The sequence below is a fragment of the Phocoena sinus genome, chromosome 3 (genome assembly GCF_008692025.1).
Source record: "Phocoena sinus isolate mPhoSin1 chromosome 3, mPhoSin1.pri, whole genome shotgun sequence".
Taxonomy (NCBI): Eukaryota; Metazoa; Chordata; class Mammalia; order Artiodactyla; family Phocoenidae; genus Phocoena; species Phocoena sinus.
This window is the reverse complement of record NC_045765.1, coordinates 4,248,252-4,375,808: the sequence shown is the minus strand read 5'-3', so window position 1 is coordinate 4,375,808 and position 127,557 is coordinate 4,248,252. Positions and strand designations below refer to the sequence as shown.

The 127,557-nt window shown below is 50.5% G+C and overlaps 1 protein-coding gene across 1 annotated transcript; it reads left to right on the top strand.

Annotated features, from left to right (window-relative positions):
- Positions 1-6,108: 6,108 nt before the first annotated feature.
- Positions 6,109-72,003, top strand: ZNRF4 (zinc and ring finger 4). The gene is given in 2 exon segments (XM_032625456.1): positions 6,109-6,219; positions 70,837-72,003. Coding segments are annotated over 2 exon segments (1,278 nt in total).
- The last annotated feature ends 55,554 nt before the right edge of the window (positions 72,004-127,557 follow it).

Sequence of the window (127,557 nt, the reverse complement as noted above, 5' to 3'; positions counted from 1 at the left end):
CCTGGAAACCCCTCCTCTGAGCTTGGCCCACACTCTTCTGAATGACCTCGGGTGGTCCTTGTCCCTCTCTGGGCCTCAGTTTCCGCACCTACCCAAGGAGGGAGGTGTTTAAGGTGGCTGGGCCAGAAGCTGCTTGCAAGGCCTAGGCAGTTTGTTGGCAGAGAAATCCTGGCTCATCCCAACACCCAAATGGGTTTGAAGGAATCCTCCGAGGGGAAAACAGTTGTAAGAAAAAAGAAAACAAAAAATCAGAGTCGGGCTTCCCTGGTGGCGCAGTGGTTAAGAATCCGCCTGCCAGTTCAGGGCACACGGGTTCGAGCCCTGGTCCGGGAAGATCCCACATGCTGCGGAACAACTAAGCCCGTGCGCCACAACTATTGAGCCTGCGCTCTGGAGCCCGCGTGCCACAACTACTGAAGCCTGCGTGCCTAGAGCCCATGCTCCGCAACAAGAGAAGACACCGCAATGAGAAGCCCACACACCGCAACGAAGAGTAGCCCCCGCTCACCGCAATCAGAGAAAGCCCACGTGCAGCAACGAAGATCCAATGCAGCCAAAAAAAAAAAAAAAAAAAAATTGGAGTCACCTGCTCAGGCTGCTGTCTGACTCACCTTGGGTGGAAGCAGCCTCACTGCCATCCCCCAGGTCATCAGAGAAACTTCCTGCCTCTTCCCCTGATGGCCCCTGGCTATCCACTGAAGGCTGCTGGCCTCACCATGATGGCTCTAGGCCTGGCACTGACTTCACGCTTGTGCTCTGAGCTCCAGACCCACTTAACCCCTTGCCGGGCCCCAAGTGGGAGAAACTCGTTCCAACCATAGGGCCTTTGCATGTGCTGTGTCTACATTTGGAGGACCCTCTCCCCACCCCTTATCTTTCATCCTCCGATTTGCAGGTTCAATGTCACTTCCTTGGGGAGGCTCTAAACAACCACGTTCCCTCTTTTTTTTTTCATTCCCTCCATCTTGCATTCACACAGTATCCTGTTCTATTCCTTTGTAGCATTAATTATTTATATTATTATTCATTCAATGTATTATTTTCCCCACTAGCCTCTGGGCACCGTGAAGGCTGGGGTGAGGTCTGGTCTGATCACTGATGGATCGCACAGTATTTAATAACCCAGAGTAAGGGAGTGGGAGCCAGGGATTCCCTCCCTTCCCAGACTCCCTCAGGGTCCCCCGCCCCAGTTTCTGTCACCACTGTGTCCAGCTCCAGGTGGCCACGGGGCACAGAGCCTCGGAATTGGGATTCCAGGCACTCTGGCTCCTGCCGCTTTGATAAATGGGGGAAATTCAGAATTAATTATTGACTGCTGCGCCGAGCTGGCCTGATCCGCACAGATAAAGAGTGTCCTCACTGCCACGTCTGCCCAGCACTTCTCAGGAGTTTATTAGAGGTTGGGAGGCAGCTGGCTGAGGGGAGAAGCCCAGAAGGCACTGGAGCCAGATGGAGCTGAGTTCAAAGCCTGGCTCTGCTGGGCCACTTTGGAAGGCCACAGCCTTCCATGGATCTCACTGCCCGCGGGGGCAGGTCGCGCAGGACCTTGTGGGCGGAGGGGAGGGCTTGGGCTTTTACCGCGAGGGAGGTGGGAGCCCTGGAGGGCTGTGGGCAGAGGAGGGGCGGGGCCCGACTCAGGCGCTCACGGGCGCTCTCTGGTGGCCGCTTCTTGGAGGGCAGGCTGTGGGGGGTGAGTTTGGGAGCCAGGGGACCAAGGGTAGAGGCAACTGCGCTGGTCCAGGTGAGTGATGATGGGGGAAGAGAGTTCCAGGCAGAGGGAACATCCAGTGCAAAGGCCCTGAGGCAGGGTCGTGCCTGGTGTGTTGGAGGAACAGTGAGGAGGCCCACGTGTCTGGAGCAGAGTGAGGGGGTGGGGAGAGGGAGGAGGGCAGGGCAGGGAGGGGATAGGGGCAGGTCGTGCAGGACCTTGTGGGGAGGACATGGGCTTTTCCTCCTAGACGGATGGAATGTGGTGGGTTTTTGCAAGAGCGAAAGCTCTGAGGGGAAGGCTGGTCGCACGGTTTCTGGATCCCAGACAGGCGATGACCCCACCCAGGAGTCGAGGATTTGAATCATGCCTCCGCCTACCCTTAGCTGAGTGAACTGAGGCTAATGACTTGCCCTTCTGGGCCTCAGTTTCTCATCTGTAAAATCGGTGCAATAGTAGACCACTCTCTCACAGTGGTGAGCCTCACATGAGCTCAGGATGGGTAGGAGCTGCTGGCTCCATGCAACAGTCACGATTGGGATTAGGGTGAGGAGAGCAAGGCAATGGCCTTCGCACAAAACTTAGGGGGCTTGGAGGAAGGTGGTCAGAAGATACAAACTTCCGGTTATAAGAAAAATAAGTACCAGGGATGTAATGTACATGATGACTGCAGCTAACACTGCTGTAGAATACTTAGGAAAGCTGTTAAGAGAGTAAAAGCTAGAACTTCCCTAGCGGTCTAGTGGTTAAGACTCCATGCTTCCACTGAGGGGGCCCGGGTTCGATTCCTGGTCAGGGAACTAAGATCCCACAAGCTGTGCAGCACAGTTGGAAAAAAAAGAGAGAGAGAGAGAGAGTAAATCCTAGAAGAGTTCTCATCACAAGGAGAAAAAATGTTTCCCCTTTATTCTTTTCCTTTTATTGTATCTATACGAGAATATGGATGTGAGCTGAACCTATTGCAATAATCCTTTTACAGTATGTGTAAATCAAACCATCATGGCCTTAAACGTATGCATGGATCAGTAAAACTGGGGGAAAAAAAAACTTTGGAGGCACTGCCAAATTCAGTCATTCGGATAAATACTATTTTAATGCAACATTTGAAAAAACTCCCAATGAATGCAAAAACATCTGCAATGAACAAAGTATCTAAGTGTTAAATATTGACAGGATCTGACCCCTGCACTGGCTCCACCCTCACCTCACCCTATTTCAGGCGCTGCTGCACCTGGGAGGCCGTTCCTCCTGCCCAGCCTCCCCTCCCTGCAGTAAAGGCCTCTGATTAAACCTTCATTCCAGATAATTAAGCCCAGGGATCTGGGGGTCTAGCAGTGATGCAGGAGGGAGACCCTGGCAGGGGTGGGCCAAGCTGGGCCTCCCCCCGGGGAGAGGGAAGGCCAGGAGGGAGATCACTGAGTGGCTGGAGCAGAAGCCCGAACTTAATTAGCCCCTCAGGATTAATTACTAGGCCCAGGAACAGGCTGAGAAATCTATTACCCGAGTGGCTCCTGGCTCCAGGCTTCCCTCATTCTCTCCCTCATTTTTCTCTAAACCTCCTCCTCATTCTTTTCCAACAAAATATATTTATTAAAAAAATGCAACTTTATATCCTACCATGAAAACCCAGATACATATTTTCTGCGCAGAGTAGATGGTATATAAATTTGGGGAGCTATACACTGAAGTAACTATATAACTGTTAAAAAATGATCTCCGTGGTTCTGTTTGGAACCATGGCAACAGCTGTGAGCAATGAGTATGTGCTGAGCATTTACGCACTCTTCTTAGCTCATCTTCTCACAACATCTCTGGGGGGGGTGCAAGCTATCAGCACCCCCATTTTGCAAGAGCTTTCTGACACTAGGATCTGTGCTCTGGGACCCCACAGAACAACCCAGAGTGGGTTCTGACTTGAGATCTTGTCCTGCAAAGCCCCGACAGGCTCTTCTGTGAGCCACTTTGGGTTCCAGTTGAGCCCAGATCTTGTTACTTTTTGCTTTCTGCCTCCAAACATTTACCTTGGCTTTTTTTTTTACCCTCCCACCAGAAACGCCCCTCCTTCATGCCCCTCCTTCGTATGTGTGAATCCGCTTCAGTTTTCAAAACTCAGGGGCACAAGTCTGCAGGAGGTTTTCTTTGTGAACCCCTAAATTGAGGTTTCACCCACCCAGCCCACCCCAGGCTCCCCTGAGCCTGATTGCTCGGGCTGGAAGGTCTCTGTGTCTCCCAGCTTGGGGGCATCTCCAGCACTGGCTCTTTGGATCCTGCATAGCCCAGCTCGGGTAGGATATCGGTCACGGGAGGACACTCATGGGCTCTTCGGTTTCTCCTCTCACCTCCAAGCACTAGTATTATCCTCCCATTTTACAGGGGAGGAAACTGAGGCTGGGAGAGAGCCAGTGACCTGAGTCACACAGCAGAGAGGGGACAAACTCCAATGCTCTGTCATGAACTGCTTCCTGTGTCCACTGCCCCACACTGTGCAGATGGGAAACTGAGTCACCAAGGGGCGAACTGGCCTTGCCGAGGTCATATGGCTGGTCCTGGCGGTGGAGCTGGGGATGGGCCCCTCATCAAAATGGAAGATGAATCTGGATGGAAGGTGGGAAGGGCCAGATCATGGCAGGGCTGGTGGGGGAACCCATTCTGGGGTATTCCGTGGGGCCCCAGAGCACAGATCCTAGTGTCAAAAAGCTCTTGCAAAATGGGAGTGCTGATAGCTCACACCGCCCCCCCCCCCCAAGAGCTATTGTGAGGAGAAGACGAGCTAAGAAGAGTATGTAAACACTCAGTACGTACTCAGTGCTCACAGCTGTTGCCATGGCCCAGGCAAAGGTGGGCAGGCTGGAATGAGTGGATGGGGGGCGAGGGGGCAGAGATGGGGCACAGTGGGACTTCCCTGGCGGTCTAGTGGTTAAGATTCTGCACTTCCACTGCAGGGGGCATGGGTTCGATCCCTGGTCAGGGAACTAAGATCTGGCATGCCATGCGGTGAGAAAAAAAAAAAAAAGAGAGAGATGGGGCACAGTGGGGTAGAGGGAGGGTGTGTCCTCAGACTGGGGACACCGAGGCTCCTACCCCTTCTGTCTTGTCCCCATCACCCACCTCCCTCTCCTGCTGCAGAAATACTTAAAGGAGCCCGTGTCTTTTTGGCTGGCCTTTGGGGACATTTCACCATTTCCTGGGGTCCAGGGTCTAAGGAATTAATTTAACCGGTGCAAGGCTGAGGCTAGGAGAGGCGAACCCCAAAGTGAGAGCCTGACACCCATTCCCCTACCCCAAGGCGTCCTCTGGCTACCATAGGTCCATTACACAGATGGGAAGACTGGGGTCCAGAGAGGAAGGAGCGGGCCTGAGGTCTCTCGACCTCATAAGGCTCACATCCAGGTAAGTCTCCTCCCCTCCTTCCAGAGTTCTGCCCTGGGGAGCTTTTCATGCTCATGAAGACGTGAGTGGTTGATAGAAGTCTTAATGGTGGAAACTCAGGTGTGTTAACAGGAAACTGGAGTAATGACTCCCAGGAAGGCACAATGCCAGGCGGCAGCTTTAATGATCCAGGCCTGACAGCTTCACCCCTTCAGCTGGGTCTCCTGAGCCTCCAGCCTTCTTGAGACCCAAGGGCCACCGCTGCCCTCAGTCTGGTGAGCACTCAGGACACGCTCATGGGCACACACACACCTGCAGCTGACACCGCACACCCCGTGGACCACAGCCGGTGCTTGTGGGTGGGATGTGTCTCCCCCCACCCCCCAGCTTCACACAGCAGCCCAGCCCTCTGCCTGCTGCCTGGGAACAATTATAGAGTCAGAGGGATGCCGGGGCCCAAGATGGGCCGGCCTCATGTTTAATTCATCTTGGGGCTAATTATAGCCAGGCTGGGGGAGGGGCGTGGTAACCTTGGCCTACCCTCCCCAGCCCTTCCTGCCAGCCAGGGTGACCGGGGAAGGGTGGGGGGACGGGGGCTTATGACCCGCTGTTGGCCCCAGCTCTAGGCAGCTGAGCCAGCCCTCCTGAACCTCCTGCTAGGGTGCATGCTTGGAGGAGGACGGAGGCGGCGCTCATGGCAGAAAGGCGGGCACAGGGCCTGGCAGGGCGGTGGGAAGAATGGGGATTCCAGCTCAGGGCAGCTGTGAGCAAGCATCAGGATGGTTCCTTCCCTCCCTCCTCCTTCAGTCCCACGGATCAGGATTGATACTACTATCTGGGTTGATACAGGCTGTTACATCACCTTGCAGGTGGACCCACCAAAGCCTAAGGTCCCAGGACAGAGCCGGCTGGTACCTAACGATAGGTAATAACCCACACTGAGATCATGTGACATTCCGCACTGTTTGTAGCATTCGGCCCTCCGTAAACGTTAGCCACATTCTTTGCCAGTGTCCTTGGGTGCTTACCATATGCCCGGAACAGTTCTGAGCAACTTGCACGATTGTCACCGGACGGAGATTAACGCCTCGCTCGCCTCCGATGCAAAACCTGAGGAGGCGCCCACAGATGCAGCCAAAGAGGTAAATACCATTTTAAGTCATATTTTAAAAATGTTTTTTATTGTGGTAGAAATCACATAATATAAAACATACTATTTTAACCCTATTTAACCGCACAGCTCAGGGGCACTAAGTACATTCACATTGTTGTGCAACTCTCACCATCCTCCACCTCCCGAGTTTTTCACTTTTCTAAACTGAAACTCTGTCCCCGTTAAACACTGTTCCCATTCTCCTCCCCCCCACACCCACCAATGTATTTTCTTTTTTTAAAAAAAACTAATTAATTTATTTTTATTTTTGGCTGTGTTGGGTCTTCCTTGCTGCGTGCGGGCTTTCTCTAGTTGCGGAGAGCGGGGGCTACTCTTCGTTGTGGTGCACAGGCTCTAGGCACTTGGGCTTCAGTAGTTGTGGCCCACGGGCTCTAGAGTGCAGTCTCAGTAGTTGTAGCGCGTGGGTTTAGTTGTTCCGCGGCATGTGGGATCTTCCCGGACCAGGGCTCGAACCCATGTACCCTGCATTGGCAGGCAGATTCTTAACCACTGCGCCACCAGGGAAGTCCTACCAATGTACTTTCTGACTGTGAATTTGACTATTCTACGTACCTTGTATAAGTGGAGTCAAATAGTATTTGCCTGCACCTACTGTATATTTGAATGCATTTCTAAGGTTGTCACATTTTAAAGAATCCAAACTGGGACTTCCCTGTGGTCCAGTGGTAAAGAATCCGCCTTACAATGCAGGGGACGTGGGTTCGATCCCTGGTCAGGGAACTAAGATCCCACATGCTGTGGAGCAACTAGGCCCATGTGCCACAACTACAGAGCCCACGTGCCCTGGAGCCTGTGCACCACAACTAGAGAAGAGAAAAGCCACAACTAGAGAGAAGCCCATGCGCCACAACAAAAGACCCCACATGCCTCAACGAAGGTCCCGCGTACTGCAACTAAGACCCGATGCAGCCAAAAATAAAATAAAATAAATAATAAATCTTAAAAAAAAAAAAAAGAATCCAAACCAATGTAAAAAATAATCCACATGGAAGAAGACGTCCAAATATTAAATACAGATGGATGGGGCCCTGCACTGTATGATCTGATCATCCTGACAGCCCCTAGGAGGTGGGGATTGTGATGGTCAATGCCTATTTTACAGATGGGGACACTGAAGCATGGAGAGGCCAGGCGGCATGCCCTTGTCCACTCTCCCGCTCCCCCACTTCATCCCCCTGTCCTGGCCCAGGTCGGGGCTTTGTTCTCCCCTCCCCAGCTTGGACACCTCCTTCCTGACACCCAGCCAATCCCCAACAACTTGTCTGAGCTACATGGCCCGAAATAGCTTTGGGTGTCAGTCGCTGGCAGGCTGCCCTGGGCCACATGCCCACAATCCTCCAAAAAAATCTCTTCCCGGTGGGTGGGAGACACCTGGGCTCCAGGGCTCAGCATCCGACCACCTGCTGCCCCCGCCTGTGCCACAGTGTCCCCATTTGTCCCCTGGGAGAGTGAAGCCTCTCACCCCTGGCTTCCCATCCAGCAAGGTTGGTGGTGAAACCAGGTCCCCCCACTGCTTGAGAAGCCACCATTCATGAAGCCTTCCTTGGGGGATAAGCACGACCCCCTCCACATTCCAGTTTAAATATATGTGCATTTCGACGAGGGGTTCAGCACTGGAATTCCAGAGCCAACTGGCCTGGATTCAAATCCTGGCTCCACCATGTGCATGCTGTGTAACCTTAGGCAGACCACTTAACCTCTCTGTAGTAACTGGCCCCATCTGCAAAAGGCAATCTAGGGGCTTCCCTGGTGGCGCAGTGGTTGACAGATCGCCTGCTGATGCAGGGGACGCGGGTTCGTGCCCCGGTCCGGGAGGATCCCACGTGCCACGGAGCGGCTGGGCCCGTGAGCCATGGCCGCTGAGCCTGCGTGTCCGGAACCTGTGCTCCGCAACGCGAGAGGCCACAACAGTGAGAGGCCCGCGTACCGCAAAAAAAAAAAAAAAAAAAAGGCAATCTACAAAATGCCTCTGGATTAAATACATAAAATGAATGCATGGAAAGCTTAGGGCAATGCCTGGCATACAGTAGGTGCTCAATGCGTTGCTGAAGGCACTGGGGCCAGGCGCTGAGCTTCAAGCTCCAGGCATCCCAGTCCCCGCAGTCATATGAGGGGGGACCCGTTTTAAACATGAGAAGCCAAGGTTGCAAGATAAGCCTGAGGTCGCGCCTCGCACCGCTGGCTCAGCGGGGATTTGAACCTGGGGCTCAGCTTCCAGAGCCCGCGCTGACCCCCTCACCCTCTAAGGCCCAGGGACGGGCAGAGGTGTCCCCGGGTCACACAGCGGCAGTGCGGGAGGGCAGGCAGGGCCCCTCCCGGCGGTGGCAGCGCCAGCGTCCTGGGCCGCGGCTGGGGGCGGGCAGCGCAGTCCGGGATCTGGGACCGAGCTCCCCGCTGCGGCGCTGTGCGTTTCCATGGCAGCCAGGCTGGAGCCGGCCAGAGCGATTAGGCGTCCAGAGGAGCGGCTGCTAAAAATAGCCCGCGCAGCACCGGGTTCATTAGCCGCTGGGCTTTTGGCTGCCAGGTACCCGCTCCCGGCTCTCCTTCCTGCTCGAGTCCGGGCGTAGAGAGGCTGCTGGGGGATGTGGTGGGGGAGGGGCGGCCGGTCCTGCATCCCCTCCGGCCTGGACCGGCCACCGGGCTTGGCCCCTCCTGGCCCTCCTCCCTGGGACCTTCGTCAAAGGCAAATCTGATTTCACTCCTCCCCTGCTCTAAATCCTTCCTTGGCTCCCCATTGCCCTTGGCCTGGAGTCCCCAGCCTTTCACCCCCATTGCCTCCCTGACTTTATCTCCCCCTGCTCTGGATGCTCCCAAGGGACTCAAACCCAGCACACCCCGACTCTGAGCCTTTGTTTCTGCTGTTTCCTTCATGTGGGTCACCCTGCCTTCCCCTGTTCATCTTTCAGATCTCAGCTTACACGTCACCTCCTCCAGGAAGCCTGAGGCTCCAGCCCAGCTCAGGGGCCTCTTCTGAGCTCCTCCATCACAGCTCTGACACTAACCTGTGAGTGCTGAGAGGGAGAGGATGAGCGTGTTTTGGTCTCGGTATCTGAAATAGGACCTGGCACGCAGCAGTTGCCCGGTAAGTGTTTGTGGAATAAATGGGGGAATGAGATTAGCCAGCTCTGATAGAGGCGTTTCCTGGGTGAACAACTCAGTGGGTTCCCACTGTCCTCTCTTCCCAGGCCAGAAGGTCAGTGGTCCATCCTCTCTCATTCTTCTGTTTCCTTTGGAAACATATCCAGGCTGTGTGACCCAGCCAGGTCACTCACACTCTCTGGTCTCCTTTTTCTTTCTTTCTTTTTTTTTTTTGCGGTACGAGGGCCTCTCACTGCTGTGGCGTCTTCCGCTGCAGAGCACAGGCTCCGGACGCACAGGCTCAGCGGCCATGGCTCATGGGCCCAGCCACTCCGCGGCATGTGGGATCTTCCCGGACCAGGGCACGAACCCATGTCCCCTGCATCGGCAGGCGGACTCCCAACTACTGAGCCACCAGGGAAGCCCCTGGTCTCCTTTTGCCTTACAAAATTGCCATACACATGGGACTTAGAGGTCAAAAGCTCTGGTGGCGTTGCCATAATTTGGAAGAGAGAGGGAGATAGAAGGGGAGGAGGATGTGGGGGAAGATAAGACATCCATGAAAATATCTTGGAATAAAACTAAGTCTATTGGAGAGCCAGTGGGCAGCCTCAGATGGGCAGGATTTCCAGAGCCAAGAAAGACAGTTTTCAGGCTGGCCACAAGGTGGCTCATTTGTTATGGCACAGCTTGGTTGTAGCAAGAGCAGTGAGGCCAAGAGCAGAGTCAGAGGGAAATCGGGAGGAGGAGGGGGAGTGAAGGGCAATTTGCAGCAGAGGAGTGTTAGCAGAGAAGAGAGGAAGTCTGGGGAATGCAATGTGGGTAGTGACAGTGCTCAAAACTTGCGATTATTTGAGACCTATGGAACCATGACTATGACTTAAAAGAGGAAGCCATGGCTTAAATGATGCCTGTCTGCACAGTCTGGGCATCAGCCCAGGTTGCAGTGGTGGCTCCACAATCACTAGGGATCCAGGCTTCTATTGGTGTTCTACCTCCTCAGCCAAACTTCCATCTTTTGGAACATAATGGCTGCTCTAGCCCCTGCCATCACAGCCACCTTCCAGATGAGGGCAGAGGGGGAAGGGGAGAAGGGGTAGAGGAGGGCCTATCCTTGTCTTCTGAGGTTACAACCTGGAAGTTACATGCATCATTTATGCTCACATCCTATTGTCCATCACATAATCAGATGGTCACATTGAGCTTCAAGGGCAGCTGGGAAATGTAGTCTTTACCTGGGCAGGTTCTATTTCTTTTTTTTTAATTTTTTTTTTATTTTGGGGGTAGGAGTTTATTAATTAATTAATTTATTTTTGCTGTGTTGGGTCTTTGTTTCTGTGCGAGGGCTTTCTCTAGTTGTGGCAAGCGGGGGGCCGCTCTTCATCACGGTGCGCGGGCCTCTCACTATCGCGGCCTCTCTTGTTGTGGAGCGCAGGCTCCAGATGCGCAGGCTCAGTAGTTGTGGCTCACGGGCCTAGTTGCTCCGTGGCATGTGGGATCCTCCCAGACCAGGGCTCGGACCTGTGTCCCCTGCATTAGCAGGCAGATTCTCAACCACTGTGCCACCAGGGAAGCCCTAGGTTCTATTTCTAAAGGAGAAAATAGAGCATGAAATTTGGGGACCAGCCCATAACCTCTTCCACCAAATGGGTTGGGAAGAAGGAGTGAACATTTGTCACTGTTGAGGCAACCCTAGCAGGGAGATGCCCTTTGGACAAGGAGACCTTCGGGACCCGCCCCCTTTCTCTCCCTGCCCTCGCCTCCTCCCTCTGTCCCCCTCACTTACTGTGCTCCAGACACACAGATATCGCTGTTCCTCCAACACGCCAGGCACAGTCCTGCCCCAGGGCCTTTGCACGTGCCGTTCCCTCTGCTTGGAATGCTCTTCCCCCAGGTCTCTCCCTCCCTCCCCCCCATTCAGATTTCTGCTTAAATCTCACCTTCTCAGAGGCTTTCCTTGAACACCTTGTTTAAAATTGCAACCTGCCCTCCCTCCTCAATTGTTGTTCCTTCCCAATACCTTCCCTGCCCTAATTTCCTTTCTAGCACTTAGCACTCTGTAAAGCCCTATAGACTTTACTGATTTATTTGCTCGTTGCCTGTCTCCCTCATTAGGCTTTGAGCTCAACCAGGGCAGAGATTTCTGCCTGTTTTGCTTGCAGCTGCATTCCTGGTGCCTAGGACAGTGCCTGGTGCTCATTCAGGGCTCAGGAAATATTTTGAATGACTACATTGAATAAATAAAGCAGGCACAATGATTCCCTCTTTTAGAGCTCTGGAAACTGAGGTCTCAAGGAGGAAAGGTGATTCACCCAAGGTCACAAGCTAGTGGGTGGCAAAATATGGTTGTGTCACCTGCCGAGTTTCCGTTTCCTCTCTATCTGACTGACCCTCTTTCTCCAACTTTCCCTTCCACCCGGAGAGTTATCTATAAATTTCAGTTCTGCTTATGTTTCCTGCAGCACATTTTCGTTGCTTGCAGCCAGGAGCCCAGGATGACCAGAGGGGCACCCCCATCATTCCAGGCACAGTGCCCGGTCCATTAGCAGCTGTGCCACGTTTAATTGCCCACACAAGTACAAAAATATTTGCAAATTAAAAATCACACATAAAATTCTCTCAGCCCCAAATTTAGAGGTGTGGAAAGACTGAGGCACAGGTCGGGGGAAGGGATGGTCCTCGTTACACAGCCAAGAGGCAGCAGAGGAGGGGTCCACCCTCTCTCTTCCTTTCCACTGTGAGATGAGGCTCACTGCCACCTGGGACAGTGCAAAGCTGGTCTTGGGATTGAATCCTGCCTTGCGCAGCCTTGGACCTCAGTTTTCTCTACTGGGACATGGGATCCTGATAACTATCCTGGCTATATCCCATTGTGCCCAGAGCCTGACATACAGAATGTGCTCCCACGAGGCAGGAAGTCGAGGGCATCAGTTAGCCGCCCCGGGCTGCAGGTCGCCCACCCCAGACCCCTTCCACCTTCCCCGCCTCGCTCCCTATTCCCTTGGCTGCCCCGTGCCAGGTTTCTGTTTAGTTTAATAATCTCCTGAAAGTTTAATTGTTGTTTTATTCATCCATGACCTTTCTCTCTCATCTGGAGACATATTATTGCTAATCTACAAATTTCAAGAACCAGATTTATTTGCAAAACCAATTACCTGCCTATGCAAATGACCTCGTTCGGCGCCTGCCTCCGTGGCCAGCTGGCTGGTCCGGGGAGAGGAAGAGCCGCTGTCCGCCCCGTTAGAGCCGCTGCTCAAACACTTGGATGGAAACTTATCTATAATTCCTCTGAGCAGGGCGACCCTCTCGGCCCCGGAGTTAATTAGAATCTCAGTAATGGAGGGAGGCTCTGAGCCCACATCTCTCAGCTCTGACCTCCTAAAGGGGCCTCTTGAAGTGGACGGAGCCTCTAATTGCCTTCCCATCTGGCCCTTCCAATGGGAATGATGCCTGTTCATTCATTCATTCATTCACAATCTCACATTGAGCGTCTGGGACTGTTCTAGGCTCTGGAAGCAGAGCAGGGAACAGGGAGCCCAGAAGGAAAGAAGTCCCCATCTTTATAAAGCTAACAGTTGGAGAGAGAGAAAACAGGCAAGATAAATATAAAAAATGAATAGCATGGCACACAGTATGGATCACAATGGAGGAGAAGCAAGCAGTGCCAGGGATGGGTGATCAGGGGTCATGGATCCCATTCTCTCTCCCTCCCTTCACTCCAGCCACAAAAACGGAGCTGATTCTTAAAATGCCAAACCTGGTCCTGCCTCAGGACCCTTGCACTTGCTATTCCTGCTGTCTGGAATGCTTTTGCCAAAACTCTTGGCCAGACTCACACTTCCCCACACAGTCTCGGCTCACATGTCACCTCCTCAGGGAAGCCTTCCCTGCCTACTCCAGAGATAAGGCATCTCCCCGCGACCATTTCTGTCCTCTTTCCCTGCTTTAGAATTCTTACTGCTTCCTGAAATTAGATTAGTCATTGGTGTGTTATTCTCTGTCTTACTCTCCTTTTTTTTTTTTTTTGGCTGCGCTGCATGGCATGAGGGATCTTAATTCCCCGACCAGGGATCAAACCTGTGCCCCTGCAGTGGAAGCGCGAGTCTTAACCACTGGACCGCCAGGGAAGTCCAAGTCTTACTTTAATATCAGCACCTTGAGGACAGAGGAACCGTGTCTGTTTTGTTCACAGCTGTATCCTCAGTACCCAGAACAGTGTTTGTGTACTCAATATATATTTGTTGAATGAATGAATGAATGAATGATGCAGGAGCAAGGAGGCCATGCTAATCATGGTGTAGAGGACACAATAACTTCTAGCTAGGGTCATCTTGACCTCAGCACTTTCCCATAGCCTGGTGCAGTGGCTGAAATGTACCCATTTCACAGATGAGACCGTGGAGGCTGCTAGATTAGGTGTGTGGCTTGGCCAGTGAGGGCTGGTGGGGCTGGGATCAGAAAGCAGCTATTGAAGGTCTCCCTCAGTGGTCCTCAGGGCCTCTGTGACTGTCCAATGCTAGGAAGGGACATAGCAGTTATTGGTGGAGCCTGGGCGGAAGGTGGGACTCCACGATCCCTGGACCTTAAGTTCTCAATCTGGGCAAAGTGGCTTTGGGATTCCACCACCCCTGGCTTCTCTCTCACCTCTCTGGCTGTGCCTTCTCATCTCCTTTGCCTTCCTGTCCCCTATTTTTTTTTAAATTTATTTTTGGCTGCGTTGGGTCTTTGTTGCTGCACACAGGCTTTCTCTAGTTGCGGCAAGTGGGGGCTACTCTTCATTGTGGTGCGCAAGCTTCTCATTGCGGTGGCTTCTTGTTGCAGAGCATGGACTCTAGGTGTGCGGGCTTCAGTAGTTGTGGCTCGTGGGCTCTAGAGCGCAGTCTCAGTAGTTGTGGCACATGGGCTTAGTTGCTCCGAGGCATGTGGGATCTTCCCAGACCAGGGATCGAACCCGTGTCCCCTGCATTGGCAGGCGGATTCTTAACCACTGCGCCACCAGGGAAGTCCCTGTCCCCTTTTTTTTTTTTTTTTTTTTTGCGGTACGCGGGCCTCTCACTGTTGTGGCCTCTCCCGTTGTGGAGCACAGGCTCCGGACGTGCAGGCTCAGCGGCCATGGCTCACGGGCCCAGCCGCTCCGCGGCATGTGGGATCTTCCCGGACCGGGGCATGAACCCGTGTCCCTGCATCAGCAGGCGGACTCTCAATCACTGCACCACCAAGGAAGCCCCTTGTCCCCTATTTTTATCTTTATTTTTTTAAAAAATGTTTAGCCGCACTGCTCAGCATGTGGGATCTTAGTTCCCCAACCAGGGATGGAAACAGCACCACTTACAGTGGAAGTGTGGAGTCTTAACCACTGGGCCGCCAGGGAAGTCCCATTTATGTCCCCTATTTTTTTTTAATAAGTTTCTTTCTTTAAAAAAAATTTTATTTATTTATTTTTTGGCTGTGTTGGGTCTGGTTGCGCACAGGCTTTCTCTAGTTGCAGCAAGCGGGGGGCTACTCTTCTTTGTCGTGCGCGGGCTTCTCATTGCGGTGGCTTCTCTTGTTGCAGAGCCCAGGTTCTAGGCGCGTGGGCTTCAGTAGTTGTGGCTCGCAGGTTCTAGAGCGTAGGCTCAGTAGTTGTGGCACACCTGCTTAGTTGCTCCATGGCATGTGGGATCTTCCCGGACCAGGGCTCAAACCTACGTCCCCTGCATTGGCAGGCGGATTCTTAACCACTGCACCACCAGGGAAGTCCCTCCTCACCCCTATTTTTTTTTTAATTAATTAATTTACTTTTGGCTGCATTGAGTCTTTGTTACTGCGCACGGGCTTTCTCTAGTTGCAGCAAGCAGTAGCTACTCTTCATTGCGGTGCGCGGGCTTCTCATTGTGGTGGCTTCTCTTGTTGCTGAGCACAGGCTCTAGGCGCACGGACTTCAGTAGTTGTGGCACATGGGCTCAGTAGTTGTGGCTCGCGGGCTCTAGAGCACAGGCTCAGTAGTTGTGGCGCACCCGCTTCGTTGCTCCATGGCATGTGAGATCTTCCCGGCAGGGCTCAAACCCCTGTCCCCTGCATTGGCAGGCGGATTTTTAACCACTGCGCAACCAGGGAAGTCCCTCCTGTCCCCTATTTTTGAATCCTGCCCATCTGCCCTGGACAAGCCCCAAGAGCCCTTTCTCTGCAGTCAGCAACTTCCCTCCAACCTGCTTCTCATCCAGTGTCCCTACTTCCTATCCAGGGTCAACTTCACGTGCCCTGCCCTTGAACCAGACACTGGACATCGGCCTCTCCATTGCTCATGCTGTTCCCTCTGCCCGTCACATTCTTCCCCCTGGAAGCCTTTCCATGGCCCCCCAACCTAATTAGTCTCATCCCCAGCCCCACACCCCTATCCTATATCCCAGGGCAGCCTGGGCATGGCTTCAGGAACTGTCACCATTTCCGTGATGGAGTGGTTTGTTCAACTGTCTGTTAACATTTCTCTTCCCAGCTAGACGCTAATCTCCCCAGTTCAGCAGGGGCCTTGGCTGTCATTTTTATCCCGGTGTCTCCAGGACCCAGCACAGAAAGGAAACCTCTGCAGGAGCTTAATAAGTGCTTGTTGAATGGTTGACCTGTGGGTTGGGTGTTGGGTGGGGGAATGGATGGCTGCATGGGTGAGTGGGTGAGTGGGGCATTTAGGTTTGGAGATGGGAGGATGGCTGGGTGGGTGGGTGGATAGAAGGATAGGTGCGTGGGTGGGGATGAGAAAATCTGTGGATGAATGAATGAACGGTAACGAACCTGGCTTAGATGGGGGTGGACTGCCCCTGGCAGTGGACCTGGGTGAAACCCCCCATCCCAGCCCGGCCAAGTGGCTCTGAGAATTCAGCAGGCTCTGTGTGTTGAGGGGGTACCTAGACACAGACCTCTAGCTCTTTCTGCAGGGCTCAGATTGTCTGGGGGGCCAGTGGTTTTGGGGGGGACCAGGCTTGCTCGTGAGATTTCATGGCCCCTCTCCAGCCTACACGGCTGCACTCCCACTGCCCAGAGCTAAGCTCGTCTGCCACAGCCCTGCCCCAGCTTCCCCCCTTCACCCCTGCACACTTGATTCAATCCTGGCCGCCCACCGGTTCAGTTATTCTGCTGCTGGGGCGGCTGGCAATTTTCTTCCGGGGCTGAGAAACTGCTTCGGTATCTGTGTATCTGGGTGATTCTGAGCAGCACGGGGACCCAGAGATGGAAACACAGAGACAAAAAAGAGAAAAGGAAGGCTTCCCTGGTGGCGCAGTGGTTGAGAGTCCGCCTGCCGATGCAGGGGACGCGAGTTCGTGCCCCGGTCCGGGAAGATCCCACATGCCGCGGAGCGGCTGGGCCCGTGAGCCACGGCCGCTGAGCCTGCGCGTCCGGAGCCCGTGCCCCACAACGGGAGAGGCCACAACACTGAGAGGCCCGCGTACCGCAAAAAACAAAACAAAACAAAACAAAACAAAAAGAGAAAAGGAGAGAGATGAATAGAGACAGACAAATTCTGTGTGTGAGAGAGAGAGAGTCGGTCTGGACCAACCTCACCCCCAGGGCTTTAGGGGAAGGCTTTCCAAGGATTCAAAACAGTGACCATCCTGCAAAGATTCCAGAATTTCTGCTCATGACCTCATGTCACTCCCCCATCCCTCAAAACACACACACACACACACACACACACACTAGGGCACAAAACTCAGCCCAGATTTTGCAGAGGACCTTGCTAATGACCAGAACAGCTCAGAGATGAAGTGGGAGCCTTGGGACGTAGTGAGCTCCTCATCCAGAGAGGAGTCCAAGCAGAGGCTGTGGGCTAGAAGTTCCTTTCAGAGCCCAGATGTGCTCCAGTTGCCCATTTATTCTTTATTGGGTCCTTTCATTTTTTCCTGAGCATTTGCTAGGTGCCGGGGGCTGGGCTGGAGGGAGCCGGGGGACAGAGGGAGGAGGTGAGGGCAGGTCGTGCAGGGCCTTGTGGCCCACGGGGAGGACTTGGGCTTTAACCCGAGGGAGGTGGGAGCCCTGGAGGGCTGTGGGCAGAGGGGGGACGTGACCTGACTCTGGTTTGTGTGGCTATGACGGAGTATGTTGCCTCTGTCTGGCTGTGTGACCTTGGACGGGTTCCCCCTTCTCTGTCTCCTTGAGCCCCTTCCTCTGCCTTAAGGTGATGGATGGGGCCGTTTTCAAGCACCTTCCTGGCCCCAACACCTTGGCCCCAACTTCCGAGCAGGCTCAGTCTTCCCTGATGACTCCAGCGCCCTGTATCACGGGTAATTATCTGTAAGCGCCAACCCTCCCGAGAGCTTCGCAGACAATAATGAAATCACCTAATCTTGTGATCGGAGACTTACCAGGGATGTCCTCACCAGCCAGCACCTCTCCCCAGGGAGGGATTCCCACGGCTCCCGCAAGGAAAAAAATCTTCCTTCTCATTTGGCCTCCCCCCCGCCCCCCTAGAAGCTTGAGCAAAATCAGCCACTCCCTGGAGAGGGATTGTGTGGGACTGTCTTATGCATTCGGGTTCCGTTGGAGTTTCTTATGTTCTGGCCATGCGTCCTCCTTACTGTGTGGTTCTGGGCAACTCCCCACCCTCTCTGGGTCTCAGTTTCTCTAAACTGGCTCCTGATACTTCTAAGCCTACCGTGAGGGGCTGCAGGGTAACAGACACAGGATGGGGTCACAAAGGTTTTGAGAGACAAAACCTTTACCTCTGCCCCCGACCCTGATTTTCAATTGTGGCCAAACATCCCTGACATAAAATTTACCATCTGAACCATGGTTAAGTGCACAGCTGAGTGGCTTTACATAATTCACATTGCTGTGCAGTCACCACCACCATCCATCCACCGAAATGTGTGGGGGGTTTTTTTTTGCGTTATGCGGGCCTCTCACTGTTGTGGCCTCTCCCGTTGAGGAGCGCAGGCTCCGGACGCGCAGGCTCAGTGGCAATGGCTCACAGGCCCAGCCGCTCCGCGGCATGTGAGATCCTCCCGGACCGGGGCACGAACCCGCGTCCCCTGCATCAGCAGATGGACTCTCAACCACTGTGCCACCAGGGAAGCCCTGTGTTTTTGTTTTGATCACCCCAAACAGAAACTCTGTATCCATTACTCTTGCTTTTTAATCTTAAAGTATCTTGGCGATCCTTCCATGGGAGTCCTCATTATTTTATACAGTTGCATAGGACTTCGTGGTGTGGAAGGATCATCGTTCCATCCTTTATTTACTTCTTTCACTGTTTCTAAGCTTTATACATGGGTCTAATTCTAGAGTTTCTGCCCTTGATCACCGAGCTATTCAGCTGAGAACTCTTGCTTTTTGGGGTGATATTAACTATATTTAGCTACAGGTATGGCTGTGGCATTGACCAATGAGAATGGACTTGCTGGGTCCAGGTCTCAGCAGTGCTGTCAGTGGCCAGATCTTGGAGGAGGTCCAGGGGACTTAGGGATGGGTCAGGGGAGTGGTCAGGAGATATCACCTATTTACCGAGTGTTTCTGGACAGTGACAAGTTCAAGGTCACAGCCAAGTTTGGAACACTGCTTGTGTTGTTCCCGGTCTGCCAGTGCTGGGGTCTGAGGCTTCCCGAAGCCAGTTCTGTCATCCTCCACCTCACATGGATTCTTCTTCGCCTTCTCTTTCTTCTTTAACGTAATAGACTTTATTTTTTTGGCTGCACCACATGGCATGCAGAATCTCAGTTCCCTGACCAGGGATCGAACCCGTGCCCCCTGCAGTGGAAACCCGGAGTCTCGACTACTGGACCACCAGGAAGTCCCTCTTCCTTCGTCTTGAGAGGGTCTGGGGTGTTGGAAAGAAAAGGCCAACAGATCCTTAGGGGACCTCTGTAGCAAGCGCCCCGGACTAGGATGGCAGGGAGGGGTCCCATTTAGGGCAGCCAAAGGGTCCTGAGAGCCCCTGGCCAGGCCCTGGTCCAGACTGCAAGCCTGGAAGAGCATCCCCTCCCTCCTGAGCGTCCCTGGGAAGGTGGATGGAAAAGGAGGGTATTGTGATGCCTGGTGAGGTGGAACTTCACATTTTTTAATCAGGAGAAGCTGCCAGCCACATTTCCTTTGTTGAGTCGAGACAGCTAAACTCTGTGAAGTAGAACTTCTTTATTTAGGGAGAGTCCATTGAATGGTTCCTCCTAGTTTTATTCGTATTTAAGTGGATGCCCATCGTCATGGGGGAATGGTGATGATGATGCTGTAGCAGATTGGATCTGTGAACCCAGCCCCCAATCTAATGGCTGAAAGCGCTAAGTATTTATTTTGGTTCACGAGTCTGCAGATTAGCCAGGTGATTCTTCTAATCTCAACCAGGCTCATTCCTGCCTCTGCACTCAACTTGGGGTTGCAGGCAGCTCTGCAAATCTTGGCTGGGTTCCCTCATTTGGGGGTCAGCTGGCCGTTGGATGGGACAACTGGGCTTTCTTCCATGGATTTCTTCCATGAAGAGCAGGGATGCTCTTCTGGCAGACCAGCCTGGGGTTATTTGCATGGCAGCTGGGCTCTAGGAGAGTGAGCAGAAGCCTGCAAGGCCTCTTGAACTTGGAAACAGACCCTGCTCCAGGTTCCAGTCAAACCTGGAGATGACTGTGGCCTCAGCTGACACCTTGATTGCAGCCTTGCAGGAAACCCTAGAGTACAGGGCCAGCTAAGCTGTGCCTGGACTCTTGACCCTCAGAAACAATAAAGGAGTGTTGGTTTAATCTGCTGCATTTGTGACAACTTGTTATGCAGCAATAGCTGACTGATACATACATCTCTCCTCAAACTCCTCGATGTGCAGAGTGGGCCAGTGGCAGTGAGGTGGAGCTCTTTTTTTTTTTTTTTTTTTTTTACTTTGACCATGCAGCTTGGCTTGCAGTATTTTAGTTCCCCGAGCAGGGATCGAACCCAGGTGCACAGCAGTGAAAGCACTGAGTCCTAACCGCTGGACCACCAGGGAATTCCTGAGGTGGAATTCTTGGGAGCGATGGGATTGATGTTCCTTTTCCTTCCCTTCTGTGGTTCACTCTGATGGGTTGAGGTGGCCCCGAGGGAGATGGAAAGGCAGAAAAGGATACTCAGTGGTGTCCCAGTGGGGACTTAGTTATAACGGAAGTGGGAGGGGGATTGGGGGAAGAAACTGGTTGGTTCTAATACAGAGTGTGATGGGGGCTGGAAGTCCTGCTTCATTCATTTCCCCTGTCCTGGTGTGTCTGGTGTGTCATTTCCCTGTCCAAGTGTCTAGCTTGGTGATTGAGGCCTGAACGGATTCATGAGTGTAAGCCATTCGGCTCTAACCTTGGGGACCCAAGTTGGGGTTCCACTGGGGTCCGTGCAAGGATCTGTCTGGCTTAGGACACGCAAGGGAAAAACAGACAAGGCTGTGCAAGACCGTTGTTCAACAGTGACACCTTATGGCAGTCACAGAAGTAACAGCGGGAATGGCCCCATCCATCCAGTCCCCTGCTCCTCTGTCTAATGTTTGAGAGAGAGAGTCCCTTTGGACTGATAAGGGGCTCGAGGGTCTTGGAAAATTTGAGGGAAATGTAAAGGTGCAGTCAGTGGGAACATAGAGATTCATGGGAAGAATGAAGGAAAACTGGCTTCAGTTAGACCATTTTTGGCTTTTTAGCGTCTTCTGCATCCTTTCTTCTTCTGGAACAGCGCCTTGGATTTTCCTGGGGGGGGGGGGCCTCCCCTGTCTTGCTTTTGGTTCATGAAGTTCAGGCAAGGCTCCATGGAGGGAGGCTGCGACCCAGTGCAGCAGCCCCATGGATATCCTCTTGGGCTCACATCATGCAAAGCCTACTTCCTGTGAACATCTGAAACCGTTTCTCTGAAGGTATTTTTTAAGACTGTTGGATCTCACTTAGCCACAGGCAGGCCAAGCCAGAAGACAGGAGAGTTATTGCAGCCCTCAGCCTTTACAGATGGGAAGTTGGTGGATAAATACTGCAGCTCCCTTTTGCTTCTGTTGAGAAAACTCCAAGGCATGCTCTACACAGTGTCCTGGAGGCCCCCAGTGGGTCACAGTAGCCTACACAGTAATCCCCCCATCCTTGCCTCAGGGTCTCTTTCTGGGGGAGCCCAATCAAAAAACACCCAGGGCTGGCCAATCAGGATTCTGAACCTCTGGCTTCAGTGATTGGCTCAGGGCCACCCACCATGACCCAAGTTAGCCCAATCAGAGTGAGCTCCTGAACAATTAGCTGGATTTAGGGGGACAAATGATACTCTTTTCCTCAGGGGTTGCTGAGCTTATAGGAACCTGGTCTTCTTAGGAGCTCTCTGGTCTCCATGTGGGAAGCACCTCCGTGTGAGTGGAACTAACAGAGAGGAAAGCAGATGATCTTGTCATGATTTGAGCACCTGGATCAAACTGTGCCTGAAGCTATATATTTTGTTATATATTGGCTGTTGCTTAAGCCAATCCAAATCAAGTGTGTGTTTGTTTTGTTTTGTCATTTTCAGACCAAAGAGCCCTAACTATTGGAGACATGGGCAGTGTATGAGTTTTCTGGGGCCGCCATAACAAAGTAGCAGAGACTGGGGGACTTCAACAACAGAAATTTATTTTCTCACACTCCTGGAGGCTGGAGACAAGTCTGAGACAAGGTGTTGGCAGGATTGGTTTCTTCTCCTTGGCTTGCAGACGGCTGTCTTCTCCCCATGTCCTTACATGCTCTCCCTCTGTGTGTGTGTCTGTGTCCTAATCTCTTCTTATAAGGACACCAGTCATATTGGATTAAGGGCTGCCCTAATGACCTCATTTTAACTTAATTACCTGTTTAAAGACCCTGTCTCCAAATACAGTCACATTCTGAGGTCCTGGGGGCAACTGCAGAACTGCTTTGGCTGGAGCCAGATTGCCTGGGTTCAAATCCCAGCCCTGGAACTTGCCTGTCCTGTGGCTCTGGGAGAGTTAGTAACCCTCTCTGTGCCTTGGTTTCCCCTATGAGCACCCATGTGTTTATCTTCTTCCTCCACCTCAGGTGCCTGAATCACTGCCGAGTCCCAGGCACCCCAGTGGGGGGATGAGGGAAGCCTGATGGGCTCTGCTTTGGAGGTTAGGTCTTTAGACCCACTCTGACATGCTGCTGGGCTCATCGCCCTAAAAATCGTAGCTGGACTGATGCTCTCACCATCCTGCTGGAGAACTTTCTAAGGCTCCCTATTACCTGTAGCAAAGTCCCAACTCTTTCGTCCACCCACCAGATCTTCCCTCTCCCTTCTGCCAGTCCCTCCAAATTCTCCTCATATTTTAAGGCCCAAATCAAATGTTGCCCCTTCCAGGAAGCCTTCCCAGACTACCTTGAAATCTCCTCTGGCCTCACACAGGATTTATCTACTGTCAATATCCAAAGTGCTTGTCATAGTTAACATAACCCTCACGTCAGTCCTACAGTGTAGATTCTTTTTCTCAAACCCATTTTGCAGACAAGGAAACTGAGGCTAGCAAGATGAATTAGCTGGCCCAGCATTAGAGGAGGAGCTGAAGTGGGGACCTGGTCCGCGGACCCCATGACTTGTGCCCCTACCCTCTACTCTCTCTCCGACTGGTGAATCCTGCCTCTGAGCGTTTCCATGATGGGGGGCTGCCCTTCCTTCCCTGGGTGGTCTTGGAATGATGCCTCCCCCAGGATGCAGGAAGCTGGGCAGAGACCGGGAGAGGGAGAGACAGAGGGCGCCAGGGTGGAGGTAGGATGGTAGCAGCCAGCGAGAGGGATGGGGGGAGATTGATCATCCCCAGAGCCGTGGGCCTCCGTGGCCACGTGGCTGGTGGCTTTTGCGGAGACATGTCAACGTTGCAGACTCAGCACTTGGCTTGCTTCCCCCCTGACTGCTGCTGCCCCAGCCTCTGCCAGAAAGAGAAAGGGCTTAGTGAGCCCCTGGTGCTGCCAGAAAACCCTAGCTGGGTCCTTTGTGGCCTCTGTTAGGCAATAGCTTTCTCCCCAGAGGCGGGGACGACAGTGGTCTGTAGCCAGGAGGACTTGGGCACGTTCTGGCTTTGCCACCCACTGGGTGACCTTGGAGTGCCCTTCAATCTCCCTGTGCCTCTGTGCTCACCTTTGTAACTCCCTTCTCTAGAGGGTCAGCGTGAACCCTGTAGGCTGGTGCAGGCATAGCAGGCACTCACGGAATGATAGCCCTAATAATAGCAATGACAGACCACAGCTGCGGTTACAAACAGCATCGTTGAAGGAGGCACGGGCTTTGCAATCACTCACACCTGGGTTCAAGTTCCAGTTTTTGGAATTTAGGAGCCTTAAGGGGACCATGGGCAAGCTGTTCAATCTCCGGGGGCCTCAATGTTCTGATCTGGGCAATGGGTACCGTGGTGTTTTCTCCTTCATGGAGGCTGTGAAGAGAATTGGGGAGGCCCAGGAGGGTGAAATTTGTAATTGCCACAGCTCAGCAAATCCCTGTTACATGGCAAAGAGGAATTAAGGTTGTCGATGGCATGAAGGTTGCTGGTCTTCCTTTAAGAGACTTTAAGAGAGAGAGGGTCCAGGTGGGCCCAATGTAAGCCTTAAATATGGAAGAGGGAGGCAGGAAAGGGAGAAGCAGAGAGAGGCAGTGTGAGAAGGACTTGACCTGCCATTGCTGGCTGTGAAGGTGGCGTAAGGGGCCAGGAGTCAGGGAATGCAGGGAGCCTCTTGAAGCTGGAAAACGCAAGACGTGGGTTCTCCCTTCTAGCAGGAATCAGCCCTGGCGACACCTTGATTTTAGCCCAGTGAGACCCGCGTGAGACTTCTGACCTACAGAACTGTAAGATAATACATTTGTGTTCTTTTACTGTGTTTCATTAAGTTTGTGGTAACTGGGTAAATTACAGCAGCCAGAGAAAACTAATACAGGTGGTCACTGGCATTGGCAGAGGTAAAGGGTCAGGGGTATGTCCATTGTTCCCTGCCTCCTAACTTCCATCCTCCTGTTCTTCCTCACACAGGTTGCTAGATTTTGGGAGAGGTGGAATGGCACTCTGTTAAAGACTCCATTTCCCAGATTCCCTCGCAGCTAGCTAGCTAGGTGTGGCCATGTGACTGAGTCCTGGCCAATGAGACTTGGGGAGGGGTTTCTTGGAAGGCTCTGTATAGGAGACAGTCCGCTGGAGAAAGCCTCCTTTGTCCTTCCACGCTTCTTCCTTCCTGCTGCTGGAACAAGGGTGTGATGGTTGGTGCTTTGGCAAGCATTTTGGACCATGAGGAGCAACATGGTAGATATCCTGAGGAAGACACAGGACTCTGTTCTTAAATAACTGAATCTTCCTTGGATGAAGAAGTCATCCATTTATTTAACAAGCGTTTAATGAGCACCCTCTGTGTGCCATGGGGAACGTGTGAACAAAACAGATAAAAATTCCTGTCCTTGGGGAGCTGACATTTGGAGGAAGAGAGAGCAGAAAATGGACAAATACATATTCTCAGGAAATGATTAGTACTAGGGAGAAAAATAAAGGAGGGTATTCAAAGCGAGCACAGGAATTGATCAGTGAAGGCTTTTGGAAGAGGTACCTTTTGAGTAAAGATCTTAATGATTCATGGATAAGATGAAAAATGGTTCCTAATGTTGGACTAAGTTAAGTTGGCTTTTCCTGTTACTTGCAGCCAAAAGCATGGACACCACTGTTATTTCTTTGAGTTCTCGCCGTATCCGCGGGGTGGGAAAGTCCTATGATGATCCTGTTTTACAGATTAGGAGATTGAGGCTGGGAGGGGGAGGTGATACACCCAAGATCACATGGCAAATAAGAGGGAGAGCCAGGATTTGAACCCTGAGGTGGGGTGGGTAGCTGGGAGCCGTGGAAGGTCTGAAGCTGGGATTAATGCATTGAGATCAGGTAGGAGTAGGAAGATGTATGAAGAGACATATCCAACCTCCACACCTTTGCTTCTGCAGTCTCCCCTGCCTGGGATGCCTTCTCTTTCCAATCCCAGCAGCAGGCACACCTCCTCCAGGAAGTCCCCCTGGCCCTCACTGTCCCCGTGGCCCCATCATGCCCTGCAGCTGAGAGCTTAGAGGGTTTGGGGACAGTCTCAGGTCCCTTCCCCTTTCCCAGCTGCTGTGCCATCATGTTTATTCATCCCTCTGGAAAAAGATGATTACATTCCAGCCTGACCTTCTCCCTGTCGGTGGGGCCATCACCATGTCTGTCACACGGCTCAGAGGGGGAAAAATTATTTTATCTTTAATGATACTTAAAACTGCTCAACAGGGCTGTCATGGAGACTGGGCACTGGCAGCTGCCGGCCCCTGAGCTCTGGATCCTGCAATCCTCTGGCTCCTGCTTTGCTCTCTCCTCCCCTTACAGAAACTGCTAGAACCTGTTGATTTGCAGACTTAATTCCCACCCTCTGGGTCCACCCCATCTCCAAATGGGGTGCACCCCTCTCTCTGTCACTGTCTTTCTTTGTCTCTCTGCCTTGACTCTTTCTGACTTTCTGTCTCTGACTCCCTCTGTTGCTATCTCTCTCTTTGTCTCTCTGTCTCTTTCTGTCTTTATTAGTACATGGGGAGACCCAAGTTACCCCTCCTGTGTACTGGGTGCTCATCCAGTGTGGTCACCCACAAATCACTTTCTCCTTCCCAGCACCCGATGATGGAGACCCCATGATCACGCCCATTTTCCTGTGCTGGAGACTGATGCCCAGAGAGACCAAGCTCTTTTCAAGGTCACACAGCAATAACAAGGCAGACCTGCTACCAGGATAATCTATCACTGCATAGAAAGAAAATCTGTTGTCCCTTCCCTCTGAAAGCAATGTGGGATCTCGGAAGCTTTGCAAGGCTCAGACCTCAGGGTTGGGTTTGAATCTTTTTTTTTTTTTTGCTGTACGCGGGCCCCTCACTGCTGTGGCCTCTCCCTTTGCGGAGCACAGGCTCCCGACGCGCAGGCTCAGCGGCCATGGCTCACGGGCCCAGCTGCTCCGCGGCATGTGGGATCTTCCCAGACCGGGGCACGAACCCGTGTCCCCTGCATCGACAGGCGGACTCTCAACCACTGCGCCACCAGGGAAGCCCTGGGTTTGAATCTTAAGTCAGCCACCACGTGATCTCGGGCAGACACTGAATATCCTCTTGCCTCAAAATCTCCTCATCAGGTGAATGGGCCCATATTTTTTTCCTTTTTTTAAATTGAAGTATAGTTGATTTACAATGTTGTGTTAGTTTCTGGTGTACAAAAAAGTGATTTATTTATATATATATATATATATACTTTTTCATATTCTTTTCCATTATTGTTTATTACAGGATATTGAATATAGCTTGCTGTGCTATACAGTAGGACCTTGTTGTTTATCTACTTTATATATAGTAGTGTGTATATGTTAATCCCATACTCCTAATTTATCCCTCCCCCCCCCTTTCCCCTTTGGTAACCATACGTTTGTCTTCTATGTCTGTGAGTCTATTTCTGTTTGGTAAACAAGTTCATTTATATCATTTTTTTAGATTCCACATGGAAGTGACATCATATGGTATTTGTCTCTCTCTGGCTTCCTTCACTCAGTATGACCATCTCCAGGTCCATCCATGTTGCTGCAAATGGCATTATTTCATTCTTTTCTATGGCTGAGTAGTACTCCATTGTATACATGCACCCCATCTTCTTTATCCATTCCTCTGTGGACATTTAGGGTGCTTCCATGTCTTGGCTGTTGTGAACAGTGCTGCTATGAACACTGGGGTGCACGTATCTTTTCGACCCTGTGGGGATCTTGAGAGTTGGGGTCTTGAATGTCACCATAGGTTTGTCAGATAAAATACAAAACTCCCAGTTAAGCTGGAATTGCAGATGACACTTATACTAATACTCTAGTATAAGTATATCCCAACTCTGGTATGGGATATACTTATGCTAAAATTCACTTGCTGTTGGTCTGAAACTCAGATTTCACTGGGCCTCTTGTCTTTTTACTGGCCGAATGTGGCAGTCTTAGCATAGGGCTCTGGAGGAAGAGAAGGTTCTGGACATTGTGGGGCAGATTCATTTACATACACAGTGCCAGGCTCTCATGGCCACCGTATATACTACTGAGGAAGTCTCCGAACACAGAACACGCTGAGAGATTTGTGGGCAATGTGGCACACGTCCCTTTGCTGGAGCCAGGGCCCGCCTTGGTCATTTGGAAATGGTGGCCGTCCATCGGGGCTTGAATATCTCAGGCAAAGCTGAGCAGAAACCCCAAACTTCAAGAGGTGGCAAGGAACGCAGTCAGACTCAGGCCACCATCTCCCCGTTCCATCCTCCTACCGGACCCGCCAGCCATCCTATCACGGCCCATCCCCAAGGCCGGTGGCCCTCCACTCAAGGTGTCAATATCTCCCATTCTAAACTTCGCCCCAGAAATCAATTAGGGCCCTGGACAAGTTGATTATAAATCAGCTGTATTCATCATTGTTATGTCTTTAATAAATCAAAGCTGCACAAGTCGCCAGCACAATGGAGCTGTCCTCCGGGGGTCGTCGATCACCCCGGGGGGAGCACAGGCCCGCGTTCACATTCTCTCATCCTCCACCCAATCCGGAGAGGCTGCCGGCCGGCCAGGGAGTTCCATTACGGAAGTGCTTAAGCAGCGTTTTAAATAACAAAAAGGGATATCATGTAATATTTTTGCCACCTGGAGATCAATACGCCGTCCTTCAGATGGCATGACGGATTGTCTTGGCGAGCTTCTCCGAGTTAATCCAATTTCCCTGGGTCTGGAAGGGACTGGGCGGGCTGGGTAAGGCCTCCCGCCTGCGAGACAGAGCCCAGCCTGGAATGTGCGGTCTCCCACCCCGCCTGTAAGCGCTGCGGGAACATATAGAGAGCAGTGGGGGAGGCGGGCAAGGAGCCAGTTCTGCAAGGCAGTGGTTCCAACCAGAGATGATTCTGCCCAGCCAGGGGACACTGGGCAGTGTCTGGGGACATTGGTGGAGGTCACACTGGGGGCTGCACCTGGCATTGAGTGGGTGGGGGCCAGGGAGGGTGCTCCACACCCCATAGTGTGCTGGATGGCCCTCTACAGAGAATGACCAGGACCCGCCGCCTTCCCCATCTTCACTTCCGAGCTCTGTGTCCTTGTTATTCTAAAGCTCGGAGGGACCAGGCCTGCTGTGGCAGCACAGAGACCCGGGTTCAAGTTCTGGGTCTGTGGCTGACAGTGTAATAGTCCAGGGAAAAGTCGTTCCATTTAGTTTCTGCCACCATCACATGGGCCTCTGGGTCCCTCACCTGCCTCCCCGCAGGGCTGTACAGATCCTGGAGCCAGTGATTCGATCCAGCCAGCATATATTGAGCACTTACTGTATACCAAGCACCGTTGTAGGTATTGGGGATCCAGCCACCAAGATGGAGAAAACGCCTGCCCCCAGGTGATTTAAATTCTAGTTGGGGAAGAGAAAGAATTAATAAAGAGTTAATAAATAAAGAAGGCAGTTTCAGAGGTTGGTTTCTCCAGAGAAACAGAACCAATAGGATGTCTATACATCTAGAAAGAGATTTACTATAAGCATTTGGCTCACGTGATTCTGGAAACTAGAAGTCATATGATTGGCTGTCCATAAACTGGAGACCCAGTCCAAGGGCAGGAGAAGATGGATGTCCGGCTCATGCAGTCAGGCAGAGAGAGTGGATTCTCCCTTCTTCCACCTTTTTGTTCTATTCAGGCCCTCCACGGATTGGATGAGGTCCACCCACACACACTGGGGAGGACCATCTGCTGTACGCAGTCTACAGATTCAAATGCTTCTCTCTTCCGAAAACATTCTCACAGACACACCCAGAAATAACGTTTAACCAAAGATCTGGGCACCGCCCCCGCCCCACCCCAGTCAAACTGACACCTAAAATTAACCATAGGGGGCTTCAGTGAGGAGGCGACATTGGAGTAGGCGCTCTCTGGTGGCTGCTGCAGGAAGGACAGGCTGTGGGTGGCGAGGGTGGGAGCCCAGGAACCAGGGAGGAGGCAACTACCCTGGTCCAGGCAGCTGAAGATGGGGTGAACCAGGTGGAGGCAGAGGAGGAGAGAGGTTCTGCATGGGTTTTGAAGGCAGAGGGGACAGGATTTACTGAAAGACTAGATGTTAGACCAAAAAAAAAAAGAAGACCTTAAGGATATAAGGTGAGACCACATATGGAAGCCAGGAGGCCTGTGGCAGTGCCCCTCTCAGGCCCTCAGCCTTCCAATTTCTAAAATCAGGCTGATATAACCTGTCTCACAAATTTGTTTTATTCTTTCCCATTATGGTTTAATCCCAGGATATTGAATATAGTTCCCTGTGCTATATAGTAGGACCTTGTTGTTTATCCTTTCAATATATAATAGTTTGCATCTGCTAATCCCAAACTCCTAATCCTTCCCTCCCCCACCTCCCCTCCTCCCCGGCAAACACAAGCCTGTTCTCTATGTCTGTGAGTCTGTTTCTGTTTTGTAGGTAAGTTGATTTGTGTCATATTTTAGATTCCACATATAAGCGATATGACATGGTATTTGTCTTTCTCTTTCTGACTTACTTTGCTTAGTATGATAATCTCTAGGTCCATCTATGTTGCCGCAAATGGCATTATTTCATTCTTTTTTATGGCTGAGTAGTATTCCGTTGTATTTGTATACATCTTCTTATTCATTCATCTGTTGATGGACATTTAGATTGCTTCCGTGTCTTTGCTATTGTAAACAGTGCTGCTGTGAACATAAGGGTACATGTATCTTTTCGAATTAGTTTTATCTGGGTATATGCCCAGGAGTGGGATTGCTGGATCATATGGCAACTCTATTTTTAGTTTTTTAAGGAACCTCCGTACTGTTCTCCATAGTGGCTGCACCAGTTTACATTCCCACCAACAGTGTAGGTGGGTTCCCTTTTCTCCACACCTTCTCCAGCATTTATTATTTGTAGACTTTTTAACGATGGCCATTCTGACCGGTGTGAGGTGGTACCTCATTGTAGTTTTGATTTGCATTTCTCTAGTAATTAGTGATGTTGAGCATCTCTTCATGTGCCTCTTGGCCATCTGTATGTCATCTTTGGAGAAATGTCTATTTAGGTCTTCTGCCCATTTTTTGATTGGGTTGGTTCTTTTTGTTATTGAGTTGTATGTGCTATTTGTATATTTTAGAAATTAATCCCTTGTCGGTCACATCATTTGCAAATATTTTCTCCCAGTCTGTAAGTTGTCTTTTCATTTTGTTTGCAGTTTCCTTTGCTGTGTCTCACACATTTAGAATCAACAACCATGAAGGGCCCAGCTCCATGAGCCCATGCCTTGTAAACCTCAATACTGAGGTCTCCCTGACTTCTTGGGGTTTTTTTCTTTTTCCTTTTCTCGTTTCCTTTTTTTGGCCGCACCACATGTGGGATCTTAGTTCCCCAGGATCGAACCTGCGCCACTTGCAGTGGAAGCACCAAGTCCCAACCACTGGACCGTCTGGGAAGTCCCTCCCTCACTTCTAGAGGATCACATACACAGTTTCAAGTTTCACAGTTTCACCCCACTGCAAACCAGGGCGGGGATGCATGTGTAGTTGGAGGATAGAAGTGTATGCATGTGCCTGTGTGAGAGAGAAAGAGAGAGACCTCTTCTGGTGAAAGGTGACACTGCAACCTTGCTCTCTTAGACACCATGCCAAGATAAAGCCGAGAGGAGAAAAAGGTGAAATCTAGAAGTTCCTTACGTAAGGAATAGACCAATTTGATTTTCTGGGCTCTGGGCATCTATGGGGAGGGTTGGAGTTGGGAGAATCCTAGGTAACAGGCAGTCAGGAAGAGAAGTGAAAGGCAGAAGCCTGGTGTATTTGTTTCCTGGGACTGTTGTAGCGAAGTATCACGAAAAAGCAGAAATGTATTCTCTCGCAGTTCTGGAGGCTAGAAGTCCAGAATCTAGGTGTCGGCAGGGCCATGCTCCTTCTGAATCTTCGAGAGGAGGATCCTTTCTTACTTCTTCCAGCCTCTGGTGGCCCCAGGCCTTCCTTGGCTTGGGCTGGCAAATCTCCCCCCCATCTCTATCTGTCTTCACGTGGCCGCCTTCCCCCTGGGCCTGTGTCCTCACATGGTGCTGTCCACTCTGTGTGTGGATCTGGGTCTAAATTTCCCTCTTCTTATAAGGACACTAGTCATATTTGGGTCTGACCGCTCTAGTGACCTCATCTTTTTTCGTTTGTTTTCTTTTTGGATTTTGACTTTAAGGTGTTTCTGCTATATAGATGTTTTTAGAATTCATACGGTGAAACATCAGTATTTTTTTTATGGTTTCCAGATTTTACCTCATTTCGTGAGGCTTTCGTCAATCCCAAATAAAGTGAACAATTTTCCATTCTTATTTTTTGTTTGTTTGTTTCCTGTCTCTCCTTTTTTAACTTATTTTTTTATTTAAGTTTTTAAAAATTTTTTTATCAGAATATAGTTGCTTTTCAATATCGTGTTAGTTTATACTGTACAGAAAAGTGAATCAGCTATATGTATACATATATCTGGATTTCTTTCTCATTTAGCCATCACAGAGCACTGAGTAGAGTTGCCTGCACTACACAGTAGGTTCTCATTAGTTAACTATTTTATACATGGTATCAACAGCGTATGTATGTCAATCCCAATCTCCCACTTCATCCCACCCACCCACCCCTTTTCCACTTGGTTTTCATCCATTTGTTCTCTACATCTGTCTCTATTTCTGCTTTGTAGATAAGATCGTCTATACCAATTTTTTCAGATTCCACATATATGTGTTAATATATGATATTTGTTTTTCTCTTTCTGACTTACTTCACTCTGTATGACAGTCTCTAGGTCCATCCATGTCTCTACAAATGACCCAATTTTGTTCCTTTTTATGACTGAGTAATATTCCATTGTATATGTGTACCATATCTTCTTTATCCATTCCTCTGTTGATGGACATTTAGGTTGCTTCCATGTCCTGGTGCAATGAACATTACTGCTGCAATGAACGTTGGGGTGCATTTCTCTCTTTTTTTTTCATACGTTTATTTATTTTATTTATTTATTTTTGGCTGCATTGGATCTTCGTTCCTGTGCACGGGCTTTCTCTAGCTGCGGTGAGTGGGGGCTACTCTTCGTTGTGGTGTGCGGGCTTCTCGTTGTGGTGGCTTCTCTTGTTGTGGAACACGGGCTCTAGGTGCATGGACTTCAGTAGTTGTGGCTCGTGGGCTCAGTAGTTGTGGCTCACGGGCTCTAGAGCACAGGCTCAGTAGCTGTGGTGCGTGGGCTTCATTGCTCTGCAGCATGTGGGATCTTCCCGGACCAGGGCTCGAACCTGTGTGCCCTGCGTTGGCAGACAGGTTCTTAACCACTGTGCCACCAGGGAAGCCCACATGTCTCGTTTTGAATTATGGTTTTCTCTGGGTTTATGCCCAGTAGTGGGATTGCTGGGTCATCTGATGACCTCATCTTAATGCAATTATATTTGCAAAGACCCTATTTCCAAATAGGTCACATTCCCAGGTACCAGGTGTTAGGATCCCAAGGTATCTTCTGTGGGACACACAATTCTACACATAACGCTTGGCTTTGGGACTTACCACCGCCATGGGCAACATACTTTGACCTCTCTGAGCCTCAGTTTCCTCATCTCTAAAAAGAGATTGATAACGTCCATGAGGCTTCAATGACACCACATGGGAAAAGCAGATAGGATGAAACCTGGCAGTGTATATTCTGAGCACGTGGAGCTTCTGCTGGTGTAGACACTCCCTTTTATCTCTGCTTGCATTCACTAGGCTCTTTTGTGACTTGGAGAGGGTGGAGGAGGGTGGAGTTTGATGAGCCTAGGGGCAGCAAGTGGAAAGGTGGAGAGATACAGGGTCCAGCAGCACATAGCTGGCCCGCCCAAATTTGGGTAATTTGTAGCAAGTTGAATAAAGGTACTATTTTTGGAAGTGTGGTGAGGTTAAAGGATATTCCTAAGGGAAGATGCAGCACCTAGGCTAGAGACAGTGGGGAGCCCCTACCACCCCTTGATCTGAGGGAGGAAGGGGAGGACCCTGGAGAGAGCTGTATGGGAAGGGCCACCTACCCAGACTTGAGCCTTTGGGAAAGGGCCGCAGCAACACTGCAGAGAGAAAGCCAGGGAAATATATGCCCAGCCCTCTGTTATCCTACCTAACAGAACCCCCAGTTTGCTTGGCCATAAGCTTCATGCCTCCAGGGAGGCCGACCCAAACTTCAGTCCCAGGAGAGAAGTGTGATTTGTCTAAGCAGGATCCTGAGTTTTTTTTTTTTTTTTTTTTTATGCGTTACGCGGGCCTCTCACTGTTGTGGCCTCTCCCGTTGCGGAGGACAGGCTCCGGACGCGCAGGCTCAGCAGCCATGGCTCACGGGCCCAGCCGCTCCGCGGCATGTGGGATCCTCCCAGACCGGGGCACGAACCCGTGTCCCCTGCATCGGCAGGCGGACTCTCAACCACTGCGCCACCAGGGAAGCCCCAGGATCCTGAGTTTTTAATTCGTTCACTGGATCTTTACTGAGTACCTGTTATGTGCCAGGCACTGTTCTGAGCACTTAAGATACAGTACAGAGCCAGTCAAATATCTCTGTCCTCATGAGCTGACTGTCCAGTGGTGGGGGGGGAGGGGAGAAAGAGACGTAAAACTGTGAGCATGATAAATTAATATTGGGCGTAGATGATAAGTATGACAAAAACAAGTAGAGCAGGGTAGCTTCAAATGCAGCCTAGCTCATGAATCTGCTCTCTCTCCCTCTTGCTCCCTCTCTCTCTCCCTTACCGCCCCCCACCCCAACCCTAGCTGTCACTGTCAACAGCCTCCATTCTACCCCAACGGAACCAGATTTAGGATGGATGTGGCAGAGGAAAGAGAGAATAAACCTGTATTCTGGCTGACCTGTTGCAATGTTGGATCAAACCCTCCCTGAAGTCCACTCTACTTCCGCATTAAATCCAAGCATGGCTCCACTTTACCTTGTAGGCTACTGAGGCTGGAGGAAATTCAGGAAACCCACAAACTCTGTGGGAAGAAAGATGGTGAGCTGGTGGAACAGACTTCTCTCTGGTACTGCCTCTGATTTGCTGTGTGACATTAGGCAAGTGTCTTGTGATCTCTGAGATCAGTTTCCTCAACGATAAAATGAGATGAGACTATCTCTTTGGGAGGGTTGTTGAGCGATGGATAAGAAAGCATATGTGGGGAGCCTGGTAAAGGATTTAGCACAAAGTAGGTGCTCAATAAATGGATGTGTCGTGGTTACTAGGGCTGTTTGCCGGATTCCAGTTCTCCTCCTGCCAGGGACATGATACAGTTGCACTTCCCTGCTGTTACAGATTGGATTCTGTCCCCTCAAATTCATGTGTTGAAGTCCTAACCCCTAGTACCACAGCAGGTGATTTTATTTGGAAATAAGGTCACTGCAGATGTAATTAATTAAGATGAGGTCATCCCGGAGTAGGGTGGGTCCTTAATTCCCTATAAATTATGTCCTCATAAAAAGGGTACATTCAGATACAGAGACACACGCACAGAGGGAAAATGCCACGTGAAGATGGGGGCTATGCAGCCAAAAGCCAAGAGGGAGGCCTGGAACAGGTCTTTCCCTAGAGCCTTCAGAGGGAGCATGGCCCTGCCAGCACCTTGATCTCGAACTTCTGGCCTCCAGAACTGTGAGATAATAAATTTCTGTTGTTTGTGTCACTTTGTTGGTGGTACTTCATTATGGCAGCCCCCTAGCAACCTAATACACATGACTTTTGAAGTGAGCCGTGGCTCCATGGGTTGCTATGGCCAAGAAAACATGAACAGAATTGCTGTGCATCACTTCCAGGTGGGATCCTTTTAAAAGCAAGTGTGCAATTCCCTGTCCTCTCCCCGCCTTGGAGACCACCTTGTTCCACCCATCTGCCTTGATGCCTGCATACAGTAGACTCACAGGCTCCCTGCTAACCTGTGTTGGGAATACAGTGTGAGTGATAAATAAGCCTTAGCTGTCTTTTTTTTTTTCTTAACATTAAAAAAATATATTTATTTATTTATTTGGCTGTGCCAGGTCTTAGTCAAGGCATGCGGGTTCTTTTTATTTGCATCATGCAGGCTCTTACTTGTGGCATGCAGGCTCCTACTTACAGCATGCAGGATCTAGTTCCCTGACCAGGGATCAGACCTGGGCCCCCTGCATTGGGAGCATGGAGTCTTAGCCACTGGACCACCAGGGAAGCCCCAAGCCTTAGTTGTCTTAAGGCCAGTACGATTCTGGGATTTGCTCCAGCTGCTATGGTTGTATAGATTCCTTGAAAACTTAGTGGCTCAAAAATAACGATTTGTTACTGCTCATGGTTTTGTGGGTCAGGAATTTGGGAACAGCTTAGCCAGGCAATTCTGGTTCAGAATCTCTCACAAGGTTGCAGTCTAGCTGTTGGCTGGGGCTGCATCATCTGAAAGCTCGACTGGGGCTGGAGGAGCCACCACCAAGCTGGCCCCCTCTTGGGGCTGTTGGTGGGAGGCCTCAGTTTCCCTCCGCAGCACTGCTTGAGCCTTCTCACAACATGGTAGCTGGCTTCTCCCATAGTGAGTGATCCCAGAGAGAGCAAAGTGGAAGTTGGAGAGTCTTTTATGACTTGGCCCTCAGAACTTCCACTGACCACATGGGTCACCCCTGACTCAGGGTGTGAGAAACTCCACAAGGGCACGAGTACCAGGAGGCGAGGCTCAGGGGGCCATCTTGGAGGCTGGCTGTCTCCATAAGGTTGCTGTAACCACGCAACAAGCCCATCCTGCCTGATATAAGACACCATAGCGCTGTCTGGCTGGGAGACCCTAGGAGAATTGCTTCTCCTTTCTGAACCTGAGTTTTCCACAGGTTCAGAAAGAGGGAGTTTCTTTTGTCAGCAATGTGGAAAGGGGGACTTCCTAGGAGGTAAACCGAGTCCATTGACTCTCTTACAAACCTGGAGATGCATTCATGGGTGAAAAGGTCTCCTTCTACCCACCTTCTTGTTGCCTGAATTGAAGATTTGAACCCAGAAATCTTGGCCAGGAGATCCAAAGGTGCTGTAGCATGGGAGCTAAGGTTGTAGAGTCTGGAATGAGATTCACAGGTACCAAATTTTGGTTCTACCACCTACCAGCTGTGTGACTTTTGGCAAGATGCTGGATCTCTCTGGGCCTCAATTTTCTTACCTGTAAAATGGAGCTAACACTAACCCGTACTTCATACAGGAGGTGAGGATTAAAACCTCACCTCAGGGACTTCCCTGGTGGTCCAGTGGTTAAGACTTCGCCTTCTAATGCAGGGGTGCGAGTTTGATCTCTGGTCGGGGAGCTAAGATCCCACATGCCTCGTGGCCAAAAAATGAAAACATAAAACAGAAGCAATATTGTAACAAATTCAATAAAGACTTTAAAAATGATTCACATCAAAAAATCCTTAAAACAAACAAACAAACTCACCTCATCACAGACCAAAGGACCTAGCATGGTCCTTACCCATAGGAAGCATGTACTAATGTTGGCTGTTATTACCATGACTAAAATAGCCACTGAGAGGACTAATCCCTGTTGAGCACCTCCTATGGGGGCCCCAGACTCACTGAACCTCAGAGCTGAAAGAGATTCTAAGGATCCTTGAATTCAAGCCTCTCTTATCCCAGGTGGGGAACTGAGGCCTTGAGAAGGGCAGAGAATTCTTTGCTTGGGTAGCAGCTGACCTCCTGACCTTCATTTCCAGGGACTGCACTGCTGTGCTGCCTATAGGCATGACATTTGGGCTGTGGAATGGGTGGGGGGTTGGTTAGGAGGGGTGAAACAGGCCAGCCAGGTGTGAGCAAAAACCTGGGGCTGGAAGAGCTTGAGGAATTTGGGGAAGAGATTGGGACTAGATGTCAGAAGACAGAGTACACTTCGATTCTTGATGGCAAGTTCAAATGCTGGATCAAACCATTCCTGAAGTCCACCCTACTTCTAAATAAAATGTAAAACAAGCCCAACTTTGCCTCTTGAGCCACAGAGGCTGGAGGATATTCAGGGAACCCACAAACTTGGTGGGAAGAAATAGGGAGAAATAGGGAGAGCTGGGTGCTGCCAATACTTGTTATTTATCAAGTTGGACCATCTAGACTGAAATTTTGGCAGCTGGGAGCCATCAAAGGTGGTGGAGCAGAGAAGCGACTCCCTTAAAACTCCCGGTGGTTGCACTCTTCTTTCCCTGGCTGGCTTGGAGAAGGCCTTGGGCTGCAGCCGGCTGGCTGGGATCCCCCAATCCTCCTGTGTCCCCCTGCCCAGACCTGCTGCTGGGCTATCATCACTGCAGGAGAGCCTGGGAACCAGAGACGAGAATGACCCATGATTGTCGCAGAGGCCTCTGCTCTAATTTCCCTCAAATAGATTTTGAGCGGCTAATGCGGCCCCCACTGGGCTGAAGATGGAGTGCCCGGCAGGACCTCCAAGAGTAGAGAGGTTTGAGGCCTATCCACTACCAGGGCCTTAACCCTCACCTGCTCACTCGCTGCCCTGGGTCCCAGGAAACTTCCAGTCTTGGGGGCTCTGAAGGGTGAGGGTGCGTCAGGAGCCCTGCTCTATGGATCCGGCCAGGCTGCTGTGGGTCGGCCAGGCCCTGCAGTGGGACATTAGGGTTGGGTTTAGGATTTAGTGTCAGGACTGCAAGGAGTCCAGCCTCTTCCAAGGATGCATATGGAAATTGAGGCTCAGAGTGGGGTAGAATCTAGCATCCCAGCCTGGATTGGGGCTCAGCCTGGTTTAGACTAATCTTTTTTTTTTTTTTTTTGGCTGCGTTGGGACCTTTGTTGCTGCACGGGGGCTTTCTCTAGTTGTGGCGAGCGGAGGCTACTCTTCCTTGCGGTGCACAGGCTTCTCATTGAAGTGGCTTCTCTTGTTGAGGAGCACGGGCTCTAGGCGCGTGGCTTTCAGTAGTTGCAGCACGCAGGCTCAGTAGTTGTGGCGCACGGGCTTAGTTGCTCCGCGGCATGTGGGATCTTCCCAGACCAGGGCTCAAACCCGTGTCCCCTGCATTGGCAGGCAGATTCTTAACCACTGCGCCACCAGGGAAGTCCTAGACTAATCTTAGAGGGGGCACCAAGCCAGTGTTTGTTGAATAAATAAAGGAATCCCCAGGGACATCTACAAGGCCAGCAGGGGTGGAATCCAGACACGGTGACAATCACCGTAGTTCTCCTTGCATATTTAGTGGATGTGGTCATGACCTTTCTCCCCCTAGGTGTCCAGAAACTCAGTGGGGGCACCACGGATATGTGGTTTCTCTCCCAGACCCCCCACTCCAGTCCTGGCAGGTGGGAGATGGTGGAGACAGCTGTGGGTGTTGGGAGGGAACACTGGGTAGCTCTGGCTGGAGCTTTCGATGTGTGGAGCAGAAGTGAGGACAAGGGTGGGACAGCTTGGGGGTGCAGCCAGGAGATGCTTGGAAGGTGGGGGGGCGCCATCCTTGGGCTCAGGGTAGGGGTTTGGTCAAGAAGGCGGTGCCAGGGTCTGGCCGGGGCCATGTAGGAGGTGAGGATCATTTGGTCTTCCCAGAGCGCCTCAAAGGTCTTCTTTGCAGATTCTTTCCATATGGGGTTGTGGATGTGACAGTAACAAATGCTCAGGAGGGATGGAATATTCCTCCAACATGTCAGGCCTGGTCCTGCCTCAGGGCCTTTGCATATGCTGTGCCCTCTGCCCAGATATCCACATGGCTGGCTCCATCTCAACTTTCAACTCTCTTGGCTCAAATATCACCTCCTCCCAGAGGCCCTCCCTGATTTCCCTGGGTTAAATAGCACCCCTGGGTTTCTCGACCCCACCATTCTATTTATTTTGGCTCTGACCTTACCAGAGTCTGAAATTTTCTTGTTTATTTGCCAATGCGTTTCTTATCTGTCTCTCTCACTGAACTGTGCGAGGGCTGGGAGTGGGACTGTCTTGGTCATCCTGTCACCGTGCCTAGAATACTACCTGGTACGTAGTGGGTGCTCAGTTCGTACCTGTCAGTGGATGGGCAAGTCTCGCCTCTGGTGTGCCTTGAATTATTAATTCAAAATAAATCGTGTCATGACCTTGTGAAGAGCGTAATTACATGCACCGGATTGTGTGTGGCATGCAGCAGAAGCATCTACTCGTGATTAACATTCTCTGTTAAAATAAACCAGTGCTTTGGGTATTTCTTTAGTTTTTGCTTTCTTCTGGGGCCTTGGCAGCTAGAAGTGGCCTGGGTCTCATTTGCCTCTGAGATGCCTTGAGTGTTGGGCCTCAAAGAAGAACCTCATGGGATTGGATGATTGGCAGGGGAGTTACCCGAAGGGCCCGACCACGTGCCAGAAGCACTGTTGGGTGCCAGGCACGTAATGGCGAAAATGACAGACCCACTTGTTCCTGTAACACACAGGTTGAGGGCTCTGACTGGGTGCTGGGGACACAGCGGAACTAAGACGGACCCAGCCCCACCTTTACAGGGCTCACTGTGACCAGGCAGTGACAGCAAAGCACGTTCCCAGCTGTTAAGGGGGAGGCACGGGCATTGTGGGAACCTAGAAGGGCTTCCAGGTGGAGGTAGCTTCCAGGCTGTAGTTGGATGGAGGCTGCAGGGAAGCGTGTTCTAGGCAAGGGGAACAGCAGCTCTGCATGGATGCCAGACATTCAGACTCTAGTCCAGCCCCCTCCCTGCAGGAACAGCTGCCACCCTGGGCTTCTCCCTGGATGTCCCCCAGTGCCTCCCTCCTCAGAGGCCAATTTGGCCTCAGCGTCTTCCCTGCAAACCTGCCTCTCCTCTTGGGTCCTTATCTCTGAGGTAGCCCCACCATGCCCCCATCCCCAAGTTGGAGACCCAGATGTCAGCCTCCTGCCCTGCCTCACTTTCACTCCCACCACAGCCTGTGAGTCCCTAGGTTCTGCCTGCTCTCCCTCCAAAGCCTCTCTTCCATCTGTCCTCTCCTTTCTGCCCCATGGCTCTGCCTTGACTGTAGCCCCCCACTCCCACCTACTCCTTGGTCCCCCAGCACCCCTCATGCACCCTCCAATTGCCTGAAGGAGCCATAGTTTCCCCACCCCACACGCCTTTGCTGCACCGAATATCCCTTCTTTTAGCTCCTCCCATCTCATCCTTCAGGTTTTTTGCTCAGAGTCACCTCCTCCAGGATGTCTTCCAGGATGCCCCCCCACCACTGGGTCAGGTACCCTCACCCTGAGCACCTCCCAAATAACTCCCATCACTCTGTTTTTCAGCCTGCCCAAATCCTTCCACAAGGGTAAACTTAAAAAAAATATCTATTTTGGGCTGCTCTGTGTCCCCAGCACCCAGCACAGGCTCAGACACACAGTAGGTGCTCAGTAAATATTTATTGAAGGAAGAAGTACCCGAGTGACAGCATGGAGTCAGACTCCCCACCTCAAGCTTCTCCCTGGCCCCTTGCAGCAACTCAGTTCCATTGAACCAGCATTTCTGTGTCCCTACTGCACACAAGGCAGACTCCGAGGGGAAACTAGAGGGATGACCCGTGTGTGATGGCAGAACACAAGACCTGGGAAGTACCTTAAAGAGAGAAAACCTCTGTGACTTGGAGGGTGGGTGGGTGGATATGAGGACCCCACCTAAAGAGACATCCTTTCCTTAGAGCGCTTCTGTCTGGTTTGAACCCAGGACCAGGGCCCCAAAACAACAGGATTATATTGTGCCCTTTTCCTTAAAGTAAGAAACAAAATTCTGATGTGAATTGCCTCCCTCTAATTCCCAGGGCAGCAGTACACTATTTTTTTCCTGTTATTAAATCGTTTGCAATGACCGAGGTGCCTCCCACCAATGGTACCATGATTAATTCTGCCCCCTCTTCGGGGCTTCTGCATCCCACCCCCGACTGCCCCCATTGTGAGTGGATCCTGGGTGGGGGCGGGGTAGGGGGTTCCCTGCCCAGGGACACGGGCACATGTGTCATCAAAGAAAATAAAAACCTGAGACTGGGACAAAAGCGGCTGCAGGATCTTTAGGGGTGAGTTTTTCCTCGAAGTAAATGAGCCTTTGGCCTCTGCCTTCTTGTGCTCCAAGCCCAGAGCTTATCATCGATTTATTCATTTCACCTTCACACAGTTCTGTGATGTTGGCATTACCATTATCCCCATTTGACAGATGGGGAGACAAGGCCCAGTGAGGGAAAGTGACTTGCCCAAGGTCACACAGCATGAGACTGGCAGAGCTGGGATTCGAACACAGGCAGGGTGGCTGGCTCTTTTTTTTTAATTTTTTTTTTTTTTGTACTGGCTGGCTCTTAAACACCAGGCTGGGTGCCGGGCCCTGGCAGTTCCCTTCCCTCTCACAACCCTCCTGGGGTTTCCCTTGGGCTCCCAGGGCAAAGTCAAGGCTCCGAATGCTGGAGCTTTCTGAACCGACCTCTGTACCTTCCATTCTGTTCACCAGCTGCCCTTGGCCTTCTCCATTCCCTCCCTCTAGGCTCGTCAGACTCCTGATTTTTGCCCATGCTGCAGCCCCACATCTTCCAGGAAACCCACTCCAATCTCTCCTTTCTCCTCTTTGATTCTCACAGATAGCAGGCACCAACCTGCCTCAGGGCTTTTGCACTTGCTATTTCCACTTCCTGAAACCCCCTCCCCTACTTCTCTATATGGTGCTTTGCTCGCAGGTCCCCTCCTCAGAGAAGCCTTCCCTAGCCCCCCACTGTGCTCCCTTCCATCAATGTTTTGCTGATTTTCCCCCATGCTTAATATCCACCATCATGCCCATGGGTCCAGGAGCCATGCTTAGTCTTGGCCGCTGCTGAGTATTTGGTGTTAAATGCCTGAGCCAAACTTTCCAACCCTCAGAATCAAGGCCTGTGATTTTTTTTCTTTTTAAATAAGGAAATTTTGTTTTTTAAATTTATTTTGTCTGTGCCAGGTCTTAGTTGTGGCACGCGGACTTCTTAGTTGCAGCACGTGGACTTCTTAGTTGCGGCATGCTGGACTTCTTAGTTGCAGCATGCGGACTCTTAGTTGCGGCATGCATTTGGGATCCAGTTCCCCAACCAGGGGTCGAACCTGGGCCCCCTGCATTGGGAGTGGAGAGTCCTACCCACTGGACCACCAGGGAAGTCCCTCAAGGCCTGTGATTGATCCCCAGTTGACAGATGGGGAAACTGAGATCCCCCCAATGCCAAGACTTTGCCCAGATCCTCTATTCTGACCCCTCTGGGCCATGACCCCCAGGGGATGGGTGTGGTAGGCAGAATCCTGGTTCCCCTGGAACCTGTGACTATGATACCTTCCGTGGCAAAAGGGACTCTGCAGATGGGATTAAGTTAAGGACCCTGAGATACGGGATGATTCTGGATTATCCGAGTGACCCAGCGTCATCCCAAGCGTCTTTATAAAAAGAAGGCAGAGCGTTAGAGCCAGAGAAGGAGACGTGACAACAGAAGCAGAGGTTGGAGTGAAGCTTTTTGAAGATGGATGGTGGGGCCACGAACGAAAAAATGCGAGCGCCTCTAGAAGCTGGAAAAGACAGAAAAGAGGTTCTCCCCTGGAGCCTCCGGAAGGATCAGCTCTGCCCATGCCTTGATTTTCACCCAGTGAGACCCATGCGGGACATCTGACTTCCAGAACTGTCAGGCAATAAATTTGTGCGGCTTTACTAAGTGCTTCACTAAGTTTGTGGTCATCGGTTACACCAGCCCAGGAGACTCATACATCAGGCAGCTCCAAACAGCCTCTCCATGGATACAAGCCCTTTTGCTTGGTAACATCACTGAAGGCTCGCTTCTTTTATTTTGACACGTCTCAGTGTAAAACTCGTGTGTGTGTGTGTGTGTGTGTGTGTGTGTGTGTGTGTGTGTGTGTGTGTGGAAGGGCAGTGGGTGCTGGTCACCTGATCTGCTCTGATCCCAACCCTGCCCTACTCGGCCTGTGACCTTGGCCCGACCACGCTCACCACTGAGCAGCCTCCGTTTTCTCATCTGAGAAATGGGAATAAATGCGATCGCCCATCCTTCTGGGATGGTGGAGAGCCTCAGAGACAGAAACAACCTCAGCCAGGCTTGGCTACGTGTCCTGTGATGCGGCTAATGTGGGCTTTGAGTCCAGCCACCTACAGCCTTCAGAAGACCTGGCAGGACAGACACCTCCTGCTCCAAGAAACGGTCTCTGATTACTCAGGTTACTCTGGGTGCATCCAATAGCACTCATCACCCTGGGACCGGAGCTGCCTTGTCATGTGACCATCTGTGAGCCCTGGGAGGGCTGAGCGCACCTGCTGTGTCCCCAGCGCCCCACGCACAAACCATCACATAGTAGGAGCTCAGTCAATATTTTGGTCTGAATTAAACAACATACCTAAGATGGATTATTATTACAGAAAAGGCCCAGAATGGAGAGGGGAGGCTCCCGAGGCCATCTGGGGATTTGCCTTGGGATGATGTTGGAATGGTGGCTAGGGTCCTCCCTCTGGATACCCTGACTAGCCTCTGAGGCTCTCCTCTCCTCTCAGCTAATGGAGAGGACCCCTGTACTAGGAGCTTGCCTCCCGACGGCTGGGTGACTTTCGGCAAGCACCTTCCACCCCCTGAGCAACTCCCAGATCCTACATTCCACCACGGAGGGAACCTAAAGGTCTGATTACTGACAAGGCACAGAGACAGCAAGTGGATTCCTCAAGGTCACACAGCAAGGCAAAGAGAGAGGGGCCCCTGGCTACCAGGTGGTCTCTGCTTCCCACTTCCCACTTCAACTTTGGGATCATACCAACCCCTTCCCCAGCCTCCCTTCTTTCTCTGGGCCTGAGCAGGGAGTGCTGAAGGTAATCACCCTGGCACGGGTTAATGGACGTCTGGCAGCCAGACCATTACAAAGACAGTCCCGATAAATTTGTATTTGTGAATATCTCAATGCGGCTGCCCTGGCCAAGCGAGCCGGCCTAGGGCCCCGCCCGTCTTTGTCAACATCTCAAAGCGCCAGGCGAGAATCTCCTTCAATGCAAACCTCCGAACACTTGGCAAATCTCTTTTATTTTTCCCTCTCTTTATTCTCGCCCTCCCTTTTCCCTCCTCTCAGCTCAGGGAAGAAGCGATGAAGGGCAGAGGAGGCCAAGAAATGATGAACAAAGCCACTGCGTTCCAGGCCGGCCGGGCAGAATGGGAGATTTTCAGGCGGATTGTGGAATTCAGCGGGTTGAATGGAGGCCAGTTCGAGCGAGGATTCTACCAGCTCAGATCACAAAGACGGCCGAGCGGGGCCTCCTCGGCAAAGCTGCCAACACCTGCTCCCTTTTCAGTGCCACAATAGGGAAGTTAAGCTTCAGCCACGGCCTCCTGGATCCCGAAGGGACCTAGCCCGTGGGGCTCAGCTGCCCTGGGAGCTTCAGGGACATGAGGAGGACAGCAGAGGGGTCTCTCGGCGGCTCCCTGGCCCCCACCCACTTGGTGCCAGGAGCACCCGCAGTTGTGATAACCACGGATGTATCTGTGAGAATGCCCGTTTGATCTCAGGCAGCCTCGGCCTACAGCAGCTTGAAGCAGGGTTTTGGTTTCTGGCCGGTGACAGGTCACAGCGGTGAGAGCACCGAATCCTAGCCACTAGACCAGTGGTCAGTGACAAGGCCCTGGCGCTATGGCTTTGCAGAAGAATTCCCACAAAGACGGAAAGTAGTGAAACAAGTGAAGTGTTTATTAAAGGAAAAGAAGAGTACAGTATGTGTGGCTAGACACACGGGCGGGCTCAGAGAGAGAGTCGCACCCTCTTGGTAGTTTGAATCACTTTTATGAGGCATTTCTTCCGGGTTTCCTTTGGCCAATCATTTTGATTTGCCTGGTTCAAAGTCCGTATTTGGTATATCTCAGGATTTTCCCATGTGTGAGTGCGCATCTCTTAGCCAAGATGGATTCTACCGAAGAGGCCTATGGGTAGTGAGCATTAGTTACCATCACTTAGCATCACTCCCCTTTTGACCTCCAAGGAGCCTTTCTGTGCATGTGTAGTCGGGATGTCTCCTGACTTCAAGAATGAGGAATATGTGGTCTCTTATCTTCTATCTGGGCAGGGCCCAGCCCCCTCTCTCAATTGTCCTGTTATTCCCATCTGAGTATCAGTCCACAAGGAACGAACTCAAACCATTTGCCCTGGGGGCCCATCTGTCTCCTGCCTCACAGTGTCCCCTGGGTGCAGGATCACCCCCAGATGAAAACCACTGCTTTCCATTATTTTTTTTTTCACATCTTTATTGGAGTATAAGTGCTTTACAATGGTGTGTTAGTTTCTGCTGTATAACAAAGTGAATCAGCTGTATGCATACATATATCCCCACATCCCCTCCCTCTTGAGCCTCCCTCCCACCCTCCCTATCCCATCCCTCTAGGTCATCACAAAGCACCAAGCTGACCTCCCTGTGCTATGCAGCAACTTCCCACTAGCCATCATCCATTTTGCATTTGGTAGCGTGTATATGTCAGTGCACCACCCTGCGCCCTCTAGTCTGTTCTCTTTGTCGGCGTCTTTATTCCTGCCTTGCCACTAGGTTCATCAGTACTATTATTATTATTTTAATTTTTTTTTTTTTTTTTTTTTTGGCTGTGCGGCTTGTAGGATCTTAGTTCCCCGACCAGGGATCGAACCCATGCCCCTAGCGATGGAAGCACGGACTCCTAACTACTGGACCGCCAGGGAGGTCCCTGCTTTCCATTATTATTAATTCTTAGAAGTGACTTGGTTAGGCCAAAGCACGTGCCCATGGTTTGAAAACACTGACAGATGTTGTCCGCTGGTCCTCTGAATTTTATGGCAGTATTGTCAAGTTGTATCTATGACCCTCCCGGTAGCTGGACACATCATGACCTATGAGACCAGACACTTCCCGGCCCAAGGTGAGACTGCAGGAGGGACTTCCCATCGGAGCTCTGACCCCTCCTTGGCTGGAACTTCACTCCCCACCCCTGCCACCAGCCTCTGCAGAAGGGGAGCCCCCACCCCTCCCTTACCCTGGGGGTGGATGGAAAATTCCCACCTGCTGTGACCTGGACTGAGGAGCTGGCCCTTCCTTTGATGGAGGAATAACAGGGAAGCAATCAGCTTCCAGCTGAGGCTCTGAGGGGAGATCCCATCTGGTCCCTGGTTGGCGAAGGAGGGACCAAAGCAAGGAGAGTGAGGGCTCCAGGCCTGCGGGATGGTGAGCTTCAGGGCAGAGACAGGGGCTGTCTGAGGGCCTGATGTCTTGAGATCCACAGGGTCCCTAGCACCTCTTGCCCCAATGCATGCATGCGTTCATTCATTCAGTGTCTACCTCCCAGCTCAGTGCCCTGACCTGAGTGCTGGGGACACAGCAGTGACCAAGACAGACCCTGCCCTGTCCTCCTAGAGCTCACAGTCCAGAGATGGACATATGACTGGGTAGTCACCACTGGGTGAAGAGAGCTCTGATGGGAATCATGCAGGCAGCTGAAAGAGCCTGAGGAAGCCCCTGAGCCGGCCTGGAGGTCGGGGTGACTTCTAAGCTGAGTCTCAAAGGGTCCAGGGGGTTTAGCTGGGTGAAGATGGAGAGTGAGTAGCCGGATCAGATTTTAGGAGCTTTTTAGGGGAGGATGGATGGGAAGGCTTGGGATTGGAGGCAGGGAGACCAGGGAGGAGCAGAGGCTGGGATTCAGGCAGACAGGGTAAGGCCTGTGATGGGCAGTGGGGACAGGCAAACCGAGGGGTGCCCCTGAGATGGGGGCAGGTTTGGGGGCAACATCCAGAGCTGTCCAGGTCCCACTGGGTTTGATGCCTTGACAGGGGTCCCTCCAGGCTTGGGTGCCAGGATTGGTGGAGTGACGGCTGTAAACAGCAGTGGAGAGCCATGCAAATGCGTCTAGAGCAGGCCGACAGCCCGAGTGACGAGTGATGGGCCGTTATTAGCTCGAGAGCGCGTGGGTTTAAAATAGCATCGTGGCAGCAACAAAAGCAATTTGCCTCCTGAATTTTCATTCTGAGTGGATGATCTGCTTTATAATCAAGCAAGGCGTCCCAAAATGCTCTTAATTACCTCAAGTCAAGGGCTCGGCAGTAATTTCGATGTCGACTTTCGGGTGGGCGTGATTAGGTTTTCATAAAAGAGGTTGCAGGGAAGATTAGAAGGATGTTAGGGTGAAGTCGGACCCGAGCTGCCCTGGATGGCCCAATGGGGAATCAGGGGGCAGGGGCCTGTGGGCCAGAGCCAGGCCTCGGGGCGGGAAGGTCAATCTCAGGCTTGACTGTATGGCTTTGGCAGGTCATCATCCCTTTGGGGGCCTTGGTTTCCTTTCTCCATTAAATGCAGAGGTTGGTGATGGCTTCCTGATGAGGATAAAATGAGAGCGTGCTTGAAAACTTCTTAGCATCAGATCAATCAGGTCATTCATTCGTTTATTCACTCAACCAGTATTTACTGAGCACCTCCTGTGTGCCAGGCCCTGTTAAAACAGGGCACCGGAAACTCAGCAACAACCATGACAAGCGACATCCTGCCTCTTGGGTCTAGCAGAAGAGACAGTCACCAAACAATGAACTCATCACATTTCACTGATTCTAAGATGCTCAATTTTCCTGTTTTAACATCTCTGAGATTGGGATGTGTCTTCTTCCCCTGTGCCATGACTTAGTCGGCAGGGATGTTTTCATCCTTAGCAGGATATAAAACAAGGGTGGGTTTTCTCTTTGATGGCATCTCAGAGTCCATGGGATACAGTAATAAGTAAGTATGTGGCAGGGGGTGTTTGAAGGTGAGGAAAGCTATGGAGGGAAGAAATGAAAGATGGTGTTTTCCAAAGTCCTTGACACCAGCCGAGAAACTCTTTTGCTCACGTCACACCTAAGGGTCGGGGCCATGGAAACATCCAAGTCTTCTGCAGCTGGTCACGTATCACGTGGTTACAATGCAGTTAGAAGAGGACCGACCATATTTAGCGTCTCACCAGAGAGGGAGTCCCAGGTATTTGGGGTAGGACCGTGGTGAGATGGTGGAAGGAGCTGGAAGCATTGGGCAGTGGCTCCAGGGGTTGCCCTGGCAAAGGTACGGGGTTTTGTTGATTTGTGGAAGTTGGAGCAACTTTCTGGCCTGTGGACATGTGGTTTCTATTGTGGCCTCAAGTCTCCTTGATGGGGTGATAAACCACACGGCTGCAGAGGCTCGGACCATCATACCCGGAGGAAAGCCAGCTCCCGGAAACAGGCAGGCTCTGGAGTCAGACGGGTTTAGGGGCCAATTCTGGCTCCACCACTTCCTGGTAAGCGACCTTGAACAAGTGATGTTCCCTCCTGAGCCTAGTGTCTTGGTCTGTAAAACAGAGTCAGTATCAATTCTTACCTGGTAGCGTGGGGATGTGGGTTAAATGAAATCACTCAGGAAGAGTACTGAGCATAGCACCTGGACCATAGGAAGGGCTTGATCAACATTACCTATTAGAATCGGGAGTCTTCACTTTCATCCAGAACCTGCATCACCTCTTTCTGTCCAAACTGTCAAAAAACTTCCAATCTTATTTGTTAGATCAGGCTTGGTTTTGCTGCAGTAACAAACAGCCCCTAGGTCTCAGAGGTTAATGACATCAAAGATTTATTTTTCGGCACTTCTCTGGCAGTCCAGTGGTTAAGACTCCACGCGTCTAATGCAGGGGGCGTGGGTTTGATCCCTGTTCTGGGAACTAAGATCCCACGTGCTGCGTGGTACGGCCAAAAAAAACCATTTATTTTTCACTCACATTGTATAGTCACTGTGGTTTTTTGGGCTGGGGGCCTGCCTCATTCACCTGACTCAAAGATGCTGGCTGACGGAGCAGCCACTGTCTAGAATATTGTTGGTCTCTGTGTCGGAGAGAAAGAGAACTCTGGAGGTTCTCTTACTAGCAATAAATGCTCTGGCCTGAAAGCGACACAGGTCATTTCCTGGTCTGTATACCAGAACTAGTCATATAGCCCCACCCAGTCCAACCATTCATGGATGTGCTCATGTAACAGTCAGCTATTGCTGTGTGACAAACATTCACCGAATCTCTTTGGCATACAACAGCAAGCATTTATTTCTCATTGCACATCTGTAGGTCAGCTGGGCTCAGTACTCAGTGTCCAGATCTGGTCCATGTGTTTCTCATCATCCTTGGATTAGTGGCAGCTCAAGATATATTTGTCTCATGGCTAAAGGCAGTAGCACAAGAGGGCATGCGGAAAAATGCAGTCCCTCTTAGGGCCTCAGCTCAGATTTGACACACTATCACTTTTGCTCATATCGCTTTGGCCTAAGCAAGTCTCATGGTTGGGACTGACATCACTGAGTCAGGGAAATATGTTTCTCCTGTGGAGTTTGGGGATCTGTTGGAATTTGCTGAGTAATAATCTAATCTTCCATAATTCAGAAGGTGAGGTCAGGAAATATTTGGTGAGAGCATTATTAGTTACCATGCATTAGCCATATACATAAATGCCCAGGTCGTAAGTGGAAAGACCGGGTGGATAGGAGCTTCAGGTGTGGCTGAATCCAGGAGCTCATTTCTCTCTGTCTCTCTGCTCTGCTTTCTCTGCATTGCTCTGTTCTCAGACTCTGCGTAGAGAGCCTAACAAGAGGTCTGCAGCAAGATGTCTAACCTCATATCCTTCCAGGTTTGAGCCCAGCAGGAATAGCCTGCGTTACGACAGTCCTTTTTTCAGGTATCAGATCTCTCAAATAGCATGCGACAAAGAAACAGCAACCTTCATCACTTGATTGACAGATCAAATGAGCAAATTATAGCCTTCTCTTCCCACTGCTCCCCTCGTACTCCCGGTCACAATGAGAAGCTCATCTTTTACAGAACAGGCTCTCCTTTCCCAGGGTCCCCCTCTCCCAGTGTTTGCTCATACAGTCCCTGCCTCCGCACCTCCCCCGGGGGGATCGGATTACACAATCCAATAGCACAGGCCCCCAGGGGGCCGGGCTAGAGTTCTTTGTGCGGATCCCTGATGCCGCGGGCCCTTCTCAGCTCTGCCCACAAGTGCATTTGCTTGAACCCAAGTCAGCCGGCTCGGAACGTGAGCCTCTTGGCTGAGGTCAGAAAAACAGGGCAGCAGCCGGCATGGAGTTTGTTTAATTGCTTTGCTCCGAAGTGGCCATCTTTCTGGATAGTCCCAACTGGAGAAGGCAGGGTGGAATCAGGAAGCTTGCCCTGGAACACTTGCTCACTGCCACCCCTTCCCCAGGCTGGGAGCAGAAAAAGCTGGATCCAGGCACTCCCAACCCCAAGTGCTGAGGGTGGGGCCAGAGGGCATGACCAGGTCTGGTGCGGAGCTGACAGCACTATACGTACGTGGAGTCCAACAGACTTGGGTTCAAATCCCTGCTTGGCCGCTTATCCACTGTGACCTTAGCCAAGCCCCTTAACTTTGTATGCCTCAGTTTCCCCATCTGTGTAAACTGAGGAAGGCAGTAGCATCTAGCTCATAGAGCTGTTCCAGGGAGTTAATACACCAACAGAAGGAACCAGCAAACTTTTATTGTAAAGGGCCAGAAAGTCAACGTTTTCAGCTTTGTGGACCATATAATCCACTCCACCATTGTTGTGCAAAACCCACCCATAGACGATACGTAAATGAATGAGCGTGGCCGTGTGCCAATAAAACTTTATTTATGGACACTGAAATTTGAATTTCATATCATTTTCATGTGTCTCAAAATATTATTCTTTGATTTTTTTTTTCCCCCAACCATTAAAAAATCTACAAAACAGGTGTTGGGTCGTATTTGACCCCTGGCTGACTCCTTGTGTATATAGAGCATTTACAAGAGTATCACTACTTCGTGAATAGAAAGCGCTCAACAAATGCTACTACTATTGTCATTGTTTGTTGTTGTTGTTTTTAACCTGGAGGTTATAAAGAGGATCTCAAAGTCAGGGTGTGAGAGCACAGAAGGACCTCAAACATCCGTTTGACGAACGAGGATGCTCCTCTTCCGAGCCATGTGACCTGGAGAGGTTTCACCTCTCTGAGCCTCAGTCTCCCCATCTGTACAATGGGTATGGCATTACCTCCCTCAGAGGCAAAGTGATGACTCACCACCCACCCCCTTCCATGACCATGCTGCTCTGCTCTCTTTCAGGCTTCCAGACCTTTGCTCGTGCTGGTCCCTCCTCCCAGAATCCCCCACCTCACCCATTGCCTGTCTCATCCTTGGGGGGTCAGCACAGAGGCTGCCTCATCCAGGAAGCCTTTTGTGACACACAGAGTGGATCAGGGCTCCCCCAGTGTCCTGTGCATCCCTCTCGCCCATCATAGCAGATATGACACCAGGCTGGGAGTATCAGTGCTGCTCCAAGAGGTCTCGGGGCTGTGTCTTTTCTGCACACAAGCCTGGACAAAAAAGGGATACCAAAAATATGTTTGGATTTAATGTCTTTCTCCCAATTCCCAGACTCTCTTACCCTCAGCTCCTCCCTCTTCCTCCTTTCCTTCTTTCTCTCTCAGAAACCACTTGGGGCCCAGAGCCATTGCAACGTCTCCCTCCCTTTGCTTCCTGTGGCAGACAGACACTAAGGTGGCTGTCATGATTCCTGCTTCCTGACGCCCACACCTTTGTGTGGCCCTCTCCCCTTGCATGTGGGTGGGGCTCGTGACCTGATTCTAAGCAACAGGGTATGGCAGGGGTGATAGGAAGCCACTTCTGTGATTATGCTGCCTTATTTAAGACTCTTTCTTGCTAGCAGCCTTGCCACTCTTTTTTTCTTTTACTGGCAAGCAGACATTTTGAGAATAGTCCCTGGAGGGGATCATGTGGCAAGGAACTGTAGGTGGCCTCTAGAAGCTGAGAGCAACATCCAACTGACAATCAGCAAGAAGCTGGGGCCCTCAGGCTTATAGCCACAAGGAAATGAGTCCTGCCAGCGACCTGCAGGAGCTTAGAAGCAGATCCTTCCCCAGTTGAGCATCTGATGAGACTATTGTCCCAGAGACACCAAAACTGCAGCCTCATGAGAGACCCTGAAGTGGGCCACCCAGCTAAGTCATGCCTGGATTCCTGACCCACAGAAACTGAGATAGTAAATGTGTTCTTTTAGGCTGCTGTGTTTGTGGGTACTTTGTTACACAGCAATAGCTGACTGATACATTTCCACTTAGACATTTCCTTCAGGGCTCTTCTACAGCTCAGGTAACATGCAGGGAGCTCTATACTCCCCATCCAGACTCCATGGCACCACTCTAACGAGGCCCAGTGTCATGGGGTGGGATGTGGCTGCATTGGGGCTCTTGCAGGCAAGGCTGGATGGGTAGCAAAAGCCAGAGAGGGGTAACTAAGGACATGGTGCCCATCATCCCTACGCCTATGGGGTCCAGGCCACCTGCCCCTGGGGAGGAGGTGGCGGTGGGTCTAGGCTACCTCATACTGGGTATGGGCTCTTCTGTTAGTTCTAAAGCTGTTGGGCCGTGTCCCACTCTGAACAAGAGGTTATAGTGTGGGATGCTAATAAGTGGGGGTGACTTATACGATGTCGTTTGTTGGCTCAGACAGGGCATTAAATGACACTGAATAAAGAGAAAATTCATTCTCTCAAAGTCTTTTGGAATCTTTTTAGCACCACACTGTCCCATACAGTAGCCACTAGTTACCTGTGGCTATTTAAATTTAAATTAATCAGAATAAAATAAAATTCGATTGAAAGCAGGGTCTCAAAGAGATGTTTGTACATCCATCTTGATAGCAGCATTATTCACAATAGCTGAGAGGTGGATGCAGCCCCAGTGTCCATCAACAGATAAATGGATAAACAAAATGCGGTCCATCCATACACTGGATTATCATTCAACCTTAAAAAGAAAGGATATTCTGACATCTGCTACAAGGTGGATGAACCTTGAGGACATGACGCTCAGAGAAATAAGCCAGTGACAAAAGGACAAATACTGTCTGATTCCACTCACAGGAGGTCCTAGAGGAGTCACGTCCATAGAGACAGGGAGTAGATGGTGGGGGCCAGGGGCTGGGGGAAGGGATGGGAAGTCAGTTAATGGGGACAGAGTTTCAGTTTGGGAAGATGAGAAAGTTCTGGAGATGGACAGTGGGGCTGTTCACATGACGGTATAAATGTACTTAATGCCACTGGAGCTGTGCACTTAATAACGGCTAAAACGGTAAATTTTATGCTATGAGTATTTTACCACGATTTAAAAAATAAAATAATTAAATAAATTTAAAATGCAGTCCCACAGTTGCACTGGACACAGAAACTACATGCCGCTGGTGACTCCCATATCGGACAGGACAGATATAGACCATTTCTATCTTCACAAGAAGTTCATCAAGAACTTGCTTTAATGCCTCCTCACATGCACTAATTTTCCTTTTAAAGAGGAAGGAGGCCTCGTGGTCACAGCTTGGGGCCCAGGACAGGGAGAATTTTATAAGTGGGCTTTGTTTTTCACTGTGGATCCCCAACTGTTCTCCGCAGAGAGCCAGAGGGCCCCAGTGAGCACCTGAGTCAGGCCCCGCCGCTCCTCTGCCCCACAGCCCTCCAGGGCTCCCACCTCCCTTGGGATAAAACCTCAAGTCCTCCCCTGCAGCCCACAAGGCCCTGCACGACCTGCCCCGTCCCCTCCCTGCCCTCCCCTCCTCCCTCTCTCCCCCTTGCTCATTCTGCTCCAGACACACGGGCTCTTCACTGTTCCTCCAACACACCAGGCATGGTCCTGCCCCTGGACCTTTGCACGGGCTGTTCTCTCTGCTGGCAAGCTGTTCCTTCAGAAACCTACATGGCTCCCTCTCACCTCCTTTGGGTTTTTGCTCAAGGGTCTCCTGGGTGAAACCCTCATTTTCATCCTAATTAAAAATTGCAGAGTTTATTCAGAATTTACAGATAGCTCCTATCCTACCTTCCAGACAAGAGCCTGGGGCTCAGAATCTGGAACTCTCTCAACAGTACTCCTAGGATGGGGGTCTAGAATGCCCTGGCCTGCCCATGACCTTGTCCTCAGCCTGGCCTGTCCCCAGCTGGCTCTGCCCCCCTCCCTCCAGGAGCTCAGAAATTCGCCCAGTGCACAGATGCCAGACAGGAAAATTAATTGGGCCTTGCTAGGGCTGCTCTCCCCGCTCCTCATCAATAACAGCCGTAAAGCAGAATTTATGCAGCAGTGCTGGCTCCGGATGGAAACTGGGAGGAGGGGTAACGTTCTAGAAAAGTCAATCCCCTCACCACGGGAACAGGCGGCAGCTGGGGCTCCAGAACACCAGAGCCAACTTCCTGCTGCCTTTCTAGAGGTTGCACCTTTCCCTGGGTTGGGTGGGTGGGGAGGAAAGAAGATGCCCCCTGGCTTACCCAATCCTTGGTCAGGAACCACTTACCTAAATATATTCCACATTTATAAGCACCTACCGTGGGTCAAGTGTTTTGGGGACATTAATGGTTTTAATTGGGAGTTAGGGATTACTTTTTATGTCTACTTTAACCAGCAGGGAAACTGGCACATAGAGGTTAAGCAACTTGCTTAAGGTCGCACAGCTGCTGCTCTCACACTCACCCCTGGCTTAGGGGTTTGTGGGGACCAGGATGTGACAAAGGCGATGTAGGCAGTCAGGGAAGATGTGACCTGCCAGCTGGAGGACACCAGGAACACCCCATCCTCATCACCACTGTGGCTGGGGATCTGGTTGGGGACCCAGCTTATGCACCTAGGCTCTACACAGTCACAGACTGATTTAGCTAAGGGCTGCTGGCCACAGCTAGAACTGTTGAATGGAACCTGATTTGAAGCCCTTGCATATGCCGATCCTTTGGTCTCCATTGCCTTTCCTCCCCTTTCCCTTCTGAGAAGGGGCTCTTCTAGGCATCCCTGGGAAGTTGAGTGGCCTGTGGGTTCAAAGCCTGGCTCTGCTGTGTGACTTTGGGGAGGTGTATTCCCCTCTCTGGGCTTAGCTTCCTCATCTGAAAAATGGAGATAATTGTGGAGTTGCACAGAGCAAGTACAGTTAGCGGAGCTTCCAACCCTGACCAAGCGCTCGGCAAACGGGGGGCTATTTTATTACTATTCTTACTGTTTTTGTGTCACCCTCTGACTGCAGAGAGACACGAGGCCGTTACATCTCCCTCTCCCCGGAGCCCTTTCCGCAATCCCCGGACAAAACCCAGTGGCCTCCCTCTCCAGCAGACACTGCAGGGACGGTTTTGATGGACATGTTTTTTGCATGGAAAAAAACTGGAGGATTTGTATTTTGCCAAAAGTGTCATCGGAGAGAAAATATTTCCTTCATTTCTGGTGAGTGTTGATGTGTAAGAGCCAGTGGCTTGGTGGGGGGGGGGGGGGTGGGGGCTCCACACAATGGGGACCAGCCACAGGCACTGCAGCCCAGCATCCTCTTCAGCCTCCAGATCACCCTCCCAACCCTCCCCAAGCCCAGCTCCCCACCCGCTCCTCTCCGGTCTTTGTCTGGCTTTTCCCCTTGAGAATCTCACCGTCTCTCAGTCCCTTCACCTCTGTCTCCCTCCTCAGTGAGTTTGGAATAAGGAAATGACACAGGACCTGTGATTTGCAAAATGAGGAGTTTGCCTGGAGAAGGGGGTGAGTGGGAGGAGTGATCCAGGCAGAGAGGGAACAGCATATGCAAAGGCCCTGGGGCAGCACCGTGCCTGGTGTGTTGGAGGAACAGCCAGGAGGCCCGTGTGTCTGGAGCAGAGTGAGCGAGGGGGAGAGAAGGAGGAGAGGAGGGCAGGGAGGGGACGGAGCAGGTTGTGCAGGGCCTTGTGGGCCAGGGGGAGGCCTGGGTTTTATGGAGCCCTGGGAGGATGTTTGGGGGGGTGGGGTGTAAATATATCCCTTGGGAATGGGTTGGAGGGGTACAGAGTAGAGGTGTGGAGGCCAAGGAAGAGAGCCCTGGCCACCCAGCCTGGCTCGAGGGTAGAAAGATGAGGAACAAACACCCTCCCACACACGCTGGGAGGTGTCAGCAGCATCCAGTGAAACTCAAAATAAACCGAACTCAGCCTCTGCCCCCGTTCTAGAGTGACAGAGAGATATGTCCAGTCACTGTCACTTTGGCATTGAAGGACAGACCACCAGAAACTGCCCGAAGCCCACCACCGGGGTGGGTGACCCCTGCACCTCGGATAAGTAATGACTACACAGCTGTGACAGAGGATGAGGTCAGCTATGTGAGCAGGTGTGGACTGCTTAGGGACACGTGGACAGCGGTAAGAGGAAGCCACAGGACAATCATGTGGGCAGAGAAAGTTCTGGAAGCATTTGCATCAGAATGTCAACGGGGGGTACCCAAGGCAAGGGGTTTTATTTTGTTTTGTTTTGTTTTATTATTACTTTTTAAAATTTAGGTGAAATTCACATCACACAAAATTAACCAACCTGGTGGCATTAAGTGTATTCCCAATGTTATAACACTTTTGGTTCCAAAACATTCTAATCACCCCAAAAGAAAACTCAGTACCCCCCAAATATAGTGTTACTTCTTACATTGAAAAAATAATTTTTATTGTGGTTAAATACACATAAATGCCCCCTGCTCCTGGTGGCCCCAGGTGTTCCTTGGCATGTGGCAGCATCCCTCCAATCTCTGTCTCCATCTTCACGTGACCATGTTCTCTCTGGGTCTCTGTGCTCTCCTTTTTTTAAAATTTTATTTTATATTGGAGTAGAGTTGATTAACAATGTTGTGTTAGTTTCAGGTGTACAGCAAAGCGATTCAGTGATACATATACATGTATCTATTCTTTTTCTAATTCTTTTCCCAGTTAGGTTATTACAGAATATTGAGCAGAGTTCCCTGTGCTATACAGTAGGTCCTTGTTGGTTATCTATTTTAAGTATAGCAGCGTGTACACATATCAGTCCCAAACTCCCAATCTATCTCTCCTGCCCACCCTCCCCCTGGTAACCATAAGTTCGTTCTCTAAGCCTGTGAGTCTGTTTCTGTTTTTTTTTTTTTTTTTTTTGCGGTACGCGGGCCTCTCACTATTGGGGCCTCTCCCGTCGCGGAGCACAGGCTCTGGACGCGCAGGCTCAGCGGCCATGGCTCATGGGCCCAGCCGCTCCGCGGCATGTGGGACCTTCCCGGACCGGGGCACGAACCCACGTCCCCTGCATCGACAGGCGGACTCTCAACCACTGCGCCACCAGGGAAGCCCTCTGTTTCTGTTTTGTAAATAAGTTCATTTTTATTTTTTTTTTTAAGATTCTGCATTTAGGCAGTATCATATGGTATTCGTCTTTCTCTGTCTGACTTACTTCACTTAGCATAATAATCTCTGGGTCCATCCATGTTGTTGCAAATGGCATTACTTCATTCTTTTTAATGGCTGAGTCTCTCTTCTTTTTACATGGGTACCAGTCATTCGATTTAGGGCTCACCCTAGATGCAGGATGATTTCATTTCTAGATCCTGAACTAATTACATCTGCAAGGAGCTGATTTCCAAATAAGGTAACATTCTGGGGTTCCAGGTGATCATGAATTTTGCGGGGACACTATTCATCCCACCACACTATGTGAGGAACCATAGTCACGGGTTGCATTAGGATGAGGACATCTTTGGGGGCATATTATTTGGCCTCCCACATCATCTATCCTATTGTGTCCCTTCCCTGCTCAAAGGCACGGATCCTCATTGCCTTAGAATAAAATGGAAACACCTCACTGGGGCCCATAGGGCTCTACCTGGTCCAGAATCTGTGTTCTCCTCCCATGTCCCTCTCCCCATCTCACTCGGTCTCCATTATCTTCACACAGGCCAAGTTTGTTCTTGCCTCAGGTCCTTTGCACTGGCTGTGGCCTCTGCCTGGAATGCCCTTTCTTACCTAGATCTTCTCACTCAGTTAGAACTCAAAGCTTACCACTGCAGAGAGACGTTCCCAGACCACGTGGGCAAAATCTCACCTCCCCCGTCTCCTCCCATGGCCTTTTACTATTGATAACTATAACTGCCTGGGTCCTCCAGTTCCCATCCTCACCTCTCATGGTCTGTCCTCCCCACAGCAGCCAGAGGGCACCTGTGAGCACCTGAGTCAGGCCCCACCCCTCCTCTGCCCACAGCCCTCCAGGGCTCCCACCTCCCTCACGGTAAAAGCCCAAGTCCTCCCCGGGGCCCACAAGGCCCTGCACGACCTGCCCCGTCCCCTCCCTGCCCTCCCCTCCTCCCTCTCTTCCCATCGCTCACTGTGCTGCAGCCACAAGGACCTCTTTGCTATTCCTCCAACACTCCGGGCACAGTCCTGCCCCAGGGCCTTTGCATGGGCTGTGCCCTCGGCCTGGAATACCGTTGCTCAGATTCCCCACACACACACATGGCTCCCTCCCTCACCTCCCTCAGGTGTCTGCTCAGATGTCATCTCCTCAGTGAGCCCCTCTTATCATTTCACCCTCTTCCGTCTCTGACATACTATACCTTCTCCCTGCTTCGTTGTTTTCCCCACAGCCTTGATTATCCAACACACCATACAATTATTTATAGTGTTTATTGCTCATTGCCCATCCTCCCCTCTGGACTTGAGCCCTGAGAGGGCTGCTCCTGGGTCTGTCTTGGCCACTGCTAGTCTGCAACCTGAAACCCAGGGTCAGCAATAGGAGACACTCAGATGAGTATCTTCTGTGTAACACAGGTTGACTTACTTTCCATCCTGGAGCCTCAGTTTCCATATCTGTCTAATGGGGTTATGATCCGTCCTTCCGTAGGGCTGTTGAGAGTCTCCGGCCATCCCCCAATTCTGCAGAAGCTCTTGGCCAGCTGGGCTCTGGCACACGGTAAGAGCCTGAGTTTCTCACTCTCATTCCATTACTCAGACCCAGCGTGGGAGGTGACAGCCCTGCAGATGCCACTGGCTCAGGCTGGACCACTGGGGCCAAGACACTGTCATATTTGGTAAATTGCAGGCAGGCGGCTCCCAACACTGCAGCACCAAAGACAGGCAGGGACGTGACAGGAAATTTTCTGGGCTCCCTTTTGAGACCTGGGGCTGGGCACAGAGTTGGAGGAATGGGAGACTTCCCTGTCCCTCTCTGGGTCTCAATTTCTGCATCAGCAAAAAGAAGAGACCTTGAGATTATTGAGGCATCTCTGAGTTCCTTCAGCCATATCCTACACTGAGTCTCTGACCAAATCCTTTCATGGCTTTGAGCCTCCATATGTAAAGTGCAGGGCTAAAAAAAGAAGAAATAAGGTCTGAACATGGGAGGTGGTAACCATTGGTCTCCTTTGCTCCTCCATTCCCAGCTCCCAGGACAGGGCCCAGAGCTCAACAAACAGTAATATACCCTCCTTATGATAGCTAACCTTATTGAGCACCTACTGTATACCCGGCCCCACACTGAGAACATTATAAGTATTTTAGGTCTAATTTAAGCTTTAAAGCAGCCCTGTGATATAGGGTACAATTATTATCCCCGTCTTGCAAACAGGGAAACCGAGGCTCAGAGAGGTAAAGACAGTCACCTAAGGTCACACAGCCAAGAAATTGTCGAGGCTGAATTGCACCGGGTCCTCTGATCCCAAGTCTGTGTTCTAAACTGTCATACTCCACAGCCCCAGGAAACATCTGTCGAATGAATAAACGAGTGTTGATCCTTGGGAAGGGGGAGGGGGCTCTTGGCCACTTTCCATAATGACATAGGGGCCTCCAGTTTTTCCCCTGAGAGTAAGGTCATGCCCAGACCCCCTGCCACCCCCTACATCCTCTTGGCACATCTGCCACCTTGCAAAGAGGCAGCCAGGGAAACTCATTCTTCCATTGAACCCAGGGCAAAAGCTCCCCATATCCTTGAGACCCTTCTGGCAGGGGAAGGAATGAAGAAAAGACAGGAGAGAACAGGAGGGAAAGGAAAGCGAAGGGACGGGAGGGAAGAAGGGGGGAAATCTCCCCATGTGTCCACCTGCAGCCTCCTTTAAAAACAAAATATAAAAAAACGAGAGAGCTGCGTGTGTGCGCGCGTGCACGCACAGACCTATGAAATATTTAGGCGGCGCCCAATGTGTTTATGGCTGTAATTAATCTTGTGTCTTGTTGGCGGAGAGCAGAACGTTAAGAAATTACTTTTCCGGGCCTGGGTGAAGTGCGGGCTGGCGAGGCTCCTTTCCCCGGATGGAGGCTTGTGGAGCGCAAGGGTGGGGAGGAAGTGTATCTGGGGCAAGCTTGTGGCCCCGGACTGCAGCCTCAGGAAGATTCTCCCAAAATTCCCCCTAAATTCCCCCAACCCCATGCCTGTCCCCCACCCCCATTATGGTCACCCACGAACTTTGCAACCCAGCTGGTACCTCCTGCACCCTGGGCACTGGGCTAAGTGCTTGGCATTTTGGGGGAAGGGGTTATTTCATTCATTTGTTTTTATAGCTTTATTGAGGTATAGTTTGCATACAGTAAAATGCAAATATTTGAAGGGTGAGTTGGATGTGTTTTCATGCGGGCACATCACCCCCGCCAGGTCCCTTGGGTCCCTTTGTAACTCCTCCCTACTGCCCCTCACCGCCCCCCCCTCCCATTCTTTTCAGGCAACCGCTGATCTGCTTTCAGTCACTATACGTTAGTTTGCATTTTCTGGGTATCACGTGGTGTGCATTCTTCCATCTGGCTTCCGTGTCATTTGTCTCAGGGCTTCGTTCCTCCCCACAGCTGAGGAATGTTCCATGGTTCGTATGGACCACGGTTTGCTTATCCATTTACCTGTTGATGGACAGTTTGGTGGTTTCCAGTTTGGGGCTGCTCTGGACTTGCAGGTACATGTCTTTGTACGGATGTGTGATCTCTTTTTCTTGAGCAGATCCCTAAGAGTGGAATTGCTGGGTCATATAGTAGGTGTGCGTTTCGCTTTTTAAGAAGTTAGTTTAAGCTTTGGAAACGTGATGACAGCACATGCGAAGCGCTGGGCGTGGATCGTCTTGTTCCATCCAGAAGACAGCTCAGTCGCAAGAAGGAGAGATTGAGGACAGGCCATGTGGCTGGGAAGTGGCAGAGCTGGGACTCGAACGCAGGGCTGTCTGTGCCCAGAACGTCACCCGTGGGCTGCACTCTGCCGAGCTGGGACAGAAGCGTGTGGCATTTCAACGTGTTTCTCTTTCCCAACTTGGCCATGAGCAACTCTGATTCTGCATGAGGGCCAGGTGTCCAGTAGGTGCTTAAAAAATGCAAGCAGAAACCAAGATGAGAGCCGTAAATCTGGCTGCAAATCAGTTCTCACTCTTTCCTGAGCTGAAACCCACAGTGGCTCCCCAGTGCCTTTAGGGTAAAGCTTAAATTCCATAATGCAACCTACAGGTTTGTTCAAATTCTGGCCCTATTCCTCTTCCACCCATGCCAGCCTCTCTATTTGCAGAATACCCAAACATGGTCCTGCCACAGGGCCTTTGCACCTGCCATTCCCTCTGCCTGGAATGCTCCACTCCTGAGTTACACGTGGGAAGCCTTCAGGTCTCAGCTCAAAAGTCACCTCCTCAGGGAAGCCCTCCCTGACTTCCCTGTCTAAATCAGCTCCACCCAGTCCCCTCTGTGGCATCCATCACCCTGTGATTTCCTCTTCCTAGCTCTTATTCCTCTCTGGAATTCTATGATACATTTATTTACTTAAAAAACTCATTACACATTTACATAGCACTCACTGTCTGCCCGACCTGGTTCTAAGCATGGACTTCACGTGTCTTAACTCATCTAAACTTTTAAATTATTTATTTATTTATTTATTTATTTTTGGCTGTGTTGGACCTTTGTTGCTGTGTGCAGGGTTTCTCTAGCTGCGGCGAGCGGGGGGCTACTCTTCTCTGTGGTGTGCGGGCTTCTCATTGCGGTGGCTTCTCTCGTTGCAGAGCACAGGCTCCAGGCGCGCAGGCTTCAGTAGTTGCAGCACGTGGGCTCAGTAGTTGTGGCTTGCGGGCTCTAGAGTGCAGCCTCAGTAGTGGTGGCGCACAGTCTTAGTTGCTCCGCAGCATGTGGGGTCTTCCCAGACCAGGGCTCGAACTTGTGTCCCCTGCATTGTCAGGAAGATTCTTAACCACTGCACCACCAGGGAAGTCCCTCATCTGAACTTTTAAACAACTCCGTGTGTTGGGTAGTGTTATTATCTCCATTTACAGATGAGGAAACAGACACGGAGAGGTTCAGGCCACACAGCCAGGAGGCATGTGAGCTCTGGGGGTATGTGCTCACGGTCTGTCACCCCCGCAGGACCAGCCTGAGCCATCCTCAGCTGTGCACCTGGTTCTAGCACAGAGTACGGTTCAGTGTGGTGGGTAAACAGACCCTGTTTTTACAGACGAAGCAGCAGAAGTTCCAGGGGGAGGTAACTTGCCTGGTGGCAGGGCCAGCTTTGAACCTGCTTCTTGGACCTGCTAACTCCATGTCCTGCACCATCCCCAGAGGACCCCCAAACTGTGAGCCCCAGAGCCTCCGAGCAGCTTCAGCAGGTGCTAGTTCAGACTGCGAACAGATGCTTGCTATTTTAAACCCACTGTTTAACTCATTAAGACAGCTGTTTCCCATCCCCAAAGTCGGCGGAATTAGAATTAAATTCATTCCAGAATTAAACACACACATACACACACGCATACCCTGCCACCATTTGGAGGCAAAACTTGTTAGCATTTAGGCAAGCTGTGCCTTCGAGCCTGGGGACGGGGCTTGGCTTCCGCCTGCCAAGTTAGATCATGGCCCAGTAGTTGCCAGTTGGGCCCAGAGGGCCCAGATTCCTGTGTTTACCCAGGTCTCCACCGTTAGAGTCCAACTGCCAACTGGATGTCCCCCTGGACTTCTCCCTGACCCTTCAGGCCCTGGGGGGCCCAGACAAAGCCGAGCGTTTGCACCTGAATTGGCTTTCCCTCCTGGGTCCCCATCTGAGGGGCAGGCCTCCCACCGTCCCCTGCTGCTCACAGCGGAGTCCAGATCTCAGCTCCTCTTCTTCCTCTCCCTTCACCTCTTAGGTCCAAACGGTCAGGACTCACTGGTGATGCCATTTCCAAACAGCTACTTCCCCTACTGCTACCGCACCAGTCCGAGCCTCCGTCACCTCCAGCTTGCCCCTGCCTCCTTCCTGGGCTGCTGGCTTCCACCCTTACCCCCAGCTGACTGTTTTCTTTCAGCAGCCAGAGGGATTTTCCTAGAGTCTCAATTGGATTATGCCACTCTCTCGCTTAAAATCCTCCAGTGCAGTGCTGTCCGGTAGAACTTTCTGTGACTGATGGAATGTTCTAGACCTGTGCCACCAAACACAGTCACCCACAGGTGGCACGTGTGAGTGAGGAGCTGAATGGTTAATTTTATTTCATTTTAATGAACTGAGATAAGCCCAGGTAGATGGTGGCTGCCGTATTGGTCAGTGCAGCTGTAAAGTCTCTTCAGCTAATGCTATCGGCCTGTCCAGATCCCCTGGGCCCTCACCATTTCCCTGCACTGCTGGGAGGCATCCCAGCTCTGACTCTCTGCCTAAGCCTGCTCTGCTCACACCCATGGCAGGTGAGAAGTATCTCAGAGTTCGTGCCATTCCCTCCAGCAGCCCCCAACCAATGGCCGGCAGGAACAGGAGTGTAAATACCCCAGCTCCCTCATTCCCAGAGCCAGGCAACTCTGAAGTTCACGCTCTGCAGAGGTCCCCAATGGGACTGAGCCCCATCTGCCCACCACAGTCACCTACTCACGAATGCACCCTGGATGGGCTTCTTCCCATCCCTCCCACACTCCCTCACTCCCTCCTGGGGCTTCCTGGGATCACCTCCCACATAAACTGCTTGCGCCCGAAACCTGTCTCAGGGCTGCTTGCAGGGAGCCCAGATAGGCCAGGCTCTGCTCCTCCCCCCGCTTCCTCTCCCTCTTCCTCCCCATCGTCCTTCATTTTAGTGCCTTAAGCCTCTTTGGTTGTTTATTTAAAAAATGTTTTCTTTCGGAATAATTTTAGATTTACAGAAAAGCAGCAGAAATATAAGTGGCATTCCTGCATACCCTCCGCCCAGCTTCCCCTAATGTTAACATCATATGTAACCCGGTAAGATGATGAAAACCAGCAAAGCAATACAGGTACAATATTACTAACGAACTTACAGACCTTACTGAAGTTTTACCATGAGTGTCCAGGATCCCACCCAGGATCACTCAGTGAATCTCATCGTCATATCACCCTGGCGTCCTTCACTCTGGAACACTTCCTCAGTCTTTCCGTGTCTTCCATGACCTTGACATTTATGAAGAGCACTGGCCAGGGATTTTGCAGAAGGTCCCTCAGTTCTGATCTGTCCAACGTCTGCTCACGGTTGGACTGGGGTCGTGCGTTTTTGCCCAGAATCCCACGAGGGTGATGTTGCATCCTTCTTGGTGTAGGATGTCAAGAGACTCAGGAAGTTGCTCTATCTCATCACCAGTGATGTTAACCTTGATCGCGTGGTTAGGACAGCACCACATTTCCCCCCTGGAAAGTTACCTTCTTACCTTTCAAATCTGTAAATATCGTGGGAGGGTTACTTTGACAATATGTAACCAGCCTGTTTCTCCTTAAACTTTCACCCACACCTTCTAGCATTCTTCCATTGATTGGATACTTAGACCCTTTATCTTACCTCCACATTGTCTTGTGAAACGTTCTCATTCACTTGTTTGAAGCTTTTCTTCCTCTGCTGGACAGAGCCTCCTAGAGGGTGGGGGCTGGGTCTGTCCCAGTCGCTCCTGTGTCCCCAGTGCCTGGTGCACACACAGCAGGTGCATAAGCAAATATTTGATTTGAAAGGACACCAATCAACAAATCCCAGGTGCTCATGAAGTATGATTTGGTGGCACCCCAAGGATGTTCTAGAAGCGAAGGCCTTCCCTCACTTCGGGCTTCCATTCAAATGTCCCCACCTTGGGGAGCCCTTCCCTGAGTGCACCAACTAATGCTGCCTGATTTCCTTCATAGCACGTCCCACCTTGAAATTATTTTTTTTGCTGGTTGATGGTTTATTCATTCAGTTAATTTGTGTCCTGGCTATCTCCCCTCCTCTCAGCTAGAATATAATCTCTGTAAATTCAGGAGTTTTGTCTTGGTCACTACTGTGTACCCATCACCTGGCACATTGTCCTGTGCAGACAGACCCCTCCCCTCAGCAATGTTTTCTGTCTTCACAAATTTAATTATTCTATCATAAAAACTGGGACCTCGGGCTTCCCTGGTGGCGCAGTGGTTGAGGATCCGCCTGCCGATGCGGGGGACACGGGTTCGTGCCCCGGTCCGGGAAGATCCCACATGCCGCGGAGCGGCTGGGCCCGTGAGCCATGGCCGCTGAGCCTGCGCGTCCGGAGCCTGTGCTCCGCAACGGGAGAGGCCGCAGCAGTGAGAGGCCTGCATACAGCAAAAAAAAAAAAAAAACAAACAAAAAGAACTGGGACCTCGGAGAGGAAAGGTGGGAAGACACATGAAGCCAGCTGACCTCAGACAGCAAGTCTGTGATGGGCAGCTGGATGCCTCGCCCAGCAAGGGCAGGAGGTTTGGGGAGCCTGGGGCGTGGAAGATGGTCCCTCCTCCTCTTAGCTGTGGCACTTGGGGAGGATGGTCCCCCCTTTGCATGCTAGCTTCCTCCTGGCAAAAGTAGGAAAAAGCACAGCCCCAAACTCAAAAGACAGTGGGAAGGTCCATTGGCAATTGTGTTCAGAGACTGTTGGCTCTGCACTGATGCCCTTCATTTTACAGATGGGGAGGTGTGATGCTGAGACTGGGAGGGACTCACTCAGCCAGTAAGTGAGGACTGTGCTGGGCCTTAAACCCAGCTCCCCTCTCTCACCATGTCACAGAGATGTGCCTTTGCTTTCAAGCTGACAAAACCCACTGTGGGTTATCTGCTGTGGGCCAGGTGTGGGACTGAGAAGTGGGGGATGAGAGAGAGGCAGGCAGAGAAAGACACAGAGAGACAGACACACACACAGAAAGTAGCATGAGAGACAGGAAAAGAGAGTAAATTAGACAAGGAGACACAGGGACAGGGTGACAGAGACCAAAAAACTTACATAGGGAGACAGGGACAGACAGAGACAGAGACAGAAATCTCAGGACAAGGACTTACAGCAGAGACAGATAGTAACAAATAGAGATATTGACACAGAGACATAGAAAGACTGAGACAGAGAGAAAGTTAGAGAGAGAGGGACAGAGACAGAGGCAGAAACAAAAGAGGCAAAGACAAAAAGCAACCCTGACTGAGACACAAAGATAGAGAAGGAGGGAGAGAGAGACATAAATAGAGATACGTAGAGAGGAGAAACAGAGAGACAGAGGGGCCCAGGGCAGCCTTCTTGTGGATAACTCACTGGCAATTTATCAAGGACCCCTGACAGACCTCCAAGTCCACCCCCCTCCAGCTCAAGCCCCAGCCCCCTGGGGCCACACAGGTTTCCTGAATCGCAATCCTGCTGGATGGGTATGTGTACTGCATGCCCGCCCATGTATGTGCAAGTTTAGCATCCAATTTACAGGAGATGCACCAAGGAAGGAATATGATGTGACTCTGACTTCTGGAGAAATCAGAGTGAACACTGGCACATCTCATCACCCCATCTGATATGTGCTTTATAACTAACAGTCAGAGGAAACACTCATCTATGGTATGTCCCCTCCAGCATAATCAAAGTAGGTTCTTGCTAGAAATATTTGGGGAAGGAGACAGCATGAAGCAGAAAAAGAAAATCAAACATACAGTTGATCCTAGTGTCTTCTCCTATGAGGTTCTGGAAGACTCACCACTCCCCTATGAGGTTTGTTGTGTGGGGATAGACATCCTCTCTCAGGCAAAAAGAGGAATATAACTGGCTCATGTCACAGGGGTACACGTCTGTATGGCCCTCAGGCTCAGATGGACTGAAGTGCTCAAATGACGTTTTTAGGACCTGGGTCTCTCCTGGTCTCTTTGTTCTGCTTTCTTGTGCATTCTTCTCTTCTCAGGCAGCGTCTTAGGTTGGGTTGGCCTAGGAGCAGACCCCAAAGCAAGGATTTGAATGCCAGTTATTTATTTTGGAAGTGATCTCAGCAAACACTGGGAGGGGAGTGGCAAGAGGGAGACAGGAAAAGGAAGGCAACCCATGAAGGAAGCATTGTCAGGAGCAAGTTATCATGGGGACAGTTGGGGCCCAGTCTCACTGGGGGCCTCTAGGAGATGGTGAGGGATGTGCACCCCAGAGTCATCTCATTTGAGGAGCGAGAGATGGGGCATTTGTCCACTCGCCTCCATTTTTCATTGTTTCTGGGCTGCTCCTCAGGGTGTTAATTCCCTGGCACACCAGAAGAGACTTCAGAAGGAGTGCCACCTGGGACTTCCCTGGTGGTCCAGTGGTTAAGACTCCACGCTCCCAATGCAGGGGGCTCAGGTTCGATCCCTGGTCAGGGAACTAAATCCTGCATGCCGCAATTAAGACCTGGTGCAGCCAAATAAATAAATATTTAAAAAAAAAAAAAAAAAAAAAGGAGTGCAACCCTGCCAACACCTTGATCTTGGACTTCTGTCCTCTAGAAGCACAAGATAATACATCTGTTCTCAGCCACCCAGTTTATGGTACTTTGTTACAGCAGCCCTAGGAAACTAATACACCCTATTTATCAACTGCCCATCTTTGGAGAACTCTTTCTTCTTGTCCCCTACTATCATGCACCTGTTCCTTTACCCTGAGGATCTACATTTTATCTTTTTTTAAAAAGAAAATTTTGTGAGAGTCATAAACGAAAAACCCATATCTCTTGCCACGAAGGGATGGGACTCACAAGAAACAAAGACACAAAAAACAAAACGGATGTTTTAAAATGCCAACGGGGCCAAGGACCTGTCTCTTAGGGAAATTAACAATTGCCAGAAAGACATTAAAGACTGTAGCACCAAACAAGTCTTTCTTGAAGTAAGCCCCAGGGGGAGACATTCATGGTCACCTCCCCTTTTGTCCTTCACACCCACTCACTCATTCAGGGATGTAGTTCCCTCTTAGTCTCTCTGTCCCATTCCCTAGTCCCTCCCCTGATGCTACAGCTGCCTCCTTGGCTTCTCCACCTCTTTCTCTCTTTCTACAACCCACCCTCCACGCAACAACCAGAGGGCTCTTTCAGAAACATAAATCTCTTTTATTTCAGGAGGAATAAGTGAATTTATTCCCATCGCAAAAGATGCAAACAGTGCAGAAATATATAGAGCAGAAACGGGAAACAAAATCCAGTCATGTCCCGCCTCTACTCTAAACTTTCTGTGGCTCCTCGTCATTCTCTGTGTAAACCCCAAGGCCATCGACATTCAAGGTTTGGGTCTGGTCCTGCCCCTCCTTCCCCCATCTCTCTCCTATCCTTGAGTAAGACCCTCTTTTTAGCCACTCTGAATGGCTTGTCATATCCAACCATTCAGCTCTCTCTCTCTCTCTCTCTCTCTCTCTCTCTCTCTCGCTCACCTCAGGACCTTTGCACATGCCATTTGCATCCCCAACATGCTGTTCTCTGCCCCCTTACACCAACTTCATCCTTACCCTCCAGTCTCAGTGCGGTGACACCTCATGTTTTTTTGGCCTCACCCAGATGCAGACCCTAGGACAAGGATTCCATTGTGCCTTCACTTCTACAGCTGCCATAACCAGGGGATTCAAAACAACAGAAATTTATTCCCTCACAGTTCTGGAGGCTGGAAGTCCAAAATCAAAGTATCAGCCCAGTTGATTCCTTCTTGCAGGTTCAGAGGGAAAATCTGTTCCGTGCCTCACTCCCAGCTCCTGGTGGTTGCTGGCCACCCTTGGCATCCCTTGGCTAGTAGACACATCCCTCCAATCTCTGCCTCTGTTGTCACATGGCCTTCTGCCTGTTTCACTCCTGTGTCTCTTCTCTATCATTGGCCGAGGCCTGCTCTGGGAGGTATTAGACCAACTGAGAAAACCTAAAGAATAAGTAGCCAGCCTGGCAAACTATGGTTGAGGAGAGAGAATTCTGTTCCTGGCAGAGGGAACAGCATTTGCAAAGTTCTAGAGGTCAGCAAATCATGATGCATTTAGAACATTGAAAAGCACTGAGGGGACTTCCCTGGTGGCACAGTGGTTAGGAATCTGCCTGCCAATGAAGGGGACATGGGTTCAAGCCCTGGTCTGGGAAGATCCCACATGCTGAGGAGCAACGAAGCCCATGCGCCACAACTACTGAAGCCCATGCGCCTAGAGCCCGTGCTCTGCAACAAGAGAAGCCACTGCAATGAGAAGCCGACGCACCGCAACGAAGAGTAGCCTCCGCTCACTGCAACTAGAGAAAGCCCGCGTGCAGCAACGAAGACCCAATGCAGCCCAAAATAAATAAATAAATAAACAAATAACTTTTTAAAAAGAAAGAAAAGCATTGAGACTTTGGAGATTGGCAGGGGCTTGACCATGGGAGAGCTTGTAGGACACAGAAATGAACATGGACTTTATCTGGAGGGCAATGGGGAGCCATGGGAGAGTTTAGAGCATGGGAGAGACCAGAGGATTGAGATTTTAGAAATATCCCTGGCTGGCATGTGGTGATGAACTGAAAGAGTTGTGAACTGGAGGCAGGTCTGTTATGGGAGAATGAAAAAATTCAGACCCTATGCTGAATGCCAATCAGGCATTCTCTCATTTAATTCTTATACCACCAGCCCTACAAGACGGGTTTCTCATCATTACACCCATTTTACAGATCTGGAAGCTGGGGCCCAGAGAGCTTAAGTGACTTATCTGGCATCACACAGCTTGTCAATGACAGAGCAAGGAATCAGGGCTTGAGTAGGCTGCCCAGCCAGGTGGCAGACTCACGGTGGGAGATTTGGGTATGAGGAGTTGGGGGGTCATGAGGCTGATGGCCAGGGCTCTGGCTGAGGGATGAGGGACAGCTGGAGACCCGGCTAGAAAGGAAGCTCTGACCTGAGAGAATAAAGCCAGTGCAGGTGCTGAGGACTTGGACCACCCACTCCTGCCAGCCCAGCCCTGACCTTGGCACTTCTCCCTCCCCCCATATCAAGTCAGTTAGACTCTGAGGACATATGAACTGAGAACCTGAAGGGTGAGAAAGAGCCGATCACAGGGAGAAAGGGTATTCCAGGCTGAGGGAACAGCCTGTGCAAAGGCCCTGAGGCAGGACCGGGCCTGGTGTGTTGGAGGCACAGCAAGGAGACCCATGTGTCTGGAGCAGAGTGAGCGAGGGGAAGAGAGGGAGGATATCTGGGATTTGGGCTCTAAGACCTCATGGGCAGAGGGTGCCCTGAACAAGTCTGAGTCCCCTGGAAATCTCTAAAGGGGGGGGAAATTAGCCCCTTCCTCAGTGGGTCCCTAGGAGGCTTGGGGAGATGATGTTGGCGGAATGTAAGTGTGAGGGCCGGATCCAAGCCATGGGGTGGTGGTGGGGCAGCCGCCAGCCCACTTTGTGGCACCTCTGGGCCTTACGAGGTCCAGGAGCTGGGGATGCTCTGAGCCTTCCAGAAGTTTTTGTGAAGGTTGCCCAGCCCGCCAGGAATTCTGTCTTGGTGGGGGGTGTGGGTGAGGGACCAGGATGTAACAGGATGATGTCACAGAGGCCGGGGGCATCTAGAACTCTGGGGGCTCCTGGTCTCAGCGTCATCTGCTAGGAAGGCCGCCTGGGTAGGTCAGCTCCTCCTGGGACCAGCCTTCAAAGACACAATGCAGGCTGGGCTGCCACCAGGAGCTGTTTCTGTCTAGGGCCACGCAGGTCCCAGCTGTTCCGCCTAACTGCCTATGAGCCACCCGTTCAAGCTCCATTCACACCCCAGCCATGGGCCCCCTGGGAGGTCCTGGAGATGCCTGGAGGCCTCCTGTCCGTGGTCCCCAGCGGGACCTAGCTCCACACCACAGCCAGAGGAGGAGGGGCTGGCCATGGGGCAGCCCTGGCCAGTCCTGGCCCTGGGGGCAGTCAGGTTCTCACTGATCCTTCTGGGGCTGCTGGTGCCCACACAGGCGGTGGTGCGAGCCGTGCTGGATGGTAACTCAAGCACCGTGGAGTTTGCGGACCTGCCGGCCCTGTTCGGGGTGCCCCTAGCCCCCGAAGGTGTGCGGGGCTACCTGACGGAGGCCAGACCGGCCAACGCGTGCCATCCCATCGAGGGCCCGCGGCCGGGCAACGGCTCCCTGGGTGCCATCGTGCTGATCCGCCGGTACGATTGCACGTTTGACCTCAAGGTGCTGCACGCCCAGCAGGCCGGCTTCCAGGCGGCCGTTGTGTACAACGTGCGCTCTGACGACCTGGTGCTCATGGCCTACGTCTACGAGGACCTGCGGTGCCAGATCACCATCCCCTCGGTGTTCGTGGGCGAGGCCACCTCCCAGGACCTGCGGGTCATCGTGTGCTGCGATAAATTGGTCCACATCCTCCTGCTGCCCGACCACCCGGCCTGCCCGGACCTGGACTGCCACCCCATGCTGGCCATCTCCTGGGTGCTGGGCTGCACCCTGGCCCTGCTCGTGACCGCCTTCTTCGTTCTGTGGTATCTATGGAACTGGCTGCGGGCCTGGTGGGCCCGCGGGCCAGTGGTCAAGGCGTGGGCCAGCCAGAGGGCCCAGGTGAGCACTTTCACGAGGCTTCACGACCTGTGTGCCATCTGCCTGGATGAATACGAGGAAGGTGACCAGCTCAAGATCCTGCCCTGCTCCCATACCTACCACTGCAAGTGCATCAACCCCTGGTTCTCCCAGCCCACCCGGCGCTCCTGCCCCGTATGCAAGCAGTCGGTGGTCAGCACGGAGGACAGCTCTGACTCCACCGTCAGCAGCTATGGGTACGAGGAGGACCCCTCGCTGCCTGGTCACCGCCCCCCGATCTGGGCCATCCAGACCCGGCTGCGATCCCGGAGGCTGGAGCTGCTGACCTGAGCCAGCACCCCCCACCACTGGAGTGCCACCTCCGTGGGGGCAACTGAGACCAGCGAATCCTTGGAGGGGCCTCCAGAACCCCTCTGAGGCCCGCTGCCCCTGGCTGGTGGAGATTGGGGCGGGGAGGGTAGAAGTGAGGAGTGTTTCTAGTCTGGAGACTAGATAATAAAGTGGGTTTGAAAGCGGATTCTTGCCCTGGCTGCTGTGGGGCGGACTGGCCCGTCATGCCACGCGTGTGGCAAGCTGAGCCTAAGGCTGGCTCCTGGCATCTGTGGGCGAGTGAGGGTATATGGGGGCGGGGGGGCGGCATTCTCAGGGCTGCTGTGTATCATGTCCTGGGTGGCCCTGCGACAGGGCCCCTGTGCCTCCGTTCCGATACTGGGCACAGGAGTGGCTGATTTCCCATATGCTTATTATTCATTTAAATCTTAAACAAAAGATAAACTTGTTACTTTGGAATAATTTTAGCTTTACAGAAAAGTTGCAAAGGGACTAGAGATAGTTTCCATGGACGCCTTGCCCGGCTTTTCCTGAGTGTTCATGTCTTACATCAGCATAGCACGTTTGATTCAACCGAGAGAGCACCTTGGGTAGGTTACGATGAACTGAACTATGGATTTAATTTGAATTTCCTCAGCATTTCAACTATTTATAGTGGAAAGTGTCAAACACACCCAAGTAGAAAGAATGGAATAACGACCCTCCCCACGTGTACCCATCACTCAGATTCAATGATTTTCTACTGGCCACTCTGGTTTCCTCTATTCTTCCTCCTCTTTCGCTATTTTGATGCAAATCCCAGATGCTTTTTCATCTGTAAATGTTTCAATTTGTGTCTCTAAAGCAGTAGTTCTCAGCTGGGGTGGGGATGTTGTCCTCCCGGGGACACTGGGCAGTGTCTGGGGACATCTGTGGTCATCATGACTGGGGTTGGCTCCTGGCATCGAGGGCGTGGGACCAGGGAGGCTGCTCCCCACCCCACAGCATCCAGGACGGCCTCGCCTCAGAGAATGATCTGGCCTGCAGGTCCACAGTGCTGAGGGGAGAGACCCTGCTTTATAAGATAAGACCCCTTAAAAAACTCCGCACACTCCAGTATCATATCCAGAATAATGATTCCTAAATAGCGTCAAGTATCCACCTAGGCAGCACATGGAAATGTACACGCTTACAATATACAATTTTTGTAGACTCTTTGAATCAGGATCTAGATAGAGTCTACGGTTATTGCTGATGGTCTCCTAAGTCTCTGTTAATCGAGAGCTTCTCTTGCCATCTTTCTCTCTTAAATTTTCCTTGCAATTTGTTTATGTGAGGCCACCAGGTCATTCACCCTGCACAGATGACCCGGATCTGGGTTTTGCTGAGTGGGTGTCCCTGTGGTGTCGTTTCACAGATGCGTCCGTCCCCCGTAGCTTCTGTTAATTTGTAGTTGAATTCAGAGACCAGCTCAGATGTGGTTTAATTTTATGGCGGACAGATAAGGTGTTTCTTCAGGTCCCAGTGCATGCTCTTCTCAGAAGGGTTGGGCCGGTGAAGGGGGTCTTCTAGGCAATGAATGAGGGGCAGATGCTAGGCTTGAGGCAAGCATGATCAGGAAGGTCCAGGAGGGAATATTATATAGAATTTCTCAGAGGGCACAGTGTACGGGTGATAGTGGGATCTGGACCCGGTAGTCTGGTCTTGGTGGATTCATGAGGGAATGTCTGTGTTTGGTCAAATGTCTTCTTTTTCATTCACGGGAGTGGTTTTCACTTGTGCTTTGCGGTCTGTACTTCACTACATAGCTGGGAACCTCCAAGGTAGTTCAGAGGAAGGGGGGTCTCTTCTTGGATGGATGATGGCAGAGTGGGCTGCTGGCCACAGCTCTCTGGTGTGTATGGGGTGGGCAGGGGCACAGAGACGTGGACAGAGGTCCTTGCACGGGATGCTTGGGACATGGCAAAGACCTCCCACCCACCTTTTGAGGGACTTTGCTTCTAGCCTGATGGCCCTAAGGCCGCAAAAGGAAGCTGCATTATTCAGAGAACACTGCCTTGGTCCCTGTGGGTGGCCCAAAGCTGCCAAGAGCTGTGGGAGGCCAGAGCTGCCAAGCAGGGACAGGCCTCTCTGTCCGGCAGGCATGGGCTGGGATGAGGATGGAGAAGTGGAGACAGGGAGGAACGTGTGTAGCAGTCAAGCTTGCAGTTGGCCGTGGGATCTGAGACCTGCCCAGAGCAGCTTAAGCACAGAGAGTTATTTGCTCATGAACTTGAGTAGTCAGTCCGGGGATAGCATGGAGGCTCCACGGTGTCCAGGGCCCGGGTTTCTTTTATCTTATTGTTCCACATCCTTAGCAAGTGACCTTCTCCTCATGGGACAAGGCAGCTGCTTGAGCTCTTGCCATCACATCTGCCTGCCAGTCAATGAGGAGGAAGAGGTGAGGAAGGGCTCGCCCTCTCCCTTTAAGGACACTTCCCCAGAAATCCCATACACCACTTCTGCTCACACCCCATTGGCCAGAACTTAGCCATGTGGCCACACTTGCCTAAAAGGATGCTGGAAAATGTAGTCTTTATTCTGAATGGCCAACGGTCGAGCAGAAAACCAGGGGTTCTACTACCATGGAAGAGAGAACAGATATTTGGGGTGGCCAGCATGCCTGCCACTGGTCCACAAGAGCTGTCCAATACATGTTTGTTGAATAAGTGAATGAATGAATGACTGAATGAATGAATCCCCACACCTCTAAGCCTGAGCATCCTTCAAGGTCACAGGCACCACAGGGGAGCAGGCACATCCCGGTTCACCAGAGAGATGACCTTTCTCACGACCATGCCAGCGGAGGGAATGAGCTCACCGTTACCAGGGATGAAACCCAGCTCTTACCGAGGCCCTACTGTGCTCCAGGCCCCAGGCCACATGGCTTCTTTCCACTATTAAACCTCTCTGAGCCTCGGTTTTCCCATCTGTAATATGGGGGCAGTAACAGCACCTGCCCTGCAGGGTTCCCCAAGCATGCACAGTGCCTGACACTGTCGGTATTTGTTGATTGACTAAGTGACCTGCCCACAGCCCAGCTATAATATTGGGTGATCAGTACTGTGATGGGGGAATCATAGGCACTGTGTTAACCCAAAGGGAGGTGCCTGACCCAGCCCAGAGAATCTGGGAGGCTTGCTGCAGGCAGTGTCTTCTAGACCGAGAGCAGAAAGAGCAGGAAATCAGCTCCTTGAAAAGGAAAAGTGAACCTGGCAGCTGGAACAGCATGGGCAAAGACCCCAGGCAGCCTAGTCTGGCATCCAGTGGGTGCTTAATAAGTGTACACAGAGGTCCCTGCCCACAGTACCCTCTGAGAAGAGGCCTCAGCATCACCCCAGACTCCTCAGTCCCCCCACAGCCAGGTCTGGCCCCTTCTCCAGCCGTCTCCGGGAAAGCCGGGCGCTGCTAAGGATGGCCAGCTTAGTGAGGCCAGCCTGTGCCAGCCCCGTCAGCCCCGCCTTGACTGCTGCTTTAGGTAAGCACAAGCAGAGGCTGCCTCTTGTCCGTCCAGGGCATGCCCTGGCTGTGTTTGTCTAAGGGGGAGTATGGCCAAATGGGGAAACTGAGGCTCAGAGGACAGGGGACCAACCTCAGTGATGGGGGTGGCCTCAAGGATAACAGTAGCCACCAGCACGACTACGGAGCACACGCGGCATGGCGGGTCCTGCGCCATGCTCTTTCCGGCACTGACTCCTTGCATCCGGTGCCAGGTTCCTATGCATATACCCATTTTCCAGAGGAAGAAACTGACTCCGTGAAAGAGGATGTAGCCTTCGCAGGGCCACACTCCTGCACCCGAGACAGTGCCCTCCACTTAAATGGCTCTAACTTTGTTTTTTAAATATGTTTTTAAATTTTATTTTATTTTATTTTTGGTTGCGTTGGGTCTTCGTTGCTGCACACGGGCTTTCTCTAGTTGCAGCGAGCAGGGGCTACTCCTAGTTGCAGTGCATGGGCTTCTCATTGCAGTGGCTTCTCTCTCTTTTTTTTTTTTTTGCGGTACGCGGACCTCTCACTGCCGTGGCCTCTCCCGTTGCGAAGCACAGGCTCCGGACGCGCAGGCTCAGCTGCCATGGCTCACGGGCCCAGCTGCTCCGCGGCACCTGAGATCCTCCCGGACCGGGACACGAACCCGTGTCCCCTGCATCGGCAGGCAGACCCTCAACTACTGCGCCACCAGGGAAGCCCGCAGTGGCTTCTCTTGTTGTGGAACATGGGCTCTAGGCGCAGGGGCTTCAGTAGTTGTGGCTCGCGGGCTCTAAAGCACAGGCTCACTAGTTGTGGCTCATGGGCTCAGTTGCTCCACAGCATGTGGGATCTTCCTGGACCAGGGCTCAAACCCGTGTCCCCTGCATTGGCAGGCAGATTCCTAACCACTGCACCACCAGGGAAGCCCTATATATTAATTTTCATTGAAATATAGTTGCTTTACAATGTTGTGTTAGTTTCTTGCTGTACAGCAAAATGACTCAGTCATGCGTATACACATATCGACTCTTTTTCAGGTTTCCTTCCCATTTAGGTCACCACAGAGCACTGAGTAGAGTTCCCTGTGTTATACAGTAGGTCCTTATTAGTTATCTATTTTATTTTATTTTATTTATTTATTTTTAAGATTTTTCTTTGATGTGGACCATTTTTAAAGTCTTTATTGAATTTGTTACAATGTTGCTTCTGTTTTATGTTTTGGCTTTTTGGCCACAAGGCATGTAGGATCTTAGCTCCCCGACCAGGGGTCAAACCTGTACCCCCAGCTTTGGAAGGCAAAGTCTTAACCACTGGACCGCCAGGGAAGTCCCAGTTATCTATTTTATACATAGTGGTGTATATATGTCAATCCTAATCTCCCAATTCATCACCCACTTGCCCTCCTTGGTAACCATAAGTTTGTTCTCTACATCTGTGACCCTACTCTGCTTTGCAAATAAGTTCATCTCTACCATTTCTGGATTCCACATATAAGCGATATTATACGATATTTGTTTTTCCCTTTCTGACTTGCTTCACTCTGTATGACAGTGTCTAGGTCCATTCACGTCTCTTCAAATGGCTCTATTTTGTTCCTTTTTAAATGGCTCTAACTTTGGATTCTGCATTCTGCTGGCCACCACCTCCCGATGTGTGTGTCATGGCTCCAGCTGTCTGTCTGTACAACAATTGGTGCTGACCGCCTACTTGTTCAAGCCTGTGCTGGGCACACTAGACATAGCAGTGACCAAGACAGACCCAGTCCCTGCCAGCATGGGACTCCCAGTCTGGTGGGAGGAATGGGCCATGACAAAGCAGTGACAGTGTGACTCGGGGGTGATGGGGGAGGCACAGGTGCTGTGAGGGTCCACAGGGGCACTTGCCCCAGCCTGGAGGGTCATAGAAAGCTTCTCAGGCAGAGGGCATCTACCTCAAGACCTGAGGGATAGAACAGAAGCAATTGGGCAGGGCTGGGAAGGGTGTTCCAGGAGGAGGGAACAGCATATGCAAGGACCCAGAGTCCTACAAGGCCCAAGGGCTCTCAACTTTATTGGACACACACCCTCCTCAATATGCATACATATTTTTAGTAATAACAAGTAATGACACTTCAAGTTCATAGCAAAGCTCCCTTCAGCAGCCTGAAAACGCTTGGGCCCAACTATCCAAAAAGACAAATGGAATTGGGTCCTATTGTAATCAATCCTATTTTCCAGATGAGAAAACAGGCCCAGAGAAGTTAAGTGACTTGCCCCAGGGTAGAGAGCTGAGAAGGGACAAAGCTGGGTGGATGGCGGAATGAGAGGCAGAGTGACGCCCCCACTCCCAGTTCAGGCTGCTTAGGGCATCCCTCACCCCTGGCTCTGACCCAGCTCTTCCTCCAACCTCCTTTGGCGGGTGCCAATCCACTCCAATGTGACCTGAGGATAGTGTGTTCGTCACCCCCTCTGCTCCACACCCTCTGCTCCTTATGATACAACCAGTGAAAAGCAGATTCCAAGGAACTCCCAGCAACCACTGGAGGCAGCTGCAAAATGGTGTGGGCCACAGGGAGGCTGGCTGCCCAGATCTCAGTCCTGATGGCATCTGGAAGGGAGGTTGTAAAGGTTGTGATTTATCACCTGACCCTCCTCCTCTGTCTCCACCTCGTCCCCACGCCCTGTCCTCTTCCTAGCCCACCCCTCCCAGCCAGGCCCAGGATGGGAGGACGCTTTTAGGAACAGATGGCTGCCTTCCTTGCCCAGGACTCTGCCAGTTAATTAACGCCGCCTGTAATTAAACTTCCCACAAATTAGCTGTCAGCTACACTAAAGGGAACCGTCCCTCTCAAATGCCACCTTGACTTGCTGAATTGTGAGCCTTGTCGACAAAATAATTAAAGGCAGAGGGAGGCAACCAAAATTTGGAGGCTTTTTTTTTTTTTTTTCCTTTTCTAAATCTCTATCAGTGTCTGTGGCCAAATGCTCCCACCCCGGACTTGGGAATACAACCAGGCTGTTTTCTGAGGTTCAATGTATTTCCAAAACAATTTCTTTCCATTGTGAAGAAATTTTTATTGTGCACCTATTGTGTACCAGAAACTGTGTTAGGAGCTAGAGACCCAACAGTGACTATGGTAGGCACAGTCACTGCCTTCTTGGAACTTACATCCTTGACATACATTTTTTTTTTTTTTTGGCCATGCTGCCTGGCATGCAGGATCTAGTTCCCTGACCAGGGATTGAACCTGTGCCCTGCATTGGGAGCGCAGAGTCTTAACCACTGGACCACCAGGGAAGTCCCTTGACGTACATTTTTAAAAGCAAAGGAAATAGATGAGGTTATTACAGCTGGGGGAAGAGCATTCAGGGAGAGGGAACAGCCAGTGCAAAGGCCCTGAGGCAGGACCAGTCATGATGGGGGCTGGACCAGGTGGAGACAGAGGAGGGGACAGAAGTGGGCCGATCTGGGATAGATTTTGCAGGCACAGGTGACAGGATTGTAGTAGTTCCCCCTTATCTGTGGTTTTGCTTTCCGTGGTTTCAGCTACCTGCCATCAACCAAGGTCTGAAAATATTAAATGGAAAGTTCCAGAAATCAACAATTCTTAAGTTTTAAATTGCTACCATTCTGAGCCGCGTGATGAAATCTGGCACAGTCTCCCTCTGTCCCGTCCGGGGCTTGAATTATTCCTTTGTTCAGCATCTCCCACCTGCTCAGGCTTTAGTAGCTGTCTAGGTAATCAGGTTGACTGTCATCTTATCGCAGGGCTTGTGTTCAAGTAACCCTTATCTTACTTCATAGTGGCTGCAAAGCGCAAGCGTAGTGATTCTGGCAACTTGGATATATTCTAACTGTGCCTAATTTATCAATAGCCAATATTTTGTAATAAGTATAAATGGAGTGTAACCTTTAACAATTGTATTAAAAACTTGATTATAGGTATGTATGTATAGGAAAAAACATAGTATATATAGGGTTTGGTACTATCCGAGGTTGCAGGCATCCACTGAGGGTCTTGGAACGTTTCCCCCGGGTGAGGGGGGACTGTTGTGTATCATATGGAGGGGGTAGGGTAAGAGAAAGGGAAATAAGGGAGCAGCAGATTCCCGGATCTCTGACCCAGAAGTAGAAGAAATGGACAATTGATCCACAAAGATGCCAGATTTGCACAGAGTGAAGTCTTTTTCCAAAAAAAAAAAAAAAAAGTCTGCAGCTTCATACAGGCCAATTGCTAAGGCCCAGGGAGCATGGTTGGATGGAGTGAGCCCCCAGCTCAGGCCTCTGCACTGCAGTCTCCCCTGGGGGGTCTCCCTAGCATCAAGGATGGGGTGAATGGTGCCCATACTTGTTACAATGTAATCAGGTCCTGACGGCTGCAGAGTTGAGCCCCAGGAGATCCCAGGGGAGACCAATGATGTGACTGCCAGATGCCCATGAGCTGCAGAGGCTCAAGCCCCAGCACCCTGGGGTCAGAGGAGGGTTATGCGAGCCTCACCAGGCAGGCAGGAAAGCCAACATGGACCTCTGTGTTCTTGGTCTTCCCAGGATATTTTGCAGGCTCACAGGACAGTTTTCAGGCCCTTGGAGCACCTCAGGGCCTTTGCACAAGCTGTACTTTCTGCTTGTGGACAGGAATACCCTGTTCTCCCTCCCCTACTATCCCTTTCTTCCCCCTTCAGGTCTTCACTCAGGTGTCACCTCTTCCAGGAAGCCTCCCTGAATGCCTCAGCCTGAGTCAAGTTCTTCCTCTGGGCCCCCACCAGGTCTGTGCTTCCCCCGCAATGGGCCCAATCACCCAGTGTTGTAACCACCCAGCACGACATCTGTCCTCTTTCCCTACTGAACTGTGAACTCTGTAAGGGCTGGGTCTGCCTTTGTCACTATGGTGTCCCCACTGCCTAAAGAAATTGGTGACACACAGTAGGCTCCATAAATAATAATAACTAATAATAGAGTGCATCTGAAACCCTTGGGGCCAGATGTGTTTTGGAATTCAGATGGTCCTAGATTTTAGGACGCTATTAAGGTGTACTCAGCATATATTAATAACATCCTCCAGCAGGGCCTTCCCAATCAAACACAGTAACAATAGATAGAATATATATATATATATATATATATACACACACACACACGCATACATACAATAAATGGGATAAATAAAGCTTAGTAAAAATCAAACGCTGTTAATTCTTTATTTTTTTCAATTGGCCGCACCATGCAGCTTGCGGGATCTTAGTTCCCTGACCAGGGATCAAACCCGCGCCCCCTGCAGTGGAAGCACAGAGTTCTAACCACTGGACCCCCAGGGAATTCCCAAAGGCTATTAACTCTTGATTCTCAATGAGTTTTAGAGTCATCCGATGAAAATTTTCTATTTTTGGAGCTTTTTAGGTGTTGGAATTATGGGAGAGGGAGTGTGGGCCTGTGGCTGATCTTTGTTGACTGCTTTTACCTGCCAGGAGCGTGGAGGCAGCGTGTGTCATGATCAGGAGCCCGGGGTGCCACAGGGCCTGGTTCAAAGCCCAGCTCTGTCCACTTTGGAACTCTGGGATGGGAGCAGGGGACATTACCTTTCTGTACCTCAGTTTTTCCATCTCTAAAATGGGGATGATAAGTATCTAATTTCTGATGCTGCTGTGGGACAGGATTAAATAACTTTGTTTATATATATATATTTTGTGTGTTTATATTTAATAGATATAAAGTGCTTGGAATGTCACCAGGCCACAGCAAGTTGTCGCTAGCTATTCTTTTAATTTAATTTTTATTTTATATTGGAGTATAGTTGATTTACAATGTGGTATTAGTTTCAGGTGTACAGCTAAGTGATTCAGTTACACATATACATATATCCGTTCTTTTTCAGATTCTTTTCCCATATAGGCTATTAAGCCACTAGCTATTCAGTTTTTAAATAATTAAATAAACTAGAGAAGACTCAGGAGAACGAGGATTATGGGGACTCATCCCCAAGAAATTTATAATAGACAAAGATGTTCATTTTAAGGCACATGGATGGGACTTCAGAACAAATCAGAAAGCTCAGAAAACAAGAAAAAAAGTGAGATGTCTCATGCTCCTCCCCTCCCCGCTCTTTGTAAATTAAAAACACATGTCCCAAGGGAGCTTTCTGGGGTGATGGAACAGCTGAATATCTATTGAGGTGGTTACTGAGCCCGAGTGCCACAACTACTGAGCCTGCGCGCCTAGAGCCCGTGCTCCGCAACAAGAGAAGCCACCGCAATGAGAAGCCAGCGCACCGCAACGAAGAGTAGCCCCCCCCCCCCCCCCCCCGCTCGCCGCAACTAGAGACTGCCCGCACACAGCAACGAAGACCCAATGCAGCCAAAAGTAAATAAATTTATTTTAAAAAAAACAAGAAGAAGAACCTTGTTTAAAAAAAAAAATAAGGACAGGCAAACTAAACTGTGATGATGGAGAGTAGAAAGTTACCTTGGGGGAGGGGCATATACACTGGGGGTATCCTCCCCCTCCCCCAAGCGTTCCTGGTGGTGGAATGTTCTATACAGGGTCAGAAATAGGGTAAGGTGAGGAAGACACAGTCCTGAGGGACAAAATTTAAGGGAGCACAGCAAAACTCAGCAATCAAGGTAAGTAACATTTGACTGCAATGTTTGGAAAAACCAAAACGAATGCCAAAACAAAATCTAGAATGAACAAAATATCAAAATTTCAGATAAAGATGAGATTTGACCTTGCACTTGTAAGACTCACCTCCACTGCGGTCCCCCAAACCCCTGGCCCTGGTTCTACCCCTCCCTCTGGGTGCTGACCACGAGGATGTGTGCTTGGGCAAAAATGCATCCAGCTGTACAGTTAAGATCTGTGCTTTCCATCTCAAAAAGAAAGTTAAGAAAAAAGAGACACAGGCAGACAAAACAACCTTATCTAGTCTCAAGAACGCCCACAATTAAAAAAAAAAAAAAAGCCTATTAGAACTGTTCCGGGAGGGGAGGGGGATAAAGGAGGAAGAAATAAGTATATAAAACCGGAACCAGTGGGGGGGGAGGGGCAGAATCAAATAAATGTTTGTTGTATGAATACACAGTGAACAGGAAGGCACAGCCCCCAACGCGCCCAAGCTCCCAGTAAATAAACAAGTGAACAAGATAATTAAGAGGGGAGCCCCCCTTTGCCTCCCCCTCCGGCGCCTCTGCCATCCCTGCCAGGCTTGGCAGTGCTGACAGCGCAGCCAGGCTGCCAGGAAACGTCCGGCCCCTGCGTACTCTTTCTGCCCTCAGTCTACAGCCGCCTGGGCTAGAGGGGGAAGGAGAAGGGACCGCCTGGTGCTCTGTCCCTCTTCGCCATTATTCATTCTGTGAGCCCAGAGGGCAGGGACCTGGGTGCGATTTCACCACCGCAGCATCCCCAGTGGGTCCCAGGCTGGCATACAGTGGGCGCTCAATTAATGTGCAATTGTCCTGAAAGGTCAATCAAAGCTCTGGGGTCTTTTGATTGCTGGGGGCTGGGTCGGGGTGGGGGGAGGGAGTCTTCCATCTTTCCTGCGCAGACGGGAGGACTGGGCGCCCCTGGGAGCAGAGGGAGGCGGGCAGGGGTCTCTAAGTCCAGCCTTCCCCGTCTCGCTAGGGCCTGAGCCCACAGACATGCAGGAGCAGATGGAGGTCCCACAGCTAGGAGGGGAGTGCAGGTGCCCAGAGGCTTCAGGGACCCCCGACCATGCCTCACAAGGTCTGAGTTTTCCTGGGGGAGCGACAAGAGAAAGGCCTCCAGGCTGGTCAATGGGAACGCGGAGGGGACGCATTACCTCATCAGGCAGCGCGGCCATTGGCTGTGGGCTCCCGTGGGCGGGAGACCGGCGCTAGCTCTTGGGGACCGGGATGCTGTTGCTGGGGCCAGCGGGGAGGGTGTTGACGGAGGAGGAAGGAGAAAGGGGGGCAGGGGAAGGGTGGGGAAGGGGAGGCGAGGGAGCTCGTGGAAGAGGGATTTGCACTTTGTTCGGAGCTGTGAGTGAGTTTTTATAATAAGCGTGAAGCCCTTTACTCCGTGTCGCTCCCCACGCGGGTCCCCTTGCCTGGCCATCCCGAGGCCGATTTTAGAGGGGAAGCTGAAGGTAACTGAGAGGGTTCCTCCACCGCTAAATTAGAACCCCCACCCCCAGGTTAGGAGCCCCCTCCCTCATACACGCGCACACACAGTGTCCCCAAGACGGCATGAACAGACCCCACCCCCCAACCCCGTCAAATAGGACCTCAGCTTGCTGGTCTGTGCCTGAGACACTACCATTCATCCCACTGAGTCCCAGGACACACCCTCCAGCCACTGACGCCTCTGGAGCACCTGCAGGTTGCACCTCTCTGAGCCTGTTTCCCACGGTGTGAAATGGGGTCCATAAAAGTCCCCACAACCGGGGAGGTGCTGCAAAGGTCCATTCAGTCAACCAACAAGTACATATTAAGCATTTACTGTGTACCAGGCCCTGTGCTAGGTACTGGGGATAAGAGACGGACCAAGGCAAGCCTTGACCCAGCTTCCTGGACCTTAAGGTCTGGTGAGGAAAACAAACATAAACAGGAAAACAGCCATTTCAGAGGATCCTAATGCTGTGAGGAAAATAAAGGCAAGGGGCAAAGGTGGGAGGAGAGTGAGTTGGATGTTACTTTAGCCCAACGATCAAGGAAGGCTCACCTGAGGAGGTGATGTTTAGACAGAATTAAAAGAAGCTATTAGAAGATCTGAGGGAATAGCATTCCTGGCAGAGGGAATAGCCAGTGCAAAGGTCCTGGGGCAGCACCATGCCTGGTGTGTTGGAGGAACAGTGAGGAGGGTCATGTGGCTGGACAGAGTGAGTGAGGGGAGGAGAGGGAGGAGGTGAGGGCAGGGAGGGGACAAGGGTGGGGGGCAGGTCCTGCAGGGCTTTGGGAATTGTGGGGAGGACTTGGGCTTTTACCCCAAGGAAGATGGGAGCCCTGGATGTCTGTGGACAGAGGACGGGCTGGACCTGATTCAGGTGCTCACAGGTACCCTCTGGCTGCTTTGGGGAGACAGCCTGTGGGGGACCAGGGTGGGAGCTGGGGGGCCAGGGTGGAGGGGACTGTGCTGGTCCAGATGAGTAATGGTGGAGCCAGACCAGGGTTGCAGCCATGGAAGGAGTGAGAAGTGGATGAGGTTGAGATATACTTTGGAGCCAACAGATTCCAGAGGTACTGAGTTTGGGGGGAGGCAGAGTTTTGGTTCCTGCACACCACTTGGCCCACGGTAGGCACTAAATGAGCAGCAGTGGTGAGTTGTAGCAGGATCATTGGGTGGGCTTTTCCTCCTCCGCTCCCATCAGACCTCCACACTCCAGGCCAAATGAATGAGTGAGTCACTCCAGGCTGAGAGTAGCAAGGGGTGGGGTGGGGAGGGGAGGTACGCACCGGATGCTGACTCAAGCCTCCCACCCAGGTGTTTTTGACTCATCCACACCCCCCACTGCATATCCAAGTGTGGCCCCAAGTGAGATTAGTAACATATCGAAACCCTCTCTGCAGGGTCCTCCCACCCTCCGAGCTGAGAACCCCAACTCTGCAATCCCAGCCTCTGCCTGATGCTGAAATCCCCCACATCCCGGGGTCATTAGTGGCGCCTTATCTTGCATACCACCAGGACCAGGAAGCTCACTCTCTTTGTGTGAGTAAAAGATATTAAGATTGACCCCCCAAATCTGCTTCCATAGGCAAGGCCATCTTTTTAAAGTATAAATCTGAACTTGTGTGCACCTGCTGTAAACCCTCAGTGGCTCCCCGTTACCCGCAGAACCACATATCTCAGTATTTTTTTTTTATTGTGGTATAGTTGATGTACAATATTATAAGTTACAGGTGTCCAATATAGTGATTCACAGTCTCTAAAGGTCATGTTCCATTTATAGTTCTTATAAAATATTGGCTATATTCCCTGTGTTGTATAATATATCCTTGTAGTTTATTTCATACATAATAGTTTGTACGTCTTAATCCCCTAACTCTGTGTTGCCCCTACTCCCTTCCCTCTCCCTCAGTATATGTATTTTTTTAATTTTTAATTTTTTTTTTTTTGGCCACGCAGTGCGGCATGGCATGCGGGATCTTAATTCCCTGACCATGGATCGAACCCGTGCTCCCACTGGGAGCATGGAGTCTTAACCACTGGACCGCCAGGGAAGTCCCCCTCAGTATGTTTTATAAGGCCCTGTGTGGTCTGGTCTCTGCGGAGTCTCCAGCTCACCCCTTTCAGTCACACTCCGTGTTACCCGCTTATTTCCTTCTTGACTTTTGCACAAGCTGTCTTCTCTACTTGGAGGGACCTTCTCTCTTCCTTTTTTGCTTGCTGGCCTCATTTTATACATCTAAGCACAGTTCAGATGTCAGCCCATTTAGGAAGTTTTCTCCTACCCTCTAGGGTGAGTTAAAGAACCGCTGGATCCCTTTGGGATACATTGTATCTCCCCTGACCCAGCCTTGCAGGTTAGAATTCCTGCTCGCCAGCCAGCCCCAGCTCTGGGCTGGTGGCTGTCTGCAGGGCTCTGAAATTCACCAACCAGGACTTTCTCTGAGGTTTGGTTGTCCCCAGAACTGCCTCTCAGTCTCTCTCTAAGGGCATCATTAGGTTAAAACCTCCTCCGATCTGCTCCCCGCAGGCCACCCCCCGTGCAGCCACAACCGGAGCTCCTTTTGAAGAGTGATTGACTAACAGCCATTAGATTAATGGGCAAGGCGTAGCATTTCCATTTCTGCTGCATCTACAAACTAAATGTTCCCGTGTAATTACAATTAAGGACATGTTTGTGTGTGATGGCTCCTGGCTTCCTGGTCTCCCTCCCCCTCTTGGGCCGTTTGCCTGTTTCCACCTCCTTTTTTCCCCCTCTGCTTTGGCTTTCTTTCATTTCCCCCCCCTCCTCTCTTTCTACCTCTTTCTCTCTTTTTCTCTTCATGTCTGTCTCTCTCCATCTCTCCCCCTTTCTGTCTCTGTCTCAATTTCTGTTTCCATTTCTTTCTGTCTTCACCTATCTCTCTGTGTCTGTCTCTCTCTTTGCCAATCTCTCAGTCTTTCTCCCTCCTTTATATCCGTGTCCAACAAACCTTCTACAGTGCACTAGTCTTAAGTGTGTGGCCTGAGGCATCATTACATGGGTATAAACCCGTGTAGCCACCACCACATCAAGATTAGAATATTCTAATCCTCAGAAGCCCCTTTTTTCGGCCCTCTCCCAGTCGGGCCTCCTCAAGGGTAACTGTATTTTATCTTTTTCTTTCAATTTTCCTCCCCTGATCCTGGGACCATTAATTAATTTATTGGCTGCACCGCGTGGCATGCGGGATCTTAGTTCCCTGACCAGGGATCGAACCAGTGCCCCCTGCAGTGAGAGCACAGAGTCTTAACCACTGGACCGCCAGGGAATTCCCCAGAGTACCCTTTACATCTCCCGCCCTCCTCAGTAGCCCTTCCAAGGCAGGGCCAGGCGAGGGGCTGTGTGTCTGGGATCCCGGGAGGCCTCCTGTGGGTAAAGTGGCCTTTCCAAGAAGCCAAGTATGGCCCACTGAGGCCCCTAAGGGATATTACAGGCCAGGACTCAAGAGAGGAGGTCCTGGTGTAGCAAGGACAAAAACTCTTTGGATTCTGGTGCAAAAATCCCCCATTACTGCTGCCCAGGCTCTTAAGAACACAAAGGCCCTCCCAGGGGTCCCAGAACACTTTGACTGAACCCACAGACAATCCTTTTAGCACAGTGGAACTTGAAGGACCCAGAGGGACCTTCCGTTCTTCCTCCTCTTGGACAGATGGCAAAACTGAGGCCCTGCATGGATGCTTCTCCAAGGTCCGAGGGTAAGTCTGGACCCAGCCAGGTTAGGACCCAGGCCTCCTGGGGACAGCTGTCAGTTGTGAGGCCTCAAGATGGCCCCTTCTCTTTCCTGAGCCTCTGTTTTCCCATCTGTGAAATGGGAGGCTGAGGGTTAAGCTAGGTGGTGCTGTTCTCAGGGCTGTGAATTCTGGGGTACCTGCCCCACTCAGGTGGGCCACACTAGGTGTGGGGGTGGCATCTGTGAAGCCCAGGACCAAATGTGGGCTTCCCAGGAGCAAGAGAGGGTTATACCATTATCTCCCGTGGGTGCTCTGGCATCATGGATTTGTCAGAGCTTTCCCTGATGAAATGGGACACAGGAAGGATAAGTTTTGATAGAGGGAAGGGTGGGGCTTCCGAAAACGAATCTAGTCCTGTGTGATCCTGTCTGTATCGAAGATTCTCACTTGACCTGAATCCTCTCGGATAATCGAGTGTTCACCATCTTTGGAGACAAGCACAACTGCTGTCCCCGTTTTACAGATGAGTACACCGAGGCCCAGAGAGGGTGCCATACTTGGCTCCAGGTCATGTGGCAGCCAGTGAGTGGCAAAGCTGGGATTCGAACCCGGGTCTGGCTGACCACAGATGCTGTTCCACCCCCATGGCCTCCACCTGAAGCAAATGTCAGAACAGAAGCTGAGCCTCTCCTCACCCCCTCCTTGTGGCTGAAACTGGGTTCGCAGACAATGAACAAACGCTGGCTGTCAGCAGCTCCTCTGGCCTCTGATAGATCGAGAGAATTAAAATCCATTTAGAGGGAAATCTCTAAATAGGTCTGTGTTGTGTTTTGTGTGTGTTTTTTTTCCTGTCTTTTTTCCCCCCCTGCTGTCTCTGGCTGGGTAATGTATTCCAGTAACAGAACTGAATCTGACTTAATCGAATTTAAAAGCAGGTATTACATCTGCACCTTGTAAGTGAAGGTGGGTGGAGGAATCGCCGAGGAGACGGAGTGTTTTTACCCAGGGTTGCCTCGCTCTTTGCACCGGAAGAAGTGGTGTTAATTCCCATCTGGGACTCCTTGCCGACGGGGGTGGGGGGGTGGGGGTGGGGAGGGGGTGTCTCCCCGGGCTGGTCCATGAAGGGTGGGATTTGGAGGGGGAGAGGCCAAGGGGACTTGCAGGTGAGGTGGGAGTGCCTGGGCCTCCGGAGAATGGGTACAGTAAGCCCAGTTGCTTGTAAAGGCCATCCTTGGAGGTGGGGTCCACAGGAAGCTGATACGTCACCTCCCCAAAGCATCCTGTTAGCCCCGCCTCCAGAACACGCCCCCCCCCCCCCCCCCACTTCTCACCTCTGCTGCCTCCACTCTGGCCTGGACTCCCATCATTGCTTGCCCAGACTCATTGCTTCATCCTACATCTCCCACAGCAGCCCAAACGATTTTTTTCTTATTCTTTTATATTGTTAACTTTAAAAAAAATTGTGGTAAAATAAACATAACATAAAATTGACCAATTTCACCATTTTTAAGCATCCAATTCCGTGGCATTAAATACATTCAGCAGGAGAATTCCCTGGCAGTCCAGTGGTTAGGACTCTGAGTGTCCAATGCAGGGGACCGGGGTTCGATCCCTGGTCAGGGAACTAAGATACTGCAAGCCGCACAGCGCAGCCAAAAGAAAAGTAAATACATTCACCATGTTGTGTAATCATCACAGACATTTTAAAATTATTCCCCCCAATTTTTTTGTCACCCCAAACAGAAACTCTGTACCCATTAAGCAATAACTCTCCATCCTCAGCCCCCGGTAACCTCTAATCTACTTTCTGTCTCTATGAATTTGCCTGTTCTAAGTACCTCCTAGAAGTGGAATCAGACAGTATTTGTCCTTATGGAAAAAGGCTTATTTAACTGAGCATACTATTTTCAAGGTTCATCTACGTTGAGCCATGTATCAGGACTTCATTCCTTTTTGCAGGCTGAGTAATAGTCCATTGTGTCAATGGACCACATTTTGTTTATGCATACATCTTCCAATGGACACTTGGGTTGCTTCCACCTTTTGACTGCTGTAAATCATCTTTTGGTCACTGTGAACATGGGTGTGCAAGTATCTCTCTGAGTCCCTGTTTTCAGGTCTTCTGGGGATATACCTAAGAGCAGGACGGCTGAGTCATATGATAAATCTATGCCCAAATGATTTTTAACAAATGTCACTCACTCCCCTGTTCTAAATACTTCCATGGCTCCCTCTTGTCCACAGGAAAGTCGAAACACCTTCCCATGGTCATCCAGATGCTGGCAACTTCTCACTCCTCTTCTCTCACTACTTCCCCACCCTCTAGACACACCAAATTACCCTCACTTGCTCCTGGACCTTTACACAGGCCACTCCCTGTCCCTGCAGTGCGCTTTCCCATTTCTTGTTTTGGTTTGACAACTAACTCCTCCTCAGCCTTCAGTTCTCAGCTTTTTCTGACTCTGGGAAGCCCTTCCTGATCTCAGGCTGGATCAGGCACCCTGTCTGTGCACCCAGAGCTGCCTGAGCATCCCCTATCATGGCCCTGATCACGGGCTACGGGTGACCTGACTGTCTTCGGCACAGGAAGGATGGAGCTGGGTCTGTCTTGGTCACTGCTGTGTCCTCAGCACCCAGCCCGGGGTTGCAGCACACAGTAGGTGCTCAGTAAATGCTTGCTGATGGCTGCCATGATTCTCTCTCATCTCCTGTAGACCCCACACCCTTGAGAGAAAAGGCAAGGCCATTTCCAGGTTCTTCGATTTAATGGAAGATTTCAAACAGTATCTTAGACTGTTGATTAGAAATAGATCCAATCAATGTGCTTTCTTTTCATTCTGTGGTGTGTCTGTGATAGACGGGCAAGCGGGTAGGAGTGCTATTAAGCTGAGGGAATTTTCTATATGTTCCAGAACCTGGGCAGACTTTCTTCAAAAAGCTGTCTGGCCTGATCGCAAAATGAGAAAGTCATTAAACACACACACACACACACACACACACACACACACACACACACATTGCAGAAGAGAATCTTGTTCTCGAAAAAAAAAACCCACACACACTTAATACACAGCTGCAAGTGTCTCAGTCTGCGTGGAGACAGCGAGGTCCACAGATGACAAGGAGCAAGAGGTGATGGGTTTTATTGTTTTTTGGGTTTTCTTCCCCCCAAAGCACGTCAAAGTTCTGGAAGTGTTGGCAACTGGGTTAGAGGATTGAGAGATTTCCATTGCACTGTTTCAGGCTGGGCTCCCTGGAAGCAACCTCTGAAATGAGGGTTTGGGGGCAAATAGTTTATGTGGGAGGTGATCCCAGGAAGACCCTGGAGGGGCTTAGGTACATAAGGGAGGGGAGGGAATGGAAGGGACCAAGGCTCAGGAACAAGGGACTGTCTAGGGCGACCGGGACTCAGTCCCCCTGGGAACCCACTGGGGACCCCTCCCGGGGAGACAGCGTGAGCTATCCAAGGGATAAGGAGCTGGGATTATTTATGCATCAGCTTCTGTCCATCACTGACCAAGGGCTGCTTCTGGAAGCATCAACTCTCTGGCACTTCCCACCTGCCTGTCACCCAGGTTGAGAAGGCTTCAGCTAGGGAGAGGCAGGTGACGGCAGAAGGATGCTGTTGGCTAGTACCATTAAAATGTGGGTGCTGGGGGCATGAGCGTGGGGCACCCACAGCACCCGCTTTGCACAGTGGCATTCACATCTCTATTTCCTCCATCTATTCGGTCATTCCAAAAAGTTTATTAAGCCCCTGCTGGATGCCAGGTGCTGTGTAAGGGGCTGGGGACAGTGGTGGACAAGACAGACTCAGTCCTTGTCCTCCTGGAACTTAAGGACAGATAATCAGGTAGTTACAGCACCGGGTGGTCAGACCTGTGATGGGGGAAGCTCAGGATCTGTGGCAGTGCAGGGGGGACTCCTTTCTCAGCACTGGGTAGGGGGTCAAGGGAAGATTTCTGGAGGGTTGACATCTAAAGATGAGTAGGTGTTGGATGCATGACGAGGAGTAGAGGTGGGGCAGGGAAGAATGAAGTAGCTGGACTGAGAGGTATTTTGAAAAATCATTTAGAGTTTTTCTGGAGGGCACTGGGGAGCCATTGAGAGCTATAGAGGAAGAGAGGGGAAGGATCAGACTTACACTTATGATCGATCTTTCTGGCTGCTGTGTGGATGCTGAGAGGCCATCAAGGAGGCTGTTGCAGGAGCTGGGGTTTGGCTGAAAAAGGTAAGTGGGGATAGAGAGAGGGGGTGGGCTGGAGACAATAGTAGTAAAATCAGTTAAGACTTGGTGAGTGTGGAATTGGGGGCAGGGATCGGAAAATGAGGTGTTGAGTCTTGTTTCCAGCTTACCAGAAAAATACTGGGGCCACTGCTGAGATGGGGCACAGGAAGAGGATCTGGTAAAAGGGGGTAAAGCAATGCATTGGTGGTTGGGTAGGTTGTACCTGGTAGACATCCAGAAGGGGGCACCAGAGGAACTGGCTAGAGCACTGGGGCCAAAGCTAGATGGAGGTCTGGGAATCATCAAGGTGGTTAAACCTGGGGAAACAGTTTCCAAATTTGGACCATCCAGGAAAAAGTCCAGAGCACTAAAAACTTTTTTTAAGTTATTTTTTCTCTCCCAGGAGCAAATGTTAGAAGCTCAGTTCTCTGGTTTGGTTCGCTGGGCTCAGCAGCCTGAGCACTGCCAATATGGTGGTCCCTGGAAACCCATCAAATCTCTCCAGTTGCATCCTTTGACCATGTGACTATGGCTGACCCAATCAGGAGACTAGTAGGAAAAGGATTCAGTGATTGGCTGAAATCACCTAAGCTCCACCCAGACCTGGGGTGGGGCCAATCAAACCACAGGATTGGAAAGTGGGAATGGTGTGGATTGGTCAAGGTAACACTCCTTGCTGTAAGAAACTGGCAAATCTCAGTGACTCACACAACATGAATTTGTTTGTTGCTCACATAAAGTGCAAACAGGTGTTCCTGATTAGCAGGCAGCTTTTCTCCACCAGATGACTCAGGGACCAGCCTTGTCTGTCTTGTGGCTTCTCCATCATCAAGGTGGAAAGAGCATGGCTAGGACTGGAAGTGAGGGGCACATCACTTCCACCCACATTCCATTGGCTAAATTCAATCACATGGATACCCCAACTGCAAGGGGTGCTGGGAAATGCAGTCTTGCTGTGTGCCCAGAAGAAAGAGGACATGGGTTGGCAAAGGCTCTAACAGTCTCTAATATGTGGTAGAGCAGCACCCCCCCACCCCTTCCAGGCAGCAGCAAAGCCAGGGTGCTGCTGCCTCCTGAAGGTGGGGGGAAGAATGCAGGTTGGGAAGAGCCACAAATGTCCACCCACCAGAATGACCCTAACCACTAAAAAAAATGGAGAGAAATTCTGCACTCTACTTCACGATGTTGTTCAAGAGATGGAAAATATCCTAGCTAGTTGAGGAGTTCCAAGAGGGTGGGGACCAGATGTGTCTTGGTTGGGACTGTGTCTCCATATCCTGGAACAGTGCCTGGCATACAGCAGGTGCTGGATATATATTTACCTAATGGGTGAATGGATGGCTGGGTGGGATAAGGGGGTGAATGAATGGGTGGAGAGATGATGGATGGATGGGTGGATGGATGAGTGGGTGAGTGGGTGAGTGGATGAGTGGTGGGTGGTAGATGGATGGATGAATGGGTGGGTGGATGGATGGATGGGTGGTGGATGGATGGATGGATGGATGGGTGAGTGGATATGGGGTGGGTGGATAGTGGGTGGATAGATGGATGAATGGATGGGTGGGTAGTGGGTGGATGGGTGGCTCTATATGAGTGAAACCATCCATTTCTGTCTTTGGGCTATGTTGATATGACCATGGACGCTGAAAGTAGGAATCCCAAAATGGATCCCTGGCCATAATTCTAAAGTTCCAGAGTGTTGGGACAGTCTCCTGCCTTTCAGGTAGATGGACACAAGCCTAGTGGCTACCAGATGGTTTTAGGTGACACATAAAACCACGATAAATACCAGTGAATCTCATAATGAGAGAGCTCTTCTTTTCACTTCTTTTTGAAACAGAAAAGTCTTAATTGGGTGCTAATCTGTCTTTAACACCCCTCTCACACCTGGGAGTCTCCCTCTTGGACAAAGGGAGAGAGCAGGGTAAGGGGGCCCAGCGCAGAGCCTCAGAGACAGCTGTCTCTAGTCAGAAGTTAATAATGTGATTTGTCTTTCATTGAGTTAGTTTCTACTTACCGTTAGTGATTCTGGCTTTTCATTTACGGTCATGATAAGCAATTTCCTTTTAAAGAGATTTCAGATTTTAAGGAGTGAGTCCATTTGAAGGAAAATATTCAGGATATAATAGCAGAGGTTAGGAAGGTGGTGTAAAACGGACTGTGAGATTTGGGAATCTGAGGCTTGGGCAGCCTCACAGTTGCTTTGTGACCCAGAACAAGTCCCTTCAGCTCTCTGATGCTCAGTTTTCTCATCTGAAAATGCTTTAAATAGTTTTGGTGATTAGGTGAGAAGGCACAGCTGTGTGACCCTGGGAATAGTTCCCTCCCCTGCCTTGCTGGTATTTTCTCTTCCTGACTCAGAAAACAAGCTGGAAATGGAAAGAGCCACTGGGGATGGAAATTTTCTCCTGAAGTGAGGTAAGCTACACATGGATTTGTTATGGGCAGCAAACATCTCTTGGGAGATTTGGGAGCGTCTTTTGTTGCGAGGCAGCCTCTGCTTTTAACCTCTTCTCAGGAAAGATGCTGGGGTCTGTCACCTATGCAGTTCTCCCAGGGAGTAGTAATCTTGAGCTTACTTGTGGAATGAAAGTCATTGTTACTCTGAACAAAGTTTTTCAACCGCTTGGAGGTGTGTCTGGGGGAACAGACTTTGACAGGATTTGTAGAAAGCTCTGTAGGTCTTCCCAGGACAAGACGTGGTCCACTCTGTGACAACCCGTGTGTGTCGAGCCCCGTAACACCGGGGCTGAGCGCCCCGACCTTTCTCCAGAGTCTGGGCTGCGTCCTCTCCTCTCATCCCCCACCCTCCCAGCCCCGGACCGGTGTGTTTTCCTTCGATGACATTTGGAATCTTTTAATAGTTGTCACATTAGCATACATTTGCATACCCTATGCTAATCAGGGTATTTATTTTTGAATTTGACTTCTGGGGCCCTTTCTCAGAGGGGATCTGGCGCCGAGTTTTTCCTCGACACTCTCCGCTTCCCTTGGGTTGGGGGTAGGGGCGATGCGTCCGTCAAGGTCTCGGGCTGGGGGCGGCGACCAGCTCCCAGACGCAGCGCAGAGGAGGGAGGCTTGCGGCCAGTCCGGACCTCTGCTGGGTGCCTGGACCGCACTGGGACCAGCAGCCCCAGAGGTAGATTCCATTCTGGTGCCCATTTTGCAGACGAGGCGACGGAGGCAGGATGAACAGTTTGTGGGGCGGGCAGGGATCCTCACTCAAGGACACGGCTCTAGAAAGGTCCCCTTTCTCTTCCATCACATCTTCTCATCTTACAGGAAAAATTCAACTCCCAACCCCTCTGGCTGCCTCTCATTGTCTTTGCCTCTTTTGACTTGAGAGAGTTGTCTATACTCGCTGGCTCCACTTCTGTCTCTCTCCCCAACCTTCTCCAATCAGCTTCTCGCACCTTCCCTGTCCTCCACCACCGACATTGCTCTCTTCAAGGTCAATGACAGCCTGCTTAATCCCCTTCACCCCCCCCCCCCCCCCGCGCGCCCCCTAGGCAGAGTCTGACCCTGCTGGACCCTCCTTCTCCCGGGAACGTCTCAGGGACACCCCCCCCCCAACTCTCTGGCTTCCCTTCCACTTCTCCCGGCCCCCCCTCAGCCTCCCCTCCCCCCCACTCCCTCCCCAGGGGGCCTCGTCCACTCTCAGGCCTGGAACCCTGACTATGCCCTGATGGTCCCCACAGGCCTCCCCAGAGCTCCATACTCGGGGTCCAGCTGCCCCTCGAAGTCTCTACGTAGGACGTCTTACCTCGACCACGCTGTACCCCACCGTCACCCAAACCTGCTCCTCCCATGACCCCCATCTTGGAAGAAGGCAGCTACATCCTTGGAGCTGCTTAGCCAGGATTTTGGAATCATCCTCTCACCCCACATCCCCAGCAAACCTTGGTTTTGCACCTTTAAGAATTACATTAAGTTCTCTCCTTTTCCCCTGATTCCACCCTGCATGCCCTCTGCTAATCTTCTTGCCCTCACCTCTCACCACCTGCCGTGCCTGTTGCAGGAAGAGGGACCCCTTCCAGGGCCCGAGAGTGGGCTCTTGTCTAACAATTGGAAATGAACTGTCCGAGGAGACACCTGTACTGACAAAGCAAAAGACTTTATTGGGAAGGGGCGGCCTGGCGGAGAGCAGCAGGTAAGGGAACCCGAGGCAAATGCTCTGCCACGTGGCTCCCAGTCTCAGGTTTTTATGGTAATGAGGTTAGTTCCCGTTTTTTGTCTCTGGCCAATCATCTTGCTTGGCCCATATTTGGTCCGACTCAGGGTCCTTCCTGGTGGCGCGCGCGTCTCTCAGCCAAGATGGATTCCAGAGAGAAGGATTCTGGGTGGTTGGTAGGGTATATTATGGGCTGGCGTCTCCTCCCTCCTTTTGGCCCCTCCCGAATTCTCCCGGTTAGTTTTCAGAGGCGGCACCATGTTGTTTATCGGGACCTCCTGGTGTGAGACAACTCATGCAAGTGGGTATCATCGTGCCTGGCCAAGGCGGGCAGTTTCTGTCAGTTTCTGTCAGTGGTTCCCTAACATGTTTACTAGCTCCAGCCTCGCTGTTCCTCCAACACTCCAGGCATTGGCCAGCCTCAGGGCCTTTGCACGGATTGTCCCCTCTGCCTGGAATCATCTCCCTGGAAGTCTCTTTTGTTTCTTGTTGTATCCTCAGCACCTAAAAACAGTGCTCACCACACAGAAAGGGCTCCATAAACATTTGGTACATGAGTGAATATTTCTGCATAGAAAATCATTCTGGAAGGACATACCTCTCAACATTGGCGGTGAGATGACAGATTGTCTCAATGTTTCCCGGGAGACTTACTTATGTTCTAATTTCACCTCAAAGAATGTAACTCCATTGGGCACTAAAACAAAAAAACCTCAGCGCAGTGACCCACAAGCTGTGTGACCCTGGGCAAATGGCATCCTTCTGTGAACCTCCATTTTCTCATCTGGAAAATGAGATGGTCCTAGTACTACTCCCAGAAGGTCCCTTGAGAGCCAAGCCTCCAAGTCTCAAAGAAAGAGTTAAACCCAATCTGGGGTGGTGACATTTGCAATGCATGAAGTTTAAACATTTTCAATAAAGATAAACAAATCCAGGCCGTCGCGCTTTCTGATTTATAGTAATTGCAAACCAGCAGCAGTTAATATAATTGTCCAGTGGAGGGGGCAGTGGGGGGCTCCACGTGGGGTCTAATCAGCCCCGGGTGGGATGCAGTCCCATTCAGGTTAAGCAAACCCATTACTTTAATCACCTGGGGAGGTGGCTAGACCATTAGTGAGAGGGGAGAATAAATATTATCCCAAGAAGCTCCAGAATTGGAGGTTTTATCACTGAGAATTGTCCCCGTGCTATTTACTTTCAATTTAGATTTTAGGGAAAGTGGCTCTTGGCACATTTTATGTATGAAGGCGAATGACTGGAATTGAAAAATGACCTGATTTTGCCATCCCAGCAGAAAGGAGCCACCGTCTTCCAGAATCCTGCTCCATCCCACTGAGTCACTCTTAAAATCTGAGCACTGGGAATCAGTTGCAGGCACATTCTGGAGGCACTGGAGCTTGACTCCTGAGTTCTGGGAAGCATGGAGTCACATATCCTGGGAAGTGGCCTCATTTAATTACCACGGCCTTACAGATCCTCTGGTTTGGTCAGTTTACTGATGGGGGAGACTGAGGCTCAGAGTGGGGCTGTCATGAGCTAATTGACTCTATTTGCCTAAGTTCTCTTTCCATCTAAACCTCCGTTGACTCAAGAATCCTCATTGGCTTCCTAAGGTCCTCAGGCTATACAAAACCCTCTCAGGCTATAAATCACACTCAGAACAGAATTCAAAATGGGTTGTAGATCTACATGTAAAATGTAAAACTGTAAAACGTTGACACAAAAACATAGGAGAAAATCCTCAAGACCTGGTTTTAGAGGAGTTTGTAAGCAGGAAACCAAAGGATGATCCACAAAAGAAAATATGGGTAAATTGGACTTCAAAAATTAACAACATTTGCTCTGTGAAAGACACTGTGGAGAAGACAAGCCACAGACTGGGAGAAGATGCTTGCGAATATCAGACAAAGGATGTGTATCTAAAATGTATAAAGGGCTTCCCTGGTGACACAGTGGTTAAGAATCCACGTGCCAATGCAGGGGACACGGGTTCGAGCCTTGGTCCAGGAAAATCCCATGTGCCGCGGAGCAACTAAGCCCGTGTGCCACAACTACTGAGCCTGCGTGCCACAACTACTGAAGCCCACGTGCCTAGAGCCCGTGCTCTGCAACAAGAGAAGCCACCGCAATGAGAAGCCCGCTCACGCCACAAGGAAGAGTAGCCCGCACTCGCCGCAATTAGAGAAAGCCCACGTGCAACAACAAAGACCCAATGCAGCCAAAAATAAATAAATAAATTCATTTAATTTAAATAAATAAGTAAAAATAAAATGTATAAAGGACTCTTTATACATTTTAGATACTGACAACTCAACAGTAAGAAAATAACCAAGTTAAAAAAATGGACAGGACTTCCCTGGTGGCGCAGTGGTTGAGAGTCCGTCTGCCGATGCAGGGGACACGGGTTCATGCCCCAGTCCGGGAAGATCCCACATGCCGCGGAGCGGCTGGGGCCGTGAGCCATGGCCGCTGAGCCTGCGTGTCCGGAGCCTGTGCTCCACAACGGGAGAGGCCACAACAGTGAGAGGCCCGCATACCACAAAAAAAAAAAGGACAGAGACAGAAACAAACATTTCACTGAAGAGGATGTACCGATGGCAAATAAGAACATGAAAAGATGTTCAACATCATTAGCCTCTAGGGAAATGCAAATTTAAAACACAATTGCATATCACTACACACCTGTCAAAATGGGTAAAATAAAAAATAGTGATAATTCCAAATGCTGGTGAAGATGCAGAGAAACTGAATCACCCATACATTGTTGGTAGGAGTGTAAAATGGTACAGTCACTCTGGAAAAGAGTCTTTGCAGAGTTTTGTTTTGTTTATTGAGTTTTGCTTAGTTTTACAAAACTAAACATACACTTACCATATGACCCAACAATTACACGCTTGGGCATTTATCCCAGAGAAATGAAAATTTACGTTCATATAAAAAACCTGTAGAGGTATCACATGCTGTGATTTCAAACAATATTACAAAGCTGTAGTAATCAAAACAGTATGCTATTGGCATAAAAACAGATACATAGCACAATAGAACAGAATAGAAAGCCTAGAAATAAACCCACACATATATGGTTAATTAATTTACAACAAAGGAACCAAGAATATACAGTGGGGAAAGGAAGTCTCTTTAATAAATGGTGTTGGGAAAACTGGACAGCCACAGGTAAAAGAATGAAAATAGACCAATATTTTATACAATACACAAAGGTTAACTCAAAATGGATTAAAGACTTGAATATAAGACCTGAAACCATAAAAACTCTTAGAAGAAAACAGGTGGTAAGCTCCTTAACATCGGTCATGGTGAAGACTTTTTGGATTTGATGCCAAAAGCAAAGACAACAAAAGCAAAAATCAACAAGTGGGATGACATCAAACTAAAAAGCTTCTGCACAGCAAAGGAAATCATCAACAAAATGAAAAGGCAACCTACTGAATGGGAGAAAATGTTTGCAAATCATATACAGTCATCCCTCAGCATCCATGAGGGATCAATCAGTTCAGCCACTCTGGAAAACCACTTGAAAGTTTCTTGTAAAGTTGGACAAATATTTACCATGTGACCCAGAGATCACATTCCAAGTGAAACAAATTACCCAGATGAAATGAAAACTTATGTTCATACAAAAACCTGTGTGTGAATGTTTATAGCAGCTTTACTCAAAATCACCTAAAAGTAGATACAACCAAAATGCCCTTCAGAGGATGAACAGATAAATAAACCGTGGTCCATCCGTACAATGGAATACTACTCAGTAACAAAAGGAACAAATTATTGATATATGCAGCAACTTGGATGATTCCCAAAGGCATTATGCTGAGGGCAAGAAGCCAGACACAGAAGACTACATACTGTTTTATTCCATTTTTATGACTGTGGTAGATAAATAATGGTCCCCCAAAGAGATCCAGGTCCTAATCTCTGGAGCCTATGAAAGTTGCCTACTATGGTGTGAACTCACACACACGCACGTGCGCGCACACACACACGAGGTCTTTGCAGGTGTGATTAAGGGTTTTGTGATGAGGAGATTACCTGGATCACCCAGGTGGGCACTAAATGCAATCACATATGTCTTTATAAGAGAGAAGCGGGGCTTCCCTGGTGGCGCAGTGGTTGAGAGTCCGCCTGCCGATGCAGGGAACGCGGGTTCGTGCCCCGGTCCGGGAGGATCCCACATGCCGCGGAGCAGCTGGGCCCGTGGGCCATGGCCGCTGAGCCTGCGCGTCCGGAACTTGTGCTCCGCAACAGGAGAGGCCACAACAGTGAGAGGCCCACGTACCGCAAAAAAAAAAAAGAAAAAGAGAGAGAAGCAGAGAGAGATTTGACTACATACAGAAGAAGAGAAGGAACTGTGACCACCAAGGCAGAGATTGGAGTGATGTGGCCACAAAACATGGAATGCTAGCAGCCACCAGAAGCTGGAAGAGCTAAGGAACATGTATGAGTTTGCTCAGCTGCTGTAACGAAATACTACAGACCTGGGGACTCAAAAAACAGAAATGTATCTTCTCACAGTCCTGGAGGCTGGAAGTCCAAGATCAAAGTGTCAGCAGCGTGAGCCCTCTCTCCTTGGCTTGCAGATGGCTACCTTCTCCCTGTGTCCTGACATGGTCTTTACTCAGTGTGTCTCTGTGTCCTAATTTCCTCATAGAGGGACACCAGTCATGCTGGACTAGAGCCCACCTATGTGACCTCATTTGGCCTTAATTACCTATTTAAAGTCCCTGTCTCTAAATACAGTCACATTCTGGGTAGAATCAAAAAGACAGACAAAAGCAAGTGTTGGTGAAGAGGTAGAGAAGTTGTAATTCTCATGCATTGCTGGTGGGATTGTAACCTTTTATCTGGTGACTCTGCCCTCTCCCAGGACTTCAGTGGCCACCTCTTCCAGTTTGTAGATGGGAATGAGAGTGTAGTCAAGAAATTCCTGCTTTTTAAAAAATTTTATTGACGTATGGTTGATTTACAGTGTTGTGTTAATTTCTGCTGTACAGCAAAGTGATTCAGTTATACATTATATATATATATACTTTTTCATATTCTTTTCCATTGTGGTTTATCACAGGATATTAAATATAGTTCCCTGTGCTATACAATAGGACCTTGTTGTTTATCCATCCTATATATAATAGTTTGCACCTGTTAATCCCAAACTCCCAATCCTTCCCTCCCCCATCCCCCTTCCCCCTTGGGAAGTCTGTTCTCTATGTCTGTGAGTCTGTTTCTGTTTTGTAGATAGCTTCATTTGTGGCATATTTTAGATTCCACCTACAAGTGGTGTCATATGGTATTTGTTTTTCTCTTCCTGACTTACCTTGCTTCGTGTGATAATCTCTAGGTCCATGCATGTTGCTGCCAATGGCACTAAGATACGCCTGCTTCTTAAAGACCCTGTTGTAGGCTGAATAATGGCCCTTCAAAGGCACGTCCTAATCTCCAGAACCTGTGAACATATTACCCTACATGGCAAAGGGATTTTGTAGACGTGATTAAATTAAGGATCTTGTGAAGAGGAGATGATCCTGGATTATCTGGGTCGGTCTAATGTAATCCCAAGGGTCCTCCTAAGAAAGAAACTGAAGGGTCGGAGAGCAAAGTCAGAAGAAGAGGTCAGACTGCTGTAGGACCGTGAGCTCAGAAATAGAAGCAGCCCCTGAAGCTGGGAAAGGCAAGGAAACATTGTTCCCAAGAGCCTTCAGAAAGAACACAGCCTTTCAGATGCTTTTTACACTTCTAACCTCCAGAATTCTGAGATAATAACTTTGTGTTGGTTTAAGTTACTGAGTTCGTGGTCATTTGCTACGGCAGCAATAGAAAACCAAGACAGACTGCCACTCAGGAATAACACTTATCACTTCCACTCGTGTCTCATTGGCCAACTCACATGACCACACCCACTGCAAGGGTGTTTGGAAAATGAGGTCCACTGCCAGGCTGCCTTTTCCAGTGGTGGGGGGGGAATGGAGGTTCGCACTATGTGAGGTGGGGGCATGGATTTTTGGTGGATATCAGACCCTCTCTATCACGCTGTCCATTACCTGAAGATGTCATGGTAAAAACTCTTCCAAAATCCCTTACCTGCTGGGGGCTCATTGTCCTGGATTTCTGTGGCTTAATGTCCAGGCTATTAACTGCACTGGAAATTCCATTGTCTGTGACTTTGTGGGGCTGTCCCAAGAGTCCAGTTGTACTAGGGGTTTATTGTTTGATAATGTCTGTTACTGAACCAAACTTGGGTCCGCTTACCTGCACACAGTAAAGCCAATCTACTGACATTTGGTTGTGGTGAAGGAAGTGCAGAGTTTATTGAGGGCACCAAGAAGGAGTCCAGGTAGCTAGTACTTAAAGGGACTGAACTCCTTGAAAGCTTTCAGGGAAAGGTTTTTAAGGGTTGTGGAGTGTGTAATCAGTTCGTGGACATTCTTCTGATTGGTTGGTGGTGAGGTAATTGGGAGTCAACATCATCAACCTTCTGTTTCCAACAGGTCTGGGGTCTACGTGCTTGTGGGCAGCAGACAGTTAGCTTCTTCCACCTGGCAGGTGTTTCATCATCTGCAAAACAGCTCAAAGGACATGGCTCAGAATATTATCTATAGCCCTTGAGCAGGAACTAAAGGTCCTTGACTTTGTTTAATGGCTAAACTATTATTATTTTGTCTCGTTTGACTGTTTTCCTTTTTTTCTGCATTTTCTTACTTCTCTGATTCAGTTTACGCTTTGGAACTTGGGAAAGGCCTAGGAGTCTAAAGTTTCTCTACAGACAAGAGGCAGGTGGAGAACATGGGGGTGGGGGGAGGGGGCAGTCTCTTCCGGGAAGGCCCCATAGGGTCCTCCTTGGTTATAATAACTTTATGGCTCATCATCTAGGGCTCTAACCCTATAGAAAAGGGCTCAGATGCTTATCATTCCATAACTGAATCATTCACAGTCCTGGAGGAAATGGAGTCGCTCAAACAGGGTCTCTAAAGAACATTTAATACAGGATTATTTACAGAGCTGTAGGCAGGGTGATGGGAAACCCTCAGGGCATACTGTGGGACCTGGTGGCTGCAACTGTGGGGAGCTCTTATCACGTCTAGGTCTGAGTGGGCGAAGGGAAAATGTGGTTCCTGGAATCCAGTGGGAGATAGGATTGCAAGGGGCTCGGGTGCTCAGCGGTAGTACAGCAGAACAGGAGCTGGGAGAATAAATACCCCAACCTCTTTCTCTGATCACCCACCACTGCTTCTCATTGGTTGAACCCGACAGGATCTGGCCAGTGGGAGATCATGGATTCTGTCTATGCAGATGAACCTCTCCAGGGACATGGGCAAGGATGAGAAGAGCTGAGTGGCTCTGGAGAAGAGGATGGGCAAATTGAGAATTTCCAATGCAAACCCAGGGCTCCAGCCTTCCTGGGGCCTGTCATCTGAGCTCTCCATAGAGTCTGGCCAGTTCACTGCTGTTCACTGATGCCAAGTGTGGGTTTCTTCATCTCTTGCTTTGGGGTAGGCTGGTACTCACTGGAAGATGCTGAGATTTGGGAGGAACCAAATCAGAGTGGGTCATAATGACGTCCTCTGGAGGGAGAGAGTGGCCAGGTGACTCTGGCTAAGATTGAGCTAAAATGTTTCCTTCCAGGATGGAACCCAAAGTATTACCCTGATTTTCAAGACCCTCTCCAGCCCAGCTCCCAGCCTTTTTCTCCAGCATCTTCTCTCCCAACCTGGTTCTCCCAGCCCTGCCCACCTCTCCACCTGCACATCCTTACATTCAGCTGATTCAGTCTCAACACTCTTGGCACCAAGTCTTTGCCCACGCGGAGCTCCCTGCCAAGCACACCCTCCCACTGCACACCCCCTCTCCAAATCCTACCACTGTGAGCTCTGGGAGGTGACATGTGAGCTGAGGCTTGAAAATGAGGAGGAGCTCATCAAAGGAAGAGCCTGGGACAGAGTGTGTAAGGAGGAGGGCACTGAAAGTGCAAAGGTCCTGAGGTGGGGATGTGCTTGTGGATTGGAGGAACAGTAGGGAGGCTGGTGTGGCTGGAGCAGAGTGGGGAGCAGAGGAGGAGGTGAGATCAGGAAGGTCACAGAGGGGCTAGATTTGGGGGGCTGTTTTAGACCATGGTGGGGAGTTTGAGCTTAAGTGCACCAAAAAACCTTTGGAGAGTGTTGTAGTCTGCTCAGGCTAGTATAACAAAATACTATATAGACTTGGAGATTTAAGGAGCAGATATGTATTTCTCACGGTTCTGGAGACTCTGAAGTCCAAGACTAAGGTGCCAGAAGATTCAACTCCTCGTGAGGGCTCTCTTCCTGAATTGCAGACAGCTGCCTTCTCACTGTGTCCTGTGTGTAGAAGAGAGAGCTCTAGTTTCTCCTTCTTCTTATGAGGGCACTAATTCTGTCACAAGAACCCCACCCTTGGGACCTTATGTAACCGTAGTTACCTCCCAAAGGCTCCACCTCCAAATGCCATCCCACTGGGGGTCAGGGCTTCAACATATGATTTGGGGATGCGGGGGAGGACAAAAACATTCAGTCCTAACAGAGAGTTTGAATAAGTGAGTAAATGTTTGGGGCAATGAAAGAAAAAAGCAGATGAAGCTGATCTATAGCTGCAGTCTTGGTACAGCTGAGGCTGCTGACCACTAGTGACACCCCATCTGCCTCAGTATTCCTTGAGATTGTCTCCTTCCCCTAGCCAGCCCTAGCCTGGCTCCCCTGCTGTGTGCCCCCATGGGGACAAGTCACCTCGGCTGATTGAGAGATATTGCGGTGGCAGTGCCCATCTCTGGCTCTATCTTAATGACACCCAAAGAGCTCCACAAAGCCAAACGGCTCATCACAATTATTATAAAATATTAAAATGACTCACAAAATAAATTATTCACATACCTCATGTTCTGCTTCCAGGTGTTCAGGGACTAATGAGATTTTTTTTAGGTGGGGAGCAGGGAGTGGCCCTTGGGAGGCCCTGAAAGATTGTCTACCAATGACATCACTGTAGAGATGGAGGCGGAGGCAGGACTGGGGCAAGACAGGATGACCGTTTATGCCCCAGTGCTCTGTAGCATATAAAGGTTGGTATGCAGGCAGGGAGAGGGGGGTGAGTCTTCACTTTGTTTCTGCCTCCCCACCGGTGGCTGGAGAAAGTTGGGTCCATTGCAGGCAGCATGAAGGGCTTGGAGTTTTCAGAGTGGTGGGGGTGGGTGAGTGGGGAGAGACAGAAACAAAAAGAGACAGGGATAGACAGAGGAGATAGAGCTAGAGGGACACAGAGACACGTAGAGACACAGAAAGAGACATAGAGACAGACACACAGGGAGACAGAGACACATAGGGACAGGGAGAGACTGAGGGACTAGATTAGAAGTTACTGGTATCAAGTCATGATCCCCCGAATTGTCACTTAGGTAGGTAGAGCCGAGATGGGGGCCACGTGGGGCTTTGGGAGGTCAGGGTCCCCAGTGCGAGAGGCTCCTCCCACCAGAGGTCCCAAAGATAGTAGCCGGGGTGAGAGTTCTGTCAATAAACCATGTGGGTTCCTGAAACCCCAGATTCTACAGCCCAGACTGTGTACGGTGTAGACTCCCTTTCAAGGAATTGCAGTAGGCAGGGCACGGGAGATGCCGACACCTGCACCGTTCAGCACCGCGGACAGCGAGGCGCCCCTGTGACCCGGAGAGGCCACCTCTGCGGGGGGGCGGGGGATGGTCTCTGACCCCACTGAGCTTTCCCACTCACCTGTTCCCAGGGTCAGCAGTCATCTCTGTGAGGGAGGATGATTGTCCCCTTTCATTGGCAGGCAAACTGAGTCTCAGAGCTGTGAAGGCACATAGGCAAGGTCCCAGACCAGCCCCATGTGGGCTCTACTCCAGCATTTACTGTGTACCTGACCCTGCACTGGGGACACAGCGGTGACTAAGGAAGACAAAAATTCCTGCCCTGTGAAGAAGACAGCTGATAAAGCAGCAACAATTTTTTCTTTTTTTTCTGAAATACTTTCTGATGAGGATTCTATGGAAAATAAAATGGGCTAACGTGCTAGAGAGAGACTAAGAGGTGGCTTTAGTTGGGGCAAGGGGGATCAGGGAAGCTCTTTCTGAGGAGTTGACATTTGAGCTGGGACCTCAAGCAAGTGGGGGAGCAGGCTGGGGGGAGTGTGCTCCAGGCAGGGGGCACAGCCAGTACAAAGGCCCCAGGGTCGGAGAAAGCTTGGTAAATTCAAGAAAGAGAAAGAAAACAAACAGAAGTCAAGGGAATTTTCAAACAAGTGGGTGCTGCAACCATGTAATTTTTGGAATGGGGAGTCTAAAGCAATACTCAAACAGAAAATCTAGGGGTCACTTGGTCATTGTTGAGAGCAAGGGATTGGACAAGTCTCTATGGAGTCCTGGGTTCAAATTCTTTTGCTATTTCCTACTGTGTGACCTAGGTAAGGGTTTGTCTGTACTGGTTAGCTGTTGCTACATAACAAATTACCCCAAAACTTTGTGCCTTAAATGACACTATCTCAACTTCTTGGATCTGGGCATGGCTGAACAGAGTCCTGTGCTTCAGGCTGTAACAAGGTATCAGTCAGGGATGAAGTCTCAGCTGAATGTCTGACCGGGGCAGGATCTGCTTCCAATCTCCCGTGGTTGTCAGCATTATTCAGTTCCTTACAGGTTGCTAGAAGGAGGGCCTCAGTTCCTCACTGGCTGTTGGCTGGAGGCCACTCTCAGGTCCTTGCCACTTGAGCTTCCCTACCATGGCAGGTTACTTCATCAAAACAGAGTCAGTAGAGAGAGTCCAGCAAGATGGATGTCACAGTCTTTTTATAACCCAACCGTGGAAGTGACATCTATCATTTTGGTTATATTCCATTCATTAGAAACAAGGGGAGAGGATTACACATGGACAGGAGGACCAAGAGGCAAAGATCCTTGGGTACATCTTTGTGAGCCGCCTACCACAGTGCCCTCTAGGAGCCTCAGTTTCCTCATCTGTAAAAAGGACAGTGAGTTCCTACTTTGGGAGGGGGGCATGGGGAGGATGCCGTGCAATGAATCATAGAAACATTCTGGGCATAGTAGGTCAACTTTAAACCTATCGACTCCTGGAGACACAAGTATGAGATTCAAACCCCTGAACTGGAAATTCCCTGTAGTCTATCCCTCTAGTCTGAGGTGAGGTTAACCAGGGCAGACCTCAAGCTTTGCAGAACAGTCCCTGACTTTCCAAATGCCGTCATCTGTTAACTCATTGGCTCACCCAGCATATTCATTTCCAGTGGCTGCTGTAAAAAAATACCACAGACTGGAGGCTTAAACAGCCAACAGGTATTGTCACATTTCTGGAGGCTGGAAGTCTGAGATTAAGGTGTTGGCTGGGTTGGTCCCTTGTGAGGGAAGGATCTGTTCCATGCCTCTCTCCTTGGCTTGTAGATGTTCATCTACATGTTCACAAAGCTTTCTCCCTATGTGCATGTCTGTGTCCAAATTTCCCTCTTTTATAAGGACACCAATCATATTGAATTAGGGACCCACACTCCACCAGTATGACCTCACCTTAACTGAACTAATTACATCTGCAACCACTCTATTTCCAAATAAGATTACATTGGGAGTTCTTGGGGGTTATGACTTCAACATATGAACTTGGGGAGAATCAAATCCAACCCATAACACCTGTCAATGGAAGACTCTTCTCTCTGTCTCTGTTTCTCTGTCTGTCCATCTGTCTCTCTGTTTCACAGTCTCTCTGTCTCTGCTTCTAAGTGTTTGCATGTCCTTTTCTTTCTCCCTCTCTCTCCAAGCTCATTCCTGCCCCAGGACCCTTACATGTGCTGTATACCCTCTGCTTGGAAAGCGCCTGGCTTTTGCAGGTATAGCTTCTTCTCAGCTCAGATGGCACATCCTCAGGTACCTCTACCTCACCTACAATCCTCCTCTATCATCTTGCTGTTTTTCAAACATACCAAGCATGTTCCTGCCTCAGGGCCTTTGCCCTGGCTATTTCTTCTGCTTGGAACACCTTTTGTTCACATGGCTTCTTCCTTCATCTTCTTCCGGTCTCAGCTCAAGCATCACCATCACCGTATTAGCTGGAGTCTCCCTCCTCCACTCACTCCCAGAGTCCCACCTCCCTGCTCTGTTTTTCTCCCATTGCACATTTATCAGCTGGATAGATTATAACCCATTGGTTTAACTGTTTCTTGTCGGTCTCCACCCAAGACTGTCACGTATTGACCGTTTTGGTCCCTGCTGTGTCCTCATCTCCTAGGGGAGGGCCTGGCTCACAGCATGTGATCAATCAATGTTTCTGGAATCAGTGAATTGTATGGCTAATCAGAAGATTTTATAACAACTACCCAGACTTCTGTCATTGTGGAAGCTTGGAGTTTGCTGATGAATTTCAGGCACAGAATCTTAGAATTGTCACCAAATCTTAGAATCAAAAAGAAAGGACTCTTGGAATCCTCCTGTTCCAGTTCCCTCCATGTCATCCCAAGCGTGGTTCTCTAGGTTGCCTTGGCTACCTCCAGTGATGGGGACCTCATTACCACCTAAGGCAGCCCATTCAGGTTTTGGATAGTTCCACTGGCATGAAAATCCTTCCTTAAGAACTGAGCCCACGTTTTTCACATTGAGATTCCCTTTGGTTTCTGAACTTGCCCTCCCCAGCTTCCTGCAAAACCAGTCAACTCCCTCTGCGACCCTGGGAGTTGGTGGGGAGGGAAGGAAGGGTTTGAGGGCAAGAATCCTGTTTTCTGAGGCCCATTGCCCCATTCTTCAGCCTTCCCTGAACATTTCAGATAAAGAAGATAGCTGAGGTGTTAGCTGGTAACTAAAGTGTGAGCTGATAACTAAGGTGTGAGCTGGTAATGAGAAGGTTAGGATAAGGGAAGCGCTGGAGGATAAGAAAAATCCTAGAAGAAATCTAGACGGTTAGGTAAGAACTAAAGTGCTTTAGCCAACGACCCCCCACTTCCCTTTCTCCCTCCTTTCCTTCTCGAGCATTTATTTATTTATTTATTTATTTTTATTTTTTATTATTTTGCGGTACACGGGCCTGTCACCGCTGTGGTCTCTCCCGTCGCGGAGCACAGGCTCCGGATGCGCAGGCCAGGCGGCCATGGCTCACGGGCCCAGCCGCTCTGCGGCATGCGGGATCCTCCCGGACCGGGGCACGAACCCGCGTCCCCTGCATCGGCAGGCGGACTCTGAACCACTGCACCACCAGGGAAGCCCTCGAGCATTTATTGAGCACCTACTATGTGCCAGGCCCAGTGCTGGGAGTGGGAGTTACAAAAAAGGATCAGATGCAATCTCTCCTTCGGGGCATTCAAATCCCACACACCTGAGATCTAAGCTCTCTCGGAAGCCCCAGAGCCAGCAAAGTCTTTAAGACACCAAGGCACAAAGCTATGATGGTGGAATGGTGGGCAGTGGGCAGATTTCTTCCCCCAGCTCCTGCCTGCTGGTGGGTGAAGTGAACCTCTGAGTCTGTCCCTGCTGTTGGCACTTCTGGGCCGGCTTCTGTCTCTCCTGTGTGGGTGGCGAGTGACTTCATCTGGCCCAGTGGCTGTCACTCAGCCCCAGTCAGACGGGAGACAACACAGTTGCCATGGAGACGAATATACTTCCCCCTGTGGGGTGGTGGTGAGCCAAGGGAGCCAGAAACCGTGTGTGGATGTGTGAATTCGGCACAAAGTGACCCAGGCCTGGTGACTCAAGTTGGGGGGGGGGGGAAGGGGGGGAGGTTTAACTCCTTCACTGCCACTCCCCCCTCCTCTGTATTCACAGTCTGGGTCTTTGGGGAACCAGGGTTTCAGCATCAGAGTTGAGAGTGTTAGTTCAGAGTGTCTCAAGCCTGGCTCTCCCTCCAGGCAAACTAACCTCTCCATGCCTCAGCTTCCTCATCCAGAAAGCGGGCATGAGAAGATGTACTCATCTAAACATTCGTTGAATGAACACTTATTGAAGCCTGCTATGTGCCAGGCACTGTTCTAGCAGCTCCCACGGGGCTTCTGGATCAGACAACAAAGAATGAACTGAATTAAAGAAAAATCAGAAAGTGGTGTTCAGAGAAGGGCGAAGGGAGGGATGCGATAGGGAGTGAAGGAGGGAGGGCGGGGAGCATGTAACTGGGGGTCAGGGAGGAGTTCTGAAAAAAGGTGACATTTGAGCTGAGACTTCAGGGGTGAGGAGAAATCAGACATAGGAATGTCTGGGAGAAAAGCGTTCCAGGTTGAGGGCACAGCCTGTGCAAATGTCCTGGGGCAGGACTGTGCCTGGTGTATTGGAGGAACAATGAAGAAACCCACGTGGCTGGAGCAGAGTGAGCGAGGGGGAGAGAGGGAGGAGGGGAGGGCAAGGAGGGGGCAGGTCCACAGATTTGGGTGCTGTGGTGGGGAGGACTTGGGCTTTTACCCTGAGGGAGGTGGGAGCCCTGGACGGGTGTGGGCAGAGGAGAGGGAGAGGCACCTGACTCAGGTGCTCACAGGGGTCCTCTAGGGGCTTCAGGGAAGACAGATTGTGGGGAGCGAAGGAGAGAACCAGGAGACCAAGGTAGAGGTAACTGCCCTGGTCCAGAGAAGCATTGATGGGGACCCATGAGGCGGAGGGTGCCTCTGCTGGCTTTGCTGTATCTTTTAGTATGGCTGTGCTGGAACATTTACATATTGAAATACACAGAATTTTATTATAAAGAATATTCTTTCTATTTCTCCTTTATATTATAACTAGCAAGTTATATGTTTTTGAAATTACATGTGTAGGTCAGTTATGTTGCCTATGAATTTTACTCTAGGATGTGCTGAGACTGGGGTGGATCCATGTGATAAGGCCTGGCATATAGTAAGGACTCAGCAATCAGGGCCTTGGAGTCCCAGGACAGAGGTGGGAGGAAGGCAGGGTCCTCTCCAGGCTCCTGGGTATTCCAGACACGTCGAAGCCCAATGTCTCAAGGACTCAATCATGGGCTCCCTATAGGTCTCTTTTTGTGGATTGAGAAACAGACTTCCAGAGAGGACAAGCCATTTTCCTAATGTCACACAGCCTATCATGGTGAACCTAAGATTTAAGCCCTGGCTGTTTGGGCCAGTTCAGATGCCATGGGTGACAAATACTGGCTCTGCTTTGGGGGGACCCCTGCTCCCCACTCCCAGCCTGACCCCACCCTGGCATACTTCTTGCTCTAGAGCGACCCTGAGCTGGTTAGTGGGAATGTCGTGTCCCTCAGCCACAGTGATTGGTTCAGAGGTGGCCATGTGACCTGAGCCAAGCCAGTCAGAATTACCCATGGTCTTTGCTGGAACCAATAGGCAAGAGGGTTTTCACTTCTGCTTGCCTGGCTGACTGGGAAGAGAAATAAGTCTGGAGCTCGGGGTCTCTTTTGAGTCTATGAATGGGGGGCCTGACTGTGAATGAAGCTCACCTAGAGGAAAGCCAAGCTGAAACACTGAAACAGACCTCCAATAACATCAGCTCAACTCCTGGATCCAGCTATGCCTGAAGCTGGACCCTGGAATTTGCAGTTGCTGGAATCTGTTTATATGTTTTTCTTCCCAGACCTGTTAAATTTCCATTTCTCACAACCAAAACAGAGCCACGGCAGCAGGTTTCATCTCTCAAACTCCATGCCCCATCACAGTGCCACCCTTTCTTCATGTGTTGGGCAGACATTATTAAAGGGCACAAGGAAAATTTAGGGCATGATATATTATCTTGATTGTGGTGATGGTTTCATGGACATATACATATATCATAACCTATCAAAGTACAAACTTTTGCCTATTTACATGTCAATTATGCCTCGATAAAGGCATACGTTTTAAAAATAGCCTCAGTAGCAACATCTCAGCTCCTGGATGCAGCCATACTTGGAAGAAGAGAACTTTGGGCTTTTCAGATACATTAGCCAGTAAACGTCCTCCTGGGGAAAGAATAACAATTATATTAATTTTATTTTATTGTCAGTTTTGTTAGCCCTTCTCTCTCTCTCTCTCTCTCTCTCTCTCTCTCTCTCTCTCTCTCACACACACACACACACACACACACACACACACACACACACACACACATCACAACCTAGATATAAGAGAAGGCCAAGAGGAGGCAGTTGGATGATGTGATGCCTCAAAAAATGTGTCCAGAAAACTGCTGTGGCTAAAAAGTTTATGTTCAGGCTCATCTGGGAAACTGTTCAACAGGTGTCTCTTTTGCAGGACTTGTCAGAGCCTTTAAAATACAAATGGGACAACTCTGAGGCTTTCTGTACACAGTCTTCCAGAGATCCCCAGCAGGACTGGGTCCCAGATGCTCACAACAGACACTGCTCATTGATGTTCCCGTATTGGCTCCTTCCCTTGCCTGTCTCCATCTCCCCTCCCTTTCTGCTGCTTCCTGGAATCACCACCCACGTAACACTTCCTCCACCCAGACAACCCCATACACTACTCTTTCAGAACCCAAAGCCCTAAGTCCCCTCCCACTTGGACATCATTGTTCATTTGCTTTTATTCCCTCCTCCATTGGAAAACATCAGAAAGACCAGAAGACGCTGTTCCTTCTGGCCTGGGGGGAAAATCTCTCACAACTGCACCCTCTCCTCGCGAATCCTTCCTCTGAGCCTTTGTCGATGCTGTGCCCCCCAGCCTAGAACACCCTTCCTTTCCACCTAACCAAATCCTCATTCTGCAGGTCAGGATTTCCCTCAATATTGCGGCCCAGAGTGATTCTGGATGATTACGTAAATAGCGTTAATTCACATGGGGAGAAATGAGTCCCTTTCCAGTCTTTCATTACTTCTGATGATGCAAAGGAGAGAGTGCTGGGAACTCAGGGGGTTTTAACCCTTTTCTCTTACTCATCGTCTTGTAAGCAAGGTGAGATCAGACTGCAGCCCCCAGCCTTGAGGGGGCAGTGACTCCTTGCTAGATGGAATAACTGTGTTTTGTTTCCATCATGTGTGTTTTGTCACCCACTTCTATTTGGGCAGGTGCAACCAGCTTTCCATTTGCAGGAGGGAAGCAGAGACTCTGTTTTTAAATACACTTACTTGTGAAGACATGAGTCAGTGGAAGGCAGATATTAAATAAATTGTGGAACAGGTGGGGTGCTGACGTGCCAACAACCATTACCAATGATGCTTGGGAAATGCTCACCTCTTTCAGGAAGCCCTCCTGGATTGCCCCTGGCCAAGCCTGCAGGGTCTTAGCTTTGCCTCCGAAGGCCCCACCATTTCCTGAGGGCCCCTCACGTTGGCACAGGCACGATGCAATTTTCATCTCCGAAGGGCAACGTAGAGTGGATGACAGGTGTCTCTGGGCCTCAGTCTCCCTGCTTGTGCCAGGAGGAGGGCCCTGGGGGCGGCGGCAGCACTGGGATCCGGGGGACAGGCGCCTCCGTGCCAGCTGGGCTTGCCTCCCGCAGCTGCTGGCGTTGCCATGGTTACCGAGCAAGCATTTCTCTCCCCCCACCCCACCCGCCAGCCCCTCACCCTCGGACCAGGCCCTTCCAGGGACCGAGGCTCCTGGGTGTCATGGAAACGGTTTCCAGGCACCCGCAGCGGGGTTTCTCGTTGGCTGGCTGCTCCTGCAGGCAAAGGTCTCCCCCAGGGTCACTGCTAGGGGCTGGAACTGGGTTTCTTCAAGGTTCCCAGGCACGTGAAGGGGATGTCGCCTGTGAGATCTTGATTTATAACTCACTCCCCCTGGGGCTGCTCAGAGTGTCAGGAGCCACCTGGGTGGGACTGGGACCTTTAGCCCCTCCCTGCTAAACTGCCCAAAGTCCCCAACAAAAACCTCTGTTCTAAGTCAATGCACTGGGCTCGCTCTGCAAATGTGGCTCTGAGAGGAGCCACCAGGCAGCCCTTCCCCCTTCTTCTAGAATCTTCTTTCAGCATTGGTGGCTGCTCTGCACAGAGCAGGGGCTAGGGGCCAGGACTCTGTACTCAGGAGCAGGGGAGATCACGGCTGGGACTGGGCCCTGGGAGATTTAAAAAATAAAATAATAATAATAACAGCAACTAACACACTTCTTAGGGCAACACCTGCGTGCCCAGCCCTATATTGGAAATAAACAGCATAGGAACTCATTTAATTCTTAAGAGGTAGGTACCATTACCCCCATTTTAGAGATGGAGAAACTGAGGCTCAGAGAGGATGAATGCTTTTCCCAAGGTCACACAGAATGAACTCAAAGGGCAACCTGGGATTTGAACTTGGGCCACGTGGCTCCAGGGTCAACCATTTTCACCGCTAGGTTCTTTGATGCCTCTGATAATATGATTGAATGTTCCGAGGTGACATCTGCCATTGGCAATGGGGACAGGGGTCTGAGACTAAGAGAGAGATGCCAGGAGGGGGTTGGGGCCTTGGGTAGCCAGAAGGGGAGATGGGCACTGCCAAAGAGAGGTTTGGGGGGGCTTCAGACCCTTCTAAAATTTCCATCGGGGACTGTGGAGCCACCCCAAAGAAACTGAAAACCCAAGTTTAGGAAGTGAGTGCACTGTGCAAACCCAGGCTCAAGATGGTCCCCTCAAACCCCCAGCTACCCCATCCCTTCCAAACAGACACTACAGCTGAGCCCCCGATCCCTGGAAATTCTGGAAGGAAACCCAGGGCAAGAGGGGTCTGAGGAGGGAAAGTGACAGGGCAGCAAATGTTTTATGATAACCCCTGTGTATCCAGCCCTGGGCTGTGAGGTCCCCAAGGGACCCCAGGATGGCAGGGATGCAGAACTGGACACAGACTCACCCAGCCCCTTGGGGTCAAGGAGAAGGGACCCAGGGGGCTGGGAGACTGGAACAAACTAGGATTAAGAGCGTGAACAGGAATTTGCCAAGCAAAGAGAGGAGAGTTCTAGGCAGAGAGAAGGTGACCCATGGAGTGGGTGGAGCATGGAGGAGATTGCTATAGGCTGAATGTTTGTGTCCTCTCCAAATTCATACATTGAAACCTAATCCCTGATGTGATGGTACTAGGAGGTAGGTTAGGCCTTTGGGAGGTGCTTAGGTCATGAGGATGGAGTCCTTATGAATGAGATTAGTGCCCTTATAAAAGAGACCCCAGAGAGCTCCCTTACCCTTTCTGCCATATGAGAACACAGTGAGAAGATGGTTGTCTACGAACCAGGAATCATTTGGTGTCTGAACTCGGCAGCACCAAATATGCCAACATCTTGATCTTGGACTTACAGCCTCCAGAACTGTGAGAAGTGTCTTGTTTATAAGCCACCCAGTCTATGGCATTCTGACCGGACTAAGATTGACTATGCAAAGAAAATCAGGAGGGCTTCTTGGAGGAGGTGATATTTGAGCAGAGACTTGGAGGATGAGGAGGAGCCGACCATGGGGAGATCTGGGGAGAAGACTGTTCCAGGCAGAGGGGACAGCATGAGCAAAGACTTTTAGGCTGGACCATGCCTGGTGTGTTCCAAGACCAGCAGGGAGGCTGGCGTGGCTGGAACAGAGTGAGAGGAGGCGAGGGTAGGGAGGTAGCTGGGACCAAACCCCAGAGGTGCCATTGCACTAGTCAAGGCGAGCGATGACGGTGGCCTGGCCCAGGCAGTGGCAGCAGGAGTGGGATGGAGCGGAGTGCTTGAATTCAAGGTATCATTTGGAGACAAGGCCCCAGGCCTCACTGATGGAAGGAAATGGTGAGGGAGAGGCTGAAAGAATTAGGGATGACAGTCAGCTTTGGGACCCTTTCCTCCCTGGCACAGAGAAATCATCAGGCAAGTTTTGGTCACAGACAGATGGTAGGACCAGGAGGCGACTCAGGGCCACCCAGCCTCCCAGAGATGTCACTGTGCCTCGCAGCGTCCCAGCTCCCACCAACTGCCGGTAACATGCGGCCCAGATGTTCCATCCTGGGGACAACTGTGCCGGGCCTTCCCTGGCACCAAGCAGGTTTCGTCTGCAGCAGTGACAACTTCTTGGATGCCTCTGATGGGGAGGCAGTAGGGCAGGGCGGGGCTAAGGGGAGGACCCTTCTTGGCCAGGAAGCTGTTGCCAGCTGTCACAGGGAGGGGGCACGTGGGCAGCAGAACCCAGAGTGTCCGGCATGGTGCTGGATTTGCGGTCTTGAACCATCAGATAGGAACCCCTCCCTGGAAGAAGGAAAGGTTGGGGTCCCACACCAGACACTTGGGGCCCACAATTTCCAATTGCAAATTCTACTTCCAAGGCTTTGTCCCAGCATTCCCTGGCCCGGGAGTGGCCTAGGCCCTTCCCCTTTCATTCAATCCCTCAACAAGTATTTATTGAGCACCTACTGTGTACCAAGCACTGTTCCAGGCACGAGGAAGATATCAGTGACTGAAATAGACCAACAAAAGAAAACAAACCGGGCTTCCTTGGCAGCGCAGTGGTTGAGAATCCGCCTGCCAATGTAGGGGACACGGGTTCGAGCCCTGGTCCGGGAGGATCCCACATGCTGTGGAGCGGCTAGGCCCGTGAGCCATGGCCACTGAGCCTGTGCTCTGGAGCCAGCAAGCCACACAAGCGCCTAGAGCCCGTGCTCCGTGATGAGAGAGGCCACTGCAATGAGAGGACCATGCACCACAACAAAGAGTGGCCCCGCTTGCCGCAACTAGAGAAAAGCCCGCGTGCAGCCAAAACCAAATTAATAAAAAAAAGAAAACAAACCAACCAACCCCCGACCTCATGGAGCTCAGTCTAGTGTGAGAGGCAGGCAATGAACTAACGAATGGGCAAATAAAATATTTTCAAAGAATGTAAGTGCTGGGAAGGATACAGAACATGTTGTGATGTGAAAGGAAAGACAGGGAAACTTCTTGAGCTGGGGGTAGTCAGGGTGGGCCTCTGGGAAGAGGTGGCATTAAGCTGAAACAGGAAGAAGAGACAGCTATGGGAAGAATGAGGGGAGGTCCTTCCAGACAGAGGAAACAGCAAGTGCAAAGGCCCTGGGGCAGGATAGTTCCTGGCAAGTAGGCAGAAGAGTGAGGGGACCCTTGTGGTGGGTACTGAGTGAGCTGGGGGGGGGGAGGAGGGGAGGGCCGGGAGGTGAGCAGTGGCTGTGGTGTGGTGGTGGTGGTGATGGTGGGCAATCCTACAGGGGCGTGGATTTAGCCAGGTGTCGGTAGTGCTCTCTGTATATAGAGACCCGCGGAAGAGGAGCAGGTGTGTGCAGGATCTTTCCCAACAGACCTCAGAGAGGGTGAGGCATTTGCCTGCAGACACAGCAACTAATGCACCAACCTGGCCTTTCCCCACAACCCTGATATACTGGGGCCCTAGAACCCAATAGGAAGTTTTCTCCAAGTCAAAAAAAATTTTTTTTTAATTTAAAGAAGCTCTGCACGGCCAGCTCCGTCATATCTGTTCAGGGAGCCAGCAGAGGAAGAAGAGGGGAAGAAAGAAAGAAAAACAAAAAAGCTCAATATTTCTACTGTCCTTATCCAAATAAATTGAGATGTATTTGTGAAAGTGTCAAGGAAACCTCCAAGAGTGAAACTGTAAAATCACACAGCTGCTCGGAAGGCCCATGACAGACAGCTCAGATTAATGTAGCTGTATTTTTATGGTCTGTTAACAGTTGATATGGGTTTTAAATATATTATCTTCCATTGTATTGTCTGTCATTTTAAAAACTGCTCATGTCTCCTGTGTTTGCTTTTAAAAGGTTCTTACAGAACATTCCACCACTGAGCTCCCAAATCTTTTAATTCTTTTCCTATAGATATATCATCACAGGTCTTCTTCTCCCCCCACCCCCGAGCTAGGTTTTCCCTGGTACTTTCATGGGTAATTTACCACAGAACCTGTTGGAACCCCCTGAGTTTCTTAATTCAGGGAGCAGCTGCCGGAGGCTGGATTCTTGTCTAGTTGGTGATTTCTGAGGTGTGTAGATGGAGCTGCTCCAGATGGGATACGTTTCCATGTCTATCAAAAGGGGCCTGACCTCGGAGGGCTCAGAGTCTGTTTATGGAGACTTGTAGTAACCAGCTAATGCTGTGATCATGCCGAATAACAAACATCCCCTGCCCCTGCCTGCTGCCCTGTGCTCTCAGTGGCTTATAACAACAGACACTGGTTTCTTGCTTCCAGATCTCCGCTCTCTCTCGGTGAACTCATCCACTCCTGCAGCTTTGGTGATTCCTACCAAGTCTGATCCCAAGCCCTGAACAGCTTTCTGTGCTCCAGACAAGAATAGCCAGCTTGTCCCACCTCTCGTTCAACATTACAAACCTTCCTGTCCTCTTCTTGGGAATGGCTCCATCAACCCATCTCACATCCCCTTTGATCAAAGACCTGGGCATCCACTGCCCCTCCTCCCACGTCCTCACCCATCACCTATCAGTTTCGACATCCTATCCATTCTATCCTCTAAATCTCTCTCTTATCCATCCACTCCTTTCCCTCCCCACAGCCTCTGATCCACTCAATTTCACCTTAACTTTATCTCTGGACAACAGAAATCACCTCCTTCCTGGTCTCATGGCCTCCATTTTCTCCCCCTCCAATTTACTCTCCCTAAGGTGGCTAGAGTAATTATTTTTTAAAAATTTAACCTGATCAAATCTCTCTTCTGCTCAAATCCTCCTGTGGATCCCCAGAGGAGAAAATCTAAGCCCCTCGACCCGCTCTTCAATGTCTTCATATAGGACCCCCATTAAGTCTTTCTCCTTCTCCCTAGATTCTCTCCTGTCATAATTCTACACTCTAGCCTATTTCACTGATTCTTAACCTCCCCACCCAAATCCCTAGCTCTTTCCAACATACAAACCTTTGCACATGTTTTTCCCTCTGCTTGGAATTCCCTTCCACATCACAAACTCCTATGCATCCTGCATGACCCAGCCTCCATTGCCTTTCCTCCAGCAGAGGGCACCTTCAATCTGTACCTCACTCTACAACCAGGATTTGTGGCTCCCATGAGCCTAAAGCAAGTTCTGCATTTGTTTGTTGTCTTCCCAACTAGACAATGACCTCCCTGTAGGCAAGGGCTGCATTTTCCTCTTCTGGGCACTGCCAGCCCTCACCCCAGGAATGAGCATGACTCTAACTACACAGAGCAAAGGAGATGGCCTAGTACAAGGCATTAATTACAGAGTCAGGATGATTAGAAGCAAGGCTGGTAGACTGCAGAAGTTCAGGCAACCACAGAACCATAAATAACGATGTACTAATTGTGCAGGAAAGACAATTAGGGAGGGAGGTTTTGAGTCACTGGTTCCACGGTCTGGACAATTAGACATTGGGCCGTATATAAAGGATGTGCTTAATCGCTTGGTTCAGACGATTAACAGGGCACCCGAGAAATAAAGCAAAATGCTATCATGCAGCCAGGCACAGAGCCAGGTGGTGCAGCCTTGAGGACTGGAGTCTGGCTGCCCAGACTCGAATCTTCCTGTGGGACCTTGAGCAAGAGACTTCCCCTTGCTAAGCCTCATTCTTCTCATCTGTAAAATGGGGACGTCCATGGTGCCCGCCCCAGAGGGTTGACCAAGGCCATGTGGATGATGTCACACAAAAGCATCGTTATTACAAACAGCAGCAAGGCATCCTGCTAGGAGATGCTCTTTGCCAAGTCCTAGGTGGTACATGATACTAACCACCCAGCCCAGACAGTGGGAGAATGGGGCAGTGCACGTGATGAAGAGAAAAATCAAACGATGGACGCAGAAGCTGGGAGATCTAACAGGGTGCGATTTACTCACTGCAAAGAATACAGAGGTGGTCAGGTGGATACTGCCACCCTGTCCCAGCCCTTATAACCCACCCCATATGGATCTGCCTTGAATTATGTTCCCTGGGGATCATGGAGCTGGGATCAATGGAGTAGACAGACCTGGGTTTGAGTCCTGGTAATGCCACTTTAGGAAAGTGCTTTCCCCTGGCTGAGCCTCAGTTTCCTCATCTGTAAAATGGGTGCAGTGATCATTCCCATCTCTCCAGATTCAACAGGGTGTCACACACAAAACACTTAGCCGCCTGCCCGGTACGAGCTAAGAATGTGATACGTGGTGACTGTTTTATAATCATTGTTAACATCAGCATATCATTTTTTTGTTACTGTCATCCACCCTGAAATGTTTCTCACGCTTCCCGCATGACTGTATCTGGGCTCCAAGGCAGGGATATGGTAGGATTCAAAGGCATGTACAGAGGGGCTTGATAAAATAGGAGTCATTCTACTCAGAGCAAGATTCTTCCTTTTCAAAGGTTGAATAACATTCCACTGTATGGATGGACCACAGTTTGTTTATCCATCATTTGTTGACCGACACTTGGTTTGTTTCCGCCTTTTGGCTACTGAATGATGCTGCTGTGAACACAGGTGTGCAAGTAACTCTTGGAGTCCCTGCTTTCAAGTCTTTTGTGTATCTACCCACAGGGGCAATTGCTAAATGAAATGGTAATTCTATGTTTAATTTTTGAGGGACCACCATACTGTTTTGTTACTTTTTTTTTTTTTTTTTTTTTTTTTTTTGCGGTACGCGGGCCTCTCACCGCTGTGGCCTCTCCCGTTGCGGAGCACAGGCTCACGGACGCGCAGGCTCAGCGGCCATGGCTCACGGGCCCAGCCACTCCACGGCATGTGGGATCTTCCCGGACCGGGGCACGAACCCGTGTCCCCCGCATCGGCAGGCGGACTCTCAACCATCTGCGCCACCAGGGAAGCCCACTTCTTTTTATTTTGGTTTCTGGTGTCTTCTGATGTATAGAAGTTTCCAATTATAATATAATCTTCTTTATCACTCTGAGTCGAGGGAGGCTGGGAAGGGCAGTGAGGCCACTTGTGTAGGCTCATGAACGGCTAAGGACCTAATCAGGTGCACTCCTCCCTGGCCCTGGAGAAGACCCAGGAATGGAGCATGGCTTCAGCAAATGGACCCCCAAGAGGAACTGATACTAGAAGAAGTGGAGGTTTCTGAATCAGAAATTAAGATGAATTATGGAAAATAAAGCAGCCATATTTTGTGTCCACCTGAGTTGGGGCTAACTTCAGAACCTGTGATTTTTATTTGTCATCTGTCTCCTTTGCTGAATCAAGAGCACAGTGAGGACAGAACTGTGTCCATCTCCTTTGCCAATGTGTCCACACATCCAGCCCAGGGCTGGGCATCCACTAGGTCAGGAGTCAAACTTTTTCTCTGAAGTGTCAGATTGTAAATATTTTTACCTTGCAGGCTAGATGAACTCTGTTGCAACTACCCAATTCTGCCATTGTAGCAGCAAAGCAGCCATAGACACATATAAATGAATGGACATGACTGGGTTTTAACAAAACTTTATTTACAAAAACAAGCAGGGGGCCAGATTTGGCCCTGGGGCTGCAGTTGGCTGACTCCTGCCATAGGTGCTCCAGGAATAGTTGTTCGATACTGGGAAGGACTCCTGAAAGGAAAGGGCTGCCTCTGGCCCTAAGTGGTTCTCCAGGTGAGCAGAGAAGGGTATTTCAGGCAGGGAAAACTGCGTTCAGAGGTCTGGAGGTGGGAACGTGAGTGGATGCTAAGGGTGATTCAGGGGTGGGGGGGACTAAGTTACCCATTGTGGTCAACATGGGCACCATGGTCTGGAGGGGAGGGGGTGGGATTGACTCCAGAGAGCCGTGGGAGCCATAGAAGGTTGTAGAGCAACAGAGGAGTTGCCTATTACGCTGGGGCTCACTGTGAACTTCTTCGTCCATCCAGGGCAGAAATATCTGAGGTCACTTTTGCTGTAATACAGTTTAGAAGGAGCTTGAAGCATCCTCTCCCCCAGACAGGTGCCCTTATGAGAAACCCTGGGTCCTTCACCCACCCTGTAAGAGCCAGAATTTTATTGAGTGCTTGCTATATACCAGGGCTTTTTTTTTTTTTCAGGTAAAAAAAAATTATGTTTCTGGGGAATTCTCCAGCAGTCCAGTGGTTAGAACTCGGCGCTTTCACAGCCAGGGCCTGGGTTTGATCCCTGGTGGGGGAACCAAGAACCCGCAAGCTGCACGGTGTGTCCAAAAAAAAAAAAAAAAAAAAAAGAAATTATGTTTCTCTTTTCCCTTTTGCCATTAGGAAGCTCAGATCCAAGTGTAAGATCCAACTATAACTATGGGACAATACCTTATTACAGAGCCCCAAACAAAACCAGGACACTTATTGTCGCAACCACCCCTCACAGACTCTAATGAGACAGGAACTGTCATCAACCCCGTTTGAGGAACCCCCATTCCACCTATGCACAGTGTGTGTATTTCACACGGTTTTCCCATCAGAGTAAGATGATCAACCATCCTGGTTTGCAATGAGGGACTTTCAGTGTTAAAACCAGGGAAGTCCTTGTCAAACCAGGATGAGTTGTTCACCCTGTACAACAGCTTGAAAAAGAAACAATCGAAAAAGATCAAATTGCAGGCTTTTTGCACCTAGTGGCCTGCACACCCAGGACCATTTAAATGAATCATTTAGATATCACGGAAGTAGCTGAGCCAAGTGTGTCTTTTTTGCTGAGCACTTGTTAAAAGATCAATAAAAATAATACCAGTCAACAAACTCCTAATCTTTGCCCCTGGAAGAGGAGACAGAGCACAGCTGAGCCAGCAGAGAGGTGGCACTGGGGTCCCGAGGTCTGGTCCTGCATCTGGCTTGCTGTGTGGCCTGGGGACCATGCTGCGTGTCTCTGGGCCCCAAAGGGCACCGCTGGCTGGGAGGCTCTGGCAGCTGCAGCTGATCACGGGGGTTCTCTAAAGCAGGTGGTAATGGGGAGAAACGTGCCACCACCCTGAGGATAAACCACTCACGGTGGTGGTAGGTGAAGCTGGAATGTTTATAACTTCTTTCCCATCCTCTGCGTCCGCCTGGGTCGAGTCCCATCATCACCCACCGGGACCAGTACTGTCCCCCGGCTCCTGCCCACGTCCCCTATGGTTTGTCCTCCCAGCAGGAGCCAGAGGGCGCCCGTGAGCACCTGAGTCAGGTCCTACCCCTCCTCTGCCCACAGCCCTCCAGGGCTCCCACCTCCCTTGGGTAAGAGCCCAAGTCCCCCTGAGACCCACAAGACCCCGCACAACCAGCCCCATCTCCTCCTTGCCCTCCCCTCCTCCCTCTCTCCCCCTCGTTCACTCTGCTCCAGACACATGGACCTCCTCACTGTTCCTCCAACACGCCAGGCATGGTCCTGCCCCAGGCCCTTTGCACAGGCTGTACCCTCTGTTTGGAACACCATTCTTCCACGTGTTCCCATGGTTTTCTCCTTCTCATCATTCAGGTCTCAGCTCAAATGTCACCTCCTCAAAGGGCCCTCCTTTGTCATCCCAGCTAAAGTTGCATCCCCTCACTCCATCACTTTTTTTCCACATCACCCTGTTTCAATTCTGCCTATCACTTATCAGTATTTGAAATGACCATTTGTTGTTTGTTTGCTTGCATATTCTCTGTCTCTCTCCAGCTTCCAGCAGCTCCAGGAAGGTGGGAAGTATTGTCCCTTCTGCTCTCTGCTGGACCTCCAGTGTCTAGAATAGTGCCAGGCACACAGCGATGATCAATGTTTGTTGAACGAATAAATGATACAACAGGAGCAGACAGGGAAAGAACACAGAGGTGGGCATCAAAGAACTTGTGTTTAATTCCTAGCTCTGCTATGCACTGGCTGTGTGACCTTGGGTCAGTTGCTTAACCTCTCTGTGCCTCCATTTTCTGGAATTATTTCATCTAATGAAACAATTCACACAGTGTGGCTTGCATGGTGCCTGACAGCTACTTAGCCCTCCCTAAATGAGTCACTCTTACCAGGTCAGTCAGTATCCCACTCGTAGGACCAAATAACCTTCATCTCAGATACCTCGCCAGGTTAGGACATGTGGACCAGTCTCTCTTTTTTTAATGGCTGCATGTGTTTCCATAATATGCATGTTCCATGGTTTATCTACCACGTCCCCACCTGCTGGACACGTCACCAACTCCTCAGGGCACATGCTTGAACATGAGTCTTTGCACGCACATGCACATGCTTCTCTGGGTTAATTGCTGAGGGCTGGAGTTGCTGCTCTGTTTTTTATTTATTTATTTATGGCTGCATTGGGTCTTCCTTGCTGCACGCGGGCTTTCTCTAGTTGGGGGGCTACTCTTCGTTGCGGTGTGTAGGCTTCTCATTATGGTGGCTTCTCTTGTTGTGGAGCATGGGCTCTAGGTGTGCGGGCTTCGGTAGTTGTGGCTCGTGGGCTCTAGGGCGCAGGCTCAGTAGTTGTGGCGCACGGGTTTAGTTGATCCACGGCATGTGGGACCTTCCCAGACTAGGGATCAAACCCGTGACCCCTGCGTTGGCAGGCAGATTCTTAACCACTGCCGCCACCAGGGAAGCCCCTGCTCTGGGGTTTTACTTGATGTCGTCAGGCTGCACAGCTGCTGTATATGCGTCCCGTCCCCCTCACCCCCATCGATACTTGATTTCATCCAATTTTTTTCCAGTTCTCTCCCAATCTGATCAGTGCAAAGCAGAATCTCATTCTGGTTTGATTTTCTGCGGCAGGACTGTGCGTGGCATGTTGGAGAAACAGCCAGGAGGCCCGTGTGGCTGCAGCAGAGTGAGTGAGGGGGAGAGAGGGAGGAGGGGAGGGCAGGGAGGGGACGGGGACAAGTTGGGTGGTGCAATGGTTAGGCACGTAGCCTTGAGAGCTAGACCATTCTGGGTTCAAGTCCTGGATCTGGACCTCAATATCTGGGTGATCTTGGGACCAAAGACCCCAGAAAGGGGCATGGCGTCCTCATGCTTCCGTTTCATCGTTTGCCAAGTGGAACTGATGATACTGTATCTGCTTCATAGAATAGAGGAGGGTCTGAGCAGGGGAGGGAAGAGATTGAATCTGTGACTTCAAAAACTCTCTTGGGCTGCCAGGGGCAGGGATGGAGGCCAGAGGACACTGGGGTGGTCTCTCGACAGGAGGTGACAGCCTCTTGTGAGAGTCTGTAATGCCCTCCACAGCTGGGCTTGTCAAATCCTCATCCTAAACCCCTGTGGTCATGTAGATCTCATTATTTCCATTCTACAGGTGAGAAAACCAAGATCATGTCTTATTAGCGCCACAGCTGATAATGATGGAGTCAGGATCGTGCCCCCACCCCACCCCCAACTTTACCCAGGTTTCCTTTCTCTTTCTTCTTTCTTTAAGAACAAGGACGTACTGATGTTGTTCATCCCTGCTCTGACCACAGAAGTAACACCGTTCACTGCAGAAAATTTAGAAAATCTCAACATACTAAAAAGAAAAAATGAAACTCGGCTATTATCTTGCCCCAGCGTGCAGACTTCTAAGGGCGCTTCCTTTTAGTCTTTTTTCTATGCAATTACACACATTGTAATTTATTTAATGGCAACATAGTGTTTTTCAAATTCATCCTCTATTGCTAAGCACTTAGGTTGTATCTGATGTGTTGCTGTTATAGACCGGGGAAATAACACCCTTGTAGCTACTTGTATGTCCCATCCACAGTTACCTTCTTGGGGAAACGTCCTGGAATGACTAATCAGAGGTCAGATATATATTATAAGGTCTTTCTTTTTATCCTTCTTTCTTCCCTCTCTCCCTCCCTCCCTCTTTCTCTCTCTCTCCCTCTCTCCCTTCCTCCCTCCCTTCCCTCCTCCCTTCCTTCCTTCCTTCCTTCTCTTTTACTAATTTAAAACAACTTTATTGGAAATATCAATATAAGCCTTTTATATATCAAGTAAATTTTTACACACAAGTATCCAAACGAAAAATTGAAAGAAATGGACACATCCTTTTAGCAAAGTGGCGTGATGGAGGTTCTTGATGCAAAATATTGCATGATTAAGTCCTTCCTGTGAGTGACTCACTGAATGAGATTATGCTATTTCTTTTTTTCTGTCCTTAGAAATATAGTTTCTCTCGCTGATTCTGGATTCTCAGATATATTCAGGATTTCCTCCCATGAAGCTCCTAGTCTGAGATTTTTATCTGTACTGTCAATGTCACATCATCATTAGCTCCAGGGCTGCTCTCTCTTTGCTTTTCTTCTTTTAATTCTTATTAAGGTGAAATTCGCACCATGAGCATGAGGTTTGGGATGTATCCTTTTAATGCAGATTACCCAGTTCTCAGACATCCAATTCCCCCGAGATACCCTCTGTTACTATTTTGATGGTTTTCCTTTCAGTCTTTTTTCTATGCACATGGGTACATGATCTTGATACACCTGCTTTGCTTCTGCCCTCATTACAAATTCAATTTTGTTCATTGCTAAAGTGAGGGCAAGGGGTTTCGTCTGCGGTGTGTGTGTCTCTGCAGCTTCTCTGATGCCTAGGACAGCCTGGCACACAGTAGGGGCTTGGTAAGTACCTATTGGATTAATTCACGAACAATACATCAAGACTTGTTTTATTTTTCAAACCAGCATGATGACATCATGATAGCTTCTTTGTGAGCCTGTGAATATGGGTGTGAAATAATCAGTTCAGGTGAGGAAACTGAGGCTTGGTCTAGGGAAGTGACACCCAAGCAGAGAATCTGAGGGCTGGAGAGGGGAGCAGAGGGAGAGGCTCCAGGTAAGAGGCCCGGGACACCCCACACACCCCGGCAGGGAGGAAGGTTCTTTGATTCAATGTCAACTCCGCAGAAAGGCGAGAGGAGATGATGATAAATCTTTCTGCATCGAAAATTAATAGGGAGGAAATTTATTTCAGTGGCATGTGGATGTACCTCTCCCTCCCCTCTCCCTCCCCCAGGCCACACACAGGATGGAGTGGGGGGGGGGGATTTGCGAACGGGGGACAGAATGGGGAGCCCAGCTCCAACAACATATGGGATGTTCTCCCTAGAAGGGCAGCAGGAGAACAGAGTCTCATACCAGTGTGTAGGGAGGGGAAACCAAGGCCCAGAGCAGAGGGCACAGACCCACCTCATCCCTCCCTGTGTCACCCCCTAGGGTCCTCCATGTAGGGTCCACTCGTTTGGGTGAAACCCTTGATCCCAGCTCAGCCCCCATCTCCAGGCAGACTTCCTGACCCCAGTTTAGCATACAGTCAGCATCAGTTGGAGTTTCCTATGATCACGTGTGTGCACGCACGCTCACACACACCCACACACACCAGATCACAAGGGAAGAAGGTCACTCAACTAGGGATAGTTCGTGCTCATGTGGGCTTGAGACCAGAGCTTGTAATTTTTTAACTGCAGGCATCTCTCTCTCTCTCTCCTTCCTTCCTTCCCTCAGAACCATTTAAACGATTACAAAGATGCTATTTTTATCTCAGGGAAAATTTAATTATAGACATTGACCTTTACATTTTCTTCCCAGGCTCACGTGCTGCTGGCCCAGAGTGTGAGAGGCTTCCATGAGCATTCTCAGAAGAGAAACGTCCTCTAAGTCAGAAACTCGAGATGTTCAAGGGAGAGCAGAGGCCGAGGGTGGAGGTCCAAGTTCATGGTATGGGAGGCATGTCGCAGCCCCCAGGGAGACCTCGGAGGGAAGGTATTCCCTTTTCTGTTGCCACATTTTGGAGCTGAGGTCAGAAAAGTCTGGTCTGCACTGGTTATGGGCGTGGTCTTTTCATGGGTTACCCACCTGTCTCTAATTGTATTTCCTTTTTTCCCCGGACAAATCGTCTGAGGTCTGGCAATAGTAGGAGCTCATTCAATGGTTTGGGACTTTCCCTTAAACATTTAATTATTCAACGAATATTAAATGTGTGTCAGATGCTGTCCTCGGTTTCCTAGGTTGGGAGGAAATGGTGAACAGAACAGAATGAAAAGTCTCAGTTAACAAGAGCTGACACTGTACAGTAAAAAATAAACAAGTACATGTGTACAGTGGGTCAGATGGTGGTGAGAGCTAAGGGAAAATAATCAAGGAGCAAAAGAGGATGAAGATGTGTCGGGAGGTAAATCTTAAACAGGGTGGTCAGGGGAGGCCCCAGTGAGAAGGTGGCATTTGAGCAGG